The following is a 144,179-nucleotide window of genomic DNA, read 5'->3' on the forward strand; positions in this document are numbered from 1 at the left end:
CAGATTCACAAGTTTTACCAAATGTATTTGATCGGTAGTGTATACTTTTCAGAACTCAGAACCAATTTCTCAGAACCCAATTTCAAAATAGCTTCCTTATCATCGGAAGTCATCTTTTAGGTTATTATTACCCTACCCCAAAAATATGCAAATTAGCTAAATCCAGCTATTTCCAACCATTGAGCTGATTTCGTTCATATTTGGTATGATAACACCTTGGCATGAGTAGATGTGCTTTTGGCAATAATGACCACACCCTCCCAAAAATATGCAAATTAGATCAATGCAGTTATTTGCTGCTATCTCGACCACCACCTTGTCGATTTTATCATATTTGGTATAATAACACTTTGGCACGAGTAGATGTGCTTTTGGCAATAATGACCACACCCTCCCAAAAATATGCAAATTAGATCAATGCAGTTATTTACTGCTATCTCTACCACCACCGTGTCGATTTTATTTATATTTGGTAGGATTACACCTTGGCACAATTAGATGTGCTTTTGGAAATAATGACCACACCCTCCCAAAAATTTGCAAATGAGATCAATGCAGTTATTTGCTCTTATCCCAGCAACCATTGGGCCAATTTAGTTCATATTTGGTTGGATTACACCTTGGCATGAGTAGATGTGCTTCTGACAATAATGACCACGCTTCCCCAAAAATATGCAAATTAGATCAATGCAGTTATTTGCTGCTATCTCCACCACCATCGTGTCAATTTTATCATATTTGGTATAATAACACTTTGGCACGAGTAGATGTGCTTTTGGCAATAATGACCACACCCTCCCAAAAATATGCAAATTAGATCAATGCAGTTATTTGCTCTTATCCCAGCAACCATTGGGCCAATTTAGTTCATATGTGGTAGGATCACACCTTGAAATGAGTAGATCTGCTTTTGGCAATAATGACCACGCTCCTCAAATTACATGTACTTGCTCTGAAAACATAGCTTTTACAATTGTTTAACAATTAACAGATGTTGTTCCATGTACAATGAATACATTTTAAATAATAGACCTTACTGTGTTAATAACAAATTGTATTTGACAACATGAAAATGATTTTGATGCACAGTGGTGATGTTGAAACAAACCCAGGTCCTGGTAATATTCGAAGACCTGATTAACAAAGAAGTCATGTACATCAAGGTTCACTCAGATTAATGAATGCAGTTTCTTGAGCAAGTATACATGTATGACAAATAGTTTTGTTGCACTTGTGTACTCTGAGATTCTGAACATGGGTCAGTGGAAGTTTTTAGTTGTCAGTACAAAACTAGATTATGGGAAATCACCTCATGATGAGTTGTACCCACAAAGAGTACATATTTATTCACCTGTTTGCAGATGTTCCTTGTACAACTTTATAATCAAATAACGGGGACTGTGACATTCATGTCTTGTTTAATTGTACTTTGATTTTGATTTTGCATAAAAAGAGAAGTTTTATTTAATTTTTTCCTAAAATTGGGACAACAATCTAAAAAGAAAAACCTTTGAGGCATGTGATTACAAGAAAAACAAGTACTTTATATCTTAGAGCAAAATGTTAAAATGAAAGTAGTTTACCGGTACTTTAATTGATTGGCATTCCAATTACCTAATTATTATGTACAATGTTTTCAACAAATAACCAAGTAGGTGTTTGTACATACATGTACTACAAATGCTTTAATTATTCACTGGTTTTTATTTCCAATGATAAGTAAAATTCACTAAATTAAATATATGTGAACATGTAGAATAACAATAGAACAAAGTGTTTCTCTGCCAAGTTTGTAAAATTAAAAACCCAGTGAAATTGCTCAAAACAATGAAATTAAAAGCCTAAAAATAAATGGTTTTACAGTATCTGTGTTCCAAATGGTATTTCAGCCTGAGTATATAAGTACAGACATAAGTGCATTGTGATGACATAGCCCCAGTCAATCTTCTTTATCTTGGCAACATATCCTCCATATCAGCTAAGACATAAGAGACCACAGCCCAGGCAGCAGCACATAGATCCATTTGATGAGGATCCATAACAGTCATTGTATCACCTGAAAAATAAAATTACAAAACTGTTAGTCAGTACAGTGAGTAAGAAATTGAAATTGGACGGCATATTGTTTTTTTGTTAATTTTGGCCAAATGCAGTTTCGTATCACCCACAGCCATTTTTTTTTAAACAAATGAAATATGGGTTTATTTTGTGTAATAAAAGGTTTCGTTGTGCACTGTTTTTCTAAAATTAAATTAACAGGAATGTTGAGCAAAATTGGTGCATTCATACTCATACGACGCATTTTAATGGGTGATGATCATTGCACAGTGCATGTTCAAATATCATGTAAACAAACAATGCATTTTACACATCATTACAAGTCCCATATTGGAAAAGACGCAATGCAGCGACCACTGCCATTTATCACATACTTTACATATGTTATAAAGGAACCTTTACTTGTGGGCTTATTTTTTTTTTTTATTTTTATTATTTTTTTTTTTTTATTATACGAATAAAGTAATTACATACACAAAAACAAACTTACAAAAGGAAATACAAAAACAAAAGATGATCTGGTGTACGAATACAGCGTTTAATTACTAAGCTAGTTTTCAGCTTTCTCCCATTTTTTAAAAGATGACCTTATTATTTCTTTTTGCAATTTCATATTCAACTTGTCTATTGGAAAGAACAAACATCCTAAATGCATAAGACAACATTTTGTTTTTTGTTCTACAGAAATAAATAAACCATTTGAATAAAATTATGGTATGATTTAACATTTTGTTTTTTGGCGAGTTGTATATTCCAAAACTGATGTTTTTGTAGTTACAACTTATATGTCTAATTACTTCAAACTGTTCTTGCACCAATTCCCATAATTCCTGCACAAAATGACAACCTACAAACAAGTGATGTAAGGTTTCGTCATTAACATGACAAAAAGAGCATGAAGATGATGTAACTAATTTCCATTTATACAACTTACTGTTTGTAACAAGGCAATTGTGAAGAATTTGGTACTGAAATGCTCTCAGAGCACTTGATATAGTAGTTATGAATGGTAATTTAAAGATAACAGGAATATGTTCTGCTGAGATATCATAAGAGTTCCTAAATGTTTGCACTATCGAGGGTGGCTCAATTATTTGTTTACATATTTTTTTGTAAATTATTTTTGTTGTTAAGGATTTAATATTAATGTACTCTCCTTCCCAAAAGTACTATTATAATCAGATTCAAACCAGGCATGTCTTGAATTAAAAATAATTTGCTTCCAATCTTTAGATATAGCTGCTATAAGACCTTTTATTTGAATGGATTCAATCAGTGTAATACCCTTCGTATTCCAATACTGCCAATTATGAAAACTCCCATTCTGATCAATTAGGTCAACAATGCGACCAATGCCTCGATTTGCCAGAGATTTAAAATAAACTGGTTTGTTTGCAATTTTTATAAAGCAGTTGTTCCACAACGCTTGATTGTCAATTCCATACACAGAATTGGGGGAATGGTGCATTAAATCTGACCACTCTCTAATAATGTCAACATAAAATGGTGGTAAATTATCTACCAAACTTTCTACATCAAAATTACAAGATTATACATGTCTACTCCCTTTAATAATTAGTAGTGGTTCTATAATGTTTCTCCAACCAGCTGGTTTTGATGAAAACAATCGTAGAACCCATTTCAATTTTTGTGCTATTAGAAAAGATTCAATTTCTACCATGTTCAGGCCTCCATCCTCTATACCCGCAATTAAAGAGGTTCTTTTAACCTGGTCACAACCTTTCCAAATGAAATTAAATTAAATTTTTTTAATTGCCTTTATAATTGCTTTAGGGGTTGAGATCATTGTCGAAACATACACAAATTTTGGGATACCAAGTATTTTTAAAATCTGAATTTTGCCAATAACTGATAACCCCCTCAGAGACCACAAGCCACATAACTGTTTTAATTTTGTCAATATTAAATTGAAATTCTCAGAAATGAAAAGCTTCTCATAAGTTACAAAAATACCCAGAATCCTTAACCCATCTGACGTTTTAATATCCTTTTTATCTTTCGGTTTGTGGCCATAACCCATCAAAAGTGCTTCTGTTTTGTCCCTATTTAACCTTAACCCAGAGCATTTACCAAAATTATTGACCATGAAAAAAGTACTTTGTATTGAGGATGGATGAACTAAACATGATATATTGTCTGCGTACATTACAAGTTTAAATGTCTTCTTTAAAAAAAGAGATACCTTCTATAGTTGGGTTTTCTCTAATTGCTATGGCTAACAACTCAATAACAGTGACAAATAAATAAGGTGATAAGGGGTCACCTTGGCAAACCCCTCTAGCCACTGGGAAGTAGCCAGTTGACCTACCATGGTTCATAACACAAGACGTAATATTTTTGTAAAATACTGATACCCAATTAATAAAATCATTAGCAAAATTGAATGCTTTTAACGTTGCTATGATAAAACTGTGGTTAACAGAGTCAAATGCCTTTTGAAAGTCTAGTGATAACAAGACTCCTGGTTTATTTTGGTGTCTTGTTAACCACATTATATCTAGCACTGTACGCAGTGCATCCCCAATGTAACAACCCTTCACATATGCACACTGATCTGGATTTATTATTTTTGGCAAGACATTTGAAATTCGTTTATTAAGGAAATAGGTCTATAATTTTGAATCATAGTTTTGTCTTTGCCTTTTTTAGCAATCAACGTTATCGTACCTTGTTTTTGAGAAGCGGATAACTGGCCTTTTTGAAATGAAGAATTAAAACTGTTTAATAGCGGTGTACCAATGATATACCAAAATGCTTTATAAAACTCTGCAGAAAGGCCGTCGTTACCTGGAGTTTTATAGGCAGGGAGTGACTGAAGTACAATAAAACATTCATTAATAGTCAAAAGCCCTTCACATAAGGTCTTTTGATTGTCACTCAGTTTTGGGATGTTGTTATCTAAAATATGTGGGCTTATAATAATGTCCCAAAAGCTAAAAAATGTTGATAAAGTCAAAATAACACATCCAGTCGTAGATCTTTACACAATGAAATGTGTTCACCAGGAACATATAGGCTCTTAAGCCACATCTCTATGAATGGACACTAGAGGGCTTATATCTGTGTCGTGTACAACCTGATCTCCAGTAATGCTTACCATCAGAGTGGTGAAACCAGAAATATTCCGGATGTTCATTAGCAAGTGATGCTCCTGGCACTCCATCATTCATCCATAGTTGTATATCTGTGCCCTCCGCTCCTTTATACAGCATGGTTGCATTGATTGGTTTTAGTAATTGAACTACTGTGTTAACAATGGCACGGGCTGCGTCAGAACCTGGTGATAAACAATAAAAACGCAAATTTTAGTATAAAATGTTGTATTTAAAATCAAGGTTATGTCAGTTTTTGTGAGAATGATAGTCTTAAGAAGGCTTATTATTATAAAGAATTTTATTCCCAATTCAGATATTTATGAATAATAATTAGATCATTAACATTGACATCTTAGGTGCCATTCACAGAACACGATGTGTGACACTGCCTGGAATAAATACAGAATAAAGAGAAATTCTGTGATTCAATTAATTAAAATTTCTAAAACAAAATATTAAAGGACGGAGATCGACATGCCACATATATTACAAGATTTGTGTTGATAAACAGTTACTAATAAATTTGGTTGATTTTGCCTTGGTATCTGTGTATTTTAATTTGTGAATTGCAATATTCTGTAGGTGGCCCAATTTAATTTAGATTCAATGTATTTTATGCACTTCAAGTATTAAAATAATACATTATAGTGACTTGAAGTTTTAAGTCATGAAAAATGTCACTGCATACAAACTACCGGTACATAAACAATATTTGTTCTTACCTGTAAACCAGATTCCAGTTGGTGTAAAAGTACCCATATCTGATTCCATCACAATGTTGTAGTTACTAATGTTCTTCTGTTGGATTGTTGAAAAATATTACTGGTATGAACATTGTGGAAAAGTATGTTTACAATGTGAGGGTTGGGGAGATTTATATACATCATTATGTACGCCATGTATAAACACACAATACATATGCACACACACAATAGTTGCGTTCACGCACAGCTCCTTAGCACGGGCTAAGAGGTCAAATTCCTTAGCCCGTGCTAAGAAAACGTGCGTGAACGCTTAGCACGGGCAAAAGAATGCTAAGTACGGGTTAAATCTGATCCGAATTTAAGACGCGGTCTAGACCTTAGCACGGGCTAACGAAGTATGCGCGAACGCTTAGCCCAGGGCTAAGCGCCCTCTGCGGCGACCTTTGGGTGTGAAAATTGTCCCATGTTCGTATAACGACACTATTCCACCAGTCATTACTCCGCGCTCGCTTCCACACTAATCGGGTCACTGTAGTAGTAGAGCGTACAGCAGCTCCAATCGTAGACAAAAAAAATTTGGTTCGCTGTCTGCGACATGCATTAATAAAACTCTGTATTCTGTTACGCCCGTTGTATACTGTTTATGTGCATCCAAATAAGTTGGGTCAGTCTTCTCTCGCGTTCCTGTGCACGTCGCTTCAAAATTAGAACGAAACATGCCAGCAGCAGAAATAGAACCTAGCGCGTATCATCCATTTTTCGTTCGTAAATAGCGGCTTACCAAAGGTCACTGACTAATGGCACCCCTTAGCCCGTGCTAACGACTGGCCCTCCCTGTGCGTGGACGCAATTGGGTCTAGCCAAAATGCAAATATGCTAGATAAGCCTAAATCAGCTTAAATCTTAGCCCGTACTTCGTGTAACGTGAACACAACTAATAGTAGCCAATCTTGTATGTTTGCATATCGGATCGACCCAATTGTGTTCATGCACGGGAGGAAACAGTGTAACACAGGCTACGTAACGCCCAAACTTGTTAAGAATATGCACAAATTTTCAGTCATTTTAACTATGATTACACAGTACAGTAACTAGGAAGGTATACATGTTAGTTCTACATCATAAAACAATACCAAATTAAATTTATAAAGTGCAGATTGCAGAATAATAGGAAGCAGCACAGAATTTCATCATCAGTTCATTTTTTTTTGGAACATATTCTTCATGTGCTCGTGTTTATTGTCATGTCAGTAATGGCATACCAAAAAGAACAGTTATGAATATAATAGTAAATCTTCCAAATGTTTTGGACATTTAGCCCATCCTAAGCGTTCATGCACACTTCTTTAGCACATGCTAAGGATCTGGACTTGGTCTTAAAAACAGGCCAGATTTTTTCTGGACTCGGCATTACTTAGACCGTGCTAAGCGTTCATGCATGTTTTCTTAGCACAGGCTACGATATTTGATCTATTAGCCTATGCTAAGGCTGTGCATGAACACTAGAAGTGCACATGCACACACACACAATTTGGGTATTTCATTCACAGCACTTTGTCATCACAACTTGAACACAAATGATGGAATATATCAAAGTAAGCATGGTTACTGAAGAAAAAATTATTATGCTGATTTGACACATTTCTGTGCCTGATACAAATGTTACGTAATTTAATACTTGCTTTGTGTGTATTGTAATAAGCCTGGCCTCCTAATCCTCCTTCTTCTTCTCCTGTCCACATCACCATCTGCAGAGTTCGCTTTGGTCTCAGACCCAACTGTCGCATTAGAGACAGTGCCTGCCAAGGAACAATGCAATTCATCTATTACATGTAATAGCAATTTGTACAGAGTAGAATCCACATCTTGGGTTACATCTTGAACTAGCATATTTACAGAGAATGGGATAACTTTCTTTTAAGCAGTTTTCATTCATTTGTGAATAATTTAAGATCCAAATGCGAGTAACATGATTTATTAAGATTGATTTACCTGCCAAGAAATGAAGGCACCACCGCCATCATCCATCGCACCCTGTCCAACATCCCAGCTGTCTAAATGACCACTTATTAGAACAATCTGATGAAACACAAACAAAACAAATCTGGTGATTACATCATTAGTATTAAACAGTGAGTTCAAAAATAATGTTCACTGGCTTATAATTTATTTTCACTGAAGAAATTAATCAGTCAAAATATTTTGTTTTATATTTAAATATCAGTGAAAATAAACAGTAAATGTCAGCTAAGCGAAAATTAAATCCAGCTGAAATAAAGTAATTTACAATAATGAATCAAAGTTAAACTGTAAATAGCTCCCGTGTGATCAGAGCATGTATTATAAAGGTATAGGCTTTGCCTAATAAGTTAATGTAATTGCATGTAGGTCAATCCATCAATAAAATTGATCAAGATGTCTGAGAATCTATGACATACATAATCATATGACATCTATGACAAACATCAGAATAAACTCCGCACATACAGACATCTAAAAACAAAATTCACTTTTGAAAAATATTTAGAAACTGTGTAAAATCCCTTCCACATGTCATCCATGACCAAACTAAGAATTAGTGCTCATGTGTTAGGAATAGAAACTGAAAGACATAAAAACATAAAAACATTGACATTTCAAAAAGAAAATGTCAGTTTTGTCAATTAAACGAAATAGAAAATGAAGAGCACTTCCTTCTTAAATGCGGTCTCTATAAAAAAGAAAGAAATGAGCTTCTCAAAAATTTGATGCTACCTCCAAAATTTCCTGACAAAGAAAAAATAGTTGCAATACTAAACAATGGTAGTAACAAATTAGCTCCTCAAATTGCTAAGTACATAGATGATTGTTTTAAAATCAGGGAGAACAACCAAAAAAAAAGTACTACCAGCTGCCTCAAAATGAATAAAAACATTTACTTTCATTTATTATATTTTATTAATACATTTGTTTTATACTCTTTTAATCTCATTTAATTTTTTTTTCATTGCTATACCTTTATTGTATTCTTCAATCAAAGTCCCATAGCGGATACGATAACAATAAAGATGATTATTATTACTGTATATGGAAACGCATGATTTTGATATGGGCATTTTGAAAAACATACCTAGAACAGATAAATAAAAACATCATAGTTTAATGTTCGTCCGGACTTTGAACCTTTGAAATTAAGTGAACCAGCCCTTACATATGCCAACGATTGAAATTTGTTTAATTTCTATCAAATTATCACTCAAAAAAAATATTTCATTTGTGAGACGTGCTTTTGATACAAACTGAAGATCGCGATCGACCCTACACAAAACTACCACCATTTTGTCTTCCTTGTCCTCGTTCGGCAAAAACAAAAAACTCACATATTTACTATTTGTTTAATGAGTGCATTTTTGTTTAAAAATATCAAACAAGAATAAACACTAAGTAAAATAGGAATCAACTGCTTCATTTTATTTGAGTAAGATGGAAACCATGCGAAAACAAATATGAAACATTACTGTCTGCTCGAGGAGAAGACACTGGGAGTCGTGTGCAAAGAGATTGTTTACAAAATAGATCACATTGGAAGTGCTTTCAGTCACGTTGTGTAGCTTCAATGCGTAAAATAGAAAATTTATATCTTGAATAAAACTGACAAACTTCCTTGCTGTGCTGTCGCGTGTCTGCCTTATACACGGACTAAGTGTAGACGTGAGGATTCACCTTTCTATTTCTCTGCTTGTGGCGTCGCAATAGCGGTGAAGGTCAGTACTGGGTTGAACCCAGTACTGACTGGGTTGAACCGACAGCCATGGCCACTATATTTTGAATGATCATAAATAATTTTTGAACCCAATAGTAGTGATCACTGTGATTATTATATAAATTTCTTGCAAAGTCTGGAACGATACTGAAAAAAAATCATCGATTTCCTTCTATATTCATGCTTGAAAGTAGGCCGAAGTATCCGCAGGTGAATATGAGTATCCAGATAATAAGTTAGGATCGATCAGTTCACACGAATTGTTCTGTTCTGATTCATCATTGCAAAACAATGGCCTGGAAACGGCCCAGCTTGAGGGAAACAGTATCGTGAAAAGAAAGAACAGTATCGGACCCGTTTTTTTTACCATTTTTTTTTTGAGACAGAATACATTATTGCAATATGCAAATTAGGCTACTCACCCTAGTCAAATATTTGTTAAGAAACTTTAAAGACTTAATGACGTGCATCAGGAACCCGTAATGTCTAATGTATGTATTAAGTTTGAACGAAATCCATCCATAAATGCTTGATATTTGATGATTTTTTAGCACAAAAATGGCCACCATTTGGCCATTTTGAATAGGATCATCAAACCAATATATCTGTCTATCTATGACATGATGTATAATGAATATTTAAAATTTGAACATTATCAGTGAAAGCAATTCAGAGATATGGCACGAGAACCACATTCATTACACAAAATGGCCCCCAATCGACCATTTTGAATCTTATCTGAAAAACAAAATTATTTACCAAGTTTTAACAAAATCCATCTGTAAATAGCCAAGAAATGCTTGATTTTTAGGATTTTTTAACACAAAAATGGCCACCATTCAGCCATCTTGAATCAGATTGTAAAACAAAATGATGTGCATCAAGGTCTTATAATGTCTAATGTATATAAGAAGTTTGAACAAAATCCATCTGTAAACAGCCGAGAAATGCTTGATTTTTAGGATTTGTTAACACAAAAATAGCCGCCATTCGGCCATCTTGAATCAGATTGTAAAACAAAATGATGTGCATCAAGGTCTTATAATGTCTAATGTATATACCAAGTTTGAACAAAATCCATCTGTAAATAGCCAAGAAATGCTTGATTTTTAGTATTTTTTAACACAAAAATGGCCACCATTCGGCCATCTTGAATCAGATTGTAAAACAAAATGATGTACATCAAGGTCTTATAATGTCTAATGTATATACCAAGTTTGAACAAAATCCATCTGTAAACCAAAAGTTTGTTTGAAATGAAACCAATCATACCAGTATTTATTCAATGAACCTAATATAATTTACTAAATATGGCCACCAGTCAGCCATATTAGATTGGAACAGGTAACAAATTGCACTCATTAATGTTTCCATTATTATATCTTAAATAAACTCCTTTAATCATAAAGTTCTGTGTTTTATTTCTCACCTGTTCTGGATACTTGCTTCCTTTAATTTCAGCTATTGTATTTCGAGATTTCACTTGTGGTAAAGATTTTGCTTCCATTTTCAAATGAATCACAATTTTTGTTCCTCAGGATAGAAAAAACAAAATGACTTCAACGAAGAAATAAGACATAGTAAAAACTGAATGAATCTTGTGATTCACAGCATTTTCCCCACAATGAGATGGACAACTTATTCTGGGTCTACTGGGCAATGTTCACATTTGCATGTTGTAAGATTGTGGCATGAATACATTGGCTTTTTCCTTTAAGGTACATCCTGTGTACATCCCTGCAGTGCACCATCGTACTGTGAAAAACTTTATTTTAGCTGGAATTAATTTTCGCTGAAAAGACTTTTTTGATGTTTTGTGTGGATTTTATTTTCACTGAATATTGACAAATTGAATGTAAAATATAGAAAAAAAAGTATATTCCCTGGATTTTATTTTCACTGAATCATTCCTTCAGCCAAAATAGCGAAAATTAATTTCAAGCGAAAATAAAGTATTCTACAGTGACATATAATTATAATTTTGTTCTCTATTCAGACTATATTACCTCTGGCTGCCATTCTTGCAAGCATTTGGGCATCTTCAATTGTAATACAGGCTGTTGGGACTTTTTTCACTTTGGGATCATAATCCTATGGCAAGAAACAACATAATATATTAAAAGCTAAATAATTTGCATTTCAGGTAATTGAATAATAACATTATAATACTTACCTGCCAACCAGTGTGTGGACTATGAATGGAGAATGGCGCAATTGATCTTATCAGTGATGCAACACCACCAACCATTGCGGCTTCTTTAGCCCCGTAATCTCGATAAGCCACTGATGTAGGATACCCTTCATAATCTTCGTTATAAACTATAATTTTTCCTTTAGCCTAGGAAAGAATTAGTAATTAAAATAGCATTACCGGTACTAGGAGCATAGAATAACTAAAAATATATCAGTACCTTCAAATCACTAGTACACAAATTTATCAAATAGAGCTGAATAAAGTCTGATGTAATGACCAATATTGTGTGAAAACTGGGAGCAGGATAGTGGAATAAAATTATTTTTTTCACTTAAAGCTGGTCCTATGGTAAAATATTCCAAATACATATTTCATGTTTCTTCAATGGGGTCAGGCACTTGACTAGTTCCACTGAACTACCTCCTCCATAATGAAGTGTGCTTCTTTTTTTGTATCGTAACGTACCGTGAAAATGGTGAAATACAAATTTTATAATAAATTAATAATAATTTGATTTTTAATAGCATCACTCGATATGCAATCTTTTGGCACAATAATTGATCTATCATTATCATCTGAAAACAGATTGATTCCACTCATCACAGGGTGTCTTGGCCAATGAGTGATAATTGTTTAAATTATGATTTCATAGTAATAAAATAAAATACGTGAAAATCTTACCTCTCTTGATTTGTTATGTAATTCATCAAATGAATTGACAACCAATACTTCTGCTGTGATTCCTACAAATACAATGCCATACACAAATCAAATATCCAATCACAGACATGGAACATAAACAACTGACTTGGATGTCGCTATGTTAACGATGATATTGATATGGTACTGACCGTAAGCTTAACCTTGACGTGGTATCCCTGGCCCATGTTGCTATGCTACCAACCTTGACGTGGTGTCCCTGGCCCATGTTGCTATGCTATCAACCTTGACGTGGTGTCCCTGGCCCATGTTACTATGCTACCAACCTTGACGTGGTGTCCCTGGCCCATGTTACTATGCTACCAACCTTGACGTGGTGTCCCTGGCCCCTGTTGCTATGCTACCAACCTTGACGTGGTGTCCCTGGCCCATGTTACTATGCTACCAACCTTGACGTGGTGTCCCTGGCCCCTGTTACTATGCTACCAACCTTGACGTGGTGTCCCTGGCCCATGTTACTATGCTACCAACCTTGACGTGGTGTCCCTGGCCCATGTTGCTATGCTGCCAACCTTGATGTGGTGTCCCTGGCCCATGTTACTATGCTATCAACCTTGACGTGGTGTCCCTGGCCCATGTTACTATGCTATCAACCTTGACGTGGTGTCCCTGGCCCATGTTGCTATGCTACCAACCTTGACGTGGTGTCCCTGGCCCATGTTGCTATACTACCAACCTTGACGTAGTGTCCCTGGCCCATGTTGCTATGCTACCAACCTTGACGTGGTGTCCCTGGCCCATGTTACTATGCTACCAACCTTGACGTGGTGTCCCTGGCCCATGTTACTATGCTATCAACCTTGACGTGGTGTCCCTGGCCCATGTTACTATGCTATCAACCTTGACGTGGTGTCCCTGGCCCATGTTGCTATGCTATCAACCTTGACGTGGTGTCCCTGGCCCATGTTGCTATGCTACCAACCTTGACGTGGTATCCCTGGCCCATGTTGCTATACTACCAACCTTGACGTGGTGTCCCTGGCCCATGTTACTATGCTACCAACCTTGACGTGGTGTCCCTGGCCCATGTTGCTATGCTACCAACCTTGACGTGGTGTCCCTGGCCCATGTTGCTATGCTACCAACCTTGACGTAGTGTCCCAGGTCCATGTTACTATGCTACCAACCTTGACGTGGTGTCCCTGGTCCATGTTGCTATGCTACAAACCTTGACGTGATGTCCCTGGCCCATGTTGCTTTGACACTGACCTTCAGGTAGTCTTGCTGCAGTTACCGACTTTGAGGTAGTGTTGCTATGCCACTCATCTGGAAGTGGTGTTGCTAAGCTACTGATCTTGAGGCGATGTTGCAAAGCTGCTGACCTTGAAGTGGTGTTGCTACGCTACAGGCCTTGAGGTGGCGACGCTATGCTACCGACCTTGAGGCGATGTTGTTATGCTACTGACCTTGACGTGGTGTCGCTATGCTACTGACTTTGCGGTGGTGTTGCTATGCTACAGACCTTGAGGCGGTGTTACGCTACTGACCTCAAGGCGGTGTTGCTATGCTACTGACTTTGAGGCGGTGTTGCTGTGCTAGTGACCTTGAAGTGGTGTCGCTATGCTACTGACCTTGTGGTGGTGTTACGCTACTGACCTCAAGGCGGTGTTGCTATGCTACTGACTTTGAGGCGGTGTTGCTGTGCTAGTGACCTTGAAGTGGTGTCGCTATGCTACTGACCTTGTGGTGGTGACCCCCCATACTTCTCACCTTGAGGCGGGGTTGCTATGCTACTGACTTTGAGGTGGTGTTGCTATGCTACTGATTTTGAGGTGGTGTTGCTATGCTACTGATTTTGAGGTGGTGTTGCTATGCTACTGACTTGGAGGCGGTGTTGCTATGCTACTTACTTTGAGGCGGTGTTGCTGTGCTAGTGACCTTGAAGTGGTGTCGCTATGCTACTGACCTTGTGGTGGTGACCCCCTCCCCCATACTTCTCACCTTGAGGTGGTGTTGCTATGCTACTGACTTTGAGGTGGTGTTGCTATGCTACTGACTTTGAGGTGGTGTTGCTATGCTACTGACCTTGGAGGCGGTGTTGCTATGCTACTGACCTTGACGTGGGTTCGCTATGCTACTGACTTTGAGGTGAGGTTGCTATGCTACTGACCTTGAGGTGGGGTTGCTATGCTACTGACCTTGAGGTGGGGTTGCTATGCTACCACCTAATCCCAACATAGCCAAATTATACACTCTTGGTTTTAGCATGGTAGCAGACTCATTTCCTCTCACCCAGTGTGTCACCTGTCAAGAAATACTATTCATTATTCGTGTTCATCATTGTAAGATAGGAAAGCGATGACCAATCATAAAACTATGTATGGAATTGGGGGAGGTTTTTTCTGAGCCAATCATCTTCTTTGGATTTGAGTGACAGATTTCAAATGAAAACAGTTTTTTTTTTTATTCTCTTTTTATTCTTATTTTTTCTCTGCAGCCCAGTTTTTACTGTATCACTCACCAAAGCAATACTACTGATGCAGACAACAGAATAGCATGAGAATGATTTATTTTGCATATATAATGTGTACATGTGACCTACCATGGCATCTTCTCCATGTACATTTTCCAACTTATCATCAGCTAGAACTTGAAGCATATAGTCTATGCACAAACAAACAAATAAATAAACAAATAAATAAATAAATAAATTTACATTGAGCAATAAAAAACCACTCATGTAATTTTGAATTGAAAAATTTATAAGTAAATTATGAAAACCATGAAAATGTATTTGTGGTTGCGAGAATATTAAATTCAACTACAACATTACTGATGATGTACTCTGAAACTTCATCCCATTCTTACCAACTGCATGTTCAAAGTTTTGAGAGCCAGCAATCCTGCTGCCAAATTTATCCACAAATTTAGCAAGTCTGTTGTAGCTTTGGTTCTGAGCGGCACCACTTACAGAGAGATTGATGATTTCATTGGCAATATCTACAGATGTACGAATGAAAAAACAGTTGTTACACAAGTACAATGTATTCCTGAAAGGCGGAATTTAATTTCATACTAACAAGATATGATTTTTAAGCCTACTTTGATGTGTGATTCAGAAAATTTGCATTCACTATGCTGAACTGATGTTAATGCAACATTGTATCAAATAAATACAAAAATAATTTTGTCAAACATCAGTGATTTATTACACAATAGTATGTATTAAAATGGTAATAATTTGAATACTAATTTACCTCACCTTTGTAACTTGCAATTTCTTGTTTTATCTGTGGTGGTACAGAAAGAAGTGCTGACCCACCTGATAATGAAAAAACAAACAAGATTAGTGTCATGCTGAGAGTAGCACCTCATTCATAGACAACATCTCAAAAATCTGTTTAAAGACTTTGTCAAGTGTTTATATAATACCTGACAGTTCTATGACTGGTGAATACACATATCAACAGAAGTTTAAAAAAATATAACGTACATGTTATTATTATACCCCAAGTGTAAGATCGTCATGTTGATTGGCTAGAATGTGGCGGTTGATAAAACTCATTATTTTAATATTTACTCAGAGTCAATAATGTAATCCAGTGACCTCAATTTAGTTTTTGCGCTTGCTATGTAGTTTACAAAAATGTTTGATTTATTTTGTGTAACTTGTGATATCAATCAATATTCATTTTAAAGACCATCAAATTGATTATTGATGTTAGCTGTGCCGCGGTCAATAATTTCCTCTCAGGGTCAAGAAAACTGAATATTTATTGATACTGAGGTAACTATATGTCCTCCACTACATTTTTTTTTATCTATTTCATAAAGAACTACTGGTACCAAAAAGTATATTACATATGTAAATTAATCCATGTGTTAGTTCGATAACAATTTTTAAAAATAGTAAGCGTGCGTTGGAAATTGTATTTCGAGGATCGAGTCACTAAACCAATGAATAATCCAAGCAAATTATACCTTTATGGGGGGGGGGGAGAGGCCAAAAAAAAAACATGAATATTTTGAAAACTCAGTCCCAACTTATTCAGGCTACAAAACAATACTCTAAATATGACAAACGCTACAACGATCAACGACTTACCAATTACATACGGGAAAACAACACATAGGATATGGACACAGTCGGTCCACATTGTAGTTTTTAACTTCACGGCACTTTCACTTATATATATAAATATTATAAATAATAAATAAGAACATTAGTCACGTAAAAACCATATATAGTTTATCAATAAGTTGTATGCAGCGGGGACGAAGGAAGGAGATAGGTGCTTGACTCGACAACTGGCGTCGTTCACCACGAGAAAGTCAGGTGAAATAAAGGTCAAATGTCATAGACGAAAAGCAGACACTATTGACGATGGAGGGCGCCAAAGCGTACGTTCAGAAACCGAGTTTGTTTTTATAAATGTAATCATTTATTTACAACCGTGAATTCAGGCAGAATGTTATTCAATTTCATATTGAGCATTTCTTAATTTGCATACAACATTTAGAAATGTCCCTAATATTTTACTTTTTCTCCAAAAAAAAGTATGACATTCTCACCCAGTGATTTGATGGTGGTGCAAATTCAATGAAGAAGAAATATGTACGTTCATGCAAGCCACCAACGGCGGAAATGAGTAAATCTAAATACAGAATAAATTGGTTGTTGTTACCGCCTAACGCAGATAACACAGTAACGAGCCAATTACATTTTACATGTAAGGCAGAAAATAACAAGGAATACAATTTTATTTTGTATGTCTACCCATAGACCCTCTAAAAGAGGGTCTATGGTCTACCGGGTATATTTTGTCGGATATTTCGAACTGAGCACGCCACCAACGGCGGAAGCGAGTAAATCTGAATAGAGAAGAAACCTGTTTTTCCTTTACGCAGATATTCAGTAACAAACCAACTATATTTTTTAAATTAGAATACATTAAGAAATATTTTATCACTATTTCATTCTATCAGATACTTTGAATGGGCCCGCCACCAACGGCAAAAATGAGTAAATCTGAATAATGAAGAAAACAGTCATGGTAGCAGGCACAAACCCAATTATATTTTTGAAAATAAGATATACCTAGGACTATTTTCCCACACAATTGTATGTTGGTATATTTTGAGCTGAGCACGCCACCAATGAGAGAACTGAGTAAATCTAAATGCAGAGGAAAATTATCAATTTACTTGCACATCAATACAGGTTTTAAGTTTTACTAGGATCACACTGGAATCAAAGTAAAGCTTTGGCACAATGTTTGCGTGCTGAGGGTATATAAGAAAGAGATGTGTTAATGAAACAACCATAAAACTGTAACTGAAATGTAATCACTGTAAAGTGAATCACAGATAACAGAATGGCCACCAGTCGACCATTTTGAATTTTACCTGCAAAACAATGCAACTTAAATGTATGTAACAAGTTTTAATGAAAACTAGGCATAAATGACCAAGATCCAAATCCAGAATGGCACAAATGCTTGATGTCAGAGATGTAGATATGAACGCACAGACGTGATTCTTGTAAGTTCAGATTCTGAGCTAACAATATCGTTTTACAATGAGACTATTGGTAATAACTTAAATTAATTGTTGTTCTTGTTTCTCAGTTAATATTATGTGTACTGAAAATTTCAAAATAGTGAAACGATATACCTCAGCAAAATTTGGAGCAGAAAAATACTTGCACAATTTTGGTGGAAAAAGTAGTTATACCGGTACTACATAATGAATGTGTTTATCACAGTGACTATCTAATATAAATTACCGGCAAATAAATGCTGGGGATATGTATTACCGTTAATACTTGTATAATTACATTTCGTAGCTTCAATAGTACATAACATTCTAAAGGTACCATAGAGAATAATATAACATGAAGTACATAAATGCTCCCAAATATTACAGCAATATATCTAAATTTTGTTGGTTTAAAATACAAGCTAGGATTCTAGCAGGAAAAAAATATTTAATTTGACTTATATTACATACTAGTAATGAAAACATATCTGGTTACTGTGCTGAGTACCGGTAAGTAACAAACTCCTGGAAAGACATCTTGAAATTCATTCATCAAATATAAAATACTCATTTTCAAGATCTCCAAAAAAAATTGCAATGACAAAACTTACTCGAGTTTTCCTGGCCACAAGAAAGTGATGATAACGACAGACGTGGTAACCCTCATAGTTCTGCATTTCATTATGAGGAAGGTAAAATGGCACACTTAGCTGTGTTCAACTGCTAAATGTATCAAGTAGTGATATAAACTTAGACCTAGTAATCTTAATCATCTATTCATGTTTTTCCTTATGGAGACATCTTTAGATACAACACCGTACTAATCAACGTATACTTGAAATAAGTTGCTTCACTGCACGGTACATTTCACAGGAACATAAAACTTGTCAACAGTTGCAACATTTATACAAGTAAAGACCACAGCCGATAACGTTTTATTGAAAAGTGACTTACCGGTTGTGACTTACCAAACTGTCAAAACAATATCAACAATTTATTCAGTTTTCTTAGAATTAAATCTATTCAAGTCGTTTTAAAAATTATTGATTTAGTTGTCAATATTTGCTATTCCTAGCTTGGTCTAATAACTATGCTATATCAACTATTTTAACACTGCATATATCCATTATAAAACAACATATTCACAAATTTGGCATACTTACATATTTTATTTAAACTTAATTTTATTGTTTATATACAGATAAAAGATAATGAAGAGTCATCCATATGAGGTTATAATACAACTTCTATAGCTGACTTAAATCATGATTGTGATGTGTATAGCTACACATTATCAATTACATTGTTACAACAAATATAAGGCATACCGTACTCTTTACACCTACTGTACACTTGTAAATGTACTAGTAAATCTTACTGCAGATGACAATTTGGTTTTGAAATAAGAATCTACAAATTCAGCGAAATGAGCCAAGATAAATAACAAAAAATTTCAGTTAAAGTGCACAGCACAAACTGTAAAACCTCCTTAAAAATCGATATACATGTAGTACTTGCTACATTTACAGCAATTCCAGGCACTGATTTGACGCTGAAGTAGTGCTAGATGTTGATAACTTACTACAATAGGTTACACACTTTGTTTTCAAATTTACAGAAGTTGTTACAAATAATGCAGACAGCATGTCTGCAAATTAAAGCGCACCGGAAGGAAGCTCCGCCCATAAAAGTGGCGGTACATTAGTTTTGAATTTCTCTTCCAATAAACGATCTAAGCTCTCAACTTAATTTCTTACTTGAATTTGCGTCAAATGCTATTTCAGTGAGAGGGGCGCATAAAGTGGTGGCACTGTAAAGAACGTTATTTTACAGAACCAGCTGACCGACTGATCATGACAGAGTTATTGATCAAAGTGCATTATTCCTACTATGGAAATATCCGTATCACGCCTGCAACAAATTTCCTATGACGACTTCATCCAGTATATCAATAATGAAATTGAATACATAAGTAGAATGGGTGTTATTCGATTAATAGTTGTCGACAACGAGAACCAAAAGGTTGATGTGCCAACAAATAATCGCTTTAAAAAGCTTATCACTGGCAACACACGTTCGGGGAGGGTCGCCGTACACAAGTAGTTTTTGTTGAATTTCCCGTCCGTAAATGCGCGGTCGCAATGTTTTATAATATTCGACAGAGTCTATAACGTTGTCAGTTTCCTGGCAGGATACTCTCGGTGGTAACAACCCATTTGACGATATTATAAGCTGTCTGCTTTGAAACACCATTTCGATCTCTAATCTCAGCAAATGACAGTCCACGAAAATACAAATCGACAACTCTTGTTCTCACTTCAACTGTTTTTTTCGACACCTTGCTTATCCATCGTGGTGCTTAAACAACTTGCTCAAATGCCAATTTGTAGATACGCAATTGACACGATGACCGACCAAAAGTGACTGAAAGACAGGCGCGCCTTCAAAGTCTAGGTGTACCTGACTTTGTAGCAAATATAGAAAACATTGTGGGCAATATCTGTCAATCATTCCTCTGATTTGTAGCCGATGTTTATATTTCTAGTTACAACTTATGTAAATTTGAAAACAAAGTGTGTAACCTATTGTAGTAAGTTATCGACATCTAGCACTACTTCAGCATCAAATCAGTGCCTGGAATTGCTGTAAGAATTTTACGGTCTGTAAAAGAGTAAACTTTCACCGATAAAAAAAATTCTAGCTTGTGAAACTTTTCCCAGCTTCCATGACTTGTCTGACATTGAAATTAATCCTCGCCCCAGGGAGATATTCCGCGAAAGGTTTCCAGTTTTCTTCATGTGTCAGATGTTCCATGTCAGCTTGAAACTGATCGAACACATCAGATAAGTTTTTGGTATCGTTCAAATCATAAGCTGAAGTTCTTATATTGATCTTGTCTACAATATTCTCACTTGTACCATGACTACAATCTTTTTTGTCCGAGAAATCCAAGTGAGGATCTTCTGCAGAGTGATCATTGTTTACTTCAGTTGCCTCTTCTGCACTGGAGTCTTCAACATCCGGTTTTAACAGCTCATCTGTCAGTCCATCAGATTTCAGTGTAGTATTAAAACTTTCAGGCACAGGATTGTTTTTTCGAGGAGGTAGTATCCTTGGCACAGAATGATATGCCCACCTAGAGTCCCCAGACATTAGCATTATATCACCGCTTTTTAAAAACATTGCATCTGGTTTTACAGAACGAGTTTTTCCCCCAAGTAGGTACAGTGCAGTCTGACCAAAGCTACAAAAAAAGGAAATACAACTAACAGTGAGTATATGTATCATTTCCAAAAAAAATATCCATGTACATAGAAAATGGTCCTCACTAATTATAAGGTTTTAAAGAGAAGCAATGGTTAAAACACTTTTAAAATATCATGGCCATCAGTCTGCCATATTGTTTCATGGCAAAAAAAACGAGTCTACGTCATCATTTAAAGTTAGAATGAATTTTAAGACAAAATTGGCAGCCAGTCCAAAAAATGCAATAAATTTAGATAAAAAATTATCTGCAACCCAAATAGTGTGATTACCCTCCCAAGTTTGAATAAAATTACCTCAGCCTTTCACAAGAAATGTGTACAATTTTATTTCATCCACTAGTCTGCCATATTTTATCATATTTTACCATACATACAAGCACAAAATATAAGGATACTGACAGTATTCTGTCAACGCATACTTTACCTGAATGAAATAAGAGGAGCAGTCATGTCAAATTCCGCTTCATCCACGTGGCCACCAAGTGTGGAACTCATGTTGTAATAGTTAACGATACCAGCTTGGGCAATATACTGTGGAAATCCAATGATGGAAGCCATACATTGTGTTAGTAAACCAACATCAGTTGGTAATTCAGACTTTTTTCTGTCACCAAAGTATTCTTTTTTACTCCAGTTGTAGTGATATCCAAGGGTAACCCACCTCAGTTTACTCAGCAAATTTTCCTTGGTGGAGGAATCCGATGATGGTTCTCTAAAATGAAGAGACTTGTTGTGAATACTACATAAGATTATATATTTTTTCCTGGTATTTCTTCTTTAATTCTGGACCAACTGAACCTAATTTTCCATTGGCTGTAGGTCTTCTTCAAAACGTTTTATTAAAGATTTCAAGTATTTAATATCTTAAATTTGAAGTTTGCATCCAAATACAGAATATGAGTAATGTTTAAGTAAGATTCATTATATTTTCGGTTAAAACTGCCATCTATACTTACACATTTCTGAGCCTAGATTCCCAAATATCATCAGAATCATCCAATTCCATATACAAATCCATGTTGCGAAGATTGGGCACACGTGGAAAGTCCTGCAGACACCGCTTGACCCAGTATCGTTGATAACCAGGAAGGAATGGGTTGACAATGTAAATGAGACCTAATGTTGAGAATTAGAATGAAAACAATCAGATATGATTCCCTCAAATTCCAGTTCCCAAATGGGTTCAGTTGTATGACTATGCAGGGTGTAAATTTCATATTTCCTCATACAACTTGAAAGTACCAGTACGGAGAACAGCCCACCGATAAAATCAAGTACAGTTAATTCCTGAGTGTCACTGTGACTTCTAGAGAATCCCAGAGAATGTCACAATGAAGGAAAAAAATGTTATGACTAACAAAATTAATAGAAGACAGTAATTTGTTCTACAACATAAGACCGAAAATGAATAATACTTTGTTTGTTTAATCTCTTTTTAATTATGGAAACATACAGTGATAGTACCTGGTGATTTCTTCAGACTATATACTTTCCACTTATCTACTGGTGTTAATCCAAACCTTCTAAGTACTTGTTCTTCTCTCTTGAAATGATCACTGCTACTCAGAGGAAATTTAGATATCTAAAAACAAAGTAAATCATTTACGACATCATGTCAGACCACATAGTGAAATATTACCCTTCATACTCAAAATGGTCCAATTTCACTCAGTGTGCAATATACCACAAATAATGGTGATAAAAAAAAAAGAAATCAAAAAAAGCTCCTGTGTGCTGAAGGTATTTACTAGTTTCATTCAAATTTCATAGGTGGTTCTCAAGTTACCCTGTGAAACAACTCTAAATTGGTTAATTTATGCAAATTAGGTAATTAGGCCACACTGACTTAATTTTATGGATGACATCTGCGCGCGCATTAGTTTTCGCCTGTTCTCAACAAAAAAACAAAAAAAAAAAATTTCCGACGACGAGTCTCCACAGATTGGTTTTCTGTCCAGAACTTGCCGACTCATATTGTCGCAAAGCGCCGGCTTGTCGTAAAACTTGTTTTGTACTACCTCAAAACGTGCCAATTTTGACATAAATGACCTTCTGCATATGCGTATTGCGTTGCCGGGAATTCCAACATGGCGACCACGCCACCAAAATACGTGAGCATAAAAGTTCAGAGGAAAAACGGAGGGATTGTTGTAGACTGGTACGCAATTGATGTCAGCCAGGGAGATGTGACGTTTACACAGCTATACAAGAGATTGGTAGCGGCAAGCGAGTTTCGTCCAGACAACTTTAAGGACATATTGTCCAGAGTGGCTGTCCCGCGTTTCTTCTGCAATGATGAGAGAAATGGGAGAGGAGTGGAGGCCTATGGTGGCCTAAAAGACAGTCAGGCGACAAGTCAGTTCGACTGCTTTGTCCGCATTGAAGCCGACAAAACTGCAACAAAAGCAGAGGAAGCTCCTCGGCCGAAGTCCGCTTTTGAGATGAAGAAAAGTTTCTTATTATTTTTTATTACATTTTCTGATTTGGATAATTCGCTTGCACACACAGTCAGTAATATTTTGATCATATGACAAATTTTTATGAAGATACATGTACATAATTTTCTGCATCCAAATTTGTGTTGGTGTTTTTTTTTCAATATTGAGCCTCTTATAATTTTTTACATAGTTGAAGTAGGTCTAGAGCATTTGTGTCTACACTTAGTCTATCTGAAAGTGTCACTTTAAAAGCTGTAGTTTGAATGTCAAAGAAGTTAATTTCCAGGTTGCTGTTGACAAACTTATTGTTCATTTTTAATTCAATTTTTTTTTTCAATACAGTAAGTTTTTCTTTATTTAATATTTATTTATTTCTTGTTGTTTTTATGATACACTGTGTTCTGTAGTTCAATTCGTAATTTTTATACCAGCTCCGTAGTCCTGTGGTTTTAGCAGCAGTTGTTTTTTTTTCGCTCTCTTCCACATTAGATTTGGGGTCTCCAGAGGATGTCATCCATAAAATTAAATCAGTGTGGCCTTATTAAGCTTTTAACCATAAACTGAACATGTCTATGGCTTATCCCTAAGTATCTATGTACCAAGTTTCATTGAATGTGGTAAGTAGTTGAGATATTGGTGGAAAAGTTAAATATTGGTTAATTAATATGCAAATTGCAGTAACCTCTGTGATATATTTCTTTCATGACTAACCACATTCTCCAAGCATTGACTGACTGATTAATCAATAGACATTACCAGTATTAGGTAACAATTCTTTTATTTATTTCATTCGAAACTATACAATTTTACAAGTATTCCAAAATCACAAAAAAGTAATAATCAAGGTTTACGCAGTAGCACACATCAAATATGTATTTTTACACCATCAGTGATCAACTAAAAATCAGATGATTTGACCATGACCTGGTCATATTTGGTCATATTTCCCTGTCCAAGCCTCCCTGTTTATTACTTTTTACCTTTGTATACTCTCAGTGCAACAAACGCATTCCCTATATGTTTATAAATTTCACAATTCAGACTGAAACAAGAGGTTTCTATTGTTCAATTGAATCACATTGGTCCCATACACTGGTTTTTGTGAAGGCATGAATTTGTTTTACATCAAATAATTATAAATTATTGAAAACTACTTGTCCAATCAAAAGCCTTAATGGATGAATATTGCCTATATAGAACTTTACTGTAGTTAAACTTTAACCTCTCCCTTTGAACGGTCTTGCTTTTTGCAATTTAATGTCTTGTGTCAAATGCTACTGCTCGTACTTGCGTTTTATTCAATTTATTTTAACAAAATACTGTAATCTCAAGCATTTTAAACAATTTGATAGATTCTATCTTTTGCATTCATAGCAGTATATCGACAAATGATTGAAGAAACCACACAGACTCATGGGTAATGGGTGTTACCCGGTACTAAATGGTTTCTACAGTTGGATTTGAATGAATCAGAAGTATATTTTGAAATAAATTATTATTATTAATATTTATTTCAGACAGAGTCCATTCATTATTAACTTTATTACATTTTAAACACCAAATTAGAAATGTAAAATTTTCTACACGGTTGTAATAAAGCTGTTATCTTATCTTATCTTATAAAGTAAATTACAGAACAAAAAGAGAAAATGAAATAGAGTTACTGTTTATAATGTTTTGTAAATATATACAAATATCCATAAAATTAATTCACACCTTCATGCAACCCAGTGTACAGCAATTGCATGTATATATAAAGTTCTGGTCATTCTGGTTTGTTTTTATAATGATATGACATTCTTCAAGTTCAAACAAGACTTTTCTTTACTCTTTATAAAAATCGCAATCTAGGATGTATTGTACCTGTATATATTTTGAACTTGAATAAACTAATATCAGGACATATTCGTCTCGCACCACAATGCACTGAAATTTGAGCTGATCTACATATCTCATTCTGTTTCAGTTTGCCAGAAACGTGTTGCTGACCAATCTGGTTATATCCATAACACGATACACAAATTATGGCTCTATCGACTCAGGCGCATGAATGCCTACAATTAAGTACTAGTAATACGTAAATGACAACGTTTACCTGGTCCGGGAACCTGTCGGGGTGATCGAAATCGATCACTTCACTCAAATCTGGCGGTGGTTTCCTTCGTTTGTACTTTTTGTATTGTTTTTTGAAGGGATCCATGTCACACTCAATCTCTTCTCCGGGCGCAGCCATTTTGAACACGACTTCTTCCGAACATTATTTTAGAAGCTCGGCTTCATTCGGGTTATTAATTTTCGTTAAAAAACAAATTGCACGTTGAAAGCATAGGTTCAAATTCTGCAAATTTCATGTCTATGTGATTCTGAACTTTTTTTCTATTCACTATAAATTTCCCTGAAAAAGCGGTATATTTCGGATTAAATCGGAAGTGTTCGGCGTGCCCACATGTACGGACGACGTCCTTTTTGCGAATAGTAAAACATGGCAGCGGTTCGTCGTATTGGGCAACAAATACAGTCTTTAAAGGTGTATATTGGTCGAGTTCCGTGGACAGTGTCTCAAAGTAAGTACCGTGTGCGAAAACTGTGAATGCTTTGAGGGGCGTTTCGGGGCATGGGTAATATCACCATGGCAATCATGAAAATGTGATCATTGCGTCACTGCGTTGGCTCAGGGAGCTGGTTGACTAAAACAAGATTTTATATTAAGGGTCGAGCATTTGAAATCGTGGGGGTGGCTGGAAGATTTGCTCAAAACAAATTCATGATATAGACACCGAGATAAAAAAAAAAAAAACGAGTGCGACGTGTTACAGAAGAAAAATGTTGGCACTTTCAAGACAAATTTACAGATGAGGCGAAGCGACAAATAAAAAAATGCACTGGTCACTCCCCTCCGATTTTACATGTAAATACTTAGCTTATACAGTGTTTGTTGATGTAGACATGTTATAGTGAATAAATACATTGGATGTTTTTGATATCCCACACCTAATATCCAATGGGCTATTGATGATCTGATTCAGGGTTCTCCCCAGGGCTTTTTAGCGCCGAGGTCCGCGGCGCTATACCTGTGAATCTCGGCGCTTCACTTGGGACCTCGGCGCTATGTGTTCCCACCTCGGCGCTTGATTTCATATTTGACATGCCAATATCAGATGTGAAAAAGCTTTGTTCGCCACGCCGGTCGGCCCCGACCGTCACTCAAAATTAGTGACCACCACGGAAATGCTTCCGACGAGGACTATTGTCTGATTGTTGGTATAATTACGTACCGACCGACACGCATCCTGCCAGTCGTGGATTATAATTTATAAACAATAGACCTAGTCGCACGATACGTAGCGGCTAGTCAAATTTGTGGAATTAGCACCTCTTTGTTTGTAAGTAAATACTTTCTGCGATAGACACAGTCTTTAGATTGAAAGCTAAAATTATTTCAAAATCAATTCCACCTCGATATAACATGGTCAAATTGGAGTTCACGATCAGTTCACGCTACTCAAGAAAAAAACAACGTGTTTATTGCGTGATTTAGTAAAATACATTTGAACTGTTATCATTGCGAATCATGTAAAAACTCTTCTTTCAAGACCTAATTTACCTTTTAAAAATTGCAAATCACCTCTTTCGAAAGCTGTCATGCAGTTTTCAATTGAAATTGATGCCAACACATCGTGCTACGACATCGCTTTACTTCCGCAATGTAATTTTTATGATCACTACCATTCGGAAAACTTCGGGTTCTACCGGCATTAGCATGCGGCATTTTGATTGGTTAATGGAATTCTTGACCCATCGGGTCAAAGGACACATGCTAATGTTTCACAAACATCATGGCGGGTCTGTTTTTTTTTTTACCGAAGCGATCAAGCGATCAAAAATAATCGCTCCCGATAAAAATAAGTCGGATTTTACTTACATTTCATATAAAAAAAAAGAAGTAAAATTTGTTGAGGAATTATTGCTATAACTGGTGTATAACATGGCCAAGTAAGTTATGTCACGTCGTAACTTTGATGATCGTTTTGAAGCTTTATTTGTTCGCTCATTACTGTAATTGTAAACGTTTTAGAAGTTGATGGTACGAATAATAAATTACAACAATACGTCAATTAATTACGTGATCGATTTTTTGAAGGAGAATGTTTTTGGAGTGAATAAAATTATGAGATTCGTGAACATAAATCTGGCTTAACGTTTTGAATGCGTTTCCTTCAACGTTTTACAAAACAATTAAATTGCAACAATAATGTATTTGTGTTTGTTTTTAATCTGTAGCATTTGTATTTCGAGAATGTTTCAAACTCTTCTAAATTGTGAAACATAATGTGTTGATTCCATTAAAAAAAATATTTGCCCTGTGACTGAGCTCACTAATATTCATAATTGTAAATAAGTTCTGTTAATCAATGAAGGAAAGATATGTAAATGATATGCAAATTATTATGCAAATTAGCCCCGGCGCTATGCATTTTTTCTGGGGAGAACCCTGCTGATTGGTTAATGCATACAATTCAGGTTTGTGATGTCATCTCCAAAGATACCAAAACTTTTAATTTCAAATAACTGTTTCAAATGTGGTAAATATTAATGTGTCCACATTTAATAATTATCATTTAGAATGAATTGGTTGCTCAAATTAATAGAAACTGTAAGTGTCACTTGTGTGTATAAGTCGTGAAATTAGTCAAAACCTAGTTAATTCCTATATTTTACCAACTTCAATGTTGAGACACAAAGCATCAAAAAGAGTGTTCAAATGTAATACAACATCTGAAACATTGTGGGTGTGCAAATTCACACTTGTATTCCAGTATTGCAAGGTTTAGTTGTGTAGTTTATTTTTAGTGGTAATGTTTGTGTATGTAAAATCATCTCCAATTAAAATTGTTTCCCAAAAAAATGGTTATGATATGCCCGGTTGCGTTTTGAAGATTAACAAAACTTCTGGGTTCACGAGCCAGCCACTCCAGATGGCAACCATTTCAGAGAGTTGAATTTTCATCTGCTACATCCGTAAATTTTTGCTGATTTCTGTGACAGAAGGATTTAACCCTTCTGTATGTTATTCACATTTAGGGCCTACTTCTAAATTTCGAAAACTGTAGTATATGTATATACTAGTAGTCTATTTAACCATGGCTTGTATAATCAAAAACACTCCGGTGTATTCAGGCAATTATGGTATAAATACTGGTTTTAATAACATTTTTGCTGTAATATCACTTCTTGTTTGTTTACAGAGGAATTAAAAGATTATTTTTCACAGTATGGTCTAGTAAAAAGAGCAACTCTTCCATTTGTAAGTATTTGATACACATATTATCACAAAAACATCCAATAATGGTATAGTGTAATGGTGTGTAATAGTCTTGTTACAGGAACAGCAGTTAAGGTAGCGAGATAGTTTTTTGGCATGGAAAATGTAAACATCTATAATCGGAGTAAATTTTACAAGAACCTATACAATCTATATATGTTTGGAAAGCCCTTGACTTGTACTTTTCTATTATTAATATTTTGTGAACACTGTGTTTGTTTTAGCGTCACGTGATTCTGAAAATCGGCGCGGCTGATAATTAACTAACGTGAATACATTTTTAAATGTCAGCTCTACGGTCATGCATGCGGCCAAAAACTTTACACTGTTTTGAAGCAAAGGTCATGAAGTTTAAATCCGTATTTCTATTTTTTAAATTAAGTTTTTTTTTCCTCTCCAAAAATGGAAAATTTCAAGCACGTTTTTTGGTGTTGAAGTTAGTGTATACCGGTGGTTTGCGCGAGGTTTGTGAAAATACGCGATAGAATTTCGCAAAAATGTAAATACGGATACGAAGCCAACATATTCGAGAGTACGGAAAGCCAAACGGCGACATCGTAGCGCTACTCAATGAAACGCCATTTAAAATTAGGTCAACGGCAATTGCCAGAAATCGAACACCGAGAAATCGGCACTTTTATGATTTTAAACTTCAATCAAGGTTAACTCCCGTTTTAGCAGCAACAATTATATAGGTTGGCAGTAAATAAATTACCTTGAAGGTTGTTTTCAGAAAAAATCATGATTCGACATTTATGTCTGTGAAAAAACTGTATTTTTACCGTTTTCTTTCACGCTATGGAGTTTTGACACGGTCTGTGCTGATAACGAACGGTGACGTCATTCATTACAGCTGGGATTATGCAAAGTGGGCGGTTCTGTTTGCAGGTAGCAAACAACACAAATACTACACTGGGCAGTTGAAGTGTTTGTCAACATAGCGTATTTATGTTTGGGCCGTTTTATTTGCAAACTTATTTTCTTGAGTATTCCACAAGTTTCAAAGTCTTTTAGAGACACAAGAACACTTTCCGACAATAATTATCAGACTCCCGCGAGCAAACTTGCGCAAATTACGGTAGAATAAGAAAATGGAATGACGGCTGTGGGGTAAGTTTTTTTATGTGTGGAATTGGAAGAAATGCAAAGTAAATTTTCAACACGAAAATATTGTAAATCATCATCCGACGAGACCGTTTTTGTTGGACTTGTTATTTTCGGGATGGACCTTTTGTAGTGTTCATGCAAGTTTAGTTTTCATTTTACCTGAATAAGCCTAAAGCGATTTTCAGACAAATTCGAAGGAAACGCTGCCCCTCCTTACCAAAGTGTTCGTCTTACAGCACATTTACATGCACTCTTTTTGCAGGTACGTCGGACTTTGGTTTGATTTTATTTTAAGATAGTAACAACCACCATCAGCTAAATTCAAGTCCATTTTGTTCGCAAATAATTGTGCTGCATCAAGTTTTAAACTTGCCACTTTATCGTGAAGATTCTGGCGATCTCGGCAAAGGAAGCTACCGTAGTGTGGCTCCCCAACAGCAAGTATATTGCGGATAACTCTTTTTTTCTCATGATGATAACAGTGATCAATCACTGTCAACAGACTGTAATATTTGTTTCAATTGACGACTCTTTCAACGTAATTCGACCAATGAAAATGCAGTGTTCTAAAATATTGACAGACACTAAACAACCCCACGTGGTTTCTTGTTATGGCTATGACGGGGCTTCAAAGTGTCTTTTTGTCGTCTTTTTGACGCTTTAACCGGACTTTTCTGGTCTGTTTATAATTCACACTTACGCATTGAATACGTCGTACTATCTTGGGAAACATCCTTTACCATTGTGAGTACCGCCGTTGAGGAAACGAAAACTGCTGTGAATGACGGTGGAGTCAATGAAAGTAAATTACTGAACAGCAAACTTCAAGAGGTGTTAGCTGGGGAAGCTAACTGTGGAGAAGAAGATGGCGAATTTGACTTTTTAGACGAAGACAGTTTGAAGGTGAAGATATCACAGATGCCCTTCAAGTATTTGTGAATGACGCTGACGAATCCGACGTTGGGGGCTTTTAGTTTTACAGCCAAAACAAAGTCAGCTTGGACTTTCAGTTGCGAGACGTGACCCAAAAAAAAACGCAGCGAGTGAAACATTTCGAAGACAAAAATACAAAACAATCGCAATCAAAGACGCCGACCACGCGCGTTAGAAATAAATAGAACACGCTGTTTCACTGGCTTCTTTCACTCACGCAATATAATTATGCTATTTCCAAACGCTTATATTAATCACTGTAAAAGTGGATATATTCAAACCAGCCATCAAATTAAAAATTCGGATCTCGTTGAATGTCAATCAACACGGAACTCGGTAAGGGTCAAGGCCCCCTGATCTGATCCTAAAAAGCATATAATGTATCAAACAGAAATAAAAAAAAATAAAAAATCTCCAACTGTGACATTGTACTTTTATTTTGACAACAGATTTATTAAAATAACATTTAGAACATAAATTTGTCTTTCCAAAATATTTTTAAAAAAATCTTAAAAAATACCAAACTGCCGTTAAACGGCCCGGGCGAATTTATGGCAAAATCCGGTAACATGTGATACACTCATGTACTATTTTGTTTATACAAAATTTGTTGTGTTTCGAAAATGTTTTTTGTTTTTGTTTTTGCTGTACAGCTTCCTCCTCTTGAAACAAGCAGTGCACATGTCTTATCAGCTGTGTGTAAACTACAAACAGATATCTTATCAGTTGTTTGTAAATAGCTTAGCCCCAGTTCAGTTATGTTTGTTACCATGAATATTAATGAGAAGCACTCATGGGGTGTACACTGGATAAACAAAAAACTTGGGTATTTGTTTGCACACAAGGAAAAAACCAGTTTACTTGTACAAGATATTATTTTTTCAATAAAATAAATACACTAATGTATGTGGCATGCCTTATGGAGCTATGCTTGTGATTTTCAAAAAAAAATGTGAAAAGTGCCCAAAAAACTATTCCGCTACCTTAAGGGGGAACAGGTAGGGTTGGAAGAAGTTGTTTCCGCATGGTTTGGGGTTTGAAACATTGTTAAAGCGGGGGAGTCGTCACCTGTGCATGTGTCAGATGGCCATAACGTGTCATTGTTTACAAACAAGCATCTACCCATGAGCCTTTGCATTTTTACCGCGTGTTGTTATCGTTGCATCAAATAGTGCCTCAGTTAGGTCTTATTTGTCAAGCACTTGACAAGAAAGTGAATGATGCATATTACCGGTATTGGTATAAACAATGTGATGTTTCTGATGATCAGTTGAATTGTATAACAGGTTTGACACTGATCAAACAAACAAACATTCAAGGTCAGTTACTCTTGTATTTTGGTGTTTTTCTCCCCAAAATGCAACTGTCCATCAAACACTCATCTATAATATTACTACTGGACACTGGGATATTAGGTCAGCATTATTGTCAAAATCTGATTCTGGTGTAGTGCCATGATTTTAGCGTGGGCCAATTGTATGGTGGTATTGCATGTCTTGTGAAATTTAAACAAGCAGCCTATCGGCTGAGATAGCTCCGCTGTTAGCAATGCACATTTCAATTAAAGAACTGAAGACATCATTAGAAAATGAACAATATGAATAGTATCAAAGCAATCGGACTTACAGTTTTTAACAAGAAGTCGAAAATATCACTTTTTACCAAAAATTACAAAAATATTCACCAAAATAAATTAATTAGAGAATTGAAGACATCATCACAAAACGAACAAATCTGAGAGAGGTTCACATGTAGTACCTATATATGTAATATCAAAGCAATCGGACTTACAGTTTTCAACAAGAAGTCGAAAATATCACTTTTTACCAAAAATGACAAAAATATTCACCAAAATTAGAGAATTGAAGATATCATCACAAAATGAACAAGTCTGAGAGAGGTCCACATGTAGTACCTATATATGTAGTATCAAAGCAATTGGACTTGCAGTTTTTAACAAGAAGTCGAAAATATCACTTTTCACCAAAAAATGACAAAAATATTCACCAAAAATAGAGAATTAAAGATATCATTACAAAATGAACAAATCTGAGAGAGGTCCACATGTAGTACCTATATATGTAATATCAAAGCATTTGCACTTGCGGTTTTTTACAAGAAGTCGAAAATATCAGTTTTTACCAAAAATGACAAAAATATTCACCAAAATTAGAGAATTAAAGATATCATTACAAAATGAACAAATCTGAGAGAGGTCCACATGTAGTACCTATATATGTAATATCAAAGCAATTGCACTTGTGGTTTTTAACAAGAAGTCGAAAATATCAGTTTTTACCAAAAATGACAAAAATATTCACCAAAATTAGAGAATTAAAGATATCATTACAAAATGAACAAATCTGAGAGAGGTCCACATGTAGTACCTATATATGTAATATCAAAGCAATTGCACTTGCGGTTTTTAACAAGAAGTCGAAAATATCAGTTTTTACCAAAAATGACAAAAATATTCACCAAAATTAGAGAATTGAAGATATCATCACGAAATGAACAAATCTGAGAGAGGTCCACATGTAGTACCTATATATGTAATATCAAAGCAATTGCACTTGCGGTTTTTAACAAGAAGTCGAAAATATCAGTTTTTACCAAAAATGACAAAAATATTCACCAAAATTAGAGAATTAAAGATATCAACATGAAATGAACAAACCTAAGAGAGGTCTACCCAAGGTACATATACACCAAGTATCAAAGCATTTAGGCTTGTAGTTTTCAAGAAGAAGTCGAAAAAGTAAAACATTGACACGGACGACGACGACGGACGACGACGACGGAGGACAATCACTCATATGATAAGCTCCGCTCGACAAAGTCGACAGCGGAGCTAAAAAGGTAGGTTCAGCCATCTAAGATTTCTATTTGATCATTGCAGGACAGGGAAACTGGATTCCATAAAAGGTTTGGATTTATCGAGTTCCAGTCTGAAGAGGGTTACAATAATACAATACAGAGACCATATCATGTGATAGAAGGAACAAGGGTAGGTGTAAAAGGCACATCTTGTGTCATATATCATGGTTTACTTTCGAAGGACCAATTAACAGTGGTGTTATAAATCAAACTTATTTGATTGACCTATCCAGCGCTGTTTCTCACACAATTATTCATATCTTCACAGGTATTCGTCAGACCTCATGCTGGATCAACTGCTCCTGGAAGACCTGATGAATCTTTATTTAGTGACGAGTAAATTATTTTTTTTTAATATTTTTTTTTTAATGTATGTTCAGTTTGTTCTTTGAATAAATGTAAATACTAGCACTCATAATTTGATTGTTCATGGTCATTAATTGTTAGTCAGCTGCTAATAGTAGAGTTGTTTTTGGAGTAGATAACATTTTCAAAGCTTTGAAAATGCCAACGTAACAATAGGACAGTTATTAATCAGGTTGAAAGATAAAATGTAACAGGTTTGTAAATTTGTATCAACATAACATGTGGGGGAGGGGCAGACTACAAAAGCATTTTGTAGATGTCAGAAGTTGACAACTGTGCTCAAAGAGTTAATTAAAAAAATTATTTGAGTTTCATTTCTCAATTCGAAGCTAATTCTGCACAACAATACGTGATGGATGTTCATAGTAAATTTACTTTGCGATTTAATCTGATATTTTAAAGAGGCATGACTTGCAAATTTGGCACAGACTTGCATGAAATGCATCCGCACACGGTCGTCTAACGCAGTTGGCAATATAAGTGTGATATGCAAGATATCTAGGTTAGGGATTTTGATTGAGTTACCGAGTCGTATCACTTAAGTTGAAACATTCCCCATTACAATTGGTTTGCAATGCACACTCCTGAATTTATAGGATGTTGCTTTTACTGATTGTTAGGAGACAGCTATCAGTAGTTTACAGCCTGTTTAGAGTCTTATTAGTAAACTTTCAAGGCAGTTAACTACAGTTGGTGACCAAGTTGTGAAGTAATACCACAAAGTTTTAAGTTTTTTTTCTGCAGCCTTATCGCGAGCGTATTGTCAGTGTCTGTTTTGCGCAACTTTTTTTGTATAGAATGAAGATGGGCCCCATGTCCTGTAGAAATCATATTTTATTCATTACACATCACCTACTTAACTTATTCACTAGAGTAACCATGCATCCATACACTTGTTGATCTGAACATCAGGGGTGATGCTGCTCAAAAGAATGTCCCATTGTTAAATAGTGAGATGGGAAGTTGTACTGACGACTTGTGATAATTATGTTCACATACTAAGTTTCTCTGTTCTCAACCATGCAGTTTACTAGAAAAACTCTAACACTTCTCATGTACTTTCTCAGTAAATGCTGACAAAGAATGCTGTTTGAAAACTGTTCAATTTTTAAACGAATCCTCCAAAGCACTATATTGGATGTCGCATTATCATGTCTGAATTCAATATTAACCACCATCAGAATTAAAAAAATTTAGTTAAATTTATAGGCTTTTTGTTGGAATGAATTTGAAGCAGAATTCAAAACAGCAATGTAGAACAGGATTGCAGTGAAGACAATATGATAATGTTGTTGATTAGAACTGCTTGTGAATGCTGTAACTTTTAGATTTTTTTTTTGGCCAAGTTACACAAAACTTGCTGACAAAGCATCTTTAATATCAAATAACCCTTAGGAGTATGATAACCCAACCCAAAAATTTGATCGACCCGGTAGAGAGTTGATTGAAATAATGTACGTCACTTTTATATGAACATCCACGTACAGGCAGAACATGCATTTGAAAAACGCATGAATGCACATATGGAATACAGCCATACTTCATAACAGGCTAAAATTTCATTGTATTGATCCCATGTATGTATCAGTGATTCATTTTATCATAAATCACCTACTTATGTTATTCAGTACAGCTTTCATCCACACAGCATCTATCTGAAAATCAATGGTTAACAATTCAATTTTTATTAAACAATAAGGAAGTTGTACGCTTCATTTGGACCATGTGAAAATAGCTTACCGGGTAGTTGTGAAAAACATCTGTTTACCAGCACTTTGTAAATACAAAGTTAGAATTCTGGAGTACTATTGAACTATTGTTGACACAACGCCTTGCTGAAAGCCACCACAGATAACGGTAATAAAAGGTGGAAGTGAACTGAACTTGACTGAAATTACTTTGGTGTTGAAATTAAAAATCAAAGAAAGCTTAGAAAGAACTCCCATGTGCTGAGAGTATTGGAGACACAGTAAAAATTATTTCAAAATTATTTGTACTTGAGATATTGATGGTTAAGTTGAAAACTATGGAAATCAGGAAATTAATATGAACAAATTTGAGTGTAAAACTAATGTGGTCTGCACAATGTAACAGACAATCTATGTACCAAGTTTCATTGAAATATGATTAGAACCAAACATGAATTATTATGCTAATTAGGGAATTAATATGAACAGATTTTAACCCAAAACTAAGATTTGTACATTGGCCTAGAGCATCTATGTACAAAGTTTGATTGAAATATGAGTACTCGAGATATCAGTGGAAAAGCTGAAAATTCAGTAATTATGCAAATTAGGTAATTAATATGCACATTTATTTCCCCAAAAACTAATCAGGTTTCTGCAGTCCTAGAGGATCTATGTACTAAGTTTTATTGGAATGTGATTAGTACTTGAGATATCGGTGGAAAAGCCGAAATTCCCTAATTATGCAAGTTAGCTGATTAATATGCACAAATATTTATTCCAAAACAATCGATCTGTGCATAGTCCTAGAGTATCTATGTACCAAGTTTCCTGGAAATGTAATGCTTACTACTTGAAATATCAAAAGCTGAAAATTAATTATGCTAATTAGGTAATTAACATGTACTGATATTGCCCTAAAAACTGTCAGGTCCTTGCAGTGTCTTATGACATCTAGATACCAAGTTTCATTGAAATGTGGTAATTAGTAGTCGAGATATCAGTGGAAAAGCCGAAAAATTGACTAATCATTATGCAAATTAGATAATTGATATGCAGATTTTCACCCAAAACCTGACATTAGTTCAGAGCATCTACAAACCAAGTTTTATCAAAAACCAACTACTGTGGAATACTTTATTTTCGCTGGAATTAATTTTCGCTTAAAAGGCTTTTTGGGCATATTGTATGGAATTTATTTTCACTGATTTTTGATGAGTTTAATGTGAAATATAGGAAAACAAAGTATATTCGCTGGATTTTATTTTCACGTAATCATCCCTTCAGCGAAAATAAATTATTCTACAGTAGTTGTTTAGATATTACGGTAGTGGAATAGTCAAGTAATAGCTAAAAATTAGCTAATTATCATGCAAATCAGGTAATTAACCTAATCAAATCTGCGCATTAGTCCAGAGCATCTATGCACAAAGTTTCATCAAAAACAGATGCATGGTTCTTGAGATATCAGTGGAAAAGACTGACATGCGAACATACAGACGCACTAACTGCAAAGACTACCGGTACCATTGATTTTAATGTTGTTAATGTTCGTATGTAACCTGTATGAACTTAATATATTTTGACAGTCATAGAACTTTTTGTATGGAGAATAGTCATCAACTTTCTGCAAACATCTTGCACTAAATTTGCATTTGTTTAAGCTTAATTAATCAAACATGCCACGTTCCAAAGTCTGTTCTTTTAATGATCAGAGACTAGATGCAAACGTTTGGTATTGAGACAAATGATTTTTCAGAGTCACTATAAGGAAGGCATGCTATAGCTTTTCAACGTAGGCAAAATGATAGAGGTCATGATTCCCACTGAAACAAAATACCCATCCTTTAATAGAATAACAGAACAACACAATATACTTGTATCAAGAACATAAATGTTCTCTGAAAATTTATTTGAAAAAAATATGATTGTTTTTATTATAAAAACAGAAAATTGTCACAAATGACTCAAATCACAGGTCATACACCCTGGACCTAGTGAGATTTACTGCAGTTATCGTGCCTCAATGTACTTTACCCAAATAATGCTGTACACACATGTGCATGGAGGAATACAATGTCTACTATAACCAGGTCAATTGCTTGTGATCATACAAATGTGCAATGGGGGGCTGCTTTCAATACCAATTGCAAAGAATAAGACTGATCTTCTAACACTGCAATCAAACCAACTTGGGTTTTAGTAATACTTTACGCGACAAATCATACCATGCCCTGTATACTGACACCTATCCAATCAGTTAAATCAGCACTATAAAGATGGACACGTCTCCAAATACAGATCTAAATTTACTGCAATGATCACATAATACCAGTGAGTCTTCTTAAGAATGTTATATATTAATTACCACCATTTAACCTACAACACTTTATGATGAACTTAACACATCTTTCATTATTTGGGCAGTGGTTAAAAAAAGTTTGTATTCCAGATAGAAAATCAAGAATCTCTCAGTATTCTCTCCTCTTTTTACTTCTACTGTCATAGTCATAGTCCTTTGATCTACCACCAACATTTGGTCTTTTACTGGCCTCTTTAGCTTGGGACAAGAACTTATCCAAACCGAAAGGATCTTCTTCCTCTTCTTTCTCAAACTGCACAGGTCCATCTCTCCTTCGTGTTCTGTCAGTACCCTCAAACTCTTTTCCAGGAACAAACCTGTCATGACAAATGTACAATTAACAAAAGATAAAGAGACAACTATCCCAACAGATTTACCCTAGTTTCAGCTTTTTGGTGTCAAAAAAAGCTACAAGCTAAAACCAATTATGCAAATTAGATAATTAATATATACAGATTTGAACCCAAAATTACTCAAATCTACAGATTATTCCCAAAGCATCCTTACATGTATATACCACGTTTCATTGAAATTTAATGACTTGAGCTATTAGGTGGGGCATACACACAAACACACAAAAAACAGACAGAGTAAACTTACAGGCCTCTAGAATACCAAATAACGGTAAAATCAGTATTAAAAATTGCGGCTTCTATTAAAATGGTACAATGCAACAGAGGATGCGGCTTTTATTAGAGCATCTACACAGAGAAATGGTGAATTTTTGGATCTCAATTGTTCAAAAAGAATGGGTGCTGCTTCTATTAGGGGTGCGGCTTCTAATACAGATTTTACCTACAGAAATACCTAGTACAACATCCTATTAAAAGTGACATGAACTTCATATCACTGTAAAATATTTCATTTTTAGTAAGTTATTAAAACATACAAACCTTTTATTTTTCATAAGTGCCTCTAAATCATCACCGTAAATGTCTTTATCAATATTTTTGCTGGGTCTATAAATTGACTGGGCAACATTCTGATCTTTTCTCCATGGTTCACTGTACACATTGTACGACTCGTCTTCCCCTGCACCAAAACCACTGTCCATTCCCTGAAAATAAAATATAATATAAATATAGAATAAAAGAAAAGATTTTCAGAAAAATACAGCCGCTGATAATATTATAAATACTCAAATTAAGCATTGACCTTGATAATTGGTTGACATCAGTGGCAATAAATTTATTAATACAACAGCTGGTTACAGCTTGACACAAATAACACATTTTCATTACCTTGTTCTGATTGAATAATCTTTGGTCAAACTGAGCATCATCACCTCCCCTTCCCCCAGCACCTGGCATACCTAAGGCAATCTTCTCACTGACATCTCTTTCACGCTCTCTCTGAAGCTTGTTCCTAGATTGGGTGAAGTTACAATATTGTATTAAAGATATATACTTGAGGTCAGAGTACACACCAAGAAGAAAAGTGTTATTATCATACAAGAAAACTACTTGTAACCTTTCAGTAGATTGGGTTTTGTTTGTACAGAAGGATGGATACCTTTTATCTGGAGCTGCCCTTGCAATATTTCTTTCACGTTGCCTATCCCTGTGTCTCTCTTCGCGAATCTTGTCTCTCTCTCGAACAACATCATCATCATGATCTGAAGAATTGAAAAAAAAAATTAAATAGCAAAGGAGAAGACAAAGTAGCAAACAACATTTAAAACCTAGTAATTTACACTTACCACCTCCTCGTCTAATGCCAGCTCGTTCTTCTCTTGCTTTCTGTGCCAAGGCACGAAGATTCTCTTCCTGCTTTTCCTTCTGTTTTTGTGCAAGCTTCTTCTCTTGTTGGGCCCTGAGTTCCACAGCTTCTCGAGCCTGCAATCATTATCAGATGCAACTATAGTTATGCATAGTAAAATTTTGTACAAATATACAGCAATCAAAGTCAGGGAATAGACTCTCTTATGCTGATTTGGAATATGTTTTGTTATTTACAACTTACTTTTCTATCAGCAATATACAATGCTTCAGCCAATTTCGCAAAGTTTTCATTAATTTGTTGGCTCTGAAGTCCTCTGCCATCGGCTGCAAGACGCTTATCAAGTGGAATGGTGTAACCCTAAAAAAATTGCACATAAAGGACAGTTAATGTTAAAATCATGTAGGTAACGGTAGACATACATATAGAATTTCTAGTTTGGTATTTGTCAGAGCTACACTGAGATCAGCAATAGTTACAATGTCATCAACAAACCTTTGCATTTTTCCAGTTAGATATACATGGTGGTATTTTCCATTCTTGCTGTTCTTTCACAGTGACCTGATAAATAAATAGATACAAAAGCACAATTAGAACATCACATGCATAAATTTTACAGCACTCTCCTTGTGTAACATAGCGACCACTATAATCCCAAGTAAATTTAGCAGTATCAGAATTTCTAATGCTTGCTTAACACCACATCAGCAAATACCAAATATCCAATATTTGCAAGAGAAACCTACTTTTCTGTTTGGTGAATGCATAACTGGCGCTGGAGGAGAAGGTGGTCCTCTAGGAATCTTCTTATTAACCCTGTAGAATAGATGTGGTAAAATTAAAATTGGTACTACAGACATGATGTCTATTCATGTACACTCTCAATCTATCATACATACATACATACAGTAAAAACTCGATTAATTCGCGGTAGTAAAAATAATTATTTTTTCAAGTGCACAAATTAATAGCGTAAAAACGGAAATTAATGATTTTTGGTGCGCGAATTAAAAGAGTACTTTTAGATCGATTCAAAAAAGAGCTGTTTTCATAAATTTATTAGTGATTTGTTTTGTTTTCCAATGAACAGGATTACAGGACGTTTTTTTAGTGCCTCTGAGACTCGTGGCTAGTCAGTGACATTCATGGCGTGTAGTCGGACAGAGAACACGCACTGCGTCAAGGACCACGGACCATGTTACACTTCAAATGAAACATTGAAATGGTAAAGGTCACTCTGTACACAAACAAACAATGAACACGTGGCTACAAAGTAGCCGTCTGGCTGCACTGCCTTTTTTTTTTCTAGACATCGCCCGGGCGATGTTATGGCAGATATTACGAAGCCCATCTTGTCTGGAAAAATAACCCTGCGTTGATAAAAATGTTTAGAAAAAATAATGTTTCGCATTGACCAAATATAATCATGCAAAGTATAAATTCAAAGTGTTTCAATACATTGGTGAGAGGTCGCATTTTACGTGAACAAGAACATGTACTAAGGAAAATCAAGCCAAAGACGAAACAGGGTGCATCACGGACATGACACAACACACGCTGCGACAACTGAGTGATCAGAGACATCATTTTGGGATGCAATTGAACTTCAAGTACTTTTTTTGCGAAACTTGCTGCACGGCGATGCTGATATCAAGTGTGTGTTGACCGAAGTTTGACCCCAAGTCACACACTGAACTGGCGCGTTACCTTAGCAACCTTTTTCTTTAGTGCCCGCGCGTCAATCTAGTAAAATTGTTATTATATCCGAAGGTACTGTAATTACGCAACTTGTATGCAACTCTGTACTGGCTTTGAATATATCAACGTCGTTTACTTAGTGCACTGCTTTTCTCATTAAGCAAATTTGTTTACAATATTGTACTGGCTCTGAATATTTCAACTTCGTAATGTATTGCTTTCATGATCATTAGTTTTTTTTAACCACGCGTTTGAATTACGTGCGGCATTGGGCAATGACCTCCAGAGTTCATGCACTGATATTTAAATATTCGGACCACCCAGCTTGACACAAATCAATATAGTTACTTGTCATTTGTTCAAAAAATCTTTCAACTCTCACAAATACCATGGATGCGAAGAGTTAACTGGGGGTTAAATGAAAAGGAACGTCTTTCTTGGACAAAAAATATGTCAATACAAGATTATGTGTGCAAGGTTGGATTTATAGAACGTACATGACCGCGAATTAATAGAGACCGCGAATTAATCAAGTTTTTACGGTAGCAGAAATTGGCAATCTGATAAAAACACATCTAAATATGAAGATTTAGCAACTTACTTGAATTTTGGTGGTTCCATTGGATCTTTCTGAACTTCCACCATTCTGATGACTCTTTGCTTGGCACCAGAATTAAATGAAACACCTTGCTGGGATGGAGTGTACCTGTATGTAACAAGAAAAGAAGTACTGAATACAATGCAGTAAAATAGTAAAGAACACTTTGCTGTTTGTGCTCAGATGTGTTGAGCAACTACAAATGTGACTGTCAAATACTTATGGAGAGTTGAAGTTGGAAGGAATATTAACCAAACAGTTGTCTGTATTTGAAAAATTATAATATTTTTTGGGCCACCTGATTTTGAAAAACAATTTGTTTTCCAACTCATATGAGATAAAAAATTTACAGAAAGCCAACAGGATGCAAGGTTATGTATCGGTAGTTACAATTTTTTTAAACTCACTGAAAGGAATCTTATAACATGACCCTGACATTTGTGGGGGTATGAAAGTTCTTTTCACTTGTAATGTGGTGTGTATGCTGTATGAAAATAATTTCTACACCCAACAATCATATCATTTCATAGTGACTCCTACCTTATATATTGGGCTGGTGCCTGTTTTTCTGCATGCCTCACTGGCATCGCAGCTGATATTTTACTCTGCACCATTTTTTCAAGAGCTTTTCTGGTTTTCTCTGTTGTCTAAGAGTAAAATAAAAGCATGAACACTGTACATTATTTTCATGAATATCATGTTCCACTACTTCACAGACTGTAATGATATGTCAAATCAGATGAACGTTATGTGTAAAGAAATAAGATTAAAAGTCTATTATGTCCATATACAGAACACTCAGTGTAAGATGAGTTGTTTTTTAAGCACACCATGTTCTGACGCCATGTTTACAAATAAACTCAGGCTCATGATAAGTTCACGAGTTTTATAAATCAAAATTACTTTTTGTTTTCCTAACTGGACATTACTGCACGTCTGTTGCACAAGAATACCTTGAGTATGAACTCACCTCTTGAATTTCTTCATCATCCGGCTTCTGTAATTCGGGATCATCTTCATTTGTTATGTGTTTGGGAAGGAGGTCAGTAAACTTTGAATAAACAACCTACAATAATAGGAGATGTAAACAATGATGTAAATATAATAGTGGTTGAAGAAAAATAATTGTTTCAGCAAACCATGCAACATAGCTTACCTTATCTTTACCGTGACCATGTCTGGCGATTGCATCATATTTCAGCTTTCCCTCAGCATCTACAGTTTTTGCGATAACATTAGATGAACCGATTTTCTTTTTCTTTCCCATGTCCAGTGGATGCTGTGCAACAGTAATCTCTGGATATGCACCTCCATCGCCAAAGTCCTAGTAGAGAATACATGAGGATTTTAAAAACAAGTCGAAAATTAGGGACTATCACTATGGTGATCGGCTGTGCCATTTCGCATACTTGTTTCAAGTGATCACATTCAAACTTAACAAAAAATCAAAGAAAGCTTAGAAAGAACTCCCATGTGCTGAGAGTATTGGAGACACATTAAATATAATTCGAAATTACTTAGCTGAAAACTAATTATGCAAATCAGAAAATTAATATGACCAGATTTGAGTGTAAAACTAATGAGGTCTGCGCAATGTAACAGAAAATCTATGTCTCCAAGTTTAATTGAAATGTGATTAGAACCAAAAAATTATGAATTATTATGCTTATTAGGGAATTAATATGAACAGATTTTTACCCCAAACTAATTAGGTTTGTACATTGTCCTAGAGCATCTTTGTACTAAGTTTCATTGAAATGGAATAATTAGCACCGTGAAAACTCCAAAATTTCGAACCCTCTAAAAATTTGGCCGCCTATTTATTTGCCGGGTTTCGGTGTTTTATTTACCTCCAAATTTTCGACTCCACTAAAAATTGCCGACTCATTCTTATTCGAAAATTGCGACCAGTTTTAGTTTTCCCCCAAACGAAAAAAAAAACGATGTGAGCGTTCAAACGGGACCTTCCTCAAAGGCATGAATCCGGGTTTCTGATTGACTGAGAGATTTTTATTTTATTGGTAACGAAAATATATTCTAAATAAACGAAGTTTCAAATAAAAACGAACACAAAAATCTCGGCATGCTGCGTTTCTGAATTGTTGATTATTACTGTACTCAGTAGTGATTATAATAATGTACACAAAATAAATTTGTTGAATGGTTATGAAATACAAATAAAAGTCAACTTAGTTTCATCGTAAGCGAATGATTCCGGTCTCGTATAAACGTTTGATGCTGTAGGATATCCGCCATGTTCTCTTAGGTCAAATAGGTCAAATCGCTAATTAACCAATCAAAAAGCTGGATGATGCGAAAACGGCATGATTTTTTTTAAATAAAAAAATTAGTTGTTTTTAAAAAATAAACTGGTCATCTGAAGAATAATTTAACATTGTTCACAGTGATAACAGCTCATTCTCGAAAGGAAGCTTACCCGCTCACGCTAGTCACGATAAAAATCATACACGTGTACTCTTGAATAGACAGACGTCAATGACTACGGTAAAACTTACTCTATTTTAGCCGGCAGGATTGATTGAAATGTCCGAAAAATGACGCCAAAATACACCTTAAAAGTCCCATTTTATTTTCTTAAATCCCATTATATTTTTTAATCCAAGGGCGAATTTACGGCAGAATTTGGTCCCTCAAATCACCGGTACGGTGCTCAAATAAGGGACACGTGAGCTTTGATTCTAACCGGATACATTGCACTGGGTCGGGGAGATCGTTTGCTAAACTTCCATGTATCTTTTGTCCAATGGGTACCTGTACTTCGAACATTCGCAAGTTTTCCTAGGTAGTGCGAGACAGCTTTGTCTTTTGACCTATTAGTTTTGTGCTGACCTCTTCTCCGCGTCTTGATGTTTTGTTTTGCTTGTCATAATACTCACTGATTGATGACTTTGTTTAGATTTTGAGTTACAACTCGGCCACGACCTTTGCTTTTACCGTGAAACATGAGGTAGTTTACGTCAATTGACGGACATTGCATTTTTTAAAAACTAATGAAGCACACTGTCTATCATCCCCATTTTTTTTTGCTGATTACTATTCTGAAAAATTCGACCGTCCGAAAATGCACCTTAATTTTGACTCTAAAAACACGTCACATTTCTAACACAAATTATTTAAAACCGGTCGAAATTTTGGAGTTTTTACGGTACTTTAGATATCAGTGTGAAAGATTAAAATTGGTTAATTATGCAAATTAGGTAATTAATATGTACAGATTTTAACCCACAATTATTCAGGTCTGTCTATTGTCCTACAGCATCCATGTACATTCATTGATATGTGATGTATAGTACCTGAGATATCAGTGTGAAAGTTGGTTAATTATGCAAATTAGGTGATTAATATGCACAAATATTTACCGGAAACTAATTGGGTCTGCATAATTCTAGATTCATTGAAATATGATGATTAGTACTTTAGATATCAGTAGAAAAGCTGAAAATTAATTATGCAAATTAGGTAATTAATATGCACAATTATTTACCCTAAAACTAATCAGGTCTCTGCATAGTCCTAAAGGATCTATGTACCAAGTTTCATTGAAATGCGATGATTAGTACTTGAGATATCAGTGGAAAAACCGAAAATTGACTAATCATTATGCAAATTAGGTAATTAGTATCCACGGATTATTACCAAAAACTAATCAAAACCTAGCATTAGTTCAGAGCATCTATGTACCAAGTTTCATCAAAATCCAATGAGTGGTTGTTTAGATATCAGTGGAACAGTCATGGAACCACTAAAAAATAGCTAATTATCATGCAAATTAGGTAATTAATATGCACGGATTTTTACCAAAAATTAATCAAATCTGCGCATATGTTCAGAGCATCTATGTACCAAGTTTCATCAAAATCCAATGAGTGGTTCTTTAGATATCAGTGGAACAGTCATAGAACAGCTAAAAATTAGCTAATTATCATGCAAATTAGGTAATTAACGAGCATGGATTTTTACCAAAACCTAATCAAATCTGCGCATTGGCCCAGAGCATCTATGCACCAAGTTTCATCAAAAACCGATGTATGGTCAGGGTTCTCCACAAGGGGTTTTTACAGGGCGCCGCGCCCTGTTATCTGAAATTGGCGCCCTGTTTAAATTGTCAGCGCCCTGTTATATTTCCTGTGCGCCCTGCATGGTATCAGACAAAGAATTGTTTACAAAACAGGCCAACACTCATTGTCTTCCGAAGATGATTCATCGTGCTCAGGGTAACTGGTTCATTGTTTTAAGGTGCAACTGTGAAAATTCCGGTTTGTTATCGTAGCAGGTCACCGTGAGGTGATAACACCACCAAACAAAAAGTTACAAGTTTTTTCAACACGATTAAAAATGAACATGTGGTCTAGAAAAGTGCATTACCGTACCCATATTTTTACTGCCAGGGTGATGTCAAATATATAAAATCGTTATCGGTAAAACCATTCGTTAAACATAAGGTCTATGGTTAAAACCAAGTTCACGCCGTGACTAGGTAGCGGCAACATCGTCACCGCCGAGTGGAACAAAGGCAGTAACCGGGCAGCTGTGCACTTGCATGATCGGTAAACGACCAACGCAGCCGACGTACCATCACAGACATTGCTGATCACCAAGAAGTCCACATGAATGCTTGCTTGAACATGTAAATGTTTATATTTAAATGTCACTATTTAAAGTTGAATTTTCTTTAAATCACGATTTAAAAACCCCGGTAAAACGGCCATGCTTTCAACTCGCATCATAAGTGGAGGAAATAAATTTACTTGTGTTTTTTTGGAACAAATATTCTGATTGGTTGTTTTTCGCGTCAATGCGTGGCTTTGGCCAATCAAAAGCATCGTTACATAGTATCAGGGTGCACACAGTAAAATGAACTGTTTCCGGGTCATAGCTGTCTTCAACGAAGCAGACATCAACAAACTTTTGATTCGAATGAAAATTATTCTTTTAAGTATGTATTTTGTTTTTTTTATACCTAAATAGGTTTTACTGTAATTCTATTATTTTTGATAGTAACTGTTAACTGCAGATCGAAAATCTTCTATTGTGTACATTTTATTTCGTTTGATCACCTTGGTTTTTGATGCCATTCATGCAAGTTTTTTAATGAACAAATTACGAACGTTTGTGCGACATACATTTTATTTTGCTTCATCCAAATAAATATAAATCATAAATATAAATTTTTGCTAAAAATTAAATAAAGCATGTATGTATCTATTTGGGACAATAAATTAACAAACTTGTTACGTCTTTTTCTGGACGTGATCATTACTTGTAAACTGATGTCGCCGCTTGAGGAATCGTGCAGCTAAAATCAGCTGATTGTACGTGCTGACATTTACTTAATAATAGCTCTTCAAAATTCCTATTCATTTTGTAATAATAAATATATATTATGCATATGTAATAATATGTAGATTTATAGATTTTTTGGTTTCCATTTTTTAACATCCTTGCCAATGATGCACGTTACAAATGTGCCACGCCCACTTCACATTGGCGCGCCCTGTTTAATTTTCAAACCGTGGAGAACCCTGATGGTTCTTGAGATAGCAGTGGAACAGTCGGACACACATACACACATACACACACACATACACACATACAGACACACTAACTGCAAAGACTCCCATTTTGTGCTTCGCACATGGGAGTCAACCATGTGATTTTGATACAAAATTGCTGGTCTAGCAGGTATTTTGATTGTCAAATTTGATAACTGTGATACAAATGTGTCTGGAACTCATACCATAATACCAGTTGTTACTTTGGGATTTGATTGATTTTGTCGAAAATGACTGTCTGTAAATGTGTTTGTCATGTTTCACTGAGATGAACATATAGCAATTTTATTCAAACTTTGCAGCAGGATCATTCATATTCACTTAAATGTCAATAGTAAGGTCAATTCACAAATTTGTTTTTACAACTAGAATATAAAACCAATGGCAAGGTTGTGTAAATTATAATTTACCTGTGGTACGCGAGGAACCCATCCTTTCCTAGTGCCATAAGATGGAGCTTTACACATGGATACACTCACCATTCGCATCTGAAGAAGGAAACAATTATATATGACAGTTATTCCTTCAAAATAAAAACAGTTTCATTGCATTTTAATGTATGACATACATGTACATACACCCAAACCGAAAACAATGCAATTTGCATTTTCTACTTTTGGTGGTTTCCAGAAGTATGTCGCCTACTGGCAATATACCCATGTACATAATAAAATAAAAAATGTACTAGCATCTGGTAGGACTATTTAGGAACACTGATGGAAATATGTACGCTTCATATTAACAAAAAATATGAAGACAAGAAACTAAAATATTTAATATCATTAACATACCTCCTGTGACGTCCTGTCAATCTCATCAAATTCATCTTGTGTAATTTGGGTTGGTGCTGGAAGAAAACTAAAATAAAGGGAAAATTTAGATAAATTTCTTTTGTGACATGACGACGGTAGTGCTTATATAACCCAGATCTAACCATTATCATTGTAATCTCTGTTCCAAACAGCTTTAGTAAAAATGTATACAATAAGATAGAGGTCGAGAAGAAAAGGAAAGAGAAAAAATAGGTTAGCAAATTTTAGTTTTTTTTTTTGGTTAGTATGAAAAACAAAATTGAATTCCCACATATAAATATCCAACCTAATACTCAAATTAATACCAAATTGCATCGGCATGTAGGTATACACTAGTACATCAGTATCAACTCCGTTTAGTACATCCATAGTCATATAAACAACCTACAACAAGCATTACAATCTGCTTCAAAGCGACCTGAGATCTGCATACAATCGTCATGAAAAAAAAACATTACTGGTGTTTTTCATTCGATTTTCACATTTTTCCGCTCACTTTTCTCGCGACCCCAACGTTGATCACAGTGAATACTGCACGACAATGATACCAGTCCACTGTTCACAGACTGTTGTACAAAACTACAAGGTTTGGTCTCAAAAGCATAGCGTTCGGAATACCCACTTTACAATTATACTGATACAGGAATACAGAAAAACAATGATCAAAAGAACCCACGCCAATAAAGTGATACAATATTCATATAAATGGGACATATTTGTGAACTATTCTGGCTATACACTCTTACCTCGACATCATCGCCATTTTGGCTTTTCAATGCATAACTTACATCCGGGAGCTTTCTGTCCTCGTACAATTATCATTTCTATTAAACATCTAATTTTACACACAGAAAAAAAAACACTAATCATTTACAGTAGACTAAAAATTTAGTGTATATAATTTAGTTAAGGCTTTATTCATTGATAGGTACTATATTTTTAATTAATATTTTTTGTTTGTTCTGTGTCCAAAAAGATTACGCCTAAACGAGGATAAGGTCAGGTCAACGATCAAAGTGCACAACAATATGTCACGTCTTCTGCTTCAATGTGCGCTCATATAAATGTCACTTTCTACGAAACTAATGTTGTTTGAGTCTAAGCTTGCTCAAATTTATTGAAAAATCAGCGTTTACTACAGCAAAGGTATATTATTTACTTTTGTTTGTGACCTCGTAGCTGTGCGGGAAAATATTTTAATTTATTTATTCTCAGAGTTTATTGTGTTTCTGTATCGCAGAAGGACTGGTGCCGGATTAGATCACGGTTGCTAGTAACCGTGGATAGATTAACTCCGGGTATAACGTCTTTAGTCCATGGTTCTTACTTAAATTCTACAACTGACAACTACAAATAATTAGTTTTTTACACCTATGTGTTGCTCGTTGCTATCTGAGATCACAGTTTTCTGTAGCCGTGGTTTCGTGTTTTCTGAGCTTGAATTTGGAACCATCTCAATATTTTTCAAAATTCACAATGTATTTATTGCTCTTCAAAAAATTTAACCACTACCGAATTGCAGTGTGAATTTGATGCTATAGCAACAATTGTTCCCCCTGAGAATTACATCACCAAGTTGTACAGTACCGGTAATCATCAGAGCAACTTTTTTGCTTGACTGTCATAATGATGAAAAATGGAGAGACCCGGGCGCTGCGAAATCACTCTTCAACTTTCTTCTGAATGGAACATCATACCATCTTGATCCATAATTTTCGTTGCAGGATTCTAAGTAACAGTGAAAACAAGAATGAGCTGACAGCCAGCCAGTATGGTTATGAGAAATAGTAGAAATTTGATCAAATATCTAGTTGCTGGAGGAGTAACCCTTTCCAGTTTGGAATATTTGCGAAGACATGATTTTAATTTATCGTCCATTGGTCTGGTTAGGTTTGGGAGAGCCTTCGCAGTAGTAAGTACAGGGATATCACAAAGACGTTATGATGATCACATCTCTGCTTACTGCCCAAGTGCTTTTACTTTACTAAGCTTATGGTACAGTGAAAGGCATAAAGCTGGGGACGTTTTAAATCTTTTATAAATTACTGTATAATTCAAAATGACCAATCCAGAATTGATACAGAGACATCATAACGAGTTCTAATTAATAATAATGAGCTAGTTAAACATCAAATCAGCAAGTCCTTCATTTTGAATAAGTAGGCAGTCGCAGGCTTTTGTGCACATTATGGGCATAGACAATGTCATTATTAAATATTTGAATGAAAGCTGATGATTGATTATTTGTTATAAATATATTTTTAAATTATTGTACATCTTTCTGCTTTTCACTGTATGTGGAGCCCAGGACTTCTCTTAAATTTATTTTGAACATACCTTGCAGGCAATCAATGTATTCATTGACTATAAAGTGTCTATGTATGGTGTTGATAGTCAACAAGAGGATTACCAAGAACTTAAAAACAAGGTAGGAATGGATTTGCAGTTACTTAATGAGTCTTGTACTGCAATAGCTCAAGCTATATAATTCTGGTGTATTTTTTAGTATATGGTATTCTTCAATGAAGTATGTATTCTTCTTATGAAATTTGAGCATTTGGTAGGAAAACACAAAAATGCTGTACTGTTGCTATGACAACTATTTTATATGCATGTTTGGCACCGGTACATGTATGTTACCATGTTCTGAACTTTCGGCTCATTTGAAGTTCAAATTTTGAAGTTGTAGGTGAAATCATTTTTTCAATTTCTGACAACAGTGGATATGATCTCATACTTTACCCAAAATCCCTTGCTGAAGAACCAAGATGGGAGACTACATACATGTAATACATGTACATGTATGGGACAAACTGTCTATCTTTGATTATTATGAAAACTTATCATCTGAAAAAACTCAAAATTTAATTAAAACTTTCTTAGACAACAAATATAACTTGGATAACGATGGAATACATGATGCAGTACTGAATTTCAACTCAATTATTGGTGATGTAGCTGATCAAACCTTTAAAAAGAAGAAATCAAACATCAAAACAAAAACATAAACAAAAAAAGTGGTTTGACAAAGATTGTAGAACCCATAAGAAAGATTTGATTTATTGTGCTAAACTGATTAGCAAACAACCTTTTGACAAAAAGTTAAGAGAAATATATTTTGTGAAGAAAAAGAAATATAAAAAATTGATCAAAACTAAACAAAAAAAGGGAGAGCTTTTAATTGTAAATAAATTAACACATTTGAGAAATGCAAATCCCAATCAATTTTGGAAAATCATTAATGAATTGAAAAATTCTCAGAAAAATCAATCTAATCCTATTTCTGTAGAACAGTGGGAAGAATACTATAAAATATTAAACAAAGCTGATCAGAACAACAATTTGCAAAATAATATCATTTCTGATATGTCAGAAATGGAAAACAGAAATGAATCTAATAAACTTATTAACAATAAAATAACAGAAAAAGAGATAAAAAATGCTATTAAAAAACTTAAAAATAAAAAAGCACCTGGTTATGATGGCTTCTGCTCTGAGCTTTTGAAATGCAGCTCAGATTCGTTGATAAAACCATTAAAAAAACTTTTTAACCTTATTTTAGAGTCCGGAATTTATCCAAAGTCGTGGAATATTAGTATTATTTCACACATCTATAAAAAGGGTGATTCACACGACCCAGAAACTACCGGGGAATAGCTGTATCAAGTTGTATGGGAAAAACATTCTGTATTATAATAAATAATAGAATTACCCAATACCTTGAAACAAATAACATAATTAACAATAATCAAGCAGGGTTCCGTAAAGGTCACCGCACAACAGACCACATTTTTGTATTGAAAACAATTGTTAAAAAATATCTCCAGCTAAATGGAAAATTATATGCATGCTTTATAGACTTCCAAAAAGCCTTCGATAGTGTCTGGCGTAATGGATTGTTTTATAAATTACTCAAAAATGAAATAAATGGCAAAATCTATAATATTATTAAAAATATGTATTGTAATACAAAAGCATGCATTCGTTTAGAAAACACAATCACGGATATATTTGAGACAACAAAAGGTGTGAGACAAGGCTGTGTTATAAGCCCCACACTATTTAATTTATATGTTAATGATATGAGTAAATACTTGGAAGACAGATCCCTTGATCAGGTCACACTACATAACACAAAAATTAACTCGCTACTTTACGCCGATGATCTGGTGCTAATTTCAATAACAGAAAATGGCCTACAAAATGCATTAAATAAACTGCAAGATTATTGCCAAAAATGGAAAATCAAAGTAAATCTTGTGAAAACTAAAATTCTTGTATTCAGAAGGGGAACACTACAAAGAAATGAACAATTCTATTATCAAAATGAAAAACTTTGCTGTGTCAACTCATATAATTATCTTGGAATAATCTTTCAGTCAAATGGTAAATTTACAGAAGCTAGAGACAACCTAGCAGATAAAGCAATCAAAGCCATGTATGCACTAAAGCAGTCTTTACCAAAAGAAACAGACTGTAAAACGTACATCCATCTGTTTAATATATGTATCAAACCAATTTTACTGTATGGATCTGAAATTTGGGGAATGGAAAATATGAGTAACAATAACTGGGACAAAACTAAAACAGAAAAAGTGCATCTAAAATTCATTAAACAACTACTTGGGCTTAATAAATACACAGCGAATAGTGCATGTCGGGGTGAAATTGGAGCATTTCCATTGATAACTGAAGTGAAAATCAATATGATTAAGTTCTGGTCCCGTGTCACAGACAAGTCACAAAATAATTATACAAAGATAGCGTTAAGCGATCAGACTTTGTCAAAAGCACAATGGGAAACATCAGTCAAAAATATCTTGAAAGATGTAGACCTCTCTAAAACATCACAGCTATCACATCAAAATATTAAGGAAATTAGCAGCACTATTAAACAACAATACATAACATACTGGAGAGAGAATATGACAAATGAAAAAACAAAACTGAGAACATACATTAAATTTAAAATTAATTACAATCTGGAAAATTACATTAATGTTTTGGATAATAATCAAAGAATATCAATGGCTAGATTCAGGACAAGTAGTCACAATCTAGCCATTGAAAAAGGCAGACATACCAATCCAAAAACCCCATTAGAAAATAGAATTTGTAAACAATGCCCATTACAGGAGATCGAAGACGAATTACACTTTCTTTTAGTTTGCCCACGATATCAAACAGATAGAAATGATTTTATTTCCAATATTTTATTCCCCAAAGAAATCATTACCAACCTGCAAAAATTCACATATTTAATGAAAAGTAATGACAGAAATATAATAAAACTTTTAGGGGAATTTTTACATAAATCATTTATTTTAAGAAATGAGCTTTTTTTGGATATAATACCTTGACTCTTTTTTTTTCTATTTTTTACGTTATCGTACTTTGATTTTTTTTTTTAATCACTTATATATTTATTGCTGTAAACCAATAGAACATTTGTAATTCCAAGGATGCAATAAAGTTATTATTATTATTATTATTATTATTATTACATGTAATACTGGTGAAAATTTTAATATCTAGAGAATGAAAAGTGATATCAATAAACTGTAAATTGCATGTCCTTACATTTTCCAAGCTGTATCATCTGGGAGTATTGTTAGCCTTGACTTTTCTTTTAATTGTTACTTTGGGAGACTAGTCTTGTAGACGATTATTTCTCCTATGTGATTTCTGACCTAGATTCACTTAAGATCTGCTGTCAAACTACGTACATTATGTTGCGTTAATGGAGGAGTCTTCATCAAGGTTGGTCAGTATGTTGGTGCGTTGGAGTATCTGTTACCTAAAGAGTATGTAGAGACCATGAAAGTGTTGCACAATGATGCCCCCCAGTCATCATTACAAGACATGTGTAAAGTAATAAAAGAAGACTTGGGAAAAGATGTAAGTGTACAAAATAAATCTAATTACCCCGGTAGTTCTGACAAAGTCAGAAAGCTGGGATTCAGAGTGTGCACGAGTATCTGTCCATCATTATGTTAGGATACATGTCCATGACGATTTGTTTTACAATTGGATCAAAGATGGCCGACTGGCAGCCATCTTGTTTTTTGAAAATGTCGTATTTTGGACATGCTTTGTCATTTTTCATTCAAATTTAGTACATAGATCATACATGTTAGGATACATGTCCCCGGTCGTCCATGAGTTCCTGAGTCTGTCCGTCCATGTGTCTGTTCGTCCGTGCGTCAGTCTGTCCAGAGTCATATTTCAGAATACTGTGGACTGATTACCAAACGCTTCAGCGTGGTATTAAGAGTTTGTTTTCAGGGGTGGGTGATACCAAGGTGGGAAATGGATGCACATATGGGGTTAATTCCTTGAATTGCAATATAGAGGGTTCAGGCTGAAATACAATATATAGTGTTTTCATGTTTCGTCTGATATTTCTGTGGTATTCTGCTGCTGTAAATAATGCACGATTTGTTCCGAAATTCAGTATATTGTGTGTATTCCAGGGTTATTCGTTTTTTGCTGAAAACACCCCTATTTTTTAGTGGCAGAGTCGAATAGTCTCACTCCCACTGGGAAATCTGCATTGTTGCTTGAATGTGAGTTAATTAAACACATTTTCCAGACCGGCGAAAGAGTATGCAACAGCCAATTTTAACAGCCTGTCACATGATTTTAGTCTGAATGTCAACATGAAAGAGGCTAGTCCATTTTACGCATGAGTAATTGGGAGTAGAATATGTGAGGGATAGTATCAACAGAGATGTGTATAGTGAAAAGTAATATCTATCCTTCATTTGCATCTCTGAGCATTTCTGTTTTAGTATATTGGTTTGAAAATGTTGAACTTGCATGATTTGCAATGTGTTTTTTTTTACTGGGACTCCCCTATTGATTGAATCCCGGGTTTGAACGAGAACGGCACACCACGTGATTCGTTTGAATACAATGCTGATGGCAAACATGCCGTGTTACTGCGGTACTCCACTGACGGGATGACTTACTAGTACTGCATGCTACAACTTCGCTTGTGATGTTGCTTGTTAGCCATGGATTAAATGAATCTTGATTACCAGTCAAATGTTGCTCATTTGACGTTGGTAATCTTTATTTGGAACTGAGTAACTTCCTGGTACTTCGTACTATGATAAAAATCAGTCAACATACATCAAGTTCTCTCAATCGTAGTATTCCATGTGATGTACACCTAATATGCCAAAAATGTTGCTGAACGATTTGAACTGAATAAAAATAGCAGACGAAAATTTGTTTACAAAATAAAAATACTTCGGTTGCCAATGAAAACCGGTAAAAAACAAGCAATATGTTTTCGGCTGTTATCATGGAAGGACATGAACGTGAAGCTAACGTTTGTTTATAACTAAAACCGGGCACCTTATACGAGGTTCGCAAAATAACATGGCAGTCATTAGAAGTCACTTTATTTTATTGTTAGGACATATTCAGCCGTTAAATGTATTATTTCCAACCGTTTTGCGATAGTATTTTCTAGATTGGAGGAAGCATTTACATTTTATTCAAAGTTCAAAGCTGCGTTGGGATTACGTTGACAGTGGTAACAATGTCGGCGCCGGTGATCTCTTACCAGTGCGCAACGTAGCCAAAATAAAAGGCATGGTCATTTGGGCACTGCTATTACAAGACTGGTAGGAGGCAATAAATTTGGCGAAAGTATTCAAAAAACAGATTTTGGCTGTTGCCATGGTAGCGGTGGGTCAGGATTGTTTTTCCAATTAGTGATGGTACGACCTGCCTGTCAAGTATGAACAAAATCAGCCAAGCCAAAAAAAATCACAGAAGAGTTAAAAAGCCATTCCTGCTGAACAGTTACTCTAACTTCGGGGTCAACTTTCTCATTAATGAAACAAGATATCAAAAATTCAAATAGTAACTTTTTGCCCACACTCAAGCCGAGTACAATGAGCTATGTCTGAGGTGTTGTATCACAGGGAGTTGGACAAACTTATGTATTTTAATAAATTATTGAATAATAAAATGTTATATAACTCTTCTTTTACCCCCCCCCCTTCCTGGTATCTATTTCAAGTATTTTTGTCAGGTTCAAATCGTTCACCAGCATTTTTGGCATGTTGTATGTACATCACATAGAATACTAGGATTGGGAGAACTTAATGTTTGTTGACCACCTGGAAACTGAGTTTTATAAATCTTGAAGTGCTCTCGGAAGATCCACCCGCTGCCTGGACCCGCAGTAAAATCTCCGATTAATATGGAGCCGCAACCATCAACATCCATATACCATGGGGTTTCTGCTGGCAACGTTGCGGTGTTACTCAGTTCCAAATAAAGATTACCAACGCCAAATTAGCAAAATTTAACCGGTAACCAAGACTCAGTCTATCCACGACCAGCAAGCAACATCACAAACGAGGTTGTAGTGTGCAGCTCACGAGTCAGCGATGATCGATTTCAACGAAAGTCATTCCGTCAGTGGTGTACCGCAGTTGCACGGCATGTTCGCCAATGCACAGATCTGTGGAGGAACTTTTAACTTCAACATCTACCGTGTATCGTAGTCGCCCAGTTTAAGTTCTGGTTCTGTCGTGGTCCCAACTAAAGGGCGACAGTCGTGGTGTCGCGTCCTGTTCGATATGGGACTCATAGCGACGTATACAACGCGTGTAAAATACATTGTTTATTTACATGAAATTCGAACACGCGCTGCGCTACGACCACCGCGCTTAAACTTCCACGAGTTATTTATTCGGACAATGACTCAAATTAGACGTCTGATTATGTTATTTTCACAAGTACAGCGACACGCGTTCTACACTGACAAGCGTTGCTAGGTCGCAGCACTGTCTTGGAGCATATTAATGGGCAATTGGGTTCCCCGATCTAAATTTCTATCCCGGTTTGTTGCACGTTCTTTTTTTAATATGAAATACCCGGTAATCAAATATGGGACATGTGTATAATAACAGAACCCCACACCCTCCCCGTGGCTTCGCTCGTGAATGTACGGCAGCAGGATACACCGCATCACTCGTGAAAATAACTTCCATACGCAATGAAAGCCACGGGGAGGGTATCTGTCATAATACTTCATTATCACTGAAAACATTTTTCCCCTGAAATAAATTCCAGTGAATATGCCATTTCCCTCATACTCTATTGAGACACAGCGCAGTGAAAATTGGATTCACATGTAATGCTTGAAAACATGTCAGCAAAAATAAATTAAGTGAAATTCTACATGACTTCATAATAGTTGGAAATGAACACATTACACCCGACCCTGCCACTCCATATACAATGTAAACTACACCCCAAAACATCCTTTCACCCACAGTTACTACCATGTTTCACCAGTGTATTCTATTTGACGTCAGGAGAAATTGAAATAAACAAATTAATTATAATTTCAGCCTCTAGTTGACCACTGATTAAATAAACTACCTCGTCTTTATGTCAACTTGCAGTTATTTGTTGCCTACATCAGTGACTTCAAAATATATGTTTCAATCCCAGGAATTTCACTCGCTGTTAATTGCATGCGGGAGTGCCAGTCTTTAATGAATTTCTATTGTCATGTCAATTTCTTGCGATTACTCGGAACATTAAGCTGTAACCACATACCGCCTAGGTGCTGTAATTAAATCCTGGTGTAAGCACCATATGAACTATGAACAATGCATGTGAAGCCAGCTGTGGGGTATATTCAATCCTATAGATTTCTCATTGTTTGGTAACTATTTGCTGCAAATGCAACAAAAATCGATATAAAAAATATTACCCACACAGTATTCTACAGGTTACTTGTTTCATTCATTCTTTGCATGTGCCTAGTATCTTATGTGGGACATATGCACATGCAGTGGTTTAGCCGACTGGCAGCCATCTTGTTTTTTTGAAAATGTCGTATTTTGGACATGCTTTGTCAGTTGTCATTCAAACTTGGTACATTGATTATACATGTTAGGATACATGTCCATGACGATTTATTTCGCAATTGGATCAAAGATGGTAGACTGGCAGGCATCTTGTTTTTGTTTTTTATGCTGTATCTTGGACGTGCTCTGTCAGTTTTCATTCATATTTGGCACATACATGTATTTTATACATGTTAGGATGCATGTCCATGACAATTCATTTCAAAATCTGGTCAAGGATGGCCGATTGACAGCTATCTGACTTTTTGGCCTTACTACTATATTTCCACAATTTATGTACCATTTTCATTCGTATTTGGCACATACATCATACATATCAGTGTGTTTCATAATCAGATCAAAGATGGCCGAATAACGGCTGTTTTTATTTTTGGCCATATTACTACTACACGGAACACATGTTTTGATGTAAATATACGCCACTTGGAACTCAAGTTTCAAGGACATGCTCGCGACAACCCCTCCGCTTAATATGACGACTGTGTCATTTTCAATGACTTCTTTCATATGTCATGAGATTTCAGATATATTCGTGTCATATTTTGGGTTATCTCCATACTCCATATATAAATACTAACAACATGATTGGTTCATAGATGCATGTGATATAAATCCCAGTGTGTGGTTGGTTAATTAGTCTGACATAATTTGGTTATCTTAAAACAGTTGTTAAACTTCTTGTTGAATCAACAGATTATGTGAATTGTTTCTTCATTTCTTATTCTTAAAAGCATAAATTATCAAATAAAAAAACATTTGTCACAGACATGAGTGTCCCCCTTGAGCAATAGTAAACAACTCTGAAACAAAAATCAGTTATTTTTAATCTGAAGTTGAAATGAATGCTTATTAATATGTGTATTATGATGTATAATGTATTAAATATCATTTGGTTGCAATTAGTCAAGGTATGTCAGAGATATGGCTCTGGAATAACATATCCCTCCTTCCATTCAGTACATATTTGCCATTAGATGGCTATTTGAATCTGAACTGATGAAAAGAAAACAATTGTGTTTCATGTATGAAGTTTGTACTAGGATTGTAAAAATGCTTGATTTTGATGCATTTTTAACTTTGAAATGGTCATAATTTAACTATCTTAAATTAAAACAATGCAAGATGTCAACGTTAATTGTGAATGTAAATGATCATGGCATATCTGATGTACAGGTGTTTCATATGAAAATTTGTGCTTACAACTGGTTTTTAATCTGTGTCGAAAACGTGCACAGAATGGTCGTTTTGTGCACGTTTTCGACACGGCTTATCAGCCACCTCAAGTGCCAAATCCATGAAATAAACAACCAATGTCAATAGAGTAGCCTAGGTGTTAAAAATGGATTAAGTACTGGCAAACCAACTTCTGCATAGGTATATCTCTAAACGCTTGCTTCTTGGTTGATTTAGTCATCTTTTTTGAACTCAGAAGCCCACAAAACCTAATATTACATGTGAGAACGAAACAAATCCGTCGAGATTTCACGTTTCCCCGTGAAAGGGATGCTGGCTGTTCTCTCTCTGGATTCCCTCCCCGTGTATACTAGTACTGGTACTACCATGGATTAGTACCTTCCATGGTACTACCAACTCTAACCATGTTCCCATTTGGTGACGCATGTCAAACTATAAATGGGCATCAATACTCATTTCGCCCAATATTTCGCTTTTATAACATTTTAATCAACAGCACATCGCTTAATTTCCGACCGGAAAAACGACCATGTTTTTATCCCTTTTTTTTTTCACTCGCTTATTAAAAACACTGACCGCTTGTTCAAACACTGAACACTGGCACATGAGTTGTCGAAATGATTGTTTTAGTGCTAAAGTTTGAGGATTCAACGAGTATTAACCATTATTTAATTTCGAACGACACTTCCAAACCACCATACTTTGTTTCGCTCGCGAACGTAACTTGGGCTGTGTTCCGTTTGAATCCAGGGCTGCTACCTCGTTTCAACAATATGATTATCGAGACAATTACGTGATACAGGCAACGCTAACTCCTTAGGGCAGAGAGCAGAGACACCAGGAACATATTGATGCCACGGCCATGTATTTAAAATGCCAGAGTGCGGACGGGCGATATTTCTGGGTTCGCGCGCTCTAAAAATTAAGTGGAAATTATTCAACATGCGGTTGCAAAAGCGAGTAAAAATAATGATCGAAAAGCAGAAGCAAGCATGAGGTTGGGTAAAATTAGTGCTGTACATTCAGGTCTTTTGTAAAAATATGATCGGCCAAGATCTATATTATTCTGAAGCACGTCAGAGACAGACAAAATGCATTTTTAAATATTGACACCGTTCGTATTTTTTAAATGAGTCAAAAAATAAATAAATTGTATGCTGCTTAAGCGATGATCGATTGAAACAGACTCATTTTGCAAGTTTTAACGGCTACGTTCTGCTGAAGATATAAGACTTAACTTTCGGAGTTATTACCGAAGATAATGTACGACAGCAAAAAAAAACAAAAAAAACAAAAAACATTTGGTTATGTGAAATAGATTAGCATTCATGTAGGTCCAATCAGTACTGTTGTATCGTCTATATCGTCAACCGAACGTTACTATCCGGACCTGCTCGTCGATTACTATTGTAAATGTAATTTCTTTCTCCCTGGTCAATGAATCCACAATCAATTGGGTATAGGTACATTGTACGTTATTTTAGAATGATTTTTATTTGGTTTCATGTGATAGTTAATCTGATTTGAGGTATGTACGGTACCCTCTAGAAGGCATTTGAGACCAGTTCTGAGACTCTCCCACAGAGGAAGATGCCGTTTGAGACCGTGTTTGAGACCGATTTAGAGACTCTCGGATGCCACATAGACCGGGAATGAGACCGTGTCTGAGACCAGCTTTAGAGACCGTCAATTCGCGCAGTCTGATTGGACAACCCTCTGACATCCGAAATTGTATTCTCTACTCTTTTCACCACAGATTTAGGAACAGAAAAATTGTTGACAGACTTGTTATCTACGAGAAAATTGAGACGCTAAAAAAGAGAATAGTTTGACGACATACAAGACTGTATTATTATAATGTACTGTATTCTGAAACATGAAGCTCGGAATATTTAGTAACTGTGTTGATTGTTTGTAGCAGTTGACATAATCGTTAACAAACCCGATATCATCCAGAAAAACAGGCGCAAAATTCACCCAATTAGCCAGTTAACGGGTAGTAACAATGGTCTGTGTCCATCGATAACGATCGTATTTGAGTTGCAAGTGTTTCTTTATTTGTCAATGCTAGGTTGGGGCGAGTCGTGGAGCTAAAAAAAAATTTTTTTAGCTCCATGGGTGAATGGGAGTACGTCATAGTTTAGAGAAAAGTTCCGCGATTTGCGTTCCTTAAATAGTACTAAGTATCAACAGAGGTGCGTGAAACCGCAGCTACGGTGCCCAAAATAGTCGGCGTCCCGGCAACCAAGAGACGGCTGTTCATTTCCCTTTATCTGTAATTAGTTCTTGGCGCCATTGAGCAGCGAACGAAATTACGTTTGTTGAACGTTGGGTCGCATATGCACGAGTTCCTGTTGAGCGAGTTAACGTGTTTTTACCGATGATAACTACACTTCTGTGAATATTTCAACGCTGAGATGCCCATTTTCATTTTAACGAAACATATTACTACTGGTTTATATTTTGTGTCCATCTCTAATTTTATTTATACAAGTTAAAATGGTTAGGTTGAAGTGCTCGGGCTCGTACATCTATTTAGCCCTAAACCTCAAACCCAATACACAGCACCTCTATCCCGGTCAAGCAACGCCAGACATTTTTTTTTTGTTTGCAATCCGGGTTGCGGTTAAACAAACTTCTTGCCCACGACAGGGATAGAGAAATTCGTCACAAAACATGTACTTTATTTCTTCATATATTCTTTGACTTCGTGTTTATGGTTTATCTCGGAAATGTGTGCTCTGTGTCCGAACTACACCAGTAACAACCATTGTAGTTATCGTGTTCATTGTGGCAAATTTAACACCTCTGTGAGGTGTGACTACTTTTGAAGCCTTCTATTGTTTTCACCACGGTTACTAAAAGAGACTGTAACCGTGTTTTCACGTAATCGGCGGCGCGTGACGCAGGAATAACCTTTTTACAGGCGTGACCACGTATTTTTACTGACGTAAAATAAAATATTTACCATGGCTGTCTGTACGCTAACAAATCTATCGACAATTTTTCTGTTCCTAAATTCATGGTGAAAAGAGTAGAATACAATTTTCTGATGTCAGATGGTTGTCCAATCAGACTGCGCGAATTGACGGTTTCTAAAGCTGGTCTCAGACACTGTCTCATTTCCGGTCTGCGGGGCATCCGCGAGTCTCTAAAGCTGGTCTCAGACACGGTCTCATTCCCGGTCTATGTGGCATCCGAGAGTCTCTAAATCGGTCTCAAACACGGTCTCAAATGGCATCTTCCTCTGTGGGAGAGTCTCAAAACTGGTCTCAAATGCCTTCTAGAGGGTACCGTACATACCTCCTGATTTATCATATAGCATTACAAACAGGAAGTCCTCGGCATGGGTCACAGTACTAGTATACCCCGGACCACTCGTTTTGATGAATGGTCTGGGTGTGGCTTGTGGGTAAGAATAGAAAATAAATTTCAGTGAGGTTGTGATTATTTGGATTTTTGAGAACAGATTTTTACTATTGAAATGAAATTATCACGTCTAGGGGTGAATTGTTAATAGGTGAAGTGATGTTGAAAAACATAAGTAGTTCACCTTCTTGCGTACACCGCAACAACAAAGGTTTATTTTCTAACACAGATCCCCAGTCAAGAGGGTGGAGTTTGGACGTAACCCCGGAGTTAAACCATAGACAATATAGTAGGAAGGACAAGCAACTCCAGCGATTCTATTGTAGCAGAGTAGGCTGGAAATAAGTTAAGCTGATTTAAACTAACCGTTAACATGAACTAAATGTTTATTTCAATTTTTCGTTAAGGTAGAGATGCAGTTTACCTTACAGGTATTTTAATTAGTTAATTAGGCAACCAAGATGACCTTCCTTGTCCACAAAACTATATATTTTTGGAAACCTTATTGTATGAATTTTAAAATTTTGTAAGTGTTTGTTTTATGGACACTGTAGTTTGAAGTTTTGGTCAAAAGTGATTTTAAAAAAATTAGCTTCTAAACCATGCTTCTGTTTCCTGTCAAAATTGGTTTACGGGTACAACTGTTTACTATGAAGAAAGTGCCGTCTTGAAAACTCTGTTTTTAGGCGGCGAGAGTCGTGAACTCTCGCGAAATGCGGTATTCTAAATGATCACGAGTTCCCGTGTGTAGATGATTTGCTCGATGTTTTTTTTTTCGGATTTTGATGACGGTGGAAATGATGGTGCAGAAGATCCAAACGCAGTAGACACAGCAATTCATGTTAACAACTCTGTGTGTGTGTGATTCAGAGCCCGGGCATCAACATCGAAAATAGCAAAGATTTGCGTTTTCTTGATCGTCACGTAAAAGAAACCCTTTGAAACACTAACAAAAAACCGAAAATAGTGAAAATAAAATAATAAAGACAATCGTGCCTCATTTATACACAAGTATTCAAGTTATTTTGTTGAAATTATTAATAAAAACAGGGTATAACGTAGGTAGACGTGTATTCAGGCTGAAGGACTGGTCGTGTAGTCAAGATGGGAACAGACGTGAAAACGGAAGACAGAATTTAAGTCTATTAAAAAAAATGCGAGACAGAACACAACAAAAAACAAGCGTAGTCGGTGAAAATAACAAAATTTAAAGTTTCATGCATCATAAAAACTAAAATTCGAGTATTTTGTCGAAAACGGGGTACAACCTTAGACATGAATTCCGGTTGAAAGAGTGTGAGCTATAGTCAAGATGGTGACAGACGGGAGAACATACGGATTCAAAGTCTGTTTGAAAAAAAATGCATGGCAGAGAACAATAAAAAACGAGCATAGTCGGTAAACAATAACATAATAAGATGATTCATGCATCATGAAAACAAAAATATTGAAATATTTTGTCGAAAATGTGGTACAAACTGAATATAGCATGTACGGAAACATTACAGCCGTCTGAAACTAACTTATAATTTTATTCAATTAGACAGGAACATATATATTAAAAGTAATATTTACATCTGATAACTATTGTGTGTTCGAAAGATGTGTATTGCGGAAAGAAAACTACTCATTTGTGGAAAGATACTTGTAGTTCGATACGAAAGTAGTGACATCGCATCGAAGTAAATAATACGTCATTGTTTACTTGCTCAGCTTGCGTTGGGCATACGGCGTTTGACTTTGGTATTACTATACTCCTATACTGTCTATGGTTAAACAGGGCCCAAATTGATAGGGAGTAAAACACAGAAGTGGAAGAGCTGTCCATGCTGTCCAAGAGCTCACAAACACCAAAGAAATATTTGTTGGGATTTGGCACTAAAAACAATGGAACGTTTATAGGCTTAACTTTTAGATCGTGTTATAATCCAAATCCCCTACTAAGACTTGTAAGCACAAATTTTCATATGTTTGTATACGCAAGGCATAATATTTCACCCAGTGTGTGTGAGTACCGCTGTACCACCAAAGATATTTTGGCTTTGTTTTGCTGGATCAACAGAAGTTGTATTCAAAATGTACCAGTATATACCCATACAGTTCTCTCTCCCAAATCTAATTGGTCAGCTAATTCATTACTGTCATTTGATATTGTGATACCTAGAATTTTATATATTGTCTATTTAGGTTGGGGAATTATTTACTAGTTTTTCTGAGAAGCCCATTGGAGCAGCATCTCTGGCACAAGTACATAAAGCTACATTACATGATGGAACAACTGTTGCTGTCAAAGTTCAACATGCTGATGTCCAGAAGCATTCATATGTGGATATGAAAACTATGGAGGTGAGATAATACCGGGGTAGAAATCAATAAATTCAATCACACTGAATTTAATTATATTGTTGATAAAAATTGCATTATCTCAAATCCAAGAGTAGATTTGATGCATCAATCCTGAATGACAACTTAATCAGCTTATTGTGTAATATTTCTCTGAATAAACTAGTAATAACACTGGTTTATTATTATAACATTGCCCATATTTGAACATTGATCATTGTTCTCCTCTGTAGAATATATTTTAGATTATACATTAGAATATAAGTACAGAGAAATAATCGTAAACTCATAGTAATAGTAAACTCATCTGGTGATATAGAAAGATATATCACCTTATAAATGGCATGGTAAATACTATGTCAAATCAAAGTAAACATTTACTGCGTGCATGACTCAAACTTCTGCTCGCATGCAGCACCTATGTGTCGTAATGTGAAGCTACACATAGGGATAATCCAGGGCTACATTGTTCTAAAATTTGGAATGTACACAAATGATGGTGCTCAAGGGGTTAATATAGAAATAGAAAGTTTGTAACATCCTGGTAATGTTGTAGCAATTGAGGCAGCTGGTAAACTGCTTCTTGTTTTTTTTTTCATTCATTGCCAATAATGCCATAATTTCTTCTTAATTTTTGGACCAAATGGAATAATTTGCCATTTGATCATCATTTAAAACATAATATGGACGAAATTATGCAAGGGTTTCTAGTGGAAATGAATAATGTAGTTTGTTTAATTTGATATAGTTTCTACTTCATATTGCTGCAAGATTGTTTCCTGAGTTTCGCATAGTGTGGCTAGCAGAAGAGACCAAGAGGAATTTACCAAGAGAACTGGATTTCATTCTTGAGGGACAAAACTGTGAGAGAGTGGCCAGAATGTTTGCACAGTTCAAATTTCTAAAGGTACCATATAGTGATGACTGTGACTTAGTAGAATAGAATAGAATTCTTTATTAATACCGTAAAGATAATGTGACATTTCTTTTTTGGTTAACGGATTAATAAAGTTTTTACATAGTTGAGCGGACATAAAACTATCTGTGAATAGTAAGACAATTTACAATATGTAAGAATATGGCATATGTTGTTTATTTATGCCGGTAATGTATGTAAAGGATTTGGTATATTGCATCTAATTTTTTTTAGATAAACATGCTATTACAGGGTTCTCCCCAGAAAAAATGCATAGCGCCGGGGCTAATTTGCATAATAATTTGCATATCATTTACATATCTTTCCTTCATTGATTAACAGAACTTATTTACAATTATGAATATTAGTGAGCTCAGTCACAGGGCAAATATTTTTTTTAATGGAATCAACACATTATGTTTCACAATTTAGAAGAGTTTGAAACATTCTCGAAATACAAATGCTACAGACTAAAAACAAACACAAATACATTATTGTTGCAATTTAATTGTTTTGTAAAACGTTGAAGGAAACGCATTCAAAACGTTAAGCCAGATTTATGTTCACGAATCTCATAATTTTATTCACTCCAAAAACATTCTCCTTCAAAAAATCGATCACGTAATTAATTGACGTATTGTTGTAATTTATTATTTGTACCATCAACTTCTAAAACGTTTACAATTACAGTAATGAGCGAACAAATAAAGCTTCAAAACGATCATCAAAGTTACGACGTGACATAACTTACTTGGCCATGTTATACACCAGTTATAGCAATAATTCCTCAACAAATTTTACTTCTTTTTTTTTTTGATATGAAATGTAAGTAAAATCCGACTTATTTTTATCGGGAGCGATTATTTTTGATCACTTGATCGCTTCGGTAAAAAAAAACAGACCGCCATGATGTTTGTGAAACATTAGCATGTGTCCTTTGACCCGATGGATCAAGAATTCCATTAACCAATCAAAATGCCGCATGGTAATGCCGGTAGAACCCGAAGTTTTCCGAATGGTAGTGATCATAAAAATTACATTGCGGAAGTAAAGCGATGTCGTAGCACGATGTGTTGGCATCGATTTCAATTGAAAACTGCATGACAGCTTTCGAAAGAGGTGATTTGCAATTTTTGACTCCCATGTGCGAAGCACAAAATGGGAGTCTTTGCAGTTAGTGTGTCTGTATGTGTGTATGTGTGTATGTGTGTATGTGTGTATGTGTGTGTGTATGTGTGTATGTGTGTCCGACTGTTCCACTGCTATCTCAAGAACCATACATCGGTTTTTGATGAAACTTGGTGCATAGATGCTCTGGGCCAATGCGCAGATTTGATTAGGTTTTGGTAAAAATCCATGCTCGTTAATTACCTAATTTGCATGATAATTAGCTAATTTTTAGCTGTTCTATGACTGTTCCACTGATATCTAAAGAACCACTCATTGGATTTTGATGAAACTTGGTACATAGATGCTCTGAACATATGCGCAGATTTGATTAATTTTTGGTAAAAATCTGTGCATATTAATTACCTAATTTGCATGATAATTAGCTATTTTTTAGTGGTTCCATGACTGTTCCACTGATATCTAAACAACCACTCATTGGATTTTGATGAAACTTGGTACATAGATGCTCTGAACTAATGCTAGGTCTTGATTAGTTTTTGGTAATAATCCGTGGATACTAATTACCTAATTTGCATAATGATTAGTCAATTTTCGGTTTTTCCACTGATATCTCAAGTACTAATCATCACATTTCAATGAAACTTGGTACATAGATGTCATACGACACTGCACAGACCTGATAGTTTTTATGGTAATATCAGTACATATTAATTACCTAATTTGCATAATTAATTAATTTTCAGCATTTGATATAAGTAGTTAGCATTACATTTCAATGAAACTTGGTACTTACATACTCAAGGACTATGCAGAGATTGATTGTTTTCGATAAATATTTGTGCATATTAATCACCTAATTTGCATAATTAGTTAATTTTCAGCTTTTCCACGGGTATCTCAAGTACTAATCATCGCATTTCAATGAAACTTGGTACATAGATCCTTTAGGACTATGCAGAGACCTGATTAGTTTTAGGGTAAATAATTGTGCATATTAATTACCTAATTTGCATAATTAATTTTCAGCTTTTCTACTGATATCTAAAGTACTAATCATCACATTTCAATGAATCTAGAATTATGCAGACCCAATTAGTTTCCGGTAAATATTTGTGCATATTAATCACCTAATTTGCATAATTAACCAACTTTCACACTGATATCTCAGGTACTATACATCACATATCAATGAATGTACAATAGACAGACCTGAATAATTGTGGGTTAAAATCTGTACATATTAATTACCTAATTTGCATAATTAACCAATTTTAAGCTTTCACACTGATATCTAAAGTACCGTAAAAACTCCGAAATTTCGACCGGTTTTAAATAATTGGTGTTAGAAATGTGACGTGTTTTTAGAGTCAAAATTAAGGTGCATTTTCGGACGGTCGAATTTTTCAGAATAGAAATCAGCAAATGAAGAAATGGGGATGATAGACAGTGTGCTTCATTAGTTTTTGACTCCCATGTGCGAAGCACAAAATGGGAGTCTTTGCAGTTAGTGTGTCTGTATGTGTGTATGTGTGTATGTGTGTGTGTATGTGTGTATGTGTGTCCGACTGTTCCACTGCTATCTCAAGAACCATACATCGGTTTTTGATGAAACTTGGTGCATAGATGCTCTGGGCCAATGCGCAGATTTGATTAGGTTTTGGTAAAAATCCATGCTCGTTAATTACCTAATTTGCATGATAATTAGCTAATTTTTAGCTGTTCTATGACTGTTCCACTGATATCTAAAGAACCACTCATTCGATTTTGATGAAACCTCGTACATAGATGCTCTGAACATATGCGCAGATTTGATTAATTTTTGGTAAAAATCTGTGCATATTAATTACCTAATTTGCATGATAATTAGCTATTTTTTAGTGGTTCCATGACTGTTCCACTGATATCTAAACAACCACTCATTGGATTTTGATGAAACTTGGTACATAGATGCTCTGAACTAATGCTAGGTTTTGATTAGTTTTTGGTAATAATCCGTATATACTAATTACCTAATTTGCATAATGATTAGTCAATTTTCGGTTTTTCCACTGATATCTCAAGTACTAATCATCACATTTCAATGAAACTTGGTACATAGATGTCATACGACACTGCACAGACCTGATAGTTTTTATGGTAATATCAGTACATATTAATTACCTAATTTGCATAATTAATTAATTTTCAGCATTTGATATAAGTAGTTAGCATTACATTTCAATGAAACTTGGTACTTACATACTCAAGGATTATGCAGAGATTGATTGTTTTCAATAAATATTTGTGCATATTAATCACCTAATTTGCATAATTAGTTAATTTTCAGCTTTTCCATGGGTATCTCAAGTACTAATCATCGCATTTCAATGAAACTTGGTACATAGATCCTTTAGGACTATGCAGAGATTAGTCTTAGGGTAAATAATTGTGCATATTAATTACCTAATTTGCATAATTAATTTTCAGCTTTTCTACTGATATCTAAAGTACTAATCATCAAATTTCAATGAATCTAGAATTATGCAGACCCAATTAGTTTCCGGTAAATATTTGTGCCTATTAATCACCTAATTTGCATAATTAACCAACTTTCACACTGATATCTCAGGTACTATACATCACATATCAATGAATGTACAATAGACAGACCTGAATAATTGTGGGTTAAAATCTGTACATATTAATTACCTAATTTGCATAATTAACCAATTTTAAGCTTTCACACTGATATCTAAAGTACCGTAAAAACTCCGAAATTTCGACCGGTTTTAAATAATTGGTGTTAGAAATGTGACGTGTTTTTAGAGTCAAAATTAAGGTGCATTTTCGGACGGTCGAATTTTTCAGAATAGAAATCAGCAAATGAAAAAATGGGGATGATAGACAGTGTGCTTCATTAGTTTTTGACTCCCATGTGCGAAGCACAAAATGGGAGTCTTTGCAGTTAGTGTGTCTGTATGTGTGTATGTGTGTATGTGTGTGTGTATGTGTGTATGTGTGTCCGACTGTTCCACTGCTATCTCAAGAACCATACATCGGTTTTTGATGAAACTTGGTGCATAGATGCTCTGGGCCAATGCGCAGATTTGATTAGGTTTTGGTAAAAATCCATGCTCGTTAATTACCTAATTTGCATGATAATTAGCTAATTTTTAGCTGTTCTATGACTGTTCCACTGATATCTAAAGAACCACTCATTCGATTTTGATGAAACTTGGTACATAGATGCTCTGAACATATGCGCAGATTTGATTAATTTTTGGTAAAAATCTGTGCATATTAATTACCTAATTTGCATGATAATTAGCTATTTTTTAGTGGTTCCATGACTGTTCCACTGATATCTAAACAACCACTCATTGGATTTTGATGAAACTTGGTACATAGATGCTCTGAACTAATGCTAGGTCTTGATTAGTTTTTGGTAATAATCCGTGGATACTAATTACCTAATTTGCATAATGATTAGTCAATTTTCGGTTTTTCCACTGATATCTCAAGTACTAATCATCACATTTCAATGAAACTTGGTACATAGATGTCATACGACACTGCACAGACCTGATAGTTTTTATGGTAATATCAGTACATATTAATTACCTAATTTGCATAATTAATTAATTTTCAGCATTTGATATAAGTAGTTAGCATTACATTTCAATGAAATTTGGTACTTACATACTCAAGGATTATGCAGAGATTGATTGTTTTCAATAAATATTTGTGCATATTAATCACCTAATTTGCATAATTAGTTAATTTTCAGCTTTTCCATGGGTATCTCAAGTACTAATCATCGCATTTCAATGAAACTTGGTACATAGATCCTTTAGGACTATGCAGAGATTAGTTTTAGGGTAAATAATTGTGCATATTAATTACCTAATTTGCATAATTAATTTTCAGCTTTTCTACTGATATCTAAAGTACTAATCATCACATTTCAATGAATCTAGAATTATGCAGACCCAATTAGTTTCCGGTAAATATTTGTGCATATTAATCACCTAATTTGCATAATTAACCAACTTTCACACTGATATCTCAGGTACTATACATCACATATCAATGAATGTACATGGATGCTGTAGGACAATAGACAGACCTGAATAATCTGTACATATTAATTACCTAATTTGCATAATTAACCAATTTTAAGCTTTCACACTGATATCTAAAGTACCGTAAAAACTCCAAAATTTCGACCGGTTTTAAATAATTGGTGTTAGAAATGTGACGTGTTTTTAGAGTCAAAATTAAGGTGCATTTTCGGACGGTCGAATTTTTCAGAATAGAAATCTGCAAATGAAAAAATGGGGATGATAGACAGTGTGCTTCATTAGTTTTTAAAAAATGCAATGTCCGTCAATTGACGTAAACTTCCTCATGTTTCACGGTAAAAGCAAAGGTCGTGGCCGAGTTGTAACTCAAAATCTAAACAAAGTCATCAATCAGTGAGTATTATGACAAGCAAAACAAAACATCAAGACGCGGAGAAGAGGTCAGCACAAAACTAATAGGTCAAAAGACAAAGCTGTCTCGCACTACCTAGGAAAACTTGCGAATGTTCGAAGTACAGGTACCCATTGGACAAAAGATACATGGAAGTTTAGCAAACTATCTCCCCGACCCAGTGCAATGTATCCGGTTAGAATCAAAGCTCACGTGTCCCTTATTTGAGGGACCAAATTCTGCCGTAAATTCGCCCTTGGAATAAAAAATAAAATGGGATTTAAGAAAATAAAATGGGACTTTTAAGGTGTATTTTGGCATCATTTTTCGGACATTTCAATCAATCCTGCCGGCTAAAATAGAGTAAGTTTTACCGTAGTCATTGACGTCTGTCTATTCAAGAGTACACGTGTATGATTTTTATCGTGACTAGCGTGAGCGGGTAAACTTCCTTTCGAGAATGAGCTGTTATCACTGTGAACAATGTTAAATTATTCTTCAGATGACCAGTTTATTTTTTAAAAACAACTAATTTTTTTATTTAAAAAAAATCATGTCGTTTTCGCATCAAAATCCAAGCCAAAATATCGTACTACAACATCAATCTCTTCCGCATTGCGTTCAATAACATTAACATATTTAAATAAGCTATGGTAATTTGAACACGTTGGCATCATCCAGCTTTTTGATTGGTTAATTAGCGATTTGACCTAAGAGAACATGGCGGATATCCTACAGCATCAAACGTTTATACGAGACCGGAATCATTTGCTTACGATGAAACTAAGTTGACTTTTATTTGTATTTCATAACCATTCAACAAATTTATTTTGTGTACATTATTATAATCACTACTGAGTACAGTAATAATCAACAGTTCAGAAACGCAGCATGCCGAGATTTTTGTGTTCGTTTTTATTTGAAACTTCGTTTATTTAGAATATATTTTCGTTACCCATAAAATAAAAATCTCTCAGTCAATCAGAAACCCGGATTCATGCCTTCGAGGAAGGTCCCGTTTGAACGCTCACATCGGTTTTTTTTTCGTTTGGGGGAAAACTAAAACTGGTCGAAATTTTCGAATAAGAATGAGTCGGCAATTTTTAGTGGAGTCGAAAATTTGGAGGTAAATAAAACACCGAAACCCGGCAAATAAATAGGCGGTCGAATTTTTAGAGGGGTCGAAATTTTGGAGTTTTCACGGTGCTAATTATTCCATTTCAATGAAACTTAGTACAAAGATGCTCTAGGACAATGTACAAACCTAATTAGTTTGGGGTAAAAATCTGTTCATATTAATTTCCTAATAAGCATAATAATTCATAATTTTTTGGTTCTAATCACATTTCAATTAAACTTGGAGACATAGATTTTCTGTTACATTGCGCAGACCTCATTAGTTTTACACTCAAATCTGGTCATATTAATTTTCTGATTTGCATAATTAGTTTTCAGCTAAGTAATTTCGAATTATATTTAATGTGTCTCCAATACTCTCAGCACATGGGAGTTCTTTCTAAGCTTTCTTTGATTAAAAGGTAAATTAGGTCTTGAAAGAAGAGTTTTTACATGATTCGCAATGATAACAGTTCAAATGTATTTTACCAAATTACGCAATAAACACGTTGTTTTTTTCTTGAGTAGCGTGAACTGATCGTGAACTCCGATTTGACCATGTTATATCGAAGTGGAATTGATTTTGAAATAATTTTAGCTTTCAATCTAAAGACTGTGTCTATCACAGAAAGTATTTACTTACAAACAAAGAGGTGCTAATTCCACAAATTTGACTAGCCGCTAAGTATCGTGCGACTAGGTCTATTGTTTATAAATTATAATCCACGACTGGCAGGATGCGTGTCGGTCGGTACGTAATTATACCAACAATCAGACAATAGTCCTCGTCGGAAGCATTTCTGTGGTGGTCACTAATTTTGAGTGACGGTCGGAGCCGACCGGCGTGGCGAACAAAGCTTTTTCACTTCTGATATTGGCATGTCAAATATGAAATCAAGCGCCGAGGTGGGAACACATAGCGCCGAGGTCCCAAGTGAAGCGCCGAGATTCACAGGTATAGCGCCGCGGACCTCGGCGCTAAAAAGCCCTGGGGAGAACCCTGTATTACTGTATGTGTATTTCAGAGTTAATACCTGTGACTTTATGGGGGAAAACATAATACATGATCTGTTCAATTAGAAAAAAAATGTTCCCATACAAGATTAATTCATGTAACTGTTTTGTAACAGGCTAAAACTGGTTACCAGTGACTGAACTAGTTTGCAATTGTCTGAGAGAAAAATACTGTACATTATCCTCCATAGCTGAAACTATTATTATAATTGTCTCAGCAGAAATCCAGTTATATATTAATTTATATAATATTGTTTGATATTTTTGACGGGAAGTGCAAATAACGGTAATGGCTAAATTTGCCTAAGCATTGTTTCACACATGTAAAATATAGTCACTTCTCAAATCAAAATTACATATATAGGCAAGGCTAAAATAGTTTATTGCTTGTGTTCATCGAAATTAGCAAGTCATTTTTGTGAAAGGTGTGAAACCCTGAACCCTGTCTGCATATAGAAGCGTGCAATGGACATTCAGAAATGTTATATCAAATGTTGTCTCATACCCTTTTCCACATCTTAGTACAGACTAAAATTGAAACTAAGCACATATAAACTCAATAATAGTGTCACAGTGGAATGAACCAGCCAAAATTGTAATGAAAATATCTACCGGTAGGTGCCTAAGGTGTACTGGAGTTTGACTACCAATCGTGTCCTTACAATGGAGTTCTGTGAAGGCGGAAAAGTTGATGATAAAGAATATATGAAGCAGCATGATATAGATGTAGATAAGGTTGGTAAATTAATTATTTGAGTCAATAACTGGGAACTTGCAGCACTCTGACTTTGCCTGAATGGTTTTTATAAAGTGACTTTATAGTTATACTTTATTATGTGTCAGAAAATCTGATGGAGACTATGTCATCTCTATTATGAACATCACAATTTAAATTACATGATGTATTTTTCTTACTGTAATGAATATATATTTGTCAACTATAGATAAAAAATAAAAAAAAGCTGAACAAATTATTCAGCATCTGAGATGCTCAGTGGTCATTGTGAATTAGATTAAGTTTTGTGTGATACAATGCTGTAGAATACTTTATTTTCGCTTGGAATTTATTTTCGCTATTTTCACTGAAGTGATGATTCCGTGAAAATAAAATCCAGCGAATATACTTTATTTCCTATATTTCACATTAAACTCATCAAAAATCAGTGAAAATATATTCCATACAAAACGCCCAAAAAGCCTTTTCAGCGAAAATTAATTCCAGCGAAAATAAAGTATACCACAGTATACTGTAAAATCTGTAATAGAAGCTACGGCTTATATTAAACTGGTACAATGCAACTGAGGAAATGCGGCTTTTATTAGAGCATCTAAACATACGAGAAATGATGAATTTTTGGTTCTAAATGTACAAAAAGAATGGATATGGCTTCTATTAGGAATGCGGAATGTAATTATAAAAGACTGTTTATGTTCTCTGTATTTTTTTTAGATATCAAAAGATTTAGGAAAGTTGTACAGTGAGATGATATTTGTGCATGGCTATGTACACTGTGACCCACATCCTGGCAATATTTTTATTCATAAAACACTACAAGGTCAACAAGAAATCGTATTACTGGACCACGGACTCTATCAAGTAAGTGGTATAAACTATGCAAATAGAAACGTGTCTAAACTTTACCCATTCTTCTCCTTCCCCTGAATAACTTCTACTGAACATCCTTGTAGGATTTAAATCTTTTTCGCATTAGTGTTCATTTCATACAGGTTTCATTTTTATTCTATGATCCGATCAGCTCTGATTCATTGATTACTGTTCTGCACCAAACTATATCTGTCAAGTCAAATCAACAATCCTTATGTTATACCTATACATTTAAACATTTCTTTCTGCTATCAATAAAGAGCCATTGCTCAAAATGTAAAATCAACATTTATTTCAGTCTAGTCTAGGGGTCAAATAAACCTTTTATTAGTCCACGTTCGGACGTAGTCCGAAAACGGGGATTTATGGTTTGCCCTGTGTGCGTCCGTCCGTCCGTCCGTGATCACCTGTATCTCGAACATGCATGGACCGATTAAGTTCAAACTTCACTCATACATCACACATTATATGGGACATATTCACATGCATTTTTTTCATGATCCGATTAACGATTGCCGAATAGCGGCCATTTTAAGGCCGAAAATGCATCAAAATTGCACATTTTCACCATTTCGGACCTGGATCTCAGTTATGCATGGACGGATTTTGTTCAAATTTGGTACATACATTAAACATAATAGGACCTTGATGCACGTCATTTTTTTTTCGGATCAAGTTTGAAATGGCCGACTGGCGGCCATTTTGTTTTAAAGAATTCAGTTCTGGATCCGTATCCGAGACATGTCTGGATTGATCAAGTTCAAACTTCACATACACATGGTACATCATGTCACAAATAGATATGTGCATTTGTTTCATGATCCGCTTAACAATAGCTGAATGATGGCCATTTTAAGGCCGAAAATGCATCAAAATCACGTATTTTCACAATTCCGGATCTCAGTCATGCATGGATGGATTTTGTTCAGATTTAGTACAATCTGTTGTACATATGCAGGTGCATTTCGATCATGATCTGCTTTGAATGTATATGTCACTCAAATATGAACGGAACGGGGACGTGTCATTGACAATGACTTGTTTCAGTCTAGTCTAGGGGTCAAATCAACATTTTTTTTCAGTATAGTCTAGGGGTCAAATCAACATTTCATTTCAGTCTAGTCTAGGGGTTCCGGTATTATTTACTATATATGAAACAAAATAGAAAATATAGAAAAGATATTTGCAAAAGATTTGTGTTGTGCTGCACAACCTTTGTATTTTGCCATAGGTGATGACTGATGATTTCCGTCTAAACTATGCAATGATGTGGCAGAGTTTGATCAATGCTGACATTGAAGGTATCAAGAAATACAGCGAAGCATTAGGTGCTGGTCAGCTGTATGGTCTGCTTGCCTGTGTGTTAACAGCTAGGTCCTGGAATGCTGTCACAACTGGCATTGGTGAATTGGAACAGACAGATGCAGAGGTTAGTCGTCTATAGAGGGCGCTGTTAAGCCAGGCTATACACCAGTATTCGGCAATTTTTATCAAATATGCTTGTCAGTTTCAGAACAAGGCCTTGATGAGATTTCTAAGCACATCAATAAGACACTATAAAAATTATTAAATTGTGTAGGTTTTTATATTTTTTAATAACATAATGATCAAGAAATTCTGTGTTCTGTGTGAGTGTTCAACATGATATTTCTGCTTTTAATAAAGAAAATATGATATATCTCAGACCAGTAAACTTGTATATGTTTTTCTTGTGTTATATTTTTTATTCTAGTCGGATGAGATCAAGGAGTATGCTACTGTTTACTTGCCACAGATATCAGAACTACTCAACAATGTACCTCGTCAGATGTTACTATTGCTGAAGACCAATGATCTGCTACGTGGTATCGAATGGACACTCCAGACACGTGCAAATGCAAGCTCGTTCATCAACATGTCACGATGCTGTGTCAGAGCTTTAAGTAATCACCAGTTGAAAAGTTGTGACAGCTGGGTTTCCCGTACTAAAATACGAGTGAGAGAGATGTTCACCCAGCGCAAGATTGATTTATATGAAATGTATATGTGGTTGAGAACTATCTATTTTGGATCTTTGATATTTCAACTTTTTTACGGCCCACAGAAACCTGTTCCAGTTTTCAGTGGATTCTAACCCCAAGTGCAATATGATCTCTGTGGCAGTGCATGGTATTCTTTGAGGTATTTTCCTTGGGTGCTATTATTTTTGTATTTTTAAGAAATATACTAGTATATACCCTACATGTATATTGCCCTCTGTGTCATAATCAAGATTTACTTTCTTTTTTTCTTGTAATGATAAATATGGTGGACATGTCATGTGGCAGTACTGTGTTATATAATGTGTACTAGTCTGTTACAACTATACATTCTGTACTGAATTATTGATGCATGCAGTACTTAAGTGTCATTTACAACTCGGGTTTTTTAACACATGCTTCTGATTTTTATAAAGAATAGATGTTTACATTAGTCATAACTCAAAATATAAATTACCGGTAGTGTCTCAAGATATTTATTTTGCGTGACCCTTTTGGTATGTGACTTTCTTCTCAGTTGAGTTATTATGCTTGATTAATATATCATCATGCGTTGTCTAAACCCTTCGTAATGAAAACTGCATTAAGCTAGACTTCTTGAAATGATAAATAAGGGTGTTCTATACTTTAGAAACCTGCGGTTAAATTCCCTGGTTAATTCAGGACTTTGTTTGCAGTGAAAAAACATTGATATGCAAGGGCTTAAGTGTCTGCATTTGTGATGTACTTGTCGGTCCGTCGGATGTGATAAGATTTGTATGTATTCATGACAGTAAATCTTGCATGTTTCCAATGAATATGTTAAAATTAGGCATTCTCTGTGTTCACTGGTTTGTTGCTGATTATAAACAGATGTTTTTCAATGAGAAATTACTTCTGAGAATTGGCTTCTGTTTTCAAAATATTCCTGCATACTGTTTTTTCAAAAGTGTCATTCAAGACCTGTAGCCTATGTCTGGTCAAAAATTAAACTAATTAAATTAATTAAAAATTCCTAAACCACTGCAAAATACGCTTATTGAAAAGTCAATGAATTTGGTCAAAATAAATCTTCAGTTTTATATTATTTCAGGATTGAAAATGTTAGCTGTACTCTGAATATGATCGCCCTCAAGAATTCAAAGTGGTTACTCGATGGCAGTGAATCAGACAGAAGGTCATCCAGGATTCCATAGAAATACATCACTTTCCACCTAATGTAAACAAATATCTGACAAACATATCTAAAAATCATCACATGTGTTGAAATGTCAAAAGTTCAATATAGCAATTGGGAAACATGTTTTTTAATGAATTTATAATATTATGATAACTAATTGTTGTAATTATTCCTCCCCTAATGGGGTATAGCCCCCACCCCTCCAAATATCTGCATATTTAATAAAAGTTCAGTGATCTTCTTTTTGAATCAAAATCATATTACTAATGTATGTCACTTTGCGAGAATTAGGTATACAAATTGATTTTTGTGTGTGATGAAGAACAAATGAAATAATGCAAAAAAAACATGGTTGTCTTGAGCTGGGCACTTTGATATCTGAATACCGATATATACAATATATACAACAATCTCTTAACCACATCCCATATAGTACTTCGGTTTCTTCAAGCGCTACTAAAATTAAGTTAATCCCACATTTCCCGCTGGCACGTACACTGTCAAGAAAGCTTTTACTATTTGTGTCGGTTGACCTGCTCGTTTTAGTTAGTGAAACTAATAAATTTAGATTGAGAAAGCAAACGTCCTGTGTTTGGGTTTCTCGTACTCTAATAATCTTTACTAGTATAAAGCATATAAATGATATAAAGCCACATGTACTAGTTTGTCCAAAAGTGTGCTATTAAATAGGAGTTTATATTTTAAACATGACATGATTTTTAATAGCCAACTGTCATATTTATATCTGTGTAGTATTTACATGTACAGATTGTATTTCGCACAATTTAATCTTGCGTAAATATCTCTTGTGACCTTTATGAATGTAGAATGCTTACAGTACCGATATATTTACTCCTACCAGGGATTACTGCTTTTCTTTTGCCATTTTGGGGGTGGTTTACGAGGCATTGAAGTCCTGCGGATTTCCGGCATCAAACTGATAGTTTTATCTTAAAATAATACGTTTCTAAATCCAGATCTGTTGCCTGGCAACAGTAGAAAATCTCGTTGATTTAAAATTTACTGAACACATCTGTCCACTTAAAGGGAAAAATCAAATTTCCTGATAATAAACTAATCATATTTATTGTGTAAACTGAAAGTTTATCACATTTCTCATTATGGGTGTTTCATGAGAGCTGTAATGGGAAATTGAATAGAAAACGGATGCTTTTGTTGATGTTATCATCCAAATGCATAGATGTCCTTAACATTTGACCTTTCTGAGTGCAGTAACATGTTTTTGACAATGCACTCTTACTTTGCAATAATGAAATCCAATTGGCAAGATCAAGTTAATTATATGTACCAGTATTGGTGTAGAATACCATGGATATTATTTGTGCTCTCAATTAACCCTCTGTTATTAAAAGAACACTTTGTCCACTTTGGCTGGATAATGATACCCATTCAGTTGTTAATAGGTGGTTTAAAAGTAGGACAATACTCTAAAAGTGGTCTGGGTCAATCACCGTCCCATATAGGAGTACTGCTTGAAATGCCATGCTTTTAATTTGCTAGTACTGCATTGCATTGTATTAAAGTACATTCAGAGATTATCATCTGTAAATCATGCATGATTATGTATAGTGTCACAGATTCGTACCAAAAACTATAAATTCTTAAAAATCATTCAGCAGTATTTCAAAGCAATCATTTCACAGAAAAACTTGTGAGAGGGTTTATCAGCTACACACTCGGAGAAAACAATTCAAGAATTGATGATGTATTCAGGGTGATGTACATCACATATAACACAGAAACCTGAACATAGATTTGTACTCTGGTATACATTATTCTCACCTATGCCATAGCAATACCACGTAGTGTAGATAACATTGTTTTTCTACACCCCAGCTGTTGGCTTCTGAAATATTGATTTCATTCTAATAGATTTGATAACAGTCTGTTACAGTTGATGACCTAGGAATTACTGTAGTATTTAGTTCACAAAATGGTTTGCCATCTGCTGGTAGGTTCATGGAATTTGATGATAGTGTAAAGTATGCTTGGTTGTTAAATACACAAATGAATTAAAACTTGTATGCTAGATATGTTCATAAAAGTAATTCTTGAAAATGTTATGATGTATATTTTGTTTAACAAATTCATTGTGGAAACGCAATAAGTTAGAGAATCATTTCCTGTATGGATAAATTTGCTAAGCATTGTACACAATCCATTCACATTCTGTGCTGGTCACATGACATAATTAGAGTTCACTCACAAACCATTGCATCCTGGGACTATATGTAGTTTATCAAGTATTATCAGAAACATTCTTCTGACCCAGAATTCATTTTCAGTTAGTATTCCATGGTTTCCCTTGCCTACAGTGTTTTCATACTGGTGGGAAATGTCTGAGATTGTGATTGATTAAAATTAGTTATATACATTATACATGTCAAGTTTTTGTACAAGAGCAATTTTAGTAGTGTTGGAAATTTGACAATGTTTCAAAACTCATACTTGTCTAGATAATGGACAGACCATTATTGTCAGAAAAGATAACATTTTCTCATTTAATTTACATTTATGCAAGTTTATTTATCTATTTTTTTTCAATTCTGCATTTTGAGGGGAAAATTTTGCTGACACAAAGGGTTTCAGCTTGATTTTGGAGGGGTGACTCCCCCAACATTTTTTTCGAGGGGGCGATATAAAACGAATTATGTATGTTAATTATGAAATGGAACAAATTCTTGAACCATGGTTTTCCTTAGGATGTTTGCTACAAATGTTATAGCAATGTAGACTGGGTAATACTGAATCCCAATAGGATCTCCACACGTGGGAATTCAACAACAATTTGAGATGCCATATACATGTATACAGTTCAGAGTTTGAACTGTGGGAATGCATCTTAATGAGGGTGAACATCACAAACCTGCTATACGTGGATTGCAGTTCATCGAGTTTTGTTTATGGTCGATGATCGCCAAGTCAAACATAGAGCATGTTAATTACCTGCCAGTGTATTTATAGCGCCGTCACGCTTCCGATATATGGAAATAAGCATTGCTGAAAACCGCTATGTTTATTACTCTTACATGTAGACGTGGAATTTCTTGCCGTATTTTGATTAACTATATTATGAATACTATTTTCAGAAAAGCGAGAGTGAACAGCGTTCTAATAAAATGGAACAACTATTTGTTGTTGTAATGGCTATATTTGTTTCATCCAGTGCAAACTTTGGTGACTGTTGGTCGACATGCCGCCGTGAAACTACAGCTGTACGACTATTTGTGAAGCGAACTTTCTTGACAGTCATGTTACGCTTTCAATCTTCCAGTCTGTGCCCGATGCAGAATATTGAATTGTGGAAACAAAATCCCTTTTTTTTCATGAATACATTTTCTTGATTAAAACAAGATCTGGGTGTTTTCTACATACAAAAATTGAACTCCCTGTTATTGGAAAGGCAAGAAATATCTCATTTCTGTCAGATGATGGCTTATCTTCAGCGGTTTCTATAGTAACGATTGGTGAAGATTAATTCAGAACATTGTCTGGCAAAAAGAAGAGGTAGCTATGGTGACTGCATCTTATGATGCGTTTACTGTTTTGGATATTGTACTTCTTTCTATGCGATTCATTCATTGGTCGATGTTTGAGGCTGCAAGGCAAGGTTTCTCTCCGAAATGCACAGGTAAGTTCTATTTCACTCCCGAAGGCTCACCGTATATATCAAAGTGTGCGTGCATGAACGAATTGCCGACAACTGCGATGCTCCGTAGTACAATTAGAGAACTGTAACGATCAATCAAAAAGCACTATCAGGCAATTATAATGGGTGAAAGACGCAGTTTTTATTGTCATATCTGTCAATGTCGGAAAATTGAATTTCCAATCTCTGGAACCAATGTTTATTAGTTCCCGTGAAGGCTCATGTTGTAGCACTTTATGGCAACGTAATTCTGTTTTGTGCTATCTCAAAGATCGTTTTATTTAAGAATTGATAGTTTGTATTGATCAAATTGTACACGTTCACATGCAATGTATAAATCGTTTTTTCTTTCTAAAAATGTTGCATATTCATCACCTTAATTTGCATACTAATAAATTATTCATAATTTACTTGAGCAGCATTACAACGATATAATAATTCATGCCTGACGCATATTAATTAAATAATATCTCACAAACCAATCACGTGGACAGGCATGTTGATATAATTAGAATTTGATCTATCGTAGTCAGTGTATTTTTAAATTAGACGTTTCATTTGAATATTATCAACTTGAACATATATAATTCAAAACACGGTTTACATGATTCAATATTAATGTACACACGATAGATAGAATATTTACAGATATACAGTATTAGTGATGCGTAAAGCACAAATGGGTAAGTTTAACACGTTTACACTTTTGTATGTGTCGAATATTCAGTAATAATGTTAAAGCGCGGTGGTCGTCGCGCAACGCGTGTTCGAATTTCATGTAAATAAACAATGTAATTTACACGCGTTGTATACGGCGCTATGAGTCCCATATCGAACAGGGCGCGGCACGACGACTGCCGCCCTTTAAACAGCATAAATGACTAAATACTTGAATTGTTTCAAGTGCTGTTTCTGATTGCATGTAACGTGATCCGTAAATGCACATGTTGGCCTTACTGACGCGATGTGCTTACTTGTTCCGTATGTCTTGTGTACGTACCCAGTCATTTGTAATGAATGAATGCCATAATATCAAGTGTCGGTGATTATTGTACATCACGAGGTATCAGTGTTTGGTCAGAATATAAACACTAATGCCGTCTTAGATCGAAAATCTAGAAAGTATAAGAAGATTTGAATGTAACGTAAGGTTGTGCTTTGCAGTTTAATGTCGCTAATGTTCACAGAGTAGTATTGTCGTGTTTTGGAGCACATGTTTGTTCCTGTAATTGTTTTATTTTGCATAATAGAATAAATAAATAAGCGTCTGAGATTCAAAATTATAAATAAATAAACCCCTACTATTAGGACTAGACGGTGCAATTTTTGTTTTAATGATGCCTGACCGATTGCCATTCTGATCCACTGATGGCTGACCAGAAGCCATTTTGGTCAGTGATGGCTGACTAGTGGCCATTGTGTTTTTAAGCCGTGTCGTGTGAACACACTTAATAAAATACTAGAAAGGAAGATCGTAGTCCCGATATACGGTTCTATTAATGTGCGCACAATAACTAGAAAACACAAAATGATTAAGGAATCGTAATCATCAGTCTGAAAAATATCAATATGTATGATTATCATTTTGTTCTCACAGACTTGCTAATTTCATTGGCTATGAAGACAATGGAAAATAATATGTTTATAATGTACATTACCTTATTCTATGAGCCACACAAATTAAATGTAATTCTGGGTAAAAATAACCATTGCCCCCAGTAGCAATGAGGTAAAACGAATGCATTTTACATTGTGTTTCTTTAATCTAAACATGTTTCGCAGAAGAGTAACTGCATCTAGAATCTTTAAAATATACTTTTCTTTCACTCAATATCATATTTTTTTTTATCAATATTTCTATCTGTCTGGCGCCTGACAAGTCTGAGATGTGAGATCACCTCTCCGTCAAGCTCATTTAGTTCTGTTGCTATGGGTACCATTTAGTGAGCGTGTATGTGTTAGTTTGCCTCTGTTCATTTTTAGGCGTTTCCAGAGTTAGCCATGTAAATAATTCAAATATCCCATTACACTGAATGCATCAAAACCCCTACAACCGCCTAGAACTGATGGTCAGTTCATTTTATTAGCCATGCGTGTGAATCCAAACATCATATACCATGGAATGCTTTGCTAAAATCCCTACAACCGCCAAAGACTGGTGATCGGTTCATCCTTTTGTCCATATATAATATTAAACTGAATTCAGCATATGTATCACGATGACATTTCCGGGAATCGGGAATTCCTAATAATGTCTCGGGCAATGCAATAACTGCGTCCATACTTTAACTTGCAAAGGTCAAATAATGTGCAAAGGGGTTATTGCATATTTAGTGAGCCCATTTAAATATCGTCGTGAAAATTATAATTGTTCTTATGTGTCATGAAGAATGTTAACTTTACCAACAAAATGGTTAACATTTTAAAAATGCTGCTATTATCAGTGATATTCGACGTTATATTTAATATACTGAATATATATATATATATATATATGCAAATCACGACGAATTTAATATCTCATATCTGCCGTATTCCATTAAAGTTGTACATGTAACCTGGCAATAAAACCGTATTTCAGTGGCTGTAAGTAATAAGACACTACCTTGGGACTCGTTATATTAATATATCTGGGGAAAATGAGTATGCCTAAAATAATGAATGAATTAATGAAGTACTTTGCGTTTCTACTTCTATTTCTGATAAATTGATACATTTATCTGGGGTGGGGGAGGGGGTCACTACATCGCCAGCCATTGCCTTACAATAATTTAATTTTCTATAATTAATAATATATACAAAATTCATAATTCATGTTTCAATATTATCGAGTTGGGGTTTGTGGGTTCAATGATACATATTCCATGAACTCTAGCTGATCTTTCATCATGACAACTGAACTAACTAATAAACAAGTTGAGTCTGAAAAAAAGTCTAATTGATTGATTGAGCATGCCACACACACACCCATACACCCACACACATGCTCATTGACTATTTGACAGGCCTACAAAAATAGTTTCTATAAAAGGGAATAAGATTTTTTTATTGATTAATTAGTGTGAAACAAGTTATAATGCTAGAATTATGTGATTGATTCTCAACACATGTCCTATTTCACTGTATTTTAACAAAATCCCCCAAAATATCACAATTTTCATAAATACTCTTTCGTTTATGAAACTATCATATGTATGCATATTTTCAAATTGTAGCTAATAATCTTGATTTTCAGTATGCGTGACGTCATCGGTTTTATTTTCATATCTTGGAAGAAGTCTCAAGAGTACACATATTCATTATTAACAAATTTATAAATTATTCACAGATATTGTGGATTATAGTTTGACATTTCATACTAATATACATGATGTCGCAAAGTGTTCCACGGAGAGAAGAAGTATTGCATGTTACCATGGTTACGGCTTTGGATAATTATGTAGACATATAGAAACAACAACGGTAACACTCTCCTGTCAATAATATCCAAATTAGGTCAATAGACGTTCATTGACTTGAAAGCCAGTTAAAAAGATTCCAAAAGATGAACAATTATGGTGAATCGATAAAAAGAAAAAAAAAAAGATCATTTGCAGCTATTAAATTGTAGTTGATGTTTCTTATCTGATCAGTTCTGCCTCGTTTCCCAAGTGAATTGCAACGCTTCTTTGACTTATAATCTCCATAGGGATACCCTCTGGAATTGCAATATTATTTTTTTTCTACTGTATGATGAATAATTGTGACAGTCTCCTATCGCCTTTAGCCTAATTATGTACATTTCAGATGAAAATGTTCACGTGATGACGTCTTATTTATAGTGATGTGCAAGACGTGTTACGTTCATTGAATCCTGAACATCAAAAAAGGGAGGTTGCTCTTATTTTGAAATATAAAAAAGATAAATTAATTTTATTTTTCTGTTAAGGTAGCGAGAAGGTTTTGTGACGTTTTTAAATAAAACATTCTCTGTCTGTTGTCTCGTTCAGAACAGTAATTTAGGTTATATATATCAAAAGACTAAGTATAGAGGTGCAAGTTCGCACAAACTGGACAGACATTGTTTACATAATTATCACGTGACATCAAAAATGGCGAACCTTGTAAAAATGACTAAGTACGCGATTGCGAGAGCACACTGCGGAATTTCCTGGTGAAATTTAAGTTATGCATTGTCCGTAATCAAGTCCATTGAAATGCGTCTCCGATAATCAAAAGACCTATTATTCCGATTTCTATGCAGGTTTGTTTTTTTGTCCCCAACTTATTTCATACTTGGCACCTTTAACAGACTATTATTCTGTGACAAAGCATTTTCTTTAAAAACCCAGACATATTTCGCACCATCATTGTCTTTTGAACGATAACTGCGAGTTTGAATGTCCTAGTCCGAACGCACTTGATTTGGCGGCGGTCCCAATGAGTCGTTCTCGATCAAAACTTCAACTCGAGAAAAACGCGAAAAACAGTTTTGGTTAATAAAACACTGTAGATTTGCTGCATTATTATAAATATACACTAAAAATGGCCAAACATATTAACCACTGATATCATAGAACTCATAAAGAGTGTCAGATAATGAATAATTTCAAGCTCGAGCTCGAAAAATGAAGAAAACTGCTGGCATTTGAGTCCGTACTCCAGGAACGTTCGGGTTTTCCATTGTTATGCAAACGAACAACGAGGGATAATCCTCTGACAAACATTACTGTCCCACTGTACACGCTGACAGTTTACAAACAAGCTAATCCTTCAAGTGTCTCAGATAAGACATCTAATAAAACTGTTTTCATGGTGAAACAAAATGGCCGATGTTTGAAAAAAAAAAAAAATTGCTGTGTCAGAGTGCGACACTGAGTGGCAGATTTTTCTTTGCCTCGTCTGTCAACGCTTTCTTTCTTTTCTTCGCCATTGCGTTAGAAAAAAAATTTATTAGTAAAATAGAATATTGACTTGGAAAATAAAACGATTTAAAAGAAAGTTGTGCAAAGTTACAATACTCCTTTCGCACAACCTCCCGCCCGCTTTCGCTTTCCAATCACCTTTTTCTCTCGCTTTTGCGACCGCTTGTTGAATTCGACCGAGCAATTTCCGCTTTATTTTCGACCGCGCAAACCCCGAAATATCACCGCCCACCTGCTCGCTCGCGCGCATTTAAAATTCGGACCGTGACTAACAGAATAATTTCCGAGGTTCACATTGTCTTATAATTGTCTTTCTGGTTTTTATAGATGTTGAACAGCTGACAAAAGTTCAAATACTTTTTGTTTTAACTATATATAACTATATATGCACGCAACCTGACCCTTTGACCTCGATTTGGCTTGGACTGAATATTTTATTTTAAACAATAGTCTGACGTGAAATACAAAATGTATTTCAACACAAGTACGACAGGGTTGTCTGGGGTTTCTTTCCTGATTGTTGAGTCTTCGCAATGTGTTTTGTATAATTATTGTTGTTTCCCCCCGATGCTGAAGGACCGTAAAGCTAAATGGCAGTTACATGCATGGGCTGAGTGAAAGAAAATATTTCTAAGCCTAAAATAAAACCTAATATTACACCTCTTTGTGTATTTGTTAATTTTACATATGTTTGTAAATATCTAGAAAAATCTCGTCTTTCGTTGATAATTTCGATTGTTTGTTTGGAATGTCGATCCCCATTGGTTTCTCCATACTGAGTTTAGGAAGGGCGTCGATCAACACCGTGACAATCAGCCGAGAGAAGACAAACATTGACCGTAATTCATGGAGATCATGTCCGTAATTTGTGGGCTGAAACCCCAAATAATTAATCAAGTATTATTATTTTAATATATATTTTATTTTACATCGCAAAACTAAACCATGCCCAAAACAGAGCTAGAGTTGTTCGCGGTGAAACAACCGCATTGAAGACGATGCAACTTCAGCTAGCCATTTCTTACCTTGAAATAAAAAAAATAAAAATTCGAAGAGCATCGGGGAAAATATTAATAATCATCCTTATCAATCGCTTGCTTTATTTTATTCGAATCCATGAAATTCACGATTTTTTTTTACATTTGTTGGCAACTTCCGCGCTAAAAATGATTGAAAATGTGGGTGTGGTTATTTTGCAAAGTCTTGTTGATAATATGGACAAATATGGTTCTGTGACCCAGTTCGTGCTCCGATCAGGTGACACTCAGCCAATCAATGATGTTGTAACAAAGCATATTTGACGCTAATTGAAGGGTCGTCGTACAATCCAATCACCGGCGTCGATTCACATAGTTGTTTGTGCTGTGACAGGCTTCAAAATTATTCGCTGAAAAACATAAATTTTGACAAACTGATGGAATTTGACCTTAGTTCAAAAAGAAAATACTAGGCTAAGATACATTAGAGCTCACGCGAATCAGTTTTCTCTGCAAGTTGTGAAATAAAGTAAACCAGAGTAGCGTCGATGATTTTCAGCCCTGAAGGACTTTGAATTGTTCATCGACTGGCCACCAAATAGTTATGGCTATAACTAAATTTGACACGTTTTTCATTTAAGCCCAATAAATTATTCATACATGTCAAGCTCTGTTCGATTTTTCAGGGCATGTGGCCGTTTTTAGTCGAAAATATTTTTTGTGGGAACACTTTTGCGGTACGTATACGGTGTAGACCGAGCTCATTCAATGATCGTGACTTAATTTTAAAAATTGAATGTCAAATTTTACCAGACGTGGACCGATGAGGATTCGATATCGTTATTTTTGGAATTAATCACTAATATTTCCTCGTTTCTCTGCTCTGTCAAAAGGAGTTACCTAGGCTTTTTTTCACGTAACTGTCTCATTAAAATTAAAATTAAAATATTACATCTAGAACAAGCACCCAAAACACGTAACAAGAAGTCCCAGTTCAGTTGCTTTCACGATACAAGTGTAATACAGCTATTAGATTTGAAGTGTCGTTCAGAATGTAATAATACTTAGTTAATACTAGTTGTATGTTCACACTTTACTATCAAAACCACCATTTCGACCACCCATGTGTCAGTTTTCAGTGTTTGGGCGAGCGGTCAATGTTTTCAATGAGCGAGCGAGCGAAAAAAAAACGCGATTAAAATGCGGTCGGTTTCCGGTCGGACAAGACCGCGTGGTCGGAAATTAAGCGATAAGCGGTCGATGTAAAAGCGGAAGGTTGGGCGAAATGAGTACTGTATGACCATGTTTCTCCGACGAAGTCTCGACTGACAATAATGCTGACAATGGACGTTAGATAAACACGCATTGTTTGCAACTGGAAGCTTATCACCCGTTATATCAGAATCGTCAACAACAGAGTATACAGATAAGATGTTATCATTTAATTCCTTCCAAAGATAAACACTATGCAAATATCCACGAAACGGCAGTTGTAGTCTTTTCTGCTAGTGTTTTAAAACACTAATTTGAGCAACGTTATTTCGCAATTTCGATCTTTTGTAAACCTGAGGTGATGTATCAAAGTCTAAAGTAACCGTTTTATCAATTTTTGAAAAATCAAGAAAAAAGTGAAAATTTCCCTTCTCGCTACCTTAATCTGAAATATCTTCAAGCAAATATTAATTTAATGATTACAATTTTCAATAAATAGATAATGAAAGATATTTCATGAAATATACATGTTCAATCACATTTTCAGAACTCTGTGTTGTAAAAGTCATCCAAGTGAGATTGGAATTGTACTGACTGTGCTTGTTGGGTGATATTTGAATTAATAAGTGATAGTGATATCTCAGCCACGTAATCTTCTCTTAAAGACGGATGCGACTAGCAACATGAAATATTTAAATGTATCATACATCCTTTAAATGACAAAAATAGACAGTAGGAATGTGGGTGTACCTGAACGTGTTGCCATGGAAACACTAGGTTACCTCCATATGTTGGCCATAGTACATACATGGTTAGGTGAGTCGTGGGCATAATTTTGTGAGCGAAATCTTGCTCACCAAATCAGATAATAATGCTTGTCGTAAATTTTGGACACAATTTTCTTCTGAAACAGATAAGGGCACACACTTTGAACTAAATATGGGTGGGCAGAAGAGTCAGCTAGTAGTTAATATATATATTTAAAATCTGTGTGTTCTTTAAAACTTCGTATGAAACGCATATCGAATACGAAGCAAGGCGACGACTACGCCGCTTTAATTTTCTTTAAGTCTATGTATATTAACAAATCTGCCGGTATTAGTATTGAATTGTGCTTGTCGTACACGAGGATATGGGACAAGTCTGCCTTTGTATTCACATTGCATATAGTACATGAAAATATTAACTGAGAGTGTCATATAAAAAAAATATTCAGTGATATAATTGTATATCAGTTATTGGAGACTAATGTATAGAAAGAATCAAATGTGTTTTTTCTGTATATGAAAGATGATTGTAATAGTGATATTGTTCTACGACTGCAATGAGCAATTGGTCAAAATGAATCGAAGATTACTTATTATGTCTGAATATTGTTTGCGCAAGGACAATATTGCATCTTTCTCAGGAAAGTTTCGCATCTTTCTTCCCTATCCCTAGATTATTTGTTAATGATGTTTAGAAAACGGTTGATATGTGTAATTCGGCGTACACTAACACTTTTCGTCTAATAATATATACTTTGAGTTTGAGCATTAAAACATGCAGCTATCCAAGAACTATTAAGGATACGCATTATTCGTGTATGATTATCCTCGCCACTCATTACACCCCTCCAATTAGTGATCAAGCCCAATTATCATCCATCAGTTAGGATCAAATGTGATCTATGGAATGGAAGTCCATTTATGTTTTCCCACTCAAATCAAACTAATCAATACCGAGTATTAATCCACAGCTTGAGTCATCAAACAATAGCAAAACCACTTAAAATTGTTTTCATTTGTTAACGATGGACAAGGCTGAACACACTTCATGTTATAAATATAATAAGTCAGTCTAGCAGTAACGCACACTCTCTGAAAGCTTTTTTGTTGCAGCCATCGAATGCACTTTTTTGTTATTTTATGTCAACGTTCAGTAAGACGAATATTACTTAATGTATTAGGGTGATGTTACACGTCCATTTGCGATATTGAACTGATTATATAAGAATCAACGAAGTAGATTAAATCGCACATCACTATTATATTACACTTGCATAATAATTAGGCAAACTTTATTTATTGAGTGTGTTCAAACTTTAACAACAATTTACATGAATGGCATAATAAACTGTCAGATTTGAAGATTCTTGTCTGAAAAATTATCAGTTTTTTTGTAACTTATTTATTTATTTTCTTGGGCTGTCACTACATGTCATACATTTCATGAATGCACAGATTAAAAACACTTCAAGTAATCCATATAAAGATGTTACTTTAAATATGGTATTAGGGAAGACCATCTCTTTTTGTGTGACGTTTTTTTTCTTTTTGTTTGGCGATCATACTCTCGATTAATAATAAAATTTGCATAGTTGGGTTTCTGTTTCTTCCATTTTGAGTAGTATATGTGGTTTCTGACCAGTGAGCAAACAAAGTTCACCAGCCAGTCGTACTCCGGGTCCCCTAGTATTACGAAAAATTATCAGTTTGTATTTGGTCGTCGCTTATTTACACCTACTACAGAGTTTGTCCTCCAGTTTACCAAACGAAACTCAGTTTAGATAGCAAAAACTAGACATCAATAGAGAAAGGCAATTTCTATTGAATTCGTCTTTCAATTATGTTGGCATATTTATGCATACACGACTAATTAATCCGCTGGGATTTGGGATTTATGTTACAAATAGAATTACTGTGACGTTTTCTTGTAAATATGAGATTAGCATGAGAAGCGAATACGTTAAACTCCTTAATTTAGGTTCAAATCCGATTTTTAATCTCAAATGTCTGGATAAATTAATGTCAAACTTTGACAAAACAATGAAAAAATTACATTGCCTCGGCATCTGCAACAAATGTATATCGTCTTGGGTGTTTGCAATACATGTACATTGTTTCGGTGTTTACACCAAATGTACACTGTCTCGGCGTTTGAAACTAATGCATGTTATGAAAGATGTTGTACAAGGATTAAATAACTTAACTACATTCATAATGTTTTCACATTTTTTTTTTACAATTTCAAAATGTACGGTAAGCAAAATTTGTCATGCAGTACCTTATTGGGTTTCCTGCCGTATTGAAGTGAATATAATGCCCCTAACACCTCGGAACGTTTATTAGATTTGTTATATACTTTAATGGTACATGGTTGACTAGTTTCCCCATCCGTGTCAGCTGAGTATTGATCAAAAAAAAAAGCTCCTGTGTAGTGCTTTCTCATTGGCTGATAACGAGGAATGTCACACGAGAATCTGACATCGAGCTGCAATTCTCGGGGGGGGGGGGGCATCCGGGCATTTTCACCTCCTGGCAACCCGCGGCGGTGAAAACAAAGGCCAAAAACTCGCAGAAAACGATACTTTGGGATGATTGTTGAGACTCCTCTGAACAGTGTAACACGATTAGCCCTACGTGTGTAACATATATAAATTTGGTTGTTCGGGATTACTTCAAAGTTGAGTTTGTGTTGTTTTCTCGAATTTTCACCGACTCGACCGTCGTTCCACAGCAGCGCGCAGAGAGCCCATAGAAATGCATGTACAGTGGTGCGCGTCGTAGCAACGTGGAACGTCTTGTGACGTAGCTCCGCCTGCTCCGCCCCGAGGATACATGCGTACTTTAATTGTGGTTATCTAACGGACTTAAAGTTGTGAGGTAATGCGATCTGAAAGTGGTGAATATTACACTCATGCATTTAATATGATTGTGTGTTGGATTATCAGGCCTATTAAAAACAACACGTTTGAAAATCAATATGAATGTGCAAATTATGGTAATTTACAACTCGGGTTGTCTTAAAGTGCGCCACCACAGTCTACATTGTTTAACATCTTCTCGTTCGTCACTCGCCAAGAACTTCACTTACAGCACAGTCACTCTAGTAGAGTGACTGTGCTTACAGTGTTCAAGTTTTCTTAAATTTGTGTGTAACGGCAAAGCACCCCGCCCCGCCCCCCACTCCCTATATTTAGGGGGGCCTATGCTTGTTCCCTCATTTTTTGACCCCCCCCCCCTATCTAGGGAACAGAAAAAAATTAAACCCCCCCCCCTTTCACGGGCTTTTCCGATGAATTTCACCCCCTATCTAGGGAACTTTTCAGTCTAGAACTCCTTTTAAACCCCCCTTTTTTGTATATCTCGGGAAGTGTTTTTGAAATACACCCCCTATTTTGAGAATCTCGGGAAAACAAGCAAAAAATACCCCCTTTTCTACGATTTTCTCGGGAAAATGTTCCCGAGACAGATCGTCAAAAAGTACCCCCTTTCCCGAGAAAATGGGAACGCGCATGCGGCCCCCTATGGATCCTGAGTGGGGGGGGGGCAAAGCACCCATAGTATGAAGCTTGAATCTCTAGAATAGAACAGTTTTGGCAATATGAAAATACTTTGGGAACAAAACTGTTAATCGACGAAGGAAATAGGAAGGAATAGATTAAAAAATAAACCTGTGTAATACTAGAAATTTAATTTCAAGAAACGTTTCGATGAAAATGGATTTAATTGCAGTTACAAACTGCGTACTCATTACAAGTTCGAGGATGGCTTCCAATTTGAAACAAACGAAAATTGCAGATAATTAAAGGGCGGTAGTCGTCACGCCGCGCATGACTTAGCTGTTGCGCACACCAACAAGATTTAGTTAGATATTTTTTAGTGCTTGGATCGAAGATCTCGTACTCGTGATTTCATTAGAAATGCGCATTGGATTCTGGGAGAACCAATGTTTATCAACACAAATGTCGCACATGCGCGGCGCGACGACTACCGCCCTTTAAAAACAAACGTGTTTGGTTGAATTATGAAGCGGTGATATGTTACCAGTTGAAAAAGGACGAGATACGACTGAATTATTATCTCACTTCAGTATGTAAAAATCAAGAAGTTGAACACGGGGAACAAGTATTGTTCAAATCACAGTCCCTCTAGAGGGACTGTGTTCAAATGCATAAAATAAACCAATAAATGTCGAAACAATTGTACATATAAAAAGCAGAGAAAACGTAATAACATTCCTTCTGACAAAGACAATATTGTCTTTGGTTATGTACAGAAGACAGGTTTGAACATTTTACTGATTAGAAAACGGAAATACACCTAAGCTATTAGAACACGGAACACTGAATAATGTTCAGTTGATTTGTATCGTCAGACGATACGACGGCAACGCCTATTATATGTAGGGGGAGGTCATGTTATTCAAGAGGGATACTCATTCTGAAAATAATATATTCAAAGCTTTGTTTTGTGTTCGCATTCTCAATGAGTGATGATATATTTTTGTAGAAAATATTATATGTTTTTTTTTTTCAACACATAGTCCATATTGCATATTTGATTTATACCCACGACTGGAAATGTCGTTTTAAGCCCCGCCTTTAATTGTAATAGTATGCTAATTTATTCGTGATTGACAACCCATTATTTGCGAGCGTGTATCACCATACAAATCCCTGACACAGTTTCTACGAGTCACAGCGCCTCGAATTCCGCCGAAATCCGGGAATTTCATGTGATATTGCTGTGATCAGAGTAATTTTGTGTATAGAGAGGACGTGAAAGGTAGCATAAAGGCGGATTTTACTCCATAATTGGCTGCTGAAAGGTGAGTATGCGACAATAGACTGCTTCCTCGGTTGAAACAGAGCCAGAGACTAGTGTACACAATGTTTGACTCACAGAACTTATAACTATTTTCGTTACGTATTGGAGATAATTGTGAGTAAAGTAAAGCTCGACAAGCCGTTCTGCTGGGTAATGGAGCTGTATGGTTTCATGTTTTTTTGTTCATTAATTTTATCGTTGGCGACGCGTGCAAAGAGGCTATCGTCGTCATCGACCCTCTCCAGCGTCTCGCTATCCGTGCAGTTGGGTACTGTAATGGCTGTCCTCTTTTCGGCTGTGTGTTGACCTTTGTAGATCTCTGCCCGTTGAACTTAAACATCTACTCACCTCGCTATAGTTGGTCTTAGTAATCTGTAAAATGAAACAATACATCATTTAATTTTCTTGTTAGAAACTTCAACTGTATTAAAAGTTCGACATTTTATATTCTGTTCATATGTTGCTGGACGCACTAAATACCCGCGAAAAACTTAATTGTCAGCAAATTTCTGATGCGAAAATGAAACATTTTAGTTAATTTGCGCTATGAAATATTAAACTCCTACCATTTTGAACTGTCGAAGGATATTGTTCTACATTTACAGAACAGAAAATCCAATAATTTCCAGCTTTGTGCTGTGCTTGAAATTCTACGTACGTCAACATTCCGGTCAAACGAGCAATAAGCATTCGTTTTGTCTGTATCAAAATCGACAGTAATGTGTTGTAGATCCAGTAAAAGCTACTGGCTAAAACTGGACCAGTATGTAAATAACGTTAATTAAAAAGCTGCAAATATACCATGTGTTTATAAATTTAATTTCATATTATATTAATTTCAGACTTCAACCTTGTTTGTATGGTTACGGATATTTGAATGACCCAGTAATGTATACAATATTCGGTTTTTGGTTTATGTGCGTTTCTATTTGAGTTTTGCTGCGACTAGGGGAGGGGGGGATACAGTATTTCAAAAATGAAATTCAACCCCATAATGAAATTATATTTTCAAAAGTTAGTCTTCCTAGCCTGCCTTACCTACATGCCATTGCTAGTTTTATCTTTCTTGAAGAATTGGGTCATTTATTGATCTTGTGTTTTATTTATTAAGTCTTATGTGTACTATATATTGTTAGCAGCTGATTGTTTATTCGATTGAGACAATTTAACACCCTGCCAAATTCACACAATTTGTGTTTTCATTTTAATGAACGACATTTTTTCTACCATGCTCGATTTAATTCTCTCTGAAATGAATATCATTCATGAATCGAAACATTTCAGTTGCATCGAATTGATTTGATGAGATTCTGTTTAGATACATTTTTGAGTAATGGGGTAGTATCCAAAATAAATTAAAGTAAAACAACAAAGTAATATGTTTATAAATATATATTTTTTGTTTAGTATCGGTACTCTAGGCCACTGTGGTAACCTATGGGGGACATTGTGAATTTCAGAATTCAATTGACATATCTGAGTACTTCAAATTAGGTTCCCTAAATTTCTGATTCTGAATGACAAATTATTTTTTTCTAACAATACAGATATGATGTAAGGGTAGGGGTTGTTATTTGTCAGCATATTATAATGAACGATTGGTTTCAACAATGAGGATCGTCAAATTGAATATAAAATTAATATTGCTATGGAAAACTGGACATTTATTTTCATCGAAAACAGCATTTTGGTGTAATTTCTTAACACATTTCTGCTGATGTTGTTTTTTTCCCATTCATTTTTGGCTACTAATGAAGACATGCTGCAGGCAATAAATTCAACACATCGGATGTGTTAATTAATTTAGATAATTTATTTTCACTGATTTTCATTCAAAGTTGCTTTGAAAATATACAAAAAAGAATGTATTTATTCTCTTTTACCGGTATTAAAAAAAGTGAATTTACATGGCACCATTTTGCCTTTGTTGTTTTTCATTGTCAAGGCTGATTAGAATACAGTTTTTAATTAGGTTGACCCTTAGAAATGACATGCATGCATGTACTATGCACCATAAACCTTGGCCACAATGGCTGAAAAGGTTTCTCTTTTTTTTTTCCTTTGTATGCAAATTATTGACATCAGCTGATGTTTTACATGTCTGATTCAAATGAGAAATACACTTATGCAAGGACTAAAAACCTGAGTCATTGTCTATACTTAAGTTTTGTCATTTGTATGGTATGCACCTTTGTATTGTGACCTGTTTTGGAGAAAAGAATAATAAACCTATTTTGTGTGTTGGTGTTAAAAATAAATAGTTTCTTTGTCTGATCCATCCACCCCTCACACTGCTATATTCTTTATTCACATTCTAAGTGCCCATCTCACCTTCCTATATTTTGTCTTATTTTCGTTTTACTCAGTGAACCGATGTGCTAGGATTACTGTGAAATAATTTATTACTTGAATTAATTTTCGCTGAAAAGACTTTTTGGGTATTTTGTATAGACTTTATTTTCACTGATTTTTGGTGAGTTGAATGTAAAATATAGGAAAATTGGTATATTCGTAATTAATAGAAATGTAATTATTATTCTAATTGTTTAACTATTTTAGCAGTCGCGAGCTGGTAAGCATCAGACTAACATGACAGTTTGAATTTTATGTCATCATGAAGCTCAATGATGTCATTAAGAGTTGAAAAAAAAGAAGAAGATACTTTGTGCCTGCTTTGTTGAATTTATGCAACTGCTTTTGGACAAGGCCACATTATGGTGTTTTTAACTTCTTTTGTCTCACTCTACCTGAATGGAATTCTTTGCATTGCTCATGTTTTGTATTGTTCTGTATTTTACACCTGTGTTAGAATTAATGGGAGTCTCTACCTACACTATACATGTATTGTACATGGTACTGATGGTAACTTAGACGTATACAAACTATCAAGGTTGTGCCGTTTATATATATTTCTTTTATTCCTCCCAGGTCCATCTGAATAAAAAAAATAGCTGGCATGCCGAAATGTAAATTGCTCTGTTATGGTGGTGCTATTTATTTGGTCCATGAATCTATCTACTAGTACACGTTGAAAGGTGTTATCAATTGTATAGGACTTCCTTCGTGTATGGTGTCAATTTCCGAGCAAGCAGTGACATAGTGCAAAAACACACCAAACCCAGTGGTGGCAAGATTGGATGTGACCCAGACTGGTTGTCAAGAGAAGTTTTTTTTTAATCATTTGGTGCTCATTTGGCAAAGGATTGTTGTAGGCTTCCTTTGCTTTTCATCTACCCTGAGCAGTGATTTCAGGGAATGCAGTTGTTCAACATGAAGAAGACCAGATTTACTTGGATTTGTTTGCTTGTGTTCCTTCTATACTTTATTGGTATTTCGACAGGACTTAAGTTCCTAGGGAGTTACAACTGCTATGCACGCTATGACATGTGGAACGCTACCACCAATGGGTCCCTCAGTTTCCAGTTCAGAACGACAAACAAGGAAGGTCTACTTGCTTATATGGATGATGGGGGACAGTATGACTTTTTAGAGCTTAAAATCACCAAAGGCCATGTGAGGCTTCGGTTTCGTATTGGTGACAGTGCACAGACTATCATGTTAGGAGCCGAGTTGAATGATGATAATTGGCACACAGTGGAAGTGATCCGAGACTTCCAGAAAACTACGCTGACAGTTGATTCTTCTACAAAATCAGGCTCTTCCAGTGACAAAGATGAAAGCACACTGACGAGTAAAAGTGATCTGTTTTTTGGTGGAATTTTACGAGATAAGCTCCTGACATCGCTTGCATTGCCATCAGTTATGTTCGATACACGTTTTGTAGGCCACATTCGGAATATCCGATATGGATTAGGAAGGGGGCGATGGAGAAATCCTGAATTAATTTCATCAGAGGGCGTGGAGCAGCATTCCTCGGATGTGTGCTCAGGAAAAGATTCAAATCCATGTTTACATGACGGAGTTTGCAGTAGTAGTGATTCTGGTGCAACCTGCGATTGCAAGGGAACTGGATACGAAGGTGAATTCTGCAATGTCGGTAAGTACACTTTGGAGCAATGTTCTAAAATTGATCAGTGTTGATGAAAAATCAATACTAATTCTCCGGTGATGTGATTTGTTTTAACCTTGTCCTGTCTTCACCCATGCCTAACAACTGCACTGCATCCTAGTAATGTTTCCATGGTTTTCACTTTCATCATATTGGTTCAGGTATCTTGTATAGGAAATCAGCATCAATTCAACTCTTGCCATCTTGACAGTTTTGCTGACATTTCATTTAAATGGTTATTTGTTTGCAATAAAAACATGCATGTTGACAGCCAATCAGAAAGTCATTGCAATCAGTGTGATAACTAGATAGCATAGCTAGTTGATATCTAATAACGGGGTTCTCTTGTCTGCCTGAATTCCAACCATAGCTGGACAATTGATCTTCACAATTCACCTCTAATATTGTGTAGATAAACCATCTTGAAATACTAAAGGTTTGTTCCCTTGTTCAGGAAATAGGAAGTATTTTTGTAGACTTGAATCAGGTTATTATTTTATGTGGGGGGAGGGGTGCTTCTTATCAGTTGACCTCATTGTAATGTCAGGAGCAGCTGGAACAAATGATAAAAAAAACGCTATTTTTATTAAATCATCATATCCGCTGCATTAGCCATTTGACGTGTTAGTAAATGTTGTTGCCTGAAAAGAAACTGAAATAATGAACATGATATTGATTGATCAGGTATAGGCTTACATGCATTCGATTGTTTTAGTACAAGCATTCTGGGAGATATATTCCAGATCCAATCTCAAAATTTGTGGTTCCAGAATTCGCTTTTGGATACTAGAAAACTAATATTAATGTGAACTTGTACTGAGTTGATACTGATTCTAGATGAGGGTTGATAATTATGCTAAATCATGTCCCAAGAAAAAAAAATGTGTACATGACAAAACTTACATTGGTACATTCAAATATGGAACCCTCGTAGTTGCATTAATTTGGGTGTTGATACTGATTACCTGGAGTGCTAATGTAACATTATACATATTTATATTTCATTTAAAGAATAAAAAAAAAAAACATTAGTGGAGCATGCAGTTGTGTGGCTTCCTCTTCTTGATCACTCTTCCATACTAATGTTTATTTGCACTGACGCCCTACACAATGTTTTGTGTAGTGAGGACCATGGTTTTATTCAGAAATGATCCAATGCTATATACATGACGTGTGCTTATGATCCAAACTATTGGATAATCCTGTTCCACTACTGTGAAATACTTTATTTGGAATTAATTTTTGCTGAAGGAATGACTGTCTGTGAAAATAAAATCCAGCCAATATACCTTTTCCCTATATTTTACATTCAACTTGTCAAAAATCAGTGAAAATAAATTCCATACAAAACACCCAAAAATTCTTTTCAGTGAAAATTAATTCCAGCTAAAATAAAATATTTTACAGTATTACAACTGCATTTCTTGTTCAAAAGACAGACTGAAATGTTAATGTAATGTAGCTGTCTTTGTGAATTAAAGGGACACATGCATGTTGTGTTCTTTTAAATGGTCGGGACAAAGCACATTTTCCTTGAGATTGGTAGCCAACAAAGACATGACAAACTGGGACATAATTTTAAAAGTACTTATTCAGGAGGACAGAGTACTAACCCAAGGACAAATAACATTGCTAAAGAAGGTGGAATGGAGGAATTACGACTTTATCATCAGCTGCTACACACATGTTTTCTGAAGTTTTAGTCCAGAAAAATCTGTGTAAACCGAACCATATCAGCTGGAATGCTATTATTCAATGACAAAGGAACACCTTTTCAGGTTCCTGCTGCTTCTCCATAGGCTTTCTAATCTCCGTAAACCAAAGATTTCTGTAAACAGAACAATTTTCTCTCTCCTTTAGTGTTCGGTTTAGACTGGTTTTACTGTACAGTGTATATACCATCCAACATGAGAATAGTGTGAAGGTAGCTGTGTTTGGAATGGGGAGGGGGGTGTTCAAGCAGAATAAACCATAAATGCCTGGATGAAGTCCATATGTGGTACATTTTATCTTGCTTTGTGATAGCACAAGCAATTTCGTATGAAAACATTACTAAAAACTGTACAACGTCAAGTTCTTTTTTACATTACTTCTGTGATTTCACTTGTAATTTGTTTGAGACAATTCCAAGAACTATATTTTAATAGTTAATGGTATTAGTATCACTACAATATATCAAATGAAATACTAGTGACATTTAAGTTCATGAACTTCAAATATTTATAAATACATACCAACCCATAACTGGTTTGTTATGTATTTACTCCATGAATTATTTGAAACATTTCAAATAGAAACAAATTAAATTGGATACTGTGGTATAGATATTTGTCTATTAGTTTAAAATAATCATTATAAATTTAGTCTTTAGAACCAATTGTCATGTCATATGTATGCCACATGGACAGTATGTATGTTGTCATTCTCATTGTTAGTTTGTTCTTGTTAAGATGTCCTTGTGTACATGCACATCACCCTGACATACTAACACATTGTTTTTACAGACTCCAACAAACTGCTCCCTTAAATAAATGCCCATCCACCCACTTAATTCTAATAATTTCAGGAAATCGTAAAATATTGTAGAGTATTATATATCTTTGTTTTTTTATATTTATATTGTAATTAAATGTCTATTAATTTTTTCTTCCATATTCATTTATTGTATTGTTAGTTTACTAAAGTTGCTTACAGCAGCTGATACTTGTCCACTCAACGCTACTGACTTACGTTTAGTCTGTTGCTGTGTTATTTACTCTAGTACGCTATGTTACATTGTCCTTTAAGTTACTTGTTCACATCTAATGTCCTAACCATACTCTGTAAGTCAAGTTCTTTGTTCCACTCATCTTGTTGAAATGTCTTTTCTTCTCTTTACATTTACCATTAAAGCTATGCTCTCATCATCTATGCTTTCTGAAGAAGGTAGGTTGAAGCTGGTGGCGGTTGCCAACTGCTAGTGGTGGAGGTGGTGGTGACTGCTACGGTGCTACCGGTGGGGGCAGTGGCTAGCTACTAGTGGTGGGTTGGTGGCTCGTTGCTCCTGATGGCAATGCATGATGCTTCACACATTAGTTGCTTGGATCCCCAGGAAGACAAATGTACATGTTTTGTATCACTGCTAAAAAAAGTATTCTTTTTATTAATCACACAAGTTTACCGTAGGTATTGCGGTAATCCCAACTTTAAATTTCTGTACTAAATTTTTCACATTTTCCCTCAAGTTCACAATAAAAATAATCATTACTGCTAGGGCTATGCAATGTATTACCTCTAAAAAATATGGCCAAATTGGGTTTTTGAGTTAACTGTGCATGCCATATGCATAGAGATATCCGGCCCATGCAAAATTGTAATCTTTGCTGATTCACAGCAATCCCAGTGGGTCAAATTGACTTGAGGACACACAGGTTCTGATCAAGACGTTTCTATCTTAAGTTAGGCTGTGATTGAGACAAGGAACTAGTCACATAACATGTATTTGAACATGGCTACTTGTACTGAAAACAAAAACCTAATCTCGCCCACTTCTGTGTGTGGGTGGCAGATTTTGAGTCATAAATATTTCATGACCTGGCATTATCACTGCAAAATATGTGAAAAAAATATCTTGATTTCCAAGTAAAGGAAATCAAAAATATAATATACCTGAGTGCAATATAATTAAATTTCATATCATTTTGAGTTATTTTCCTACAGATGTTTTCTCGTGTATACTTCCTCAAAAATCAGTCAACAACAAAATCAGTTTAAAATACTCGACCATGACTAGCATTTCACTGAGCATTGTTGAGCTTCTTCGAATAGTTTTGACAATTTAGTTGGTTTCGTTGAATAAATGAGAAACACTACTTAAGGAAATCGTATCTGAACCTGGGTGTTTTTACCATTGTCTGGAAATAATCGCTCATCGTTTATAGTGCTTCAGTTTATTTTGGCGGCCTTTCAGGAAAACGTCACTTGTCATGCCCGGTTACACCTCAAAAGCAGCCGTTACCCTTTGCGATCAGTGTGCACTAAATGGCCTTTAAATGGATACGCCTGTTAACTGTCTTTTTTGAATATGATATTTTAGTTTTTATCATGTTGATTTTAAAAGCCAAATTTTCTTCAGAATTTTAAAAATGTCACAAGAGCCATTTTCAAGATAATTTTCCTACTGGTTTAGTTGACAAAGCAGAGAATTAATTGGATTGAATCACTTGGCTTTCGCTCAGTCGTAAGTCCTCAGAAGTTACAAGTATTTGCTGAGATATTTTTAGAGATTGAATTATTTGCACAACATGCAGGTAGAATATTTAATCAAATTGTACAAGCCAAAGGCCTTCTATTTCAGTATTTGGTGAGGCACTTGGTAAATCAGTCTAGCTGCTTGGTATAATCTTAGTCTTGGCTTTAGTTACAGGCTGTATTTTTTATCACTTTTATTAAAATTAAGCCTCACTGAAATGTTAAAATTTCAGGCCTGGGAAAATACTAGAGCAATTCCTAAATTCACTGTGCTTTTTACCACCATGAAAGTGCTTTCATAAATTTTTATGGCAGTGTGTTTTGTGTTGTACTGTTGAATAATTGGACACTGTTTTGGGTTGCATCAAAGTTGGCTACTGGAGAAGCATATTAACTATACAATCTAAATATCTCCCAAATAAGTCAGTTTTGTTGATTGAATTTTCACTTCATAAATTTTCGCTGCGTTAGTAGCAATCAGCTCTACCTCATTTTGACGGATATTAGATTTCAGTTCGTTGGGATACACTCTACATACTAATCAGAGAGTTACTAGTACATGTACTGGTCAGAAATTAGAATTTTAATTAAAAGAAATGAAAAGAGATAAAAATATACTATAAAATAGTTATTTGTATTTTACAATTAATAAAATAAATGACCTTTACCTGTTTTGAAATAGTAGACATGTGATTTAATGGTGAAGCTCACTCTATTCCAGTCGGAATTTTAAAATTGAGGCCATCATTACAAATTAAAGTAGTCTTGTTTAGATATATGCATGAAGAAAACTGAGATGCTTCTTCTGCAGTGCATTTGTCTTCTTGGGATACCAAATAAACATGCAGGCAAGCTGACTCGCAGGCACTCTCTTTACACATGCTTTTACTAATTCCTCTGTATTCTATGCATTGAAATATCACATTTATACTGCTGTCTTCATTGTTTTGTATTCACACACTTCTGTATTTTAACTTGTATCAATATTGTACATCACTCATATGTGTTGTGTAGTTATTTGTTTTGATGATGGTAATTTTACATTGTGTCAATATGTATTATATTTGCATGTCTACCAGCATCCCGTCCAATCCAAGAACCTTACGAATGCTAATCCAGCAGTCTAACTCACAATGATACAGTTGTGAGTAGCTTGGCTCACTAAAAAAAAACTGCCGACAACATGAATGCTGCTATCAGTATTCATTTAGTTATTACTTACCTAGTATTAAAAAAAAAATGCTTCTACTGGCTGCTTTTTATCAAGCCAATAACATTGCATTAGTAGAATGGCTGTGATTATACTGAGAGGAGATCAATGTACCCATGGGCCGCAAATGGATTAATAATCCGACTACGTTTATGTGTGTGTATAAAAAAAAAAAAAAACGACAACGTTCTTATCAAACCTATGTCAAGAATAAGTATATTTAACTGACGACATGTTACAAAACGCAATGAAGCCAATTTGTGTGTAATTTAGAGTTGAAATTTATATAATAAACTTGCACATTTTGGTAAGCTTAATTTCTAAAACTCCACTGTATGTGGCTCTTCATAAAAAAAATGTCCATTTCATTCTATTGATTTCCATGTTTTTATTTTTAATCGAAAATTACTTTTCTCCACCGCTTTTTTTCATCATACAACGTGAAATTATAAATGGCAAAATTTCCATATCTCTTAGGATAAATCAAAATATGAAAAATTTACATCATTATCATTCGCCATTCATCGATCAGCTCTTCTTCATAATTTTTTGCTGGCATTGCATGCATGCATGCTTGCATGGATTTAATGACATCAAATATACCTTGCAATCCTAAATTCATGTAATTTGCTTAGAATCTCACTGAATCAATTCCTTTCCAGCTTGCATATATAACTAATAAGAATGGAACGCATAAACAAAACAGTAATGGCTGCTTGTGCTATCTTCTCATCCTGCTTTGTTACTGACATGCCTTCATTTTTTTTCATTTCTCTCCATTCTCTGAAATTTCAACTTCATAGCCGCTTCAGTTGAGGACGAAGGTAGGTGTGGCTGCAAATAAACGTGGATTCTAACATTGTTGTTAAAAAGTGCTTACTAATAATTTGATAGTACCCTCCCGGTTGATATGTTAACTAACTCACCTTAACACTGTTGTATGTTGTAAGGGTAGGGGTATTAAGGAAATCAATGTCTATAAATTATATGTATCTTTATAAGCTGGTGAATATTTCAATCCTTTCAACCTCAATATACATTGGTATAGCCCTGCAGTGTATCTTCTGGTGTCAGAAAGGGCATTATACCATGTGGGATTGACGGGATTGAAATTGCACTGTATATAAACCCACCAATTTGCACTCAATTTGGTGATGGGTATTTTTCTGTACTACTCAGTGTCATAATATCATTTCTTCTGAAGAAACTGTATGTTAACTGTGTCTATGTGCTTATAATGAATCTATTGATGCTTTCACGTTGCTAGTGTTACACATACTTCATAACACTGTAGATTCTATAGAGTGAAATCTACACTCACTTTACCATAATGTACCATGTGTCATATAAATTTGTATTTTTTCTAAATTGATCTTGGTACTGACCTGCACTTGGGGGCTCAGCACTTATGTCCAAATGCACTGTAGATGTGCAAGCCGATACATTGTCACCTTAGCTACACAGCTGTCACGGAAACTCACAGCCACATAATCAGTGCTGTAAATAAGTGTTGAATCCATCGTGGCAGTTTCTCCACACTGGCCAGTTCAGTGAGATAGTTCACTGACTCTGGCTTACCTATGCAAACAATGTCTGATAATATTTGTCTATTGGTAACCAACAATAAAATGATAAACAATACTTTAATAATATTAGCACATGTTGTGCATCAAGAGGAAGGCAGCCTCTTGAGACATGTTCTCAGTTGAGTGCTATGTTTTTTCATATTATCCTCCTGTAAGGTAAGAAATGATGAAGGAAACAGTCTAGGTTTCAAAACACTTAATAAATAGAAGAAATTGCCCATATGGCAATGATCGTCTGCACCCTGAGATGAGTGCCACCTTGTTGGTTTTATACAGTGTTTTATTCTTAAATTTCTAACTCTGCAACTAGCTATTACATTACTGCCCCAGGCTCTCAAAAAGAACCTCTTGTGCGATGGTTTTCGTATTCTAATTTGTTTTATTATGAAACACCAGTCAGACTTGGTTGTATCAATTGTAAAGTGGGAGTTGATTAATGTTATTTTGTTCTCCTGTAATATGTGTAGGTATGTGCTCACAAGATTCTTATTTCATATTGTGCTTGTGGTATAATGTTTATTAATATATCTGCCTCTGGGTAATCAAATAAATTGCTATCCACAGAAGTCTTTTAATTGCAATAGTATATAAAATAAACTTGTCTTCTTTTCATTTATTAATCATTATAAACTATACAGTTTAATTTGCTGGATATTTTTTATTTTTAATCCCTCTGATGAGCACTTGTGTTATCTAATGTTACCATAGACCAAACAGTCTATAATATTACACTATGTATGTGTGAAATTTATTTGATCTTTAACGAAACAACAGAAATGTTTTATTTTCCTTGTGTGTGATTGCTAGTTGTATTAATTGTTTATTGATGGACTACTTGTCAATTCAGTCGTTGATAATTAGCAACCTAAATATAGGTACCGTGAGTACCCCATTTGACCCTAGTGTTTTGCACATGCCTATACTACTATTGTGCAGCTATGGTGTTGTATATTAATTTGTACCTGTGTGCACTGCTTAGAGTAGTAATACCTCCGGTCATGTAAAATAATTACCTCTGTGTTCACCGTGGTGCATTAGTGTTGTCAAAGCTTGGAGGCATTAGGTAAATTTACATGGGATGGGGTAAAGTCAAGTTGATCTTAAAATATTGTTGGCTTGTACATTGGTTAAAAGGTACAAAGGTATGGTTTGAAAGTACCGTATATTTTTTTTCTTCGCTATTTTATCGACTGATTCTTCATGTGCAAGTTGATCAATACAGATTCCACAGTGTATCTCCGTATACAGTGTCCACTGACCTCGAAATAAAAGGGGCTTACTTGCCTGTTGTCGAATAAATTTCACTGACTGGGTACAGATCACTGAAAAACATCCCAAATTAGGGACTACCTGAAGCCTATTGTGTGCAGAGGTGGCTGAATGATTCTTTCACAATGTGTGCATGAGCGGTTCATTGAAGTGGGTGTATAGTGACTTTTAATAACTAAGTGATCATTCGTTGTTTGATTTATTCGTTATAATATGTACTTTAAGAATGCTTGCTTAAAGTTATTAGGTTTCAGAGCTTGAATAAGTGAAAAAATGTCTTGAGTTCCGTCAAAAGTGTGACTGATGGTTACATGTCTACAATTGTATATACTTGGTTGTCTGTTTAAATTCTTGAACTACCCGGTAGTTTAAAAGGCTATATTTATCAAAATGGGAATATCTTGAAATGTTTAATTGATATTCATGACTTCATATAATGATGTTGCATCATATTCCCCACTACTAATTTAATCATTTAGTTATTGTTCTTATGGTAGGTCATTTTTTCGCCTAACAATAATAATGTTCACATGAAATCACATAAAAATGCTTCAAGCTGCCATTACTTTTATTTCAAGATGGCCGGCCGCCAGAGCCATGCATTGCTACAGGAAAATTGCCACTTTTTATTGATTACAGAATTGTGAAAAGTGTCTGAAATTCACTTAATTAATTAATAATTTTTCCAAAATTATAATATATACATATATAGAGAGTAATAAGAGATGTAATTTATGTGTTACTTGTTTTAACCAATGTATTAATTAATACTTTGGCTAATCATTTCATTGGAAGGTCTGCTCATGCACTATTTGCAAGGTTTGTTTTTCTGAGTTAATTATTATATGCTGACATTACTCAGCTCTTCTATACATGCATGATAGCACACGAATGTGGGTCTGTAGGGCGTGACATTTTAATACTACCAGTAGAAGGGAATAAAATGATGGTCCGGTTTCTAATAATAGAGAAATTACTGTAGCGGCTAAAGGAAGACTATATAGCCAGTATACTAGATCCCTGGGTGTTATGTTGAGTTTTGTTTGTAGGAACTGTTTCCATAATATGTCTCTTTTCTTTCCTGCCCCCATAGATTAGATGTGAACTAAATTTATCAGTTGATAAGACAGAGCAGATAAATTCACACTGACTTTTAGAATAAAATACACAAGCTGATTAAAGACATAAAAAAGAAAATATTTTGGCTGATATTTGCTCTAATTGACAATAATGTTTTAAGTTTCTGCAGATCTAATAAATGATTTCACAAAATGGAAGACTTTTATGTGCAGTACTGTCAGAATCAAATATTGGCAAGGAAACTGTATTATTGATATCACTGTAATAGTAAAGTACCTACTAGTTTGTATTATGCTGTGTACAGTGAAAAAAATTAATTGTGCTTGGAAAAATTGATTGACAGCTTAATACATTGTACAAGACAGAGCTTGATACTAAATGTAGTCCTATAGCCCTGAAAAAGTAAAATTGTCATTTGGGCAATTAAATAAAAACTTGCTTGCCTTAGCTGACCATCATAAAAGTTATAGGCAATGTTTAAAGTTTAAAAGTTAGTGTCAAGCCCTGTAAGAGGTTGTAAAATTTGTATGCAATGAAATTGAAATATTGCATTCTTCTATGGACCAATGAGGTTTTACGGGGTAACTGTGTGGAAATGGTTGTTTGATGTAGCCTTAAGGGCTGTAAGGGTGAAGGAGAGGTAAACTAGTTGGAATGTTCACAGATAGCAATGTGTTGCTAGCAAACCAGTAGTTAATTTGATTAATATCCCAGACAGCATGTGGCATTCGTCCCAGTGATGTACAGAGGCCATTGACTTTTCTAATTTATAAAATACATGCTCTCGTCATTCCCTAAGTAAGTCTGACAAATCATTATTTTCTCAGATTTATGACAAGTTTCTGAAATGCATTGATAGTTTAATAGCCAGTATTCCCCATAAACTGAAAACGTAAATGGCCTAATTTTCATATAATTAGCATAATTATTGCTTTGTTATTTACATATCTTATAAATCGCTGTAAAAGTAGGTGGGTGGACACTCTGGTGCTGCCAGCCTGACACTCCCTGTGGGGAACACTGCATTGCCAGGCAACCATATACAGTATATTTTAAATCTTATCACTTGTATTCATATTAAATGTGAATGTAGTGGAATGAACCGCTTCATCATTTCTCAGAAAAGAAATTACATAATTTGCAAATACATGTATATAGTTACTATTTTGAGTGATTTCCATTGACAAATACATTTTTCAAGATGGCCACTATCAAATGTCCTCTGTCTGCAAACTGTTTTTTTTCTCCCATTTATTTTGGCCATCAGTGAAGGCTTTCAGCAGGAATTATATTAACAGCTTACAGTAATCTTTAATCCTGTATAAAGTATGAGATACTTTCTCTGATGTCAAATCTATAGGGAACAGTGCAGTTGCTATGGTTCCACTAATTTATGTATAAACAGTTAGTCATTCAAAGAATGGTAGTAAAAAGGTTATGTTAAAAATTGCCTGAAAAAAAGATGTATAATATTTTGAATCTAGCAAATTTCTAATAAAATGGCGTTGGTGGTCTCTCCAGTAAAAAAAAAAACGTGATACAGCTAATAAGCATAACAACAATGTAATATGTTAATAATCTATTGTGTCAATTGTTATGATAAATCGGCTATAATGTAAATTCAAATCTAGAGAAGGGAAGCCCCCCCTCTACAATGTTCTGGAGAGAACCCTGAGATTCAGAGAATAAGTGAATTTGTGTTCTATACTGATAATTGTAACTTGGAAAATATTTTGCAAAGGGTGTTTCAGTTTTACTTCAACTACTCAACCAATGTGATAATTTGAAAATTTGATAAGCACTTTTTGAAAAATAAAACTAGTACAACCACCATCCTGTCATTGCACAATTTACAAAACTGGAACATTGGAACTGACCATACTGACCTCTGAAATGTAGCTTGTTTTTGTAAAGAGTTGCATCATTTTAAAGAGACAATTTGCTGCCTATGACACATCTCAATTCCATCCATCCATCCCTATTGTTAATAATGGTATATCCCTCTATGGAAAAAGATAATCATAATATATCATCTTATGAAATGAATCATTATGTAAGCAGGAGTCGTCCACCTTTCACTGACACATGAGTCAGGTTATTGCATAATTCAGAAATTAACAGTTTGATGTGTACAACCAGAGGCAAGAAATCCTCTCCATCAAAAATTCCCTGTCAAAAATAACCACTTAGTAGTGGAGACCAGGTTGACGTTTTGATGGATGAGTTTGATGCACTGAACTGCAAAACACATTTATTTGTGAGCAAAATGTCAGATGTAGTGTTCAGTGTGAAATTTCTCCATAGCTTTAATGCAGTAAATCGGTGCCCAGTCATCTGGGAAAATCAAAGCTTTCTTGCATGATTGCAGCGATTGTTCATGTTGAATATTCATTACCATGATTGTAGTAAAGTGAATCAGGATTGATCGATTTTTTTTTTCCACATGAAACTGCTACCTTTCAGGATGAGTTTATTTTCAATTTTCTAGTGAACACATAAAACTAACTACCTGTAAGGGAACCCTGTAAAATCTTGCAATATGTAAACACTGTAAAACGATTTCACGATTTCGTTTTCTTATTTTGTAACACGTGGTCAATTTCACTGGGGTAATTCAGGCAGTATGCTGACTATTGTGAATTCACTCAAATTGCCAACATTTATGACTGGTTCAATGCAGTGTGAACTCTATGCGATGTGACGGGCCACTGACGCAAATTTGCTATGACGCAACTAGTAATGCTAATTCACTGACGCACCATTGACGCATAAAAAACTTGTCCATTCCAGAATTTGTAATTGGGTTAAACAAAATTCACATTTTATAAACAAAATGCATTGTAGTGTGAAAAGCAAGGAAATCGGTGAAAGTAATGAAAATTATTAAAGTCACCTACACTGTCGCATGCAATTTTTTCTTCTTGATACCTATCGCTCCAGCAGTCAACAAATTGACTCAACTTGATTTGGGCATTGGGGGTTGGGTTCTATTTTGATCCCGAAAAAATCTATTCGGTTAGAGGGCACACTGATTCAATGGTTCCTAATATTGGTAGTTGGTAATTTTAATAGCTTATCTTCAGGCACAGGCAAATGTATCAGAATCAACAAATACAGGAAAATTCCCTTAAATATTCTTGTAAATATGCACAGCATTTTGTTATGGATATGGATGGAGTCCATCTTATTGTAGCAGGACTTTCATGAATATTCGGTTATTCGTCTAATTTTCAACAGCTGATGTTTTGTCTAGATTTGAGCTCTTGAAATAATCTCCAGGTGTTGCTGCTGATTGTGATTGTGTCAGAATGTTGTTGTTGTTGTTGTTTACCCTCAATGAACTCCACACACTAACAGCACAGTCTACACTTGAGTACATAGTGAATCACATAGGTATCTGGTGCTTGGGAGGGGATTGAGTGAAGATTGTTTTCAGTCTACTTTGTCGATATTATAGTTGTGTCTATTCACACAATTGATGCAAACACCATCGATACTGCATACTGATCACGAAAAGCAAATACAAATGTTATTGCATACAGACCATTGAAGCCAACACCAATGTTACTGCATACAGAACACTGAAGCCAACACCAGTGTTATTGCATACAGAACACTGAAGCCAACACCAATGTTACTGCATACAGAACACTGAAGCCAACACCAATGTTACTGCATACAGAACACTGAAGCAAACACCAGTGTTATTGCATACAGAATACTGAAGTCAACACCAATGTTACTGCATACAGAATACTGAAGCCAACACCAATGTTACTGCATACAGAACACTGAAGCAAACACCAGTGTTATTGCATACAGAATACTGAAGCCAACACCAATGTTACTGCATACAGAATACTGAAGCCAACACCAATGTTACTGCATACAGAACACTGAAGCCAACACCAATGTTACTGCATACAGAACACTGAAGCCAACACCAATGTTACTGCATACAGACCATCAAAGCAAACATAATTGCAGTGATTATTCAAATTGAGCTAATCGTCCTTTATTTTATGGATATCATTATGCACACTGTCCGATTGGTTGTAATTTCTTCCCTCTAATGTACATAATACAGTTAAGACCTGTTCTTTCCCCAAAAAAGATTGATATTCAGTGCACAGTTTGTAGGTGATTGCCAACACATCTAGAATGTACATGGTAATATTTCAAGCAGTCATCCACCTACTGATGTAGTCTTGAGGGAATATTTTATCAATTTTTATGCAGTTTCGTGAATGCCTGGTTTGGTTTTGCGCGTCTTGGTTGACATGCTTCACTGCACCATGTAGCTTATCGTGCTTCCATGATTTCTGGAGTTGCTTGTTCTCAGGGCTATATAAAAAAAAAAAACTTGTCTGACCTTTACCCTGTCTCTGTCATATCCCCCAGCAACTGTTGAAAGAAAGAGAAAATAAATGATGTAGTTTGTTAAAAGTTCAGGGTAGGGTGTGCAGAATGACATGATTAATCCAGTGTCATTTAATAGTTCTGTTGCTTGTTTCGCTCTGGTTTATTATTGGTCACTCTTATCAGGTAATTGGGCCAAGCAATGCTGTCACCATTCCACTCTGGAATGCATGGACTGTTGGGTATCACTATGGTGATGGCTGCTACATTCAATGAGTAAAATACATAACTTTATTAAAAATCAAATTTCTAATAAATGAAAATAAAGGGTTGAGTGATTCTTTGGTTTATTTGGCAAAGAAATGTTAGGTATTCAGTGTTTTTCTTTTTGAATTTACATTATGCAAATGTATTGCTGTTTGATGCAATTGATATAATTAGCATACTATCAACTTTTTGTTGTTGACAATTTGAGCATGTCATTTTTGATATGCTCAAAACATTCCTGATGGGTATGAGAAACAATTTTTTCACTTTGTCCTATCTGGATAGTTCCAGCATCTCAAATCCAACTGTTCACAGTACAGCGGTGTATGACAAATGAACCTTAGTGCTAAAATAAATCCATCAATACCATGAATAGCTATAGTGAACCTTTGTGAAAAAGAGTATTTGGTGCACCCCTCTCTTTACACAAGTACATTATAACTTGGATCTGGGTCAGATCATTTTGCATACAATACAAAAGGACAGATCTGTTTGAATACAATATGTATATATATTAGTAAAGGTGGCATTTTAATGATAAATTACAGACTTAAAAAAACTATCGCAGGTAATAAACAGCTTATGAGTACTCTGTGCCAAAGTTGAGGCCTGGTAATTTATGGTAAGTTGAGTTGTCAGTTTGGAAGGAACTATGTATTAAGCTGTAAATATATACGGTATTGTGACACCACCTTCATATCTCTATCTCCATATAGTGGATATAAGCAGCAATATAGTTTTGGCAGTATGTGGTAATACAAGGTGTGTGAAGGTGGTTTTTCACCACCAGTTCCCTCACTTATAATTACCGGTAGTCAGTTTTATAGTCGGAGCTTTCCCTTCAGAAGATTGGGACAAAAATAGCAAAATTTTGAGTAAAAATTGATTCAACTTTTATTTGTTGGCTCCAAAATTAGGGTTGAATTTCCAAATATATTGAAGAATACAAGAAAAAAGTGCAGAAGAATTTGACCGAGAAAGTTTGGTGGTTAAATAGCTAAACCTTTTACTGTAAGGTCTAATGAATATTGATGCATCATTTCGTTTGCTTTTTAAAATCCGTCTTCAGACCAGACACAAACATTGATTCCATTACACATAAATTGGAATGGCCTTTATTTCACCGAGAACATGCAAGCTTATTGTCTTTAAGTTTTTTTTCCAGGTTTTTCAATTCTTGATAATAAGCCTGACAAACAAGATTAAGCACTTTCAGAATATAGTCTGCTCATTTCCTCCCTATCTAATGCGTAAAAGATGCTGTGGAATGTAGTTCGAGATGAATTAAAGTGACTTATAACCTATGTCTAAGTGTTTGCCATCATGCGCTGCGGTATAAAAACGTAGCTGCTTCGTGCCTATAGTTGACAATTGTTGACTGGTTGGTTTCCTATCAGACCTCAATGAGATAAATGGTGAACTCTGTTGATTGAGTTAATAGCATATAATCCACGTCAGTCTGTGTATTGGGTTATTTGCCCAGTAACAGGCACCACTGATATCTCTGTACTACCCCTTTGGTGATGCGACTTGTGACCTGCTGATGGCCTTACATTGACGTCATTTCTCGGTAGCCATTTTGATGCTGTCATTATAGGTCACGTATACACGTCTCATTACTAACACTAGTTGCAACCTGCTGATGCAATTTTATGAGCTTTGCCTCATTTTCCTCCCTTCAGATGCATGTTTGATAGTTATGTTTGTATGTGATTAATGCCTGTTTATTAGTTCTACTTGCTTGTTGCTGAAGCTACACGTGCCCACTGATGCCCCATTAATTTTTTTCCACTACTCAAGCCCATTACTGATACTGCCAAGATAAGACTTTCTTTTATACATTAAGCAAAAAAGAATAAAAGACTTCAGAGACTTGTGTCATACTTTTCACAAGACCTAATTTTGATTGTATCATTACAAAATGTTTATATCCTCATTATCACATGTTATCTGATTAGTATTCAAATGCAGCATGCAGTATTTTTAGCTCCGCTGTCGACTTTGTCGAGCGGAGCTTATCATATGAGTGATTGTCCGTCGTCGTCGTCCGTCGTCGTCCGTGTCAATGTTTTACTTTTTCGACTTCTTCTTGAAAACTACAAGCCTGAATGCTTTGATACTTGGTGTATATGTACCTTGGGTAGACCTCTCTCAGATTTGTTCATTTCATGATGATATCTTCAATTCTCTAATTTTGGTGAATATTTTTGTCATTTTTAGTAAAAAGTGATATTTTCGACTTCTTGTTGAAAACCGCAAGTGCAATTGCTTTGATATTACATATATAGGTAACACATGTGGACCTCTCTCAGATTTGTTCATTTTGTAATGATATCTTTAATTCTCTAATTTTGGTGAATATTTTTGTCATTTTTGGTAAAAAGTGATATTTTCGACTTCTTGTTGAAAACCGCAAGTCCAATTGCTTTGATATTACATATATAGGTACTACATGTGGACCTCTCTCAGATTTGCTCATTTTGTAATGATATCTTCAATTCTCTAATTTTGGTGAATATTTTTGTAATTTTTGGTAAAAAGTGATATTTTCGACTTCTTGTTGAAAACCGCAAGTCCAATTGCTTTGATATTACATATATAGGTACTACATGTGGACCTCTCTCAGATTTGTTTATTTTGTAATGATATCTTTAATTCTCTAATTTTGGTGAATATTTTTGTAATTTTTGGTAAAAAGTGATATTTTCGACTTCTTGTTGAAAACCGCAAGTCCAATTGCTTTGATATTACATATATAGGTACTACATGTGGACCTCTTTCAGATTTGTTCATTTCATAATGATATCTTTAATTCTCTAATTTTGATGAATATTTTTGTAATTTTTGGTAAAAAGTGATATTTTCGACTTCTTGTTGAAAACCGCAAGTCCAATTGCTTTGATATATTATACATATAGGTACTACATGTGGACCTCTCTCAGATTTGTTCATTTTCTAATGATATCTTCTGTTCTTTAATTGCCATGTGCATTGCTAACAGCGGAGCTATCTCAGCCGACAGGCTGCTTGTTTTAATTAAACAACGAAAATTGCTATGTCACCAGCCCCACCCCCCCACCCCACCCAATTAAAGCTTCACATCTTTTTTAGCTCCGCTGTCGACTTTGTCGAGCGGAGCTTATCATATGAGTGATTGTCCGTCGTCGTCGTCCGACTTCTTCTTGAAAACTACAAGCCTAAATGCTTTGATACTTGGTGTATATGTACCTTGGGTAGACCTCTCTTAGGTTTGTTCATTTCATGTTGATATCTTTAATTCTCTAATTTTGGTGAATATTTTTGTCATTTTTGGTAAAAACTGATATTTTCGACTTCTTGTTAAAAACCGCAAGTGCAATTGCTTTGATATTACATATATAGGTACTACATGTGGACCTCTCTCAGATTTGTTCATTTCGTGATGATATCTTCAATTCTCTAATTTTGGTGAATATTTTTGTCATTTTTGGTAAAAACTGATATTTTCGACTTCTTGTTAAAAACCGCAAGTGCAATTGCTTTGATATTACATATATAGGTACTACATGTGGACCTCTCTCAGATTTGTTCATTTTGTAATGATATCTTCAATTCTCTAATTTTGGTGAATATTTTTGTCATTTTTGGTAAAAACTGATATTTTCGACTTCTTGTTAAAAACCGCAAGTGCAATTGCTTTGATATTACATATATAGGTACTACATGTGGACCTCTCTCAGATTTGTTCATTTCGTGATGATATCTTCAATTCTCTAATTTTGGTGAATATTTTTGTCATTTTTGGTAAAAACTGATATTTTCGACTTCTTGTTAAAAACCGCAAGTGCAATTGCTTTGATATTACATATATAGGTACTACATGTGGACCTCTCTCAGATTTGTTCATTTTGTAATGATATCTTTAATTCTCTAATTTTGGTGAATATTTTTGTCATTTTTGGTAAAAACTGATATTTTCGAGTTCTTGTTAAAAACCACAAGTGCAATTGCTTTGATATTACATATATAGGTACTACATGTGGACCTCTCTCAGATTTGTTCATTTTGTAATGATATCTTTAATTCTCTAATTTTGGTGAATATTTTTGTCATTTTTGGTAAAAAGTGATATTTTCGACTTCTTGTTGAAAACTGTAAGTCCGATTGCTTTGATATTACATATATAGGTACTACATGTGGACCTCTCTCAGATTTGTTCGTTTTGTGATGATGTCTTCAATTCTCTAATTAATATATTTTTGGTGAATATTTTTGTAATTTTTGGTAAAAAGTGATATTTTCGACTTCTTGTTAAAAACTGTAAGTCCGATTGCTTTGATACTATTCATATTGTTCATTTTCTAATGATGTCTTCAGTTCTTTAATTGAAATGTGCATTGCTAACAGCGGAGCTATCTCAGCCGATAGGCTGCTTGTTCAAAAACATCATAGTATTAGTTATTAGGTAATATACGCATTCTATTGAAACAATTTTGGAATTTTAGTGGCAAATGTAAATGTTCGCTGTTAAATAACTTTTTATTCAAACTTAACAGAATTTTGTCTCTTGTGCAAATCAAAGTGATTCAATCAATTCACATATGAAGTATTCATTCATTGTGTCAATTTTAGTGTTCATTGAATGATATAATCTAAAAAAAAGGCAGCTTTTGTGAAAAATGGCCGACAATTCAGTCTAATGCATTGTGTTTGCAATATGTAGTTTTAGACTTGAGAAAACTGATGTCGTATAAATATATTTTGTTAGTGTATTCTGCAGTATGTATGTTTACCATCATGGCGTGCTACAAAATTATGTGAATAAAGCTACTTATAGTCTGTTTAAAAATATTTGGCCTTTTTTCCAGTTTATGATGTTTTCAAAATTATCTCTCTCAATTCTGATTTATTTATGCCACAAACACCACAAAGAAAAAGTCACTAGTCTGACTTGGACAGGCTTAAAAAAATTGCTGTGTGGCCATCAATTCAATTGCGCTAATATTTGTATATTATCCACAATTGCGCTTAATACAGTATGATTCATTATTTTTAATTTTAATACCACTTTATCAATTCTTTAAAAGACTGAAGAGAACAATAAATAGGTACTTAAAAAAAAAAAGACAGTGCAACTTGAAATAACGATCAGATTTGGAAAATTTGATTTGGCAAACCTAACAAAAAAAGATTTGTTTTCTCACTAAAGATGGAAACATGCGAGTATGTATGACTTGAATCCTGACTACTAGCACGTATGCCATTCTATTATGGTAATCGTATAGTTACTAAGAATTGAACAGTTTCTAAGTGTTTATATGCAGCTGTGTTACCCAGGATGTACAGGTGATAATAAAACGTAGAGCTGTTATCTCGTCCTGGACTTATTCAGTTTAATGAATGTACGCTATAAATACCCTTGAAGATTATTTGGTTATTCTTGTTTAGACACTAGTAATCTCTTTGTTTATTTCTAGCTGGTTGTAGGCATGACCTTATGTGACCTTTACTGTTATGGCTGAGATGACATCAAAGCGTTCAGAGACAAAGTTTGAAAATGACATGGGTCTATAAATAAGATGTGGCAATGTAAAGTTCAAAATACTATGTTTGAAGATTGCTTTGTTACTGGTTTGATATATAAGCTTTTTAATCTATATCTAAAACTATGATTTAGGGATTAGACCCCTGGTTGAAAACTGATGCTCATAATATTACATGCAAATACATTAATGTTCATAGATATAAATTGTGACTAGATATAAATTGTCGCTATGCTTTGAAATTAAAGCGTGAATGTCTGTTTTTTTCTCTTTTTTTTTTTTAGTATTAACTAAATGTTTTTCTAAAAAAATTAAGCCAAAGCTCAACTGATTAAAATGGGCAGAGAAATTGTGTTCTGAAAAATGTTAGACCATTTGAAACATCTAGTGCAGCTGTCTGTCGCTTTTAAGAGAAAACCCTGCTAGAGCTGCATCCCTTATATTAACATGAATCATAATTTGTAGGAGTAGACTGTATGGATGTATTTGCGCTAGACATACTCTAAATATACTGTAAGCTTTTTATGATTTGATAATTTTAAGACCGTTCCAAGGACGAAATTTTGTAAAGATATCATTCGCAGTTGAAGTGTTTATTAGAACAATGTAGCTCTCAGTAATTACTGGTAGAAGAATTAGAACTGTATAATTAATTAACTATCTTTATCTTTACATTATCTGCTGGTGCAATTATAGAAATTTAATTTTTTTTTAAATTCATATAATACATAAAATGTTTTAAATGTGTAAATCATAAAAAAGAGAACATAACTTGGGCTACACAGAAAATTATTTAAGTTATTGAATGTATTCAATGGAGATTTCAGTTGTTGTGGTTGAGTACATTATGCACAAGTTGTAGAGCAATGTTGGACAAGCTGAACTCTTTCAAACAATTTATTCTGTAAATCAGCTTGAGCAAAAAATTACCATTGAATAAATCATCAGATTGCAAACTACGGTAGTTTAATCGGCAGTACACTAATGAGAAATATAAGCTGGTTTTCTCAATTGAAATAGTATTTTTATTGAAAGTAGATTGTCAACATTTTTCCTGAGTGTGCTTGACAACTAAACGATTAAAAGCATACACTGTCTAGGTATAACCATGTTAGAAGAGAGGTGTAATTTCCATCTGTGTTTATGCTGCACAGATTTACATTGATCAGTGTTATCCGGTTGTCTGTAATTATATAGATCTGATGCAAAAATATCAATAATAATGCTTCGAAGGGAGTATTTGAAGCAAATTGATCACAGTATTTGGATTCAGTAATTAATTTGGTTGTCATCCAGCAGATGGTGGTGTCAACCTTGCCGCTGGTCTTCGTTTTAATTGGCAAAAAATGACAGGATATTTTCCTCAGATGCAAACATGTATGAGTTTTTATGCATCTGTGTGATGTATACTTTGAGTCTCTGTAGTAGTGCACAGACAGACAGGGTACTGATTGTGGTCAGGGAACTACTTGTTAGTTTGTTTTCTGCCTCATTGCAGACAATGGCCCATGTTGCAGATATAGCTATACACTGATACGGCATGGTATATTGATATGTGACGGGAAATTGAAAACAGTAGCATTCCATTTTGATACTGCGAATACATTAATTGTTCACTGGGCTTTAATTTCGCTATTTTCACTGATAAGTTAAATCCGCTAAATTAAATCTACGCTAACAAGAAAATGAAATTCATTGTTCCCTTGTCAAATTTGTGTCATTTAAACACTGAATATGCTCGAAACATCAAAATACTGAAATTAAATGTCAGTGAAAATAAATGGTTTTACAGTAACTACTTTCAATCATCTCTTTAAAACTGCTGTGTAATGTAAATGAAGTGATGTGTGTATTAATATACATCATTATCAAATTACTAATCATGATAATTGATAAAACTAATGTCTAGTTCTATTTGTAAATTAAAAATATAAACCTGCAAATATAGATCACAGTACGACCTAAAAGGTCAAATATTGATTTTTTTATGGTATGAAAGAATCCTTATTTATAGCTGTTATTTGGAGCTACAGCTTGTATTGCCTACTGTAAAAAAGACATGTATTTTGTCTGTATTTCCGTTTTGAACTTTTTTTCACTATAAAATTCCAAAAAATTCTTCAAGCTAATTCTTCATGTGCATGTTAATTAATGAAATATAGCCATGAATATGAACGTGTGAGGTTCAGTGTGAATGCATAATTAAAATGTTCAACAATAATGGTTTTTTAAGTTCATAAATTTTTCAGGGAAACAATTGTGTGGTTATTTTACATGGTCATGTGATTTGATTTAGCCAATAAAAAAGAGTAGTATATTCTGTGCATCTTACTTACAAATGGTACCCTTCTTACACTAATATAGAGATCTCTCTCTAATATTGGAGGGTCCAGAATTTAGTTTTAACTCAATTCCATGCATACATGAATAATTATGTATATTGAGAGTATTTAGCATAGTGCTAAGTATTATAAAAAAAAAATTTTTTATGGAATGTTTATGAATTTTTGTTGTCAATAATGAACATTTTCAGGAATTTGTTTATTGTGGCTAACCTAAATGGGTGAACTGTGTTTTGACAATGACATTTGTCAACATTCAGTTCATCGTTTTAAAAATTACAAATACCTGGTTTAAAAATAAATTAAATTAAATAAATTGAAAATAATTAATTTTTTTCTCCACTAAAATCAATGCAAAAAGGTTCTACTTAAACATCAGGAAAACACTTTTATGTTGTGCTTGTTGTCACTAATGTTAAAAAAATTTGCGAGTACCACAAATCTCTTTCATTTCTGGCATATCTGTTAAAACACAAAATACATAGTCAAATAACAAATCAATAAATGTAGATATTCAGGTTGTGATATTCTCAACTAACTTGCGTATATTGCTTGTAATAAACTGTTACTGCAGTAGTAATAAACATGTAAAGTAATGTAGATGTAGTTATGTCTGGGATGTCAAATATGATTCACTGGAATGTGTTTAATTTTTACTAAAATGAAAATAACTACTTTACTTAATTTGTGAACAACAGAAACAGCTGATGACTTAGCTGAATGATGACAGCACTAATCTTCACCTGGATAGACAGGAAGGTTCGGGAAGTGAAAAAATATTGGATAATTAGTGTAAAAGCTATTTTAAGATTCTCAGAACACGTCAATGATAAACTTTGAACATTAGAACACAGGTTTTCCATTATGTTAATTAATTTGATTTTAAATATATACGCAACTGATATTAGCCAGAGGTTTAATGAGCCGTGGAAAAATTTTTTTTTAACAACAAAGACAAGTGTGAACAAGTATTTTGATTGAAGGTTGATCTCATGGAAATGGTTTGTTTTTTGTTGGTTTATTATCTAGTAATTAGATTTTTTGATAGCTTTGTATTTGCAGGTATTCTTGCATTTGATTCTTTGAAACTGAACTATTCAGTATCTGTAGATACCCTCACTATAATGGAATGGGATAGCAGCAGCTTTTCTGTTTTTACATACATATGCTACATTCACACGACAGCATTTTATCGGAGCCCTGCGGCTCAACCCAGTAAAAATTACCATGTATACCCGTTCGGCTTGAGCCAACTTTGGCTCCAATAAACCCTCGGGGTTGAACTCCGATAGGGTTGAGCCCAGACATGGCCCCGCCTGTGTATATGCAGGGCCCAACTATCAGAGCGCAAATCACGCCCTCAATCGTCTTCGAGTAACCTCTCACAAACATCGTTCGTAACTTCCGCAATTACTTACGCAATTTTTAGTTACGCCCCCTAAAATCTATTTGGCAGAGTAAAGAAATACTGCGATAGATTGACAGGTCAACGGGAAACAGAAAAATGGCGTACGAAATTATGCGGCAAAAACTTGAAAGAAGGACTGAACAGATCCAATGAAAATTGAAGATACTATTTAAAGACAACAGAGATGAAAATCGTAGAAGCGGTCACGGTAAGGTGACGTAGTAGGTTTAGATTGACAACTGTAACACATATCACAACAGTTGAACAATAACAATAACTTAAGCGAATGGGCTGTAACACATTTTAGCTGCAGTGTTTCTTGTTTATTCAAGATACTAATACCTAAATCATAACACCAGTTCATTGTCTTTTCTACCTCCATGCTCAGACTCGATCGTTACTGTGTTTTTTTTCTCCCAGCTCAACAGCATCGTGCCATGTAAAGAACCAACACAAGCGTGACACCAACATTGTTTTCAGCCATGTTTTTTTCATATTAATTATTTTAGGGCACTGTTTCGTTCGGCTCTGAACGAACTGAATCGAACTCCGGCAGATCTTGGCTCTAGTTTCGCTCCCGACCGTATGAACACATTGGAGATAATCTCCTGTTAATCAGTGTGAGGAGCAGCAGTTCGGCTCCAGTACGATGCATGCCGTGTGAACATAGCATATATTGGTCAAAAAAAACCCATTCAAAATCAACATTGTATATGTCAACTGTTTCTTAAGCCACTGTCTGAATTGGAGTGACCAGTACATGCCATTTAAACCCACGCCATCCCACTAAACCATGATTGATAGCATAGGAAGAGAGATCTTATTTAAACCACCTCTGTGGCTAAGTAGTGATTGTGTTTCTAAAATTAAAATTGTGTTTATAAAATAACCTATCATTTCTCACTATTCAATACATAATTTGATACTCTTGAGACTTGATGAGTTTCTATTTGCAGTGGTCATTTCTTATGTAGGTCGCAGAGATAGACGGTTGTCATAAAACTGACCTGTTCCTGCATTATCGAAAGCAAGGGATTGAAATTTCACTTTCTCAGATTTGGCTACAATTAGCATAGGGGTTCACCACTTATCTTTTCCGTACAATATATTAGGTGTATTTTAGGTGCTCGATCTCTTCCGCTGAAGTTTGTGAAAGCCACCATCATTTTCTTCCTGCATAAAGTCAGTGTAGTTTGTAATGCGGCATCTGATTGGATAACACGTTTTAGTGAAATTACACAATTGCTTGCGAGGACAGTCAATTAATTCATGAATATGTGGTGATATCTGCCATAGTGCATGTGAATGTATGTTACAGCCCAAATAAACATACAGTACCTTAAAATACAGTAAGATTTACTCAGGCATGCCTATCCATAACCTTGGGTTATTAATGCAAAACATTTTGTTTCGCAAATTAATTCAAAATGGCCGATATGCAGATGCAAGTTGATAAAAAACTACACATAATGTTATACATATCATTTTTTTGCCACTTTTTTGACCTTTGACCAACTAGCAACCATTTTCATCCCCCCAAAAAATCACTCCACCAAATGTTAACACATCATCAATCATTTTTCAAATGTGATGGGTCACTAATGCCCATCAGTTTGTTTGGTATTTTTCTCAAACATAGTCTTCCATCCTTTTGTGACTTCAAATAAAAATGCACCAAATACAAACTGGAACCATGTCATTGACAATGACTTTTTATTCATAGTTTAGTAAATGATAACTAACAACTTGTCGAATAAAATTAACACAATATTTTAAATGTTACTGGAATGTTTCCAATATTGTATGACTTGTATATTTATACTCAGATAATGCTTGTTCTGTCATTGAACATTAATTTGTATGGTTTAAACATATACATCGTACTCCTGTATCATTCGATCTTTGAGTACAGAAAAAAAATCACTGCATTAGTCATTGGATATATATTTCTAAGCAGCTCATGATTTTTCGGGGTTATTTCTCTTTTTGTCCTACAGCTTATTGAATAAAACAGTGCTTACTTTTTGCTGCTTGTGAATGTTTTTTAGAGGTTCACTTGAAACGACAGAAAGCAAAATAAGTACGCTTGATTTTACCATGTTGTGTCAAAGGAATCGCAAATGTGCTTGTTATGGCATGATTTCTAATAAAGCCAAGTACTTAGGAAGGAAGGAAGTGGTTCTGGATAACCTGCATGCTTTTCTTTGACGCTATTAAGTTCTTTTTATCCAGTCTGATAAATTACACAGATTAGGCTTGAACAATCTGCGGGCAGTCACAATCTTTCTTGGTTTGATTGTATTTTTTATTTCCCAGACAGACATTCATTTCTCCTTTTCACACAATGTGGAAATCACCCTCTGAGAAGCTGCAAGCATTACTGTGAATAAAAGCCATTTATTTTTGTCGTGAGAAAATAAATATGTGCTTTCTTGAATTAAAATGAAGCAAATACACCCTGCTTGAATTAATTATTTTGATAATTTTCATAAATACCAGGTAGTTAATTTTACACTAATTAAAATGAGATGTTGCACCGCGTCCATAAACAGTCTTAGTGAATTTTCACAGAATTTGTCTTCGTCTCAAAAATAATGTTATTTATTAATCACTCGGCATCATGTTTGATGTAGTCTCATGCAACATACACTGAATGTATATATTTATTTATGCAAAATTGAAATGCAGACGTTATAGTGCTTTTATAAATGCCAAATCCAGGATACCGGTAATTGTTGAAAACTGAATCGGGGAATACATTTCCATTTTGAATTATTGGTGTAATTAGTCCCCGTTCGGACGAAGTCCGTCCGGAGTCATATCTTAGAATCCCTTGGACCGACTCCGTTCATTCTTTACATGTGCCTAGTACTTTATGTGGGTCATATGCACATGCAGTGGTTTAGCGATTTGATTCAAAATGGCCGACTGGCAGCCATCTTGTTTTTTGAAAATGTTTGTATTTTGGACATGCTTTGTCAGTTTTCATTCAAACTTGGTACACAGATTATACATGTTAGGATACATGTCCATGATTTATTTCACAATTGGATCAAAGATTGCCGACTGGCAGCCATCTTGTTTTGTTGAAAATGTTGTATTTTGGACATGCTATGTCAGTTTTCATTCAAATTTAGTACATAGATCATACATGTTAGGATACATGTCCCCGACCGTCCGTTCATTCCTGAGTCTGTCCGTCCGTCCGACCATCTGTGTGTCCGTCTGTTCGTGCGTCAGTCTATCCAACGTCATATTTCAGAATCCTGTGGACCGATTTCGTTCATTCTTTGCATGTGCCTAGTACCTTATGTGGGACATGTGCACATGCATTTTCATTCAAATTTGGCATATACATGTACTTTATACATGTTAGGATGCATGTCCATGACAATTTGTTTCAAAATCTGGTCAAGGATGGCCGATTGACAGCCATCTGACTTTTTGGCCTTACTACTATATTTCCACAATTTATGTACCATTTTCATTCGTATTTGGCACATACATCATACATATCAGTGTGTTTCATAATGAGATCAAAGATGGCTGAATAACGGCTGTTTTTATTTTGGCCATATTACTATGAAACGAAACACGTGTTTTGATGTAAACAAACAATCTGTTATATATGCCACTTGGAACTCAAGTTTCAAGGACACGCTCGCGACAACCCTTCCGCTTTAATATGACGAGCACAAAGAGAACTTAACGGGGACTGTGTCATTTTCAATGACTTGTTTATTCATGATACGATTACCAATCATGTTGGTCTAATACTGAAATGATGAAATTTGACACGTTAAAATAATGCAATTGTACATATTTACATACCTTGCCTGAGGGTAATCACTCCATGCTTTCTTCCCTGATTTAAAATGGTCTGAACTTACTCGACAGAATCTTGATGTGGGGTGCAGTGAAACACAAGGGTTTGAAGTAGAAGTAAAAAAAGAACTGATTTCCCTACTACCCTGTTAGCCGCTGATTAGAATCTTACAGCAACCATAATTGGTGGCTGCTATAGATGTACACTGTATTACATTTTATATAAAGTAGTTGTTTAGAGGATGATGACGCTTCCCTGTTATCAGTGTTGAATTCCTTGCATTGTGTACTTTCTTCTCCAAATTACTTTAAATTGAAATGTCAGTTTAGATATTTTTAGTAATTGGTCATTCCTGTCGGTAATGAGGGTCGTCCAGGTTTAAATTAAGATTACAAGTACGAAAAAGATTATTAATGAAGTCCTTATCGCCATCAGTGTGCAAGTATTTACATATTGTAAAATGTGGTCGATTATCATTGTATTCACCTCCAGTTGAAGTATATAGTTAAGGACCCTCACTTGATAATAATGTCACTGGATGGTTCCCTTTTGATCTACTGGTGGATTCCCCTCCTGTCCACTCTGTCTTCTGGTGTTCAACCCCCCCCCCCCCCCCACACACACACACACACACACACATACAGTCTGCTGCCATACAAATGAAAATAAAATAAATGCAAGTACAGATCATATTTACTCATTTTAATACCATTCAGAGTTTTTACAATGAGAAATCCATTTGACACAGAACCTAGAACACTTCCGATGTATTTGAAAATGAAAATCATCATCCTGTCAGCGATGGCCTTGTAGTTGACGGATAATTGTTTCAGGTTCTGTGCCTGATTATGTGTTCATATGCAAGAGCTTCCATACCAATACAACAAATGTGGTTAAATTTCATTAGTGGATGGCCTAATATTACCACATTGCATTGTTTAGGTGTGAACATTTTAAACATTTTTGGTAAAAGCAAATCTGATTGCTTTGTAAATATACATATGGACCAATCTCAGAATTGTTCATTTTGTGATATTTACTGAAATGTGCAGGTATCTCAACCGAGAGGCTTCTAATATCTGAGTAAGATTCAACATGGATACCCCATTAGTGTCATTTATTTTACTATCAGTTGTATGCCACTGACTGTGATCCTGATTCTTATTATTTCCACTGATTCCAAACAAAATTATGCATGTGGACATTGTATCTAACCATTGAACTGGTCAATTACTGATGTTTTCCACATAGCAATGCGATTTAAAATTGAAAAAAAAATGATTGACAGAGCTGTTTATTCATTAAATTGAAGTATTATAACCTTATTATGTGTCATCCAAGGGTGAATTTCAAGAGGTTTGTTTGGAACGTCAAGTGAACTTGCCAGCCAAATGATGAGATTACTGTCAGCAGTTCTGTACTGGAAAAAATAAAACACCTTAACAAGTTTTCAACATTGGGCAGCTGTAAAAACAGTTTGCCGCCGCGAAGTATTTATTATGTTTATTTTCATGCCATTCATAGTGCGTATTATGCTATGGCAGGTTTAAAACTGTAGAGGAAATGTTCCATAAAACTGATGAGTGGTTCGAATGCACTAGTCTTTATTGCATTTCCGGCTTTTTCACATCACTCGCCTAAATTATTTGAACCTGTGTCCATTATTACAAGTACAGGCTAACTGCTATTGTGTCATTTTAACATTATTTAGGTCTCATAATTTTATGACTTTTCCATATTTATGAAAAACTGCTGCAAAACATGTCTTTTTAACATCTGTGATTTTGTTAATTTAAGATATACTAGTAGCTAATTGTACATGTATATTCTCGCAATGAAATTGTTAAAATTTTAGCTAAATTAAAATTCTGTTAATTTGTGCATTTAGTCAAATTCGCTAAAATGGCATGTAACATTTTCTGCTGATTTTTTTTTTTCTTCCATTGATTTTGGTCGCTTTGTGAAGGCTTTCAGCAGGTGATTTGTTATTTATGCTTGGTTGCTAATGACGACTGCAGATGAAGAGACTGCAACAACTGTTTATTTCCAAGATAACTGTTGAACATTTGATACCAGAAATGTAGAGAGCTGAGTGATTTGGCATGTATGATGACTAAATTCTTCTAAGACTCTAATTACCTAAATAAAAAAATTTAAAACGCTACTTTACATATCCTAAGATTCGTCCTGATGAGAAATTCCCTCAAAATTGTTCAGTTGCAGAATTGAAGTGGTTTACACTGCTTAGTTATTCCTCACTATTCAATATTTCCCGATCATACTAATAATGCACATCTCACTAACATGATGGATATCTACGACGTGCACTGCACACAAATTAGGTCAGCTAGCCAAACAAGACTTGCAATTAATACATCTTAAACAGTTGAATCTGTCAAGATGAATATTCTTGTTTATTAATCATAACAACTGAAAGGAGTAATGTTAAACATGACATTCATATTCATGATTTTCTGTGTATAATCCTGATAAATCGGTCTGTGGAAATGATCTCTTTAGCTTCGAGCTAGCAGATTGATTTGACTCCTAGGCGTTCTCTGGCTTATACGGTACCTATTCAGAATGTCTTACTGTTTATTTTATCACTACACTTCCCAGTGATACGATCTATCATGTTGTTTCTATAAAATATTCAGTGTATAATTATAAATCTCATCTGTATGCTAGCTTATTCATATCGCTGTTACACTGATACGATGCTCAGAAATCAAGGTACCAAGATGTAACTGAAATCGAGGTACCAAGGTGTAACTGAAATCGAGGTACCAAGATGTAACTGAAATTGAGGTACCAAGATGTAACTGAAATTGAGGTACCAAGATGTAACTGAAATCGAGGTACCAAGATGTAACTGAAATCGAGGTACCAAGATGTAACTGAAATTGAGGTACCAAGATGTAACTGAAATTGAGGTACCAAGATGTAACTGAAATTGAGGTACCAAGGTGTAACTGAAATTGAGGTACCAAGATGTAACTGAAATTGAGGTACCAAGATGTAACTGAAATCGAGGTACCAAGATGTAACTGAAATTGAGGTACCAAGATGTAACTGAAATCGAGGTACCAAGATGTAACTGAAATCGAGGTACCAAGATGTAACTGAAATCGAGGTACCAAGATGTAACTGAAATCGAGGTACCAAGATGTAACTGAAATTGAGGTACCAAGATGTAACTGAAATCGAGGTACCAAGATGTAACTGAAATTTCGGTACCAAGATGTAACTGAAATTTCAGTACCAAGATGTAACTGAAATTTCTTGGTGTTGCACAAACACAAATATCCTCTTTTTCCATAGCATAATTTAAAATTAATACATAAATTTGCATACTATAATTTGTCGATGGTTTTGGGTGAGAAAATAATTAGGTACCGCAGTTAACTTTGACAACACAATGCTCATCAATATATATACTATTTTGAATAATTCATAAAGCTTGGCTTTCTCATTACAATTAATTAATATAGTACATCAGTGTACAAGTCCATTGGGGTTGAGTAGTTGTATTTTCATTCAAAGAATTCATGATTGAATTCAGTGTTTGTTTCTTGTATTACGATAATAGAATATAAATATATAAACAGTCTAGATATGTATGTATGTGAACTTCTTCACAATCATCAATGGTATACCCTAATCCGACTGTCTTCATAACATGTCAGCATGCAGAATATGCTACCGTACTTGTCAGAGTATACCCCCCCCCCCGAAAACGGGAAATTAACGAAAAATTGGGGGGGGGCTTATAAATGGATAAAAGTTAAAACTTCTGAGTGATAATTTATGCTAATTTATTCATAAACAAATCGTCCTGTGTACACTAGTATCTTCATCGACTAGCATCGTCCACTAATCGCTCTTGGGTGCGTTTACTAAGTGGAACAGCATTCGACCCTGCGTTTCACTTAAATATTGGTCTGTATGTTTTGGGGTAACGAAAGTATATTCTAATGGAAGTTTCAAATAAAAACTAACACAACTGCATTGCGTAGCAGCATATAATATATATATATAATCGGATAAATGACTTATTGTAAAATGCTGTAAATTTGGGGGGGGTGCTTATACTCGAGCAGGGGTTTATACTCGAGCAATTACAGTAATATGCTTGTGTGTATATTGAAAGAGCCTACAAGTGGACATTGCTATCATGACTGCACAGTCACTGAGCAATTCAATTTTTTGAAAGTGAACTCTTGGAACAAAATCAGTATTTGCTGATAGTATTATTAATGTATAATCCTGTTGGCTATATATCTGTATCTGACAAATAAAAGCATAAAATGAATAGAAGTAAAAGCAAAATCAGATTTGTGGTATTACAGGTAGCCCTGGGTCATGTCCATATATTTGTGTGGTGTGTCACGTTATATATGATATATTAGTAATATATTATCTTCAATTTTTTATCACTCCGCCCCATTGTCCAAATATTTGGAAAGCACTAATTTTAATAATAAACTGTTACTCGTTAAATAACAGAAACCATATAGATTTATGTCGTCATTTGTAATGCAGTCAAAGGTCAAGAAGATAAAATATTTTTTTTTTCACATGAATTACAGTATTGTAATATTTTACGAGATGCTGGTATATATCTTAACATCGGTAACTTGTCAAAAAATTATGTCTAAATTAAAATGCATTTGTTATTAACTGTTCCACTGTTAACAATTATTTTTGCTTAGAGTGATTTTTTTTGCACGTAGCATGTGCATCCAAATCATGTGCTTCATTGATACCTATTAAATATTCACAAGCAGTTATAAGACCATCAATTTTCACTGCCATCAAACGTGCCAGGGTTTCATTCTGCTATAAATGATTTGCATGGCCACAGGGCAGAACATGGAATTGTGAACGGAATTCTTCATAACGTTTCCTGTGATACTAATTGTGTTTGCAGGTGAAAGCTCATATATACGATATGTTATGATGATAGATGTCTGCTACCCCCCTCCTCTCGGTGGAGGATTAATAATTTCTGATATTTTCTTTTCTTTTTCTACTTGCCCTCATTGATAGGCAGATTTGACAATAGGAAATTATACAGCTAATAATTAGACCTGTCTTCGGTGTTTAGATGAATCAAAGAAGTATTTACTTGAATTACTTGCTGCCAGGTCATAAGATCTCTATTTTCCTTGTTGGCCTCTTTGTTTTTCATTGAATTCCAAATAAGAATATCCATATTTAATTAAGGAAATAACATGTCACAAGTAAGTCGAGGGAAATGCTGAAATATTGAAAATTAACTTAATAAAGCTTTGACACATCTCTGACCACATGACAAGTATGGTGCCTGATCAGTAGATTTTAGTTTAAGTCGCGTGCACTTTCTCTCGTCCAAACCCCTGTTATTGCCTGCAAACTGTAATATCGTAAACATTTCTGACAATGAAATATTTAACATGTTCATTGTTTTGATGTTTCTCTGTTTTTCCAAAATCCAGCTCAGAACTGATTTATTGTGAAATTAAAAATAATTTTTTCTGATGAATGTCCAATAATTTGTTGCATCAATATCTCAAGATCCACTTGATGGATTGGAATGAAATTTGGTACACATATACTTAGTTATGAACTATTATTAGATTTTACAAATCCATGTATATTAGTTTGCATACTAATTAACAACTTTTAGCATTATTTAAGTTTAACAACTTTTTGTCAAATGGGTTGACACTTGGTTCATGCGAGCTTGTGTAGTTTAATGTTTAATACCTTACTATATTAATTTGCATATGTAAATTACCTAATTTGCGAACCAGTTAACTACTTTGTTTTGTTGATATTTCAACAGTTGGTCGAAACCTGGTGCTTGCTTACTGTTTGTGTATTTGAATATCTAATCCTATTTTTGTGTACTAATAAACTCATTTCGCACGTTTTAAGCTCCCAAGGGGGAGGTAATGAGTTTTGTGTGTGCGTTTGTGTAAGCAAAACCTCAATTTCTGAGCAGATATTGATCAAATTCAGGACATAAAAAGTTTGGAAAAGGCGCAGACATGATTAATTATGGGCCCATGTCTGTGCATATTAAGTAGCTAATTTGCATATTCCCTTTTTAGCGTGTGTGGGCAGTTTTAGCAGCTATGTTACACTAAGTTATCCTTAACTGGTATTCAATGAAACCTTGTACATAAATGATGTGAGATAATTTGCTTACCTGATTAGTTTTTGGTGGAAATTTCCTGCCTATGTTTGCATATTATTTGTCAGATGCAATATTAATCCAAGTTGAATTTGGTATGTATTCTGTGTATATATTTCAAGATATTGGTTTAATTTCATTTCTTCTTGTGGTTACAATTTTGATTTGATCATCTTAATATTTCACCATCTTGAATTCAAGAACATTTTTAGCTAGTGTTTTGCTTTTATTCTTTTATACAATTTATGTCCTATTATTCTATAAAGAACATTGAGGTTAATACAGTACATGTAGTATTAATTGAAGAATACTGCTAGAATTTTGCTTATATTGCTGTACTATTATTTTTTAGGAATTTTATGTAATTTGTTAAAAAAATTGCTTGAGAAATTTGAATATTTTTTTTTCTTGTTTTCCTTTTTTTTTGTTGATCGAAATTGTAGCTATGCAGAGAAAAGTTTGTGCATCGTTAGTTTGTATTCACCCATCCATATCTGTCAATGAACAAGGTTGTAATAGTTAGGCTATGTTTTTGGTTTATTTTGATCAGTGTGCTATAAAGCAAATCCTTGAATGTCTTCCCAAGCAGAAATGTTAATGTTTAATTTACCTTCTAAAATAATGACCAATTAAATGTTTGTTTGTCAGAATGGGAAGTACTACCGTAGGTTAGTTGATGAGTTTCTCAAATTGAGCGTAAACATTGGTCATCCATTAGCTGTGGAAGTGTTCCTTCCTCTTGAATCGCGCATGACTTAGACCTCTGTCTGCTGAGAGGTCTCTGAGTTATGGGTTCATTGAAATAGCAGGCACACATAAGCATGTAGACATTTGACTATTTATTGGGTACAGTCAACTGGAAACAGAATGGCGATGACTGTAGTTTAGCATAAGAGTAGTTTTGATTTCCTATGCACCAACATATGCCCTCTGTGTCCTGTAATGTGAATTTCAAGTGTATAATTCATTATTAAACTTTTAACATAAAAATCAACTATTTCACAAATTCAAGCATAATTTTAAAAAATTCAATGTTCATTCAACCTATAACCAATGAGAAATTATGTTAATTTTGTTCAAAATTAACAAATTCAAAAAAAAGCATAAAGTGTGCATGCTGTATCAAAAATGCTGGCATTCAAATGGTAATATTCAACGAGATAATGTGCCTTGTATAGTTTGTGAGTGAGCTGAATGAACCTAAGCCTGAGAAAGCAATCATGGTTATAAACCTGGGGTTTCAAAATATTTAATATTTGATTAGACATATAAGTGTAGATTATTTTCATTCTAATTGTACTGTAAATTGTACTGGGATTGTTTTTCATTTCATTTTGAAAATATTTGTCTGAATTGCTCCTAATTACAGGCACCTAATAATTTCTCTGATCAATTATTACTGTAACATTTTATGAAATATGCAAATCTCTAAAATATCTCTATAACTGAATTAAAACCACAAGATTTGAATTTCTGCAAGTTTTTTGTCATGATTGAATTACGGAACATGTTTCCATGGCAACAAGTCAGGTATGCCACTACAAGTAGGGTTCTGGTTTGTGATAAAGATATTCAGAATCAACTGGACACTTTCCCATTGCTTTAGATTGTACTCGTGTAATGCCATCATATGTTGTATGTTACCATGACTTAATTTGTTGATTTAATATAAAAAAAAAATCAGTGTGTTAACTGTCAGAAACAATTTGGATCCTAGTGGATTTATTTGAAGTGTGAGATTATAGGATTAAGCAAACTAAGCAGATATAAAAACTATTAGAGGTAACACATATTAGAAATTAGGTCAACTGAGATTTGAAGCCTTTCTTCTTGTTATTGTTTACCGATTGGATGTACCGGTACTCCATATTGAATCTAGGTGCTGGCTCCCCAATGGCTGCCTACTTGTGGACAATGCTACTAAAGCAATAACTATCAAATGCCAGATCCATCATGGTAGTGTTAAAATCAATCGTAGACAGACTCCCCAGGTAATCAAAGAATCTTTACCCTGCTTCCCGGCTACAATTTGAAATATAGAGCATTCTCTACATTCCCTTGGGTAGATTTGTAGTTTGAGCACTGTGGTTCTCAGGTATAGATGGAATTCCAGCAATTGAAATGGCTGGTCCCACAATGGCAATTCAATTCATCGAAAAGCTGGTAATCACGATTTTCTGAAAAGCCCAAGAAATGAAAACTAGTAGAAGCCGATTACGCTTTATTGAGAGATTACTAACTCTAATTCCATGTCTGCAAATGTGATCTAATACCCAATATTTTATTTCATCATCATGTATGCTAATTTTAATCAAGGAAAAGTGTTGGAATGTCTGAGAAGATTTGTGGTGCCCTAGTCAAGTAGAAAATCAGCTTTGGTGTCATTTACCGCTGCATTGTCAGCTGAAATTTAAATGTCTGTGGCAGTGTTCTAGATAAGCTTCAGTGAATTGGCATAGTTGCATCACATATGTTCCTGATCACTGAATTTGATATTTAAGTTTTCAATATAATAATTTTTTAAAAAGAAAAACTTGAAGTACTTCTACTTTTTGATTTATTGTAACAACCTAGCAATGAAAATGTTTACCTTCAACATACTTCATTCCCAAAAAAAAATTCCAAGGCCAGTTAAGTTGATATACTGTAAATCTTCTGTAGGTTTTTGCAACCATACATGTATACCTTTTTTCAAGGTTTATAGTTCCACCTTCAGATTTGCTACTTTACCTTTAAATAGCAACATTGATATGATATGCTGTTATGGTTCTCTTTGTAATCAAATCAGTTTTCAGAATAACTTTGACGTAATGAAAGCCATAACCTAGAAATTCTTGTGCATGTCTTAAATTTGGAGTATTCCGTTTCAATTAAATCTCTCCATGTTTTCCTACAACTCATGATTTCCCGAGTACAACTTCCAAAGACCGCACATTCTAATGCGAGTGATCACTATCCAGTCAAGACCCAGAAGGGGTAATTACCGGGTACATGTATCAATCTCCCAATCCAAACCATTTTCAAAAGATTTTAATATCATTCATGTTACTGTGTTCAGGAGAGCCATTTTTAACTTAACCACTTTTTTCAAAAGGCAAGACCAGCTTTCTGCATAGCAAATGGTGACATATTGGTAAAATGAGCAGTACTCACACTGTAAGGTTAAAGGTCACCTTGCCAGATAACCATGCCTTGTAGATCAGCATGTATATTCAAACACACATTCAGATTTAATCAATTATTTTGATCTCAGACATGTATCATCATAATCGTTTATTGCAAATTTCACTTAAATTATATATTATTGTTGTTTACAGTTTCTAGCAGCAGCCTTGCGTCATTTGATGGTAGCTCCTATTTCACCTATGACCTCTCGAAGAAAGGAATACAGACTCAGGAAGATGTGATTCAGTTTGAATTCCGTACACAAAATCCGAATGGTCTTATCCTCCAAACTGGAAATATTAACGACTATGTGTTTTTTGGTTTGGAAGATGGGATGATCGCCTTTGCTATTAACTTGGGATCTGGTCCTTATGCTGAGGTTATTACGAGCAAGAACTTCAATGACAATAAGTGGCATAAAGTAGTAATGACCAGAAAGAGACAGCAGGTAACTTACTATTTAAATAATAAAATTCATCGTTCCAACCATGTGTTTTTGTTATTACTGTAGTTTTTTGTTTCACTCCATGTTTTTCCTTTCATACTATGAGCAGAATATAATGGTCTTTAAAATACCTTCATTTGTTGGGCCCAAATTTTTTCCCCAAATTTTGCAAATTGGTGTGATCTTTTTATTGCAATTTCTTAATTCATTTTGTTCAAAATGCATGCAGATATACCTTTACTTGTCCATTCATTGTCGACAGAAAATAAATTTTTTTGAAATGTGACAAATAGTTTGGCTTTAGAATCTTAGTAATGCTTTTCTCAACTTTATCACGTGCAAAACCTAATTTTCGGTTCTTCCTTTCTAGGTTGACATCATGATAGACGATACTACAAATCTTTCTGGTAACACTCCAGGGACCTACAGCTCATTTACCTCCAAAAATCTATTCTATGTTGGCGGTGCACCAACACCCAAAAACCTGCCTGGATCTAGCATCAACAGTAATTTCATTGGCTGTTTAAGAGAGGTAGGCAGGAATTTATTGTTTGTTTTTTTCAGCCATTCACTTTGCGTTCATTATAAATGGAGTCAAAATGGAGTCTCCAAAAATCAAGGTGAGCCAGCTTGTGAGGTCAGTCTTCAAGAAAAAAATGAACTTGTATGTGACTAAAATGTCGTTATCCCAAGTTTCTTTGTTACAGATTTTTGTTTACAGATGGATTTTGTTCAAGCTTGGTATATACATTAGACATTATGGGACCTTGATGCAAATAATTTTGTTTTTCAGATAAGATTCAAAATGGCCGACTGGTGGCCATTTTGTTTTAATGAATGTGGTTCTTGTGCCATATCTCTGACTTGCTTTTACTGATTATGTTCAAATTTAAAATATTCATTATACATCATGTCATAGATAGACAGATATATTGGTTTGACAATCGTATTCAAAATGGCCGAATGGTGACATTTTTGTGCTAAAAAATCATCAAATATCAAGCATTTCTGGCATTTATAGATGGATTTCGTTCAAACTTGGTACGTTACATTAGACATTACGGGTTCCTGATGCACATTTTATTTTTCAGATCGGATTCAAAATGGCTGACTGGCGCCATTTTATTTTTATGAATGGGCTTCTAGACCCATATCTCTGACTTGTTTTGACTGATTATGTTCAAATTTTATATATTTGTTATACATCATGTTATAGATATATACATGTATGGGTGATTTTGTTTTAATTAATGCCGTTCCTGAGCAATATGGACGAGTACTTGTTTGACGATCAGATACAAATGTCAATCATTTTAATGTTAAACAACCATCATAATCATATTCCTGACATGGTTATATTTCAACTATATTGCGACAAACAAAACTATATATCTTAAATTCGATAACTTGTTTTTACAATTTTTCGTTTACCAAATTACAAATTCAAAAACTATATAAGATATTTTTCAAGATCACTATATCAATGTACGATTTTCTGCTTTCAATGACATGCCAGGGAATTAGCAAGCTAATTGTGCCACAGCAAATCTTTGTGTCAGTGGCGCATCATATCGGCATATGGTACCGGTATGTATTTCATCATATTATGCTGTATAATATTCCTGTATGAAATCATCTTGTTCATTTCTTCTTGACATGCCCAAATCCAAACTTGACAATCTTTTTGTCATTTAATTTAGATTTCCACTCAAAAAACTGGGGAAAACCATTAGGTACAGTAACTTGTAAAATCTCAGTTGCTTGGATACAAAAGTGTGTGACTTTTGTAACGTATTGCAGCACGGAAAAAAGGGCAACAGAGAAGAACAGATCATACTCATATAATAACATAATAAATGTATACTTACATAAATGGTTTTCAAATTTGATTTTAAAAAAACAGCTACTTGTATGACATGCTACTGTAAAATCTGTATTAGAAACCGCGGCTTCTATTAAAATGGTACAATGAAACGGAAGGGATGCGGCTTCTATTAAAATGGTACAGTGCAATAGAGGGGATGCGGCTTCTAATAGAGCATCTACACATATGAGAATTGATGAATTTTTGGTTCTCAATTATTCAAAAAGAATGGGTTCAACTTCTATTAGGGATGCGGCTTCCAATACAGATTTTACGGTGGGGCGGCTACTAATTTTACGGTACTATATTTTTTCAAAGCCCCTTTTCTAAGATTTATTTTCTATTGTGATAAACCAAATATGTCAATCCCAAAAGTTTGAAAGTCACCTGATTGTTGTTGAAATAGTCCATTAACCACCATAGCACCAATATCAGACATAGTAATTATGGGTCAGAGCAACTTGCTTTGATTCACTCATTGACCATCATTGCACCAAAAACAGACATCATATTCATGACAGAGAACACAATATGGTCTACCCTTGCATGAATATCACACCCAAAAACAAACCCAATTTAGGCATATGGATATCATACAAGAAGGAAGTATTGTCTCCTCAGTCATCCTGATTTTGGTTATTTTTCAATATTAATTTCCTGTTTGTTTAGTATGATGCTGTTTTAAATTATTCATCCTATCTTCATTTCCTAATTGGATATGTAATAATGAAAGTTATGATATTACAAATATGCTGGTGCTGGGTTAAAGCAAATCCTACAAAGAATTAGGTAGATATATGACACAAAAATCTGTTTTTGTAATAAACTAAAAAGTCTCTTGAGATACCAAGTCACATGCACCTGCTATTATAGAAGTATGCAAGGAATGGATAAACATCTACCTGATTAAGAAATTTGATAACATGTTTTTTATTGACTTGTTATATACAGATATGTATGTATGTGTATGGGGGTATTATAATTAATTTTATTTGTTTGTCTGGTTAATGTATATCATTATATATATGTTGAAAGAAAACAGATTTTTGTGTGTCTTTTGGGTGAGTTAGCTGGTATGAGTATGGACAAGTTGTGGCAAGCTTGTGGGATATTTAGATAGATTGTTGGCATTGCAAGGAACAATATGAATATTTTTTTGAGCGTGTATGCGATAATCATTAAAAATAGCAGCGTGTAGTCTACCTTTGAGAGTTGCGGAGAGCATGCTGTACCCAGTACTGCCACTGTTAAAGACTTTAACTTTGAGATTAACTATTAAAATTGTGGTATCGTATGCTCTTATTATTATGACCCCTGAAGTTATCATAATTTAAAAATCAAACAGGAATTTGATAGTCAACATTTTAGATGTTTTTCGTTCAAATTTCAAAGCTTCAGACAGAGTTCCTGCATTATTGCAATCTGAAAGAGAGATTTTTACTAGTATTGGAGTATTGTAGTCTGTAATCGTTTTATTTCCTGCGTTACTAATTCTAAGAATGATAAGAAATCTACAATATAATTTACAATAGAAAAGACTTTGATTGGACCTTCATTCAAAGCCTGGTTTGGATTAATACATCGAGACGATGTTTTCATTCACCCTGCTGAAATTGCAACATAATTGAATCTTAGCTCTCTGATGGCTTTTATTCACCCTCCAGAATAGCAATAGCATGCAATAATCATAGGCTGAATTGGAAACTTCGTAACACGAAATGTAATAATAAAAAGATGTGAAAAATCATGCACGAACACAACTCCTCGTGATTGACTTGTTTTCTGCGGGTTAGCTTAACGCAGACTGCATGCAAAAATACCGGTAGTGAAAATTAACTGAGTAAATAAGGATATCTGGCAGACACTCAAGTTTTCACATTGTTATATATATATATATATATATATATATATGGAGTCAGCTGAAAGGAAAAATGAAAACTGCTAAGTATGTCAGTGACAAGACAAAATATAAGACCATTCCTTGCAGGAGGATTTAAATTTGATAGCAAACTTTTTTTGTTGTGAATTCTTGTTCTGACATCAGGATGTGACAGTTATACACAACTGCTGAAAACAATGCGAGCCTTATAAATGTATAAGTTTATGTCAATTCAGAGAATACAAAGATTGTCTCTTCAACATGTTCTCTTCGTTCTGATCTAAAACGTAATACTCCAGAATTTGTATTTAATAATGTGGTATATGCGTTTAAAGTAGATTGGGCTTGGATCAATAATATTTCTGAATATTCATTAATCCATGGTAACAAAGACCATGGGATAAATGCTATTTCTCTAATTATATGATGCATATCTCGACAGTGATGAGAGTAAAGTCAGATAAATGTCACATTTATTGTAAAATGCTAGTATATGTATTTTGTGTGCAGATGCCACGTAGCAAAGTTTTTCACAACTATGCTGGCAATCAAGAAGTCTATGTTGACAATCTCATGGATCAATTATTATTCAATAACATCTTGAAATGTTTTTTTGCGAGCTTCAGCAAAGATCACATATACGCACTGACACTAAATATACTCTAATTGTTGGTTGCGTGCAATACAACACTTTTGCCAGCACATAATTCTCGTATGAATAGTGGGCTGTATTATTCATCGCTGCACGAGTTCCCCATTCAACATTTCTCTCATCTTATTAGTAATGGTAATATTTTATTGCATCTGTAGAAAAGAGAACATTTCTATTCAATAGGTGATTTTTCGTTCAACTTGCGAGATCTCGAGAGATGCATGAAATACGATTTGATTTTCAACTCTAATTTCTTTATTTCGTAGCTCACATCGATCTTCGACAGAGGAATATGGCTTTCGAATAATCTGACTTAATCGAAATTGTCTATCATCAAATGTGTACAGCACATTATTAAGCATGAAAATGCCCCCCAAAATATTTTTACCTTTGTTCTGTTTTTACGTTTGATTTCACGCATAACGCGTGAATCTCGCAGTGAATGAAAAATGGTCTATTGTTAGCAATAAGTATATGGGTAACAAAAACTAAAAAGTAAGGTCTAAACACAGTCCCTCTATAGAGGGACTGTGGTCTAAAGAAGGATTATGCAATTTCATTTCGTGTCGTGGAGCACCTGTTTACAAAACTTTCAATGAGTTTCATCATTTCCTCAACTCAATGCTAGTTTACATACATGAATAATCTACAAAACGACTATTAGGGTAACACTATCCCTTGTCTGGATTAGCACAAAAGTGAGCCGTAATTTGAATGGAAATTGTGTCTGCATTTTTTTGCCTATAACTCTTCATGCACTGTGATTTGTGTGTCATGCAATATGGAAATATTGGTCAGTAGTTTTAGTTGTTGTATAAGCATATTTGTAATTACAGAATAAGTAGCTGGTCAATAGACAGACTTGTATCTATGATAATACAGTACTGAGCCTGTGATATCAAAACAAACCAGAAAGAGGAAAGACTGAATAACTTTAAAACAATATACAATTGTAGTGTTGCATTGGCCAAATATTTAAAAAATACAATACTTTGAAATACTTTATTTTAGCTGGAATGAATTTTCGCTGAAAAGACTTTTTGGGTGTTTTGTATGGAATTTATTTTCACTGATTTTTTTTTTGATGAGTTGAATGTAAAATATACGAAAAAAAAGTATATTCGCTGGATTTTATTTTCACTGAATCATTCCTTCAGCGAAAATAGCGAAAATTTCAAGTGAAAATAAAGTATTTTACAGTATACAAAATTTTGATAACAAGGGTATCATTTTTGTAATAAATAATTTCAAATTATGTATTATTTGTTTCTGTCTGCAATGTATTTTATGTTTTGTCTTTACCATACAGTACCCTCAGATTGGACTTATTAAAAAATACACTTTTGTAACCCCATGGAGAGAACTCTGTATTTGTAGTTTTAAATAGTCAACCTCCGCCCAATTGTTACATACCAATAACACTGTAAATCAAGTGGGGCTTATACATTCGTTGTGGCAAGGTTCACAAATTTCTGTTTATACAGCCCAGACTTAGACGTGTAAACATTAGTTCTTATTGGCTCAGTGTTTCAGGTGCCGTGAAGAGTTTCTAACACCTTGGGCAATGCTCTGGTTCTAGTAGTGGTGAAGTACAATTTCACATGTCCTAGTCACTACCTGTGTACAAAGTTCTTTAAGGTTGTCTGTCAGTATGACAGTCTTTAAATAAATTCAACTGCATGCTTGATTTATCTAGATGGTAATTCCCTCTTTGGAAGAGACATGTCACTTCTACATTGTGCCAGACAGTCTGTGTGGGCGGAACTAGCAATAAATATCTGGCATACCTGCAGGAATTTATCACACGTACCAGCAATAAAGATGGTGGTACTTCCTGTTACTGCTGCCACAAGATATAAACGTCCAAAAAAGACTCAAATTAGAATCAAAATTAGCATTAACAGGAAGGAATAAAGTTGATGCAGAGTGTGCACGTATCTAATAACATCAAGAAACGATTATGGTCATATAGAATAATAAAAGTGTTACTAATTTAGATTATATACCATCCAAGTCTTCATGCATCTTGACTGTAGCTAGCAACTTAGTAATTTCTAATGGTACCATGTCATGATGTTGGAGTGCATACTGTTGACTTGTTTGTTAAAACAAGATTGTGGAGTCAAGTGTTGACATGAACTGCTTTACAACCCATTTATTATTAGTTTTAATTTTATTTCTAAAAAAAATCTGTACTATATTGACCACCAACATTGCATGGTGATTTACCAGTTCAGAGATTCGAATTCAGCCATTGTGATTTTTCTGTAGAAAAATTTAAATTCCCTTCTTTCCGTATTAAACACGCGTCTCTCCTCAAGATTGAAATATGATGAGTTTATGATGTTAGCATGTCTGGTGTGTTGTTGTAACATTGACTGAATTTATCAGTTCATTAATCAGCAATGATGAATCACCAGTCTCTCGAAACAACCCAATTGAAACGTATGATCAGTGTAGTAGCATCGTGCCTTAAACGCGGTAGAACATGCTCAGTCTTGTTGTTTTGTCTCCTGATACAATTTGATAATGTTCCACCGCTTTGAAATGGCCAAACATGAGCACAATAGGTGTGTAGCACATACACATCGAACCAGCTCCCCAAATGTACCCCGAAGTGAAATTGAAATATTAGAACAGGTTTTTGAGTAATTGCAATATGAGACTCTGCACCATATGGGAGAGGTATAGTCCCAGAAGATTTACACGGAAATCTAGTTACTTAGGTATGGGTTTAATTACTTGAAATTCAGTCATTGCAGACGAAAGTGTTCTCATGATTGCTTTGTGATTGATCTTACCCTAGCTTTCGTTCATACATACTGTGAACTGATCATTGGATACAGACATGCGCAGTCATGCATTACTAGAGGGATTCGGCATTCGCTTGTAACTCTCTATTGACGACTTCTGTTATACTGTACGAAACTACTGTAAATTCCTTTTTTATTTCCCAAGGGACAAATTTTGTGAATTTTGTATATCATTGAAAATTATTTTTCTTAAAGACATTGCCATCAAACAACTACTAGTATTAGAAAAGTGTGACTTGCCAGAATGATAGTAAATCTAAAAATTATGATAATTGAAGGTTTACAGCAAGTACCCTTTAGCTACATGAATAGATGGATATGATGGAAGCAAATTGATTTGATAGATGGTTATGTATGAGGTTATAAGATTGTGTGTTGAATAAAACCTTGAGATTGAATGGTTTTGGAGATATGGAAATTAAAATTGGGTAGGTTATTTTATCAACACATAACAACCCTTGGAAGAAATGAAAATGTTTACAATTAAAAAAAATAAAAATACACATAATGCAGTTAAAAAACAAAAATATGACAATTAAAGTGTGTGTTGCTGTCTGAGTTGCAGTATTGCAAGCGGTATTAACATGTCATTGCTGCCTATAAGAAATTCAAATTTATTTTTTATGTTAAAAACATGTTGAAATGAAAAAAAACAGATGGAATTTAAATGAGATAGAAATGGACATGGACATATTATGTCAAGTCAAAAAGAAATTTTCTGCATCATTT

General features: G+C 34.8%; 6 protein-coding genes across 11 annotated transcripts in view; 3 read left to right on the forward strand and 3 right to left on the reverse strand.

Moving 5' to 3' along the window:
* Positions 1-1,684: 1,684 nt before the first annotated feature.
* Positions 1,685-16,797, reverse strand: LOC100369739 (carboxypeptidase Q-like). The gene is made up of 14 exons (XM_002741330.4): positions 16,580-16,797; positions 15,737-15,796; positions 15,343-15,474; positions 15,077-15,138; positions 14,673-14,778; positions 12,496-12,557; positions 11,794-11,958; positions 11,627-11,711; positions 11,050-11,153; positions 7,871-7,957; positions 7,561-7,677; positions 5,897-5,972; positions 5,177-5,356; positions 1,685-2,056 (listed from the first exon to the last, which is right to left on the reverse strand). Exons 1-14 carry the CDS (start codon positions 16,629-16,631, stop codon positions 1,950-1,952), a joined length of 1,395 nt encoding a protein of 464 aa, XP_002741376.1. The 5' UTR covers positions 16,632-16,797; the 3' UTR covers positions 1,685-1,949.
* A 3,800-nt stretch (positions 16,798-20,597) lies between these two features.
* LOC100369152 (nucleic acid dioxygenase ALKBH1-like) lies at positions 20,598-26,009 on the reverse strand. Its single transcript, XM_002741326.3, has 5 exons — positions 25,812-26,009; positions 22,743-22,860; positions 22,235-22,394; positions 21,703-21,990; positions 20,598-21,256 (listed from the first exon to the last, which is right to left on the reverse strand). Exons 1-5 carry the CDS (start codon positions 25,947-25,949, stop codon positions 20,710-20,712), a joined length of 1,251 nt encoding a protein of 416 aa, XP_002741372.1. The 5' UTR covers positions 25,950-26,009; the 3' UTR covers positions 20,598-20,709.
* Positions 26,010-26,109: 100 nt separating this feature from the next.
* On the forward strand, positions 26,110-34,374 carry LOC102801275 (SRA stem-loop-interacting RNA-binding protein, mitochondrial-like). The gene is made up of 4 exons (XM_006824768.3): positions 26,110-26,280; positions 28,963-29,021; positions 33,979-34,086; positions 34,225-34,374. Exons 1-4 carry the CDS (start codon positions 26,199-26,201, stop codon positions 34,294-34,296), a joined length of 321 nt encoding a protein of 106 aa, XP_006824831.1. The 5' UTR covers positions 26,110-26,198; the 3' UTR covers positions 34,297-34,374.
* Positions 34,375-37,884: 3,510 nt separating this feature from the next.
* On the reverse strand, positions 37,885-49,590 carry LOC100368699 (SNW domain-containing protein 1-like). Its single transcript, XM_002741323.4, has 15 exons — positions 49,519-49,590; positions 48,752-48,818; positions 48,371-48,448; positions 43,544-43,711; positions 43,358-43,453; positions 42,928-43,034; positions 42,391-42,495; positions 40,838-40,907; positions 40,587-40,652; positions 40,335-40,451; positions 40,072-40,207; positions 39,885-39,987; positions 39,614-39,737; positions 39,266-39,429; positions 37,885-38,689 (listed from the first exon to the last, which is right to left on the reverse strand). The coding sequence occupies exons 1-15, from the start codon at positions 49,533-49,535 to the stop codon at positions 38,482-38,484; spliced, it is 1,626 nt and encodes a 541-aa protein (XP_002741369.2). The 5' UTR covers positions 49,536-49,590; the 3' UTR covers positions 37,885-38,481.
* Positions 49,591-50,524: 934 nt separating this feature from the next.
* LOC100369003 (aarF domain-containing protein kinase 1-like) lies at positions 50,525-79,247 on the forward strand. The gene is made up of 9 exons (XM_002741325.4): positions 50,525-50,684; positions 51,117-51,200; positions 54,467-54,670; positions 65,425-65,583; positions 66,329-66,487; positions 74,828-74,944; positions 75,660-75,806; positions 77,047-77,244; positions 77,548-79,247. Exons 1-9 carry the CDS (start codon positions 50,544-50,546, stop codon positions 77,926-77,928), a joined length of 1,590 nt encoding a protein of 529 aa, XP_002741371.2. The 5' UTR covers positions 50,525-50,543; the 3' UTR covers positions 77,929-79,247.
* A 15,904-nt stretch (positions 79,248-95,151) lies between these two features.
* LOC100368857 (neurexin-1) overlaps positions 95,152-144,179 on the forward strand; it is a 75,568-nt gene continuing 26,540 nt past the window's right edge. For 4 of the 6 annotated variants that reach the window (XM_085493362.1, XM_085493341.1, XM_085493366.1 and 1 more), the window contains exons 1-6: positions 95,152-95,347; positions 98,275-99,343; positions 102,248-102,280; positions 105,599-105,619; positions 135,950-136,245; positions 136,613-136,774. In XM_085493362.1, coding sequence (XP_085349488.1) covers positions 98,602-99,343; positions 102,248-102,280; positions 105,599-105,619; positions 135,950-136,245; positions 136,613-136,774 — 1,254 coding nt within the window. In that variant the 5' untranslated portion in view covers positions 95,152-95,347; positions 98,275-98,601. The remainder of the gene's footprint in view (positions 95,348-98,274; positions 99,344-102,247; positions 102,281-105,598; positions 105,620-135,949; positions 136,246-136,612; positions 136,775-144,179) is intronic. The other 2 variants (XM_085493354.1, XM_085493358.1) reach the window with 2 other exon arrangements.

Source organism: Saccoglossus kowalevskii, chromosome 2, assembly GCF_978046115.1.
Source record: "Saccoglossus kowalevskii chromosome 2, keSacKowa6.1, whole genome shotgun sequence".
NCBI lineage: Eukaryota > Metazoa > Hemichordata > Enteropneusta > Harrimaniidae > Saccoglossus > Saccoglossus kowalevskii.

Excerpts from the sequence above, each read along its gene's own strand:
- LOC100369739 (XM_002741330.4), bottom strand. The coding sequence starts at position 16,631 with ATGTGGACCGACTGTGTCCATATCCTATGTGTTGTTTTCCCGTATGTA. Across the intron at positions 15,139-15,342 it reads AAACTTTGAACATGCAGTTG|ACTATATGCTTCAAGTTCTA; the intron begins GTAAGAATGGGA and ends GTTTGTGCATAG. Across the intron at positions 7,958-11,049 it reads GAAGCAAGTATCCAGAACAG|ATTGTTCTAATAAGTGGTCA; the intron begins GTGAGAAATAAA and ends GTGTTTCATCAG.
- LOC100369152 (XM_002741326.3), bottom strand. The coding sequence starts at position 25,949 with ATGGCTGCGCCCGGAGAAGAGATTGAGTGTGACATGGATCCCTTCAAA. Across the intron at positions 21,991-22,234 it reads GAATCTAGGCTCAGAAATGT|AGAACCATCATCGGATTCCT; the intron begins GTAAGTATAGAT and ends TCTTCATTTTAG. Across the intron at positions 21,257-21,702 it reads GCTCCTCTTATTTCATTCAG|CTTTGGTCAGACTGCACTGT; the intron begins GTAAAGTATGCG and ends CTTTTTTTGTAG.
- LOC102801275 (XM_006824768.3), top strand. The coding sequence starts at position 26,199 with ATGGCAGCGGTTCGTCGTATTGGGCAACAAATACAGTCTTTAAAGGTG. Across the intron at positions 29,022-33,978 it reads AAAGAGCAACTCTTCCATTT|GACAGGGAAACTGGATTCCA; the intron begins GTAAGTATTTGA and ends TGATCATTGCAG. Across the intron at positions 34,087-34,224 it reads ATGTGATAGAAGGAACAAGG|GTATTCGTCAGACCTCATGC; the intron begins GTAGGTGTAAAA and ends ATATCTTCACAG.
- LOC100368699 (XM_002741323.4), bottom strand. Across the intron at positions 48,449-48,751 it reads TTGACAGGACGTCACAGGAG|ATGCGAATGGTGAGTGTATC; the intron begins GTATGTTAATGA and ends TTCCTTCTTCAG. Across the intron at positions 39,430-39,613 it reads GATTATTCAATCAGAACAAG|GGAATGGACAGTGGTTTTGG; the intron begins GTAATGAAAATG and ends TTTTATTTTCAG.
- LOC100369003 (XM_002741325.4), top strand. The coding sequence starts at position 50,544 with ATGGTTATGAGAAATAGTAGAAATTTGATCAAATATCTAGTTGCTGGA. Across the intron at positions 66,488-74,827 it reads CACAGTTCAAATTTCTAAAG|GTGCCTAAGGTGTACTGGAG; the intron begins GTACCATATAGT and ends ATCTACCGGTAG. Across the intron at positions 77,245-77,547 it reads TGGAACAGACAGATGCAGAG|TCGGATGAGATCAAGGAGTA; the intron begins GTTAGTCGTCTA and ends TTTTTATTCTAG.